Source organism: Papilio polytes, unplaced genomic scaffold (genome assembly GCF_000836215.1).
Source record: "Papilio polytes unplaced genomic scaffold, Ppol_1.0 DF824102.1, whole genome shotgun sequence".
NCBI lineage: Eukaryota > Metazoa > Arthropoda > Insecta > Lepidoptera > Papilionidae > Papilio > Papilio polytes.
In genome coordinates this window covers 846943-956853 of record NW_013525102.1, presented here as the reverse complement: position 1 = coordinate 956853, position 109911 = coordinate 846943, and the positions used below count along the sequence as shown (strand labels likewise).

General features: G+C 35.2%; 9 protein-coding genes and 1 non-coding gene across 14 annotated transcripts in view; 7 read left to right on the top strand and 3 right to left on the bottom strand.

Annotated features, from left to right (window-relative positions):
• Positions 1 to 2569, bottom strand: part of LOC106099633 (DNA topoisomerase I, mitochondrial) — an 8037-nt gene extending 5468 nt beyond the window's left edge. The window contains exons 1-7 of the mRNA XM_013278229.1: positions 2436 to 2569; positions 1964 to 2127; positions 1493 to 1876; positions 1331 to 1421; positions 1010 to 1174; positions 674 to 770; positions 271 to 430 (exon numbers count right to left, since the gene is read on the bottom strand). Coding sequence (XP_013133683.1) covers positions 271 to 430; positions 674 to 770; positions 1010 to 1174; positions 1331 to 1421; positions 1493 to 1876; positions 1964 to 2127; positions 2436 to 2477 — 1103 coding nt within the window. The 5' untranslated portion in view covers positions 2478 to 2569. The remainder of the gene's footprint in view (positions 1 to 270; positions 431 to 673; positions 771 to 1009; positions 1175 to 1330; positions 1422 to 1492; positions 1877 to 1963; positions 2128 to 2435) is intronic.
• A 123-nt stretch (positions 2570 to 2692) lies between these two features.
• LOC106099636 (mRNA cap guanine-N7 methyltransferase) lies at positions 2693 to 4596 on the top strand. 2 transcript variants are annotated; one of them, XM_013278233.1, is made up of 3 exons: positions 2693 to 2961; positions 3248 to 4297; positions 4374 to 4596. In XM_013278233.1, the coding sequence occupies exons 1-3, from the start codon at positions 2913 to 2915 to the stop codon at positions 4490 to 4492; spliced, it is 1218 nt and encodes a 405-aa protein (XP_013133687.1). In that variant the 5' UTR covers positions 2693 to 2912; the 3' UTR covers positions 4493 to 4596. The 2 variants fall into 2 exon arrangements, with proteins under 2 accessions (XP_013133687.1, XP_013133686.1); XM_013278232.1 differs by having other exon boundaries at positions 2693 to 2972.
• A 5398-nt stretch (positions 4597 to 9994) lies between these two features.
• On the top strand, positions 9995 to 26078 carry LOC106099730 (ral guanine nucleotide dissociation stimulator). 4 transcript variants are annotated; one of them, XM_013278363.1, is made up of 8 exons: positions 9995 to 10154; positions 12183 to 12432; positions 21219 to 21323; positions 22474 to 22625; positions 23164 to 23292; positions 23455 to 23590; positions 23668 to 25117; positions 25543 to 26078. In XM_013278363.1, exons 2-8 carry the CDS (start codon positions 12262 to 12264, stop codon positions 25677 to 25679), a joined length of 2280 nt encoding a protein of 759 aa, XP_013133817.1. In that variant the 5' UTR covers positions 9995 to 10154; positions 12183 to 12261; the 3' UTR covers positions 25680 to 26078. The 4 variants fall into 4 exon arrangements, with proteins under 4 accessions (XP_013133817.1, XP_013133814.1, XP_013133816.1 ...); XM_013278360.1 differs by having other exon boundaries at positions 9995 to 10288; XM_013278362.1 differs by having other exon boundaries at positions 9995 to 10303.
• A 1881-nt stretch (positions 26079 to 27959) lies between these two features.
• On the top strand, positions 27960 to 75666 carry LOC106099432 (whirlin). Its single transcript, XM_013277991.1, has 20 exons — positions 27960 to 28159; positions 28454 to 28581; positions 38667 to 38836; positions 39157 to 39373; positions 40436 to 40677; positions 43077 to 43230; positions 44008 to 44138; positions 47081 to 47239; positions 47912 to 48037; positions 48949 to 49115; positions 49423 to 49606; positions 50186 to 50293; positions 51220 to 51276; positions 51718 to 51809; positions 52683 to 52746; positions 58557 to 58658; positions 71900 to 71905; positions 73552 to 73827; positions 74203 to 74343; positions 74457 to 75666. The coding sequence occupies exons 1-20, from the start codon at positions 27960 to 27962 to the stop codon at positions 74535 to 74537; spliced, it is 2805 nt and encodes a 934-aa protein (XP_013133445.1). The 3' UTR covers positions 74538 to 75666.
• On the top strand, positions 53530 to 53601 carry Trnap-cgg. Its single transcript has one exon. It is a non-coding gene; the product is annotated as a tRNA-Pro (tRNA).
• A 10985-nt stretch (positions 75667 to 86651) lies between the features above and the next one.
• LOC106099524 (cytochrome b5-like) lies at positions 86652 to 88505 on the top strand. The gene is made up of 3 exons (XM_013278088.1): positions 86652 to 86867; positions 87452 to 87852; positions 88047 to 88505. The coding sequence occupies exons 2-3, from the start codon at positions 87565 to 87567 to the stop codon at positions 88230 to 88232; spliced, it is 474 nt and encodes a 157-aa protein (XP_013133542.1). The 5' UTR covers positions 86652 to 86867; positions 87452 to 87564; the 3' UTR covers positions 88233 to 88505.
• Positions 88506 to 88672: 167 nt separating this feature from the next.
• Positions 88673 to 93993, bottom strand: LOC106099518 (metallophosphoesterase 1). Its single transcript, XM_013278082.1, has 8 exons — positions 93749 to 93993; positions 93469 to 93661; positions 93253 to 93394; positions 92790 to 92956; positions 92446 to 92528; positions 91893 to 92180; positions 90133 to 90284; positions 88673 to 88843 (listed from the first exon to the last, which is right to left on the bottom strand). Exons 1-8 carry the CDS (start codon positions 93872 to 93874, stop codon positions 88825 to 88827), a joined length of 1170 nt encoding a protein of 389 aa, XP_013133536.1. The 5' UTR covers positions 93875 to 93993; the 3' UTR covers positions 88673 to 88824.
• A 302-nt stretch (positions 93994 to 94295) lies between these two features.
• On the top strand, positions 94296 to 99430 carry LOC106099880 (WD repeat-containing protein 59). Its single transcript, XM_013278560.1, has 12 exons — positions 94296 to 94646; positions 94722 to 94929; positions 95061 to 95642; positions 96048 to 96112; positions 96188 to 96523; positions 96643 to 97011; positions 97143 to 97296; positions 97496 to 97688; positions 97811 to 97931; positions 98013 to 98258; positions 98512 to 98732; positions 99095 to 99430. The coding sequence occupies exons 1-12, from the start codon at positions 94395 to 94397 to the stop codon at positions 99183 to 99185; spliced, it is 2838 nt and encodes a 945-aa protein (XP_013134014.1). The 5' UTR covers positions 94296 to 94394; the 3' UTR covers positions 99186 to 99430.
• Positions 99431 to 101248: 1818 nt separating this feature from the next.
• On the bottom strand, positions 101249 to 105044 carry LOC106099559. The gene is made up of 9 exons (XM_013278129.1): positions 104964 to 105044; positions 104391 to 104528; positions 104070 to 104249; positions 103635 to 103896; positions 103376 to 103548; positions 103118 to 103199; positions 102579 to 102741; positions 102024 to 102191; positions 101249 to 101466 (listed from the first exon to the last, which is right to left on the bottom strand). Exons 1-9 carry the CDS (start codon positions 104988 to 104990, stop codon positions 101439 to 101441), a joined length of 1221 nt encoding a protein of 406 aa, XP_013133583.1. The 5' UTR covers positions 104991 to 105044; the 3' UTR covers positions 101249 to 101438.
• Positions 105045 to 107574: 2530 nt separating this feature from the next.
• LOC106099431 lies at positions 107575 to 109422 on the top strand. Its single transcript, XM_013277990.1, has one exon. The coding sequence runs from the start codon at positions 107575 to 107577 to the stop codon at positions 109420 to 109422; it is 1848 nt and encodes a 615-aa protein (XP_013133444.1).
• Positions 109423 to 109911: the final 489 nt, after the last annotated feature.

Sequence of the window (109911 nt, the reverse complement as noted above, 5' to 3'; positions counted from 1 at the left end):
TACTGATACAAAGCACATTCAAGCAAAAAAAAGAGACATTTCAAACATCAGATAAAGTTGTCTATGGAGCAACTGTATACAGCCCAATGTGCGATAGTAGAAAACCTCGCCATATTGTGGAAAAATTATGATATATATGAATATCTTTAATTAATAACAACGAATGCTTTTCATTCATCAATGAAAATATTATATAAAAGTTGCTAAAAAGATGTGAATAGTGTCAATTCATATGAAAAAAATTTTTGTATATCCCAAAAAATAATTTACCATTTCCAAACTTCCTGTTCGTCCTCTTGATTTTTTTTGCGCTTAGTTGGACTAGGACCATCATTTGGTTCTGTTTTTACCTTTGTTGACTTTGACTTTTCTGGTTTCTTTTTCTTCTTTTTAGGCATCTCTTCTTCTTCGTCATCATCATAAGTCGGCTCTAGAAATAGTCATCATCATGAATTAATGAATAGCACATAAAGGCAAGTAAGGTATTAACACTATCCTTGTTTTGAATTTTAGCATTATCTGTCTCAATGCAATCAGTAGAAATTATAACCTTCTTAACTATTTCAGTGTCATATATGTGATATTATGTAAATATATCTTTACTTTTGAACAAAAAAGTTCCATAGCAAACTATTTTTATATGGCGTGTTCACAACAAAAGTCCTATACAAACCCTTTTTCACTTTTTTCTTTGATTTTTTTCGTTGCAGCAATGGAGTATCCTCTTCACTTTCACTGGCCACACGTTTTTTTGCACCCATCCGTTCCAACTATTGAACAGTCAAAAATAATTACATAATTTAAAATCAAGGATATGTTTATACTATTAAGAGATAATAATGTGTCAGTATCTAAAACTAACCTTAGTCAATATATACTCTACTTAACATCCAAGCAATATTGTACAACCATTTTTATGTTTTAATATTGGGATCATTGCTATGTTATTACATATGAAATACAATACTGAGCTTTTGGAGTAGGAATAACATTAAAAAAAAAACAATACCAGTGGAGTATCCTCTTCACTTTCTTCTTCAGGTGGAAGCTCAGACAGAGGTTCATCTTTAAACTGTGACATTGAATAATCACACGATGAAACAGTTGTATTGCCTGCATTAAACCCATCTTCACTTTCTTCCTTTATCTCTCCTTTTATTTCAGGCTCATCAATCTGTACACAAGATAATTAAACTAATTAAAATAAAAAATACATTTTTTAATCACACCATTATTAATATTGAAGAAACCAATTTTCAAATTAACACTAAAAATTGTCCATATTGTGCTTAAATCAAATAAAAAATATACTTAGACAATAAATATTTACCTGCATTGGTTCATCTTTGACAGATTCCTTATAGTCTAATTCAGATTTTATTTTGTCATGATGATCTGAACTTCTTTCTTTATCTCTGGACCTATAAAAACTAAATATATACATACATTCATAATTAAAAGAAGAAGAAAAATGGTAAATAATAATAGGCACCTATGTTTGTCTTTAGAACTGGAGTGTTTATCACTACGATGTTTATCACTTCGATGGTGGTCCTTGTCTCTTTCTTTAGATTTGTAGTCCTTATCTTTTGAAGAAGAACTTTTATGTTCTCTTTCCCGCTCCTTGTCCTTAGATGAGGACTTCTTTTCTCCATCACTGCTGTTGTTCTTATGTTTGTCAAGATCACTCTTTTCTCTGTGTTTCTCTTTGTCACTCCGGTGTTTATCTTTACTGCTACGATCTTTATCTTTATCAGAACGATCTTTGCTTTTTTCACTTCGTTCTCTCTGATCGCCGCGATCTTTATCTTTACTAGATGATTTGTGAGAGCTACTATGATTTTTACTACTTGAATGTTTGTCTTTATCCTTATCTCTATAAAAATAAAAGTTAGTACACGTTACAATCACATTACAATGTAATGTAAGTGAAAGTGGAATAAGAAAATTCTAGAATATTTACCTGCTTGAACTACTGCTGTGTTTGGACGAGCTTTTGTGGTCGCGGTCTTTGTCGCGGTGCTTGTCTTTGCTGGACGACTTGTGACTACTTTTATGCCTGTCAGAACTGCTGTATCCGTTGTGAACCCCGTTCACGTGTTCATTTTTATTGCCGTTTACCTTTCCCTGTGAAAAGATAATTTTTTATTACAACTAACCTATAAAATAATTTTTGGGACTTTCAATTTTACTTAGTCAATGTTTTAATAACACAGAAAAATATTCATACTAGAAGTTACAACTAAAAAAATTGCCAACCGACCGACGCTACTATACGACTAGAGAATTGTCGTTGACGCCATATTGGGACTTAGAAAATTTTCGCTTCGAATCACTACTGAACATCAGTAAACAAGAAAATTCAGTGATTGTTCAAAAGTATATGATATATCAAATGAAAGTATATCCAAAATATAGTTAATATGGATACTTACTGCTTCACAATCATTATCACTGGCTGGATTTTCAACACTCATTTTGCCCACGTATAATTTCCCTTGTGCGAGATTACATGAGGTCGCGGGCCGGTCGAGCGAACGCAAATTCTAAGTGCTGTAATGTGACGAATGCGCATGCGCTATCCGTGGTTATAAACAACTTCAGGTGAATTGGTTCAATGTTCTCATTTGCAAAAGGTTCAGAGCAGTGGTAATGTTGCCTAGAATAAAATAAGTTTAAGTTTGACTTTTCAACGTCGCACTTTAAGATTTATCTAATTTCTTCTTGCAGCGAATGAAACTTAGTATTAGATATGGAAAAATGATTATTAAATATGGAAATTGTACGGTTTTGGCCTGTACAATTTTTATTATTATCTAAGGATTTTAAGTCAAGTTTGTTAGTTTGTTATAGCACCATGGAGTGTGGAAAGTGTAAAGCCACTGTACGATCACCAGAGAGTTAGCAACATTATGCTTCCATGCCTGCCATGCTGTCACAGTCATCGCCTCAAATTCGATGGCAGGTGTCAGGTTTTTGTCATTAATTATTATGCTATCGCATTAGAAAAATTGTTGAATGATGATTATTACAGTTGATATTATATTGAATCGAAGAATTTAGATCCAGCTGCGATTCAATAAATACCTTAAAAGGAATAAGTAGTTAGACAACATAGTTAATATTAGTTTTATGCTGTTAATTTTTGTTTGTTGCAAAACACTTGTCCTAGGTTGAACTAGGCTAATTTTTAATAAAAATACCAGCCTAAAAATAGTTCTTAACATGAGTACTTCGGTTGCTACAGACTTACAAAACCTTAATGACAACGATGCCGTTAAAAAAGGACCAGCGGACGGCGATAATAATGAAGATAGTCAAAGCAAAGGAGAACATGCAAGTGTCGTTGCCGCTCATTACAACCACATAGAAGACAAGGGGTTAAAAGAACGGTTTAATTCTCCTATTTTCTATTTAAGGAACTTTAACAATTGGGTCAAAAGTGTATTAATACAGGAGTACATAGATAAGGTAAAAGAAAAAGACTATGGTAAAGCTTTGAAAGTTCTTGACATTTGCTGTGGTAAGGGAGGCGATTTAAGTAAATGGCAGAAAGCTCGAGTAGATCACGTCATTTTTGCGGATATAGCTGAAGTATCCATACAGCAGTGTCAAGCTCGCTATGAAGATTTGAAGCGTAGACAAGGCCGTTTGTTCTCTGCGGAATTTATTGCACTTGATTGCACTAAAGCTGGTTTAAGACATAAATACAGAGATCCTTCTATCAACTTTGATTTAGTCAGTTGTCAGTTTGGATTGCATTATAGTTTTGAAAGTTTGGGACAAGCAAGAAGAATGCTTACAAATATATCAGAATGCTTAAGACCTGGTGGATATTTCTTTGGAACAATACCTAATGCATATGAAATTGTTTCTAGAGCACAAAAATCAGAGAATAATGCATTTGAAAATAGAATATATAAAATTAAATTGTTGTTTGACCCTAGGAATGGTTATCCTCTCTTTGGTGCTAAGTATGATTTTCAATTAGAAGGAGTAGTGAATTGTCCTGAGTTTTTAGTGAATTTTAAATTATTTGTAAAACTTGCAGCAGAATATGGGCTTGAATTAGTATATCAAGCAGGGTTTTCTGATTTTTATAATGATTATTCAGTAAATTACAAACAACTGATAGAAAGGATTATGTGTTTTGAAACATATCCTCCGCCACATGGTAAAGAATTAATAGGAGATGAGGTGGAATATGAGCATGCTAAAGTATTTTGGGACAGTAATAATTATAAGACTGAAAATACTCGCCTTGGTACTATGAGTACATGCGAATGGGAAGTTGCAAGTGAGTCTAACAAAACATATTTCATTTTCATTTTACTTATCCATGTACTTCTTATAATGGACATTGTTTGTTTCAGCAATTTACATGGCATTTGCATTTAAGAAATGTAAAACTTCTTGGGATGCAAATGGAAAGCCACAATATAGTTCTGCATCAAAAAATGAATCTGGAGGAGAGAAAAGTAGTCAAAAGTGAACAAAGTAATACTTAGTTTAATATGCACTGAAATACAGATACTAAAGTTTAGGGGGCATTGTATTTACAAACTCTTTAATGTGATGAAATAATTTTTGAGTTAATTATTTGTCTCAATTTGTTTCTTTATTTAATTGTTCTTTAAGTGACTTTAGTTTATTTTTATTTACCACTTTGATCACACACTTAAAACATATGTGGATGAAAGCCTAATTATATGTTTTGTTTTGAGCAAAGGCTGAAAGAATCCTTAGATGTTGCATTTAGTTAATTGCTAATTTATTATCGTAAGTTCATCATCATCTCCCATGCCTTATCCTACTCCCGTAGGGTCGGCGCACCGGATTTTCGTCCTCCAAAGCAGACCTCCTTACTTATTATCATAAGTTATCCCTCAATTTAAACTATTCAATTTGTCTTTATTACTCTTTCATAATTAATGTCTATCATGTCAAAATAATGCTAGTAAACTCTAAATTGGCAGTAAATTAATGAATTCAATAATATATTGTATTTAGCTGACATTGTTAAGGTCAAATATCCACTGCCATACCTCTAAGCCCAAGTCCCCACATTTTATTTAAACATTAGTATTGTGCATCAGTTAGACTAAGGGAAAATTGACATAGTTTTATTTTTCTGTATGCTTAAGTTAATTTGTTTACCATTTGTTAAAATGTTTCTGTAACAATTTAGTTTCTGAATTCAAATGTAATTTGATTAGTATATATTTGTAAGTTGAGAAAAGCACTATGTATCATATTCTGACTGCCTTCACAAAGGCCTATGTTATATATTTAGGCGACAATATGATGTTGAGTAATTCAATCCTGTATGAATTAATATAAAACATCATGGTGCTTGTAGACATTATTCTCGAAGTTCACTAATGGGGGACCATTGTTTAACAATTTACATGAAAATAATCCAGAAACAATTATTGATAACAGTTGTTCTTTGTGATATCAGTTTTGATATCCACTTTGTAACTATTTAAGTTAATTTACTATGAAATAATATGATGTTTCCAGGATATTTTAATAAAATTTACATAGGTAACATTTTTCGTATTTGTATGGCTAATTTAATAAATGTATTTTTTAGATTTCTAGATTGGTACTTAAAATATGCGTTTTAGGAGGATGTAAATATTTTGTTTTAGTTAAATACATCTTACTAATATAAATGCGAAACTTTGGATGGATAGACTGCTGAATGGATATTGATGAAATTTGACATAGATATTGAGCATTGTCTAGAAGAACACATAGGCTATTAACTTTTTTTTATTTTCACGCGGACGGAGTCGCTTTTATACAAATAAATAAAGACAATGCCACCTCACTGGTTTATAATATAAATAAAAAAAACTATTGTTAACAACTTTTTTTCATTTACCCTGCTATTAAAAATGGTTCGAATAAAATAACCGGAGGTAGGTAGAGAATTTGTAAATTTGTAATACCTGTTTTTGTACATTGATTGATATCAAACATTGATATGTTTGGGCTTTTATTTGGAACATTTATACATATTACATATACAGGAATTACCATGATCCACATCGATTAATACGCAATTTCTGGCCAAAATTCAAAGATTTTATATTTCTCTCTTATATAATCCAAAAAATAGAAAAAATAAGCAATTATTGCTACTAAAAACTACTAAGTTAACTAGGAGGAAACCAAAGATACGATACAATACTAAACTATAACTAGGTATAATGAATATTATATTTTAAAGTTACTACCTACTATTTGTCGTGACATCATTTAAAAAATATGAAAATTGATTGTTTCGAACCTACAACCAAACATAACCCTGCTAAACCATGAAAAATGAAGATAACAAGGAATTACAAAATCAGGTACATTAGATAAACTAAATAGCAGCATAATTTAAATCAAATCAGATCGTGCTACAATATCCTTGTCTAAATATATGATCACGTCTTGTTGATAACATGTTGATAAAACATTTAAACGATGAAATACAACAACAAATTTAACAATAAGCGGCATACATTGTATTGTGATTCGTGTGTTTTGTTTGAGCAAGCGAGTTGAGTCTGCTCGGTAGTGGAGTGGAGAGTTTCGTGAGTCGAACTCCAGGGCGACAGCGGCGGCGGTAGCGGTGGCGGGGGCTCGGTTCCGTTACGTGTGCGCTCGCGGCGGTCGACGGTGCGCGGTGCGCGGTGCGGTGCCACGACGCGGACGTGCTTCACTCAGTTCGTGCGCGAAAGTTATTACCTGCGTCACTGTGATCGCATTTCCACTACACGCGAACTTATGTTGATACGGTTGGCAAAAGTGAAACATTACAAAAATCGACAATGATCAGTGTTCGCACCGAAGTATCCCAGTTATAAATATCATATTAAAATAAATGCAACACAACCTTGTATTGCGAGAAAGCGAGTGACGTCAGAGTGACCGGCCGGGGCGATCATATGTTGTACGCGGATGCAGTGATGGAATGTGGTGTGTTGTTGTGCTGATATGCAATGGTGCATTGTGTATGGTTACCTGGTCCGGTAGCTTCGTCCCCGTGCGAGTGTCCTGCAGGAACCATGCGTAGAAAACGATGAGCCAAGATGCTGAGAGCTTGGTAATATCATTTTTATATTCGTATTGATTTGTTATATTGTCGACTAAGTTCACTTGCTGTTTAACCAAATCAGCTAACGTGCGGTTTCTATGATGAATAACTTAATATTGACCAATTTGTACGTCTTCGGAAGGCGATTCAATCTTCTATTTATAATGATGATATTAGAATGTAAACGTAACCTACGCTCGTTCAACAGTGATGTCCAAGGTCACTGAAATGCTTGGAATCGCATAGTTTATTTTATTGTAAAAAAGACAAATATAGACGCATTGATAACATCCTTTGGAAATCAGTTAGAAATAGTCAAACTGACTATAAAAATACCCGACTTAAATTGTTATTTGATTGTATTAATTATAGTTATAACGTTGAAAGAAATGTCATTGTAACTTTACTAGTAGGCTCCTGCCTACATAGAAAAACCTATCTACTACGTGAAATGTTAAAATATACCCACATAAAACTAACATTTACAAATGAAATATTGTAACAATGATTATTCGAATTTATTTATAATATACTACTGACACATATTATTGTAATTACCATTCATTTGACATCCTATTATACAACTTCAAATGTAACTCAGAATTAGGTATTTAGTGTATTATTTAGTTTAGTGTATTATTTCCAATAGCTCTGATTTTACGAGGATCATTGGCCATTACATATATACTAGTGGCCTGTAATCGAATACAAGTCTTTTAATTGTAGGTAGTTATACCTACGTACTTATGATTTTATTCTCGTTTTCTCGCGACGTTTGATTACATTATATGTAGTTTTATTCAACAGTATATAGGAAGTCAAGGATTAATAAGAATGATTTAGGGAAAAATAAAAAACCAACCTTAACGTAATCTCTACATTCGCAGAATCGCCCACCTTTATTTCAATATTAGGCCCACGTATACCAGAGGCATATGGGTTAGGTCAAAGACGTTTCGACTAAAACCTTCAAATGTTTCTTTACAAACATTTGATACCGAACAAAATGTACGAAATTGTACAGCTACTACAAGTTTTACACGATTAGCGTTTCCCAAAAAGTGGTCGTTAGAAACAACGCTTAAAGAAAGGGAAAGGGCAGAAGAAATGAGGACAAGGGAAAGTATAGTGTAGTCAAACCCGTGTGAATATGTGTGTACAGCTGCAAACCGATTTCAAGTGTCTTGACGGCGGTATAGCTTAAAATACTAAGTTATACCGAACTAGGTATAGGTTGTCACGACAATATTACCAAATAGGGTGCTCAGAGAAAACAACAACTAATACCATCTGAAACAACTTTCACCGGATCTTATTCTGACCAATGCAATGTTTTATGGTGGGGGAATATTACCGCATTTGTAACAAATTATAAATAATATATAAATAAAAGACAAAATTGTGAATTTACCCAATATTATTATTATTTTTTTTAAATGTTAATACTTATATAATAAATTAGGGGAAATTCGATTACTTTTTTACAGTATTCAAAGTTAACGCTAAGCTTGTTTCCAACTGGAAGAAATTCCTGTACAATTTCTAATACCGGATAGGTCTTTGTAGCGTACAAACTGAACGGTTATTTATCGTGGTAACACGTACCGTAGTAATTACATTCATATTGCAATATTTGTTGTGTTGTTTCAGTAATTTCACTTGTTTCGTAAGTGTTCGTGGGACCCGGTGTTATTAATACAGCGTGTGACGCAATAAACATTCTATTGATAGCGTGGCTATTCAAACAAAGTATTCAGCTACATTATCGGTTTTTTATATGAAAAACTAATTGGTTTTTGGTTCAATTAAAAAAATAGAGTTTATTTCTAGATCCAATTATTTGTACAATCAGCCAGAGAGCCACGAATCCCGACCAGGCGTAGAAAGTATCTTAAACATAAGTTTATCCATAAGGATAACTGCTATAAAATGTTAGTTTAGCACCAAAATAGCACCAGTATGTACGTTTTATAATGCATTTTATTATCAAGTGCTATGAAGAAAACATTATATTTGGCATTGAAACCAATGAGAAAAAGTGCTTGTACTTAAGCACCAAAATTATTGTAAGTTCTTATTGAAACTTCGCAACCAAGCTAATATGACTACAAGGAGTTCGCACAGCTGTAAGTATCTATTCTTATTTTAAAACGCGCACTATAATTTTCCAACCGCATTTTTGTTTAGAAAGTGCGAGTAAAAGCCGCGCACTTTTACAAACATCTACTTCCTGGTCGATGGCTTGTTGGCTTTGGCCGATATCATTAAATAACCCATAATCATTGATATAACGTCCATGATAAGTATCTATAAAACATGACCAAACCCGTATTTTTTATAATTATTTTACTTTAAAATAGACGTGTAAATTCTATTTTGCCTGGAATTTAGCTTAATGCCTATTCTCTATTACAATTTTAATAGCCAGTCTGTGACTTTCCTGTCCTAGAAGCTGTTACTGTGCGGCTTCATCCTTAAGATATTATTGAAAACAAATTATTTACTTTCCGTATAACTTTCAATTGAAATTGTGACATTTATATACTTAAATAACAACGCAGTTCCTTGCCATTTGCTGGGAATTTAAGTAACCATGGCAACCTTGTTTCTTTGTCGCTATTGGCTTGTCGTTTTTGTCCCTTTCTCGTTTGGCATTTTTTCCAATTTATTTACCTTCTAAGTATAATAGCGTGCAAATATGAAACCTACAGCGTGTTGTAAGTTTAGGACTTTTAACGTCGAAACCTGTTAACGCTTGCGGAGTTAATAAATCAAGAGTTAACTTGCTTAGGCCGGCTCTACAAGGAGACGTCATAAACCCTACGGTAGTAAGTACAATGACATCAGAACGACGAAACGATTCGGAAAAGCCGAGATCGTTCCCGCGCATGCGTATTGCCCCTGCTCTTGTCTCGCGTATACGTTCAGCTCGACTCTCGTGACGCTCGCGTACTCAAGCTGCCGTCTCAGTCAGTCACACGACGACACCAGTCGCGGAAGGGCATTTTGTATCACTCATTTGCCATACAAGAATACATCGCTGCCTTTTTTTGCATTTTGTGTATGATTACTATTTTTTTTGAAAGTTTATGTTTAAAAACTAAATGTGTTAAACAGTAGTTTAGTGAACAGTGGTCATAAACAATAACAGTTTTAATTTTTGTCGTGTTTATCGTTAACAAGTTATTTTGCATGGTAATTAAATGTCAGGTACATTAATTAGGGTCCAACTATCACAGGATGTAGTCAATGCCAGGTTTAATTTATAGTATACAATGGTGGTAATAAGTTTGCGTTATTTTTGTCATTACTAATTACTTGATCGGTTATAAAATCGTTATTAAGTTTCCTAACTATGATATTCTAATATCTATTCGTATCGTAATATTCTTATTGGTATATTATTTTGAGCACATTCAAGAGCTATTCTAAAACAGAAGGTTGTTCTATTATATTGATGTAAAAGACAGCACCTAGACTCTCAAATTATCGGAGGTAAAGGTTGATAACCTAAAGACAATCCTCTTTGGGTTATCAGTCTTAAGGTTAGTATATAAAACATAAACAATATTCACTCAATTCGATATTTTAGTTGCTCATCGCTAATACCTTCAGTTTAGACATTCATTAACCTGTTTTAAGATTATCTTTCGCCATTTGTTCTGTGAAAATGATTGCAAATTATAAAATGTCTTCGTCAATATTATCGTATACAAGTTGGTCTGTAGCACGGAGCCACCTTTTTGAACAGTTTGTTAAAATGAATTGTCAGGTACGGCATGCCACCTGTCGCCCTTTTTTTTTTTAAAAAAAAAAGGTTCGAAAGCCACATGTTTCACTATAAGTAAAAGAGATAAAGCGTTATTATTTTTGTAATCTTCGAATATCGCTATTAGATACCATTTGGTATTTCCTTTGGGTTTTTGATATCTTTTTTAATGCATTCTTTTATCGTCATCGCCATTTGCAATAACAATACTAGGGTACTTGTACCGCGTAATTTTTATTATATAAATGATTAGCTATTGTTGCTCGCGACTTGGTCTGAGTGAAATTATGCCTATGTCACACACAGATAACGTAGCTTTTAATGGTGAAAGAATTTTTGAAATCGGACCAGTAGTTTTTGAGTTATTTCAAATACAAAAATCCAAAAATCGGAGTCTTTCCTCTTAATAATATTAGTATAGAAGTATAGATTAGTACGGATTTCCAATTTTTAAACCCAAGTAACATATATTTAAAAGCACATTGGTTTCTACAATGGTATGTTTAACCATTTATAATATCTTCTCCTGAGTGAAGGGATATTATGATAACAAATTGTTCTCTGGTTAGTTTTTATTTAAAGTAATGTTTTCAAACGGTTTGATTCATAAGTAGAAAAAACTTTATCGAGGTACGATATTATGACATTCTACGTACACTTTTCTAAAGACAGATATTTTGGCCCCTGTTCTTATGTCGGACGTTCACACATTCGTATAAAACTATGTCACTGTTTCCCAATGAGGATATCCCTCTTATTGTTGAATATCGGTGTCTGTATCATTGGGCTTACGTTGATTACAGGTTCAAAAGGGGATAGAAAGTTTTACGATGTTTACTTTAAAGTATATTTGAAATTAACAACATGCCCACACCTCAAATTAAACTATTACAGAACTGTTTAATCTTGCTTTAATTCCTATGACCTTATATGGAGGTGCGCACACTATTCGATTTTTAGATGTGCAACTAAACAGTTGAATTGGCGGCGAAACAATCGAACAACAGTTAAAGCCATTAACAGTTTTTCTTGTTTAGTTTTCGTTAGTCTGCTAATATACTGTCATCCTGTACTGTGCTGTTATTATATTCTAATAGTTATAACTTTACCTTTAATCTGATTCTTTGACCCAGACCCTGACTAATTGACTTCGGGTCGGTAATGAAATTAATTAGAACGTTGCCCACAGTGACATCATCATTTGATGACACAGCACTGATTGAATGGACATGAAAACTTTATTGTTATTCTATTTGGAGATTTAACAACATTGAACATGGCATTGACTATTACCGGATAAAGAGACCCATTTTATTATAGCTAGTGGAGCTTATTAGACATGAATGATTTGGTGGGATATAAGAAAGTGTTGTGTAAAGAGGTGTGGTGTGGATGAGGTATGCTGGTGCGGGGTTGCGCAGGGGGCGAGCTCCGGCACTCGCTGGCGGAGAGGACCAAGGCCCTGGCGGCTAGGTGCCACGCGCTGTGCTCGCCGGCGCGCGAGGAGTCTCGCAGCGTCGACCGTGCTCGCACTAGGCACCGCAAGTCGCAGACGCGATGGTATGTCAAGGTTAGTGGAGGTCTTGGACTTGACAACCTGAGAAGACCGTAGAATCTATGGAATTGTACAACCTATTTCAACAAACCGAAACTTTTATATTTACACCAGTGGTTACTGGACTCGATACTAAACTGATAAAAGTTAGAACATTCTCCTTTTTGAAGACTGTTAAAAACATCTCTTAACGTAAAATATCAAAAGATATACACCCTTAAAATATGCGAACAAAGTCAATCATCACTCGTTGTTTGTATATAAAACCTATATCTTATCGAAATGGAATTCAGATTACGATATGTATATTGTTACATTTTATTTACACATAAGTATATCTATAGCGTTGAAATTGTCGACTTCCGTTTTTGATGGATCGATGACTAAATCGAATTCTCATTATCACGGACAAGTAAGATTTTTAAAATAAACATTGAATCATTGAAAAGTAAATGATAATAGTCAAAAATTTAAATAGAACTGGAAACTTGAAATTAGTCTTGAATTTGGTAAGTTTTAGATGAACCTAAGAAGATGCTGCCTTTGAGTAAGAATTCGTTTCGTTAGCTAACATTTATTTTTAACGCCTTATTGTTGCTTATTTCAGATTAACCTACATAATATAGCACGTCGTAAACACTAATGGAATGTGTTATGGTAGTTTTGTCGTGTTGTATGCATGTCATGTGTGTTGCGACAGCGCCGCAGTTCCGAATTCAGAGCGCGTCAACATTCCTTCGAATGATGTGCGTACTGCTGTTATGCAGTTACATCCATCTTTGGTTTCCGCCTCTATGTAACAAATGTTTCGAAACATTAAATATCTAATTTTCTGTATACTTAACGTTTAAACAAGCAATAGTTGATATGTTTTTATTTTAACTCAGTCTTGTGACGTAATTTATTAGCCAGTATGACTCTTCCATTTATGGACCTCTAGCTTTGGGTTGAAATGAAAATGTTCTATTTTTTTGTATTACTAGAGACCAAATTGCGTACTATGACTTTTTTAAATTTTGATTATAAAAATCTAGGACTAACCGTAATATTTCATTTTTGGATTATGTAGAATAATCGAAATCGACGGAAGAAAACTTTATTAAAATGGGAGAAAAACATTATAAATTTCAATGTAAAAGCATTTTGATTAATGCATATTTCAAGTAAAGTTAGAGATATTAACATTTCAAAGAAGTGTGGTGGAGATATTTATGTTTCGTAGACATTTGCATCAACAACGTGGCTGCATCCGCGGGAAGCGGAAATAGGACGCCCTGTATACCGATGAAGACTTTTGACACAGTTCTCATTCTGTCTCGCCAAAGTGTCTCATGTATTTTTAATTTTCAAATCTTTGTCAAAGTAATAAAAGAGTTCTTTCATTTATTTTATGACATAGGTTAATTCTCTTTGTCATAATGAATTAAATTGCAGAATGTAATAATGATGACGAATGAACTTAGTGTTTATATTGAAAAATAGTCATCGAAATATAACTGCTTTCCGATAACTGGCCTAATAAGAAAAGGAATGTAATCCCAACATGAATTTTATGGTGTGTTGGTGATTCATAGTTTGACGTGTCTTCTGCGGTGCGGAGGCCATTGTTGCTTGTTTGTTAGTACTATCGACCCGACCCTGGCATACAATATTGTTAACTATGTACTTTCATGCAATTTCATTCGGAAACTTGTATATGATAATCGTGGATTCTAAAATATTCTCGTATGTCATTGCCAAAATAACGAGTAGATGTAATGGAAAACCGCGTCGTTTTCATGTAATCACCAATAACAGTTTTATATAACATTAAGGTTGCTTTCTAAAAGCGGAGACGAAAGACGGAGAATCTTTAGTTTATGTAATTTATGTCTTTTACCATAAATATATAATTAATTTAAAAAGTAACAGTTACAGTTTTAATAAGTCACTAGCTCCGATCGTGTTAGTGCACTGATGCAGTTTCCATTACAATTTATTTATACAGAGATATTGTTTTCTGATGTACTGATATTACCTAAACCTAGTTTATTTACATCCCAATTAACAATAGTCGTATGGGCATCGATGATTTGTTTTTAAATTTTCCATCGATTTGAATGATTTAACGTTGCAATTCGAGTCGTGTATTGAGTGAATCAGCAGTGTCTAACTTACTAATTGCGGTGGTCGCTGCCGCACTGGTGGCCTTTGTCTCGCGTTAGTTTCAGACCGTGTTACTAATACCAATTGTGTGTTTAAACCATGTACTAAATTATTATACGTGGTATAGTCATTATAGAACATGTAACGGAAACAAAAGATCGTCAAAATTTACAAATTATATTCCTAAATCCACTATAGTGATATAAACAATAACCAAACCGCATGTGCTGTGCGACAGTGCGATAGAAACAATGTTATAGGAGAAAAGAAACATGTTTTCTAGCATTTTGTAGATGCAAATATAAAATTCATAAGGATTCGATTTCAAATATAAACAATCATTGTTTTTTAACAGCGGACGTAAGACTGTCGGTCGTATAATAACACGTGAATATGACATTGTATTAATGCAATTTAATACGTTATTTATGTATATCATACCTGTAATTGGAACGCCAATTAAACGCTCCGACGAATATTAGGAATGTATTAAGTGTTGATTAAAACTCTAAGGTGGAACTGTGAACTAATAACTCAGATGAATGAGGTTCACGATTGACTAAGTGGCAATCGAGACCGACTATGTTTCTAGACTTTTAGTATTGATTGCTGCTGCCTGCAGAGGTATCGGGGGCGACGAACCCGAACCACATCCACTTTCTCACTAGTTTTGATAGCGTTAAACTATAATCTTGTCAAACATTAATAAAAATGCAAATGAGAACTGTTAATTTGAAAACGGCAAGTTGGATATATTAGGTAGCAAAATTAGCCCACATAGCAGCGAAACCTCTTGTTTCGGATTTTTTTGAAGTTTTCATTTTGGTATCAATCGCCTCCTAAGTTACTAGGTAAAATATTCTTCATTGTATATTTTTTGGCAGAGAAGTCAATTTTCGCAGATTGCTTTTTACAATAGGACACTAACAATATCGGCGTTTTTCAACCGTTCCATTTTTTTTTCTCTCTATGTGCCAAAATATCTTTGAGATGCATCTTGTCGCACAGTAGTATAATAATGTGATGTAAAAGATTTCTCTAGGAAGCAGATAGACTACCTCCCATACATATTAAAACGGGTACGTTTTCTAGCTTTCTAAGCGCGGCACTTGCAACTTTTACCGTGGTATTATAAATCGCTTTTTTAACACATCAGAAGAAGCAACTAAATGCTAATGATTGAAACATTATTTCTTTCGTTTTAGAGCCACAATGTCTACTTATAACTTTATGTAAACTTCTTATACTTTAATATTACAATCGTCACAGTCGTAGAGCTGGGTGCTCCTATCTGCGATTATTTAAATTATCAAATTATTATGTAAATGATTTAAAATCTTAGCACAATGAAACAATACGTTTCTCAGGAGTTATCAGCTGAGGAAGCAGCTACAAATCGTACAATGCGAAAATTAATAGAATAAAATTAACTTTATTACGTAAGCTAAAATAAAAAAAATGTAGGTCCTTCATGATCACCTTAAAATACCATGGTGAATATCTTTGTATGTGTAACTGTTAGTGCTCGTTCACAATATTCTTCCTCTATATATACTTATGCCCAATTATTTGGGGTAATCCTTCCTTGTCCTAATTTACCAGACACCATGATTCTCAGAGGCTTTATCGTCGAGGTGGATTACTTTCAGACCCTTTTGAATTGTCGTCATCTGATTGGTCGATGGTTTTCTGCTATTTCGTGTTGTCGTGGGTATGTTTATTGCCAATTTGATGTGATCCTTGTGTCGCCTGTGAACGTGGCTGTACCAAAGTAAACGTCTCTCCTTGAATTTTTCAGAATTGGGAGCAACTTTAAAGTTTCCCCTGACGTATCGTTGTATGGGATAATGTTTGGTCGCTAGTTAATGAATGAGTTTCGCGTCAAACATAAGCACCCGCCGATTAACATATTAACACTTCCTTTGTTGTATAGTTTGTTAGGTCTATAAATACATCTACTTGACATAGTTGTATTGGTCAATTGCTGGTAGTACTTCCGGAGTGATCATTGCGTAGGGCGCTGCGCCGGAGCGCGTCCGTCACGCGCCGTGCACGCCAACGGACTCCCTACCCTGCGACATATTAACTTCTGCTCAAATTACGTTTATACTTTATGACCATAAAGATTTTCAGTCGAGAATGTGAAAGGATTATCATCAGTCAATTAAAACAAAAATCGACAAACTCGATGGTGACGGTCCGTTCTAGGGCCTACTCTTTAGAGGACTTTACAATTTATAATCGTTAACAATTTTTAAGGCCCCAATTCATTATGAAATCAGTCATTTTGGACGGGAAAAAAAGAACAACTTTTTCGCCTTACGAGAAAGTCGTTATATTTTTGTCACAAGTACCATTATTAATTTTAATGGTATGGGGAGCGATGTCTTTATGTCGGGGCTGGTACAAATTGCACCCTACAAACTCCTGCTTTTACTAACAACATCACATATAGCGTCTGTAATTATGGCTTAAACTGTTAGTTACTGAAAGAAATCTATAACGTGAAATGCTTTCATTTTTCAACTAATTCTATAAGAAGCAAGAATTCGGATTTTGAATTGTTTTTCTCATGTGTATGAAAAGGCAGAACATACATAAAATAAAAGTAATTTAATGATGTCCAAGTTGTAATGGACACCTCGCATTTTGCCTAGAAATATTTTATTTACAGACTAGTCTAACCGGGGTATTTACTGCTATTAGGATATGTAAACACATTTAATAAACCTCCACTTTATAGTTACTAAATGTGTAAATCTACTAGAAGGATTGTAATATTGGTACAAAAAGTATAAATAAGGATATATTTTACTACCAACATTTCATAAATTTCTTGATATCCCTAACAAATTTCTGTAAAAGATTTACTTTCCTGTCTTAATAAGGAGTCAGATAGTTGAAGGACAGGGATAATTTTCTCTTTAGTTATTTTTAGAACTCCGCGATACCGTTGCACGTCTCGATCGATACAAGGTATCGGTAAAATGTTCCACTATGTTTACTATGTCTACACTTGTTCTGAAAGCTTTCATGTCGATATAATAGTTTAATCTCCTGAAATTTAAACTGAAATTGAAATGTTGTTTACTTTTAAAGCAGAAGAATTTGTGAAACTATTAATACAACTTAATTAGTTTTTTATTATTGCACTTTTACACCATTACATTTTTTTTTAATAAATAGGTACATATTGTAATGTCAATAACGTGTTTCACACAAAGACGATTTATATTTACATAATGTCATACACATAATATACCCCTATGACAGTAACCGGAAGAGGAAATATTTTAGTTATGTTAACTGTAGGTTAAAATTACTTTTTACTTATATAACATTGTTTGCAGTAAAATATTGTTAAAAGCATAATTCTTAGGCTATTGGTATTTGTTGTTAACGTTTAAATTTATGTATGTTTTACTATTACAGTCCTATCAATCTAACTTAAGCCACGTTTTTCAATATTTGTCTTGTCCAACTTTCGGCGTTATGAAGCAGTTTGCAACCTTTTTCTTGGCATTGTTGCGAAAACACAATCGAAGTGTAATTTAACGCCAAGATCAGTAGCACAAGCAGTCACAGTCAATTAAATGAAAGCCGGGTCACAAACAAAACACAACAAAACATGGGAGAACGTCGCGTATGTTACGATAAAAAACTCACTGTTCTAAATCTAGCTCTTTTTATATATTTTCGTCGTTTAACTTTCATTTTACATTTTAAAAATGCTAAGGCTTAAATTGTTTTAAGAAGGTTACTTTGGTCTTATAAAAGGAAGAGTTAGGTACTAAAATTAGTACTTAAATCTTGTAATTCCTTAGTCTCCTTTATTCCATGCCGCTAATACCTTTAGTAGAGCTGGTATTGTATCGAATTATAATTAGATTGAATATGCGTAATTATGTCGAGCGACTAACCTTTTGAACACTACGTCATATTTAGTTATAATTTATTAATAGAACGCATAAACTGTATCTAAATGCTCGTTACTTAGGGTCTGTGATTTCGTTAATGGCAACCCTACGATTGTGAAAGGTTAACAGAGGTCACGGGGCGCCCTGGCGGCTCCGGACGCGTCGTTGAACCAACTACGTCTTGCACAACCTTTTTATTTGTGTTATTCCAGCTGTAACAAATTGTGGCCACTTTTATATTCCTTATTATTCGTCTACCATTTATATTTCTGCAATGCGACCATTTTATAAAGTAAAACATGACGGTTACAACCATCGCAACGTTCAATGTTAAAGTTTTGTTTGCTTATAAGTAATGTTTTAATATTTTTTTCATTATTCAAATATCGACATAAAATTCATTTACGATTTGTAAAAATTTCTATCCGGGGTCTTTGATTATTTTGGTAACTCAAACTTGTAGAAACTTTTATGATAATAACTCTCTGATTACTCCAGTGAAAGCTTATTTTGTTTTTTGTAACTGTTATTTGAATATACATTCTAATTTAATCTATAAACACGTGTGTATCATGCTTAATTGATCACTTCACCTGGTGTGTGTACGTATCTGTCGGTATTCTTGTGGTAATTCCGCGGCACTTCGCGTCTCTGACGTGTTCTATCGCAGTTTTTCACGCGATCTCTCCGCGAGAGAACAGTCGTATTGCGTCCACGCCTCTACAACCGCGTCTCTATTCCCATATTAAGTATTATCCTCGTTGAATATAGTAAATTAATTTAAACAAACCCACTTAAAAGTACTCGTTACGTTCATTAGTGTCGTGTTTACGTTGATAAACGGTTTGTTGCAATCGGCGATGTATTGTGTAGTTAATTTATTAATGAAAATTCTTTTCGATAACATGCAAATTTGTGATGTCATAAAGAAGATTTTTACATAGTGTTACGTATTTGAGGAAGTTATTAGACACACACATAGGAGAGCTACCGGTTAACTCATTTCAAGCTGTTGTTGTCACTGTCACTGTGTTTTGTAAATCTAATAATCGATTTGCTGTATATTGCATCTAATAATCGGAATCAAAATCGCGTAATCGCTGTGTTGGGATATCAGTGGTGCCGGTTAGCGGATAGCTGCGTTTACAAGTGTGTCGCGTCTGATTTCACCGTCGTCACGCACGTTCGCGCGTCTCTCGTGCTCGTTAGTGATTCGTTTTGATCTCGATTAAGCCAATTGGTATCGGATTTGTGTGATATATCGACTTGATATGGTAACGCAGCAGTGAAAGTGTTCGTGATGCGGCGCTCAGCTGGACTCACGTGACGTCACACAATATGGGCCAGTGGCCATGTGGAGAATATGCGGCGTCAGCAAAGCCCAGTCCGTACATTTTGCAGATGCAATCGATGACGAATTTGTAAGAGAATCATATGCTTATCAATTTTACCTTGAATCAATTTTCATAAATAAACTCTCCACCATTTTCTAAGATTATTTTCCTTTGATGTTTTGGATATTTATCCGTGATCTACTAAAAGAAAAACGAAATTGAAAGTATAATATTAGAAATTGGTCACAATTTTTACTAACATTCTTATCTTTAGAAAATGCGTTTTTATGATATTTGTTGATATGGACTATTACATTGTTCTTTAAACCATTTCTGCAAATAAAATGCGTTTGTTAAACATTTAAACTATTTTAATAGCTACATCGCGCGGCGTAGGTTGATTTTGTTGCTATCCGGAGTATTTTTCTAGAAATTTTGTTATTGTGTGTTATACATATGTACGGTTGCACTGTGAGCAATACATTAATTGATGTTACTACATTTCAGATTTTATACTTTTTTGTTGGACTTGCAGCGATTTAGATATGGTTTAATTTATTGCTAATATTTTTATAAATCAGTGAAAAGGAAAGACAAACAGACGTAATTTTTTTTAGCTCTAGCATAGTCTTGATATATACTTTTCGCTTACGCGCATATTTTGTACATCATCATCATCATCACCAGCTCACTATACGTCCCCACCGAGGGGCTCGGAGCCTACCCTAAGTAAGGGTGACTAGGCCATAGTCAACCACGCTGGCCAAGTGCGGGTTGGTTGACTTCACACATATCTTTGAATTTCCTCGCCGATATGTGAAGGTTGCATCACGATGTCATTCACCGTAAGAACGTCGGGTAACTTATGTAAATATGAAAATTCGAAAAATCGAAAATCACATTGGTACACGGCGGGATTCGAACCCAAGAACTGTAGATTACAAGTCAAGTGCTTAAACCACTGAGCCACCGACGCTCGATATTTTGTACGTCATTGATTTAATCGATGGCCCGTCCTGGGCGTCTCTTATACTTTCAATCTATTTGCGTTACTTAACTTCTATAGTTGTTTTTATAACATTATTGATCTTGCAGTATTAAAATAGCAACAATAGGAAGTGGTATATGTTGCATGAAGTCAATGTATATAGTGCTTTGTGTAATTATATTCCTCTGATAGTATTGCAGTACAGTATAGTTTACATACATCGCCACAGGACACAAAGATGAACACTGTTTTATAGTACAGAACATTCATATTTAAGTGTTTTTTATTTTTAAGTTTTTATTACAGTCTGTGTTATTTTATAATGATCCTGAACATGGTATTTTAATTTTTATCTGAAAAGTATGTTTAGTATTGTATACTGTTTAGATGCATTAAGGATTTTGTACTATGTTCCAGCAGCCGACATGGCGGTTGTGGGGCGAGGAGCGTGTGGACGGCGCGATTTACACCGTCTATCTGAAGAAGGTTCGCTACCATCGACCCACGAGGAGCGCTTCTAGTGTAAGTGTGCATTTTTATACATTACGAAATAATTTTAATATTCAGAACATCATACTTAATATTATAAATGCTAAATTTAGATGGATGGATAGATGTTTGTCAGAGTTTGTAGCCTAAACGACTGAATGGATCCCGATGTATTGGCATAAATGTAGAGGATAGTCTGGAAAAACAAATAAGCCACTCACTTTTGTTTTTTTTTTATTTAACGCAGGCGGAGCCGCGTGCGATACTTAGTATGTCATAAAATAAAATTGACACCTTTGACTAAACTATCGAACAACTGTTGTGCGATTGCTTCGCCGTCAATTCAACTGTTTAGTTGCAGAACTAAAAATCGAGTAGTGTGCGCACCTCCATATAAGCTCATAGGAATCAAAGCGCCACTAAACAGTTGTGCGATTGTTTAGTAAAACGTATGCGCGTGCCCTAAAATGTTTTTTTTTTATCAATTTCAATATTCTAATCCATTACTCTTTTTAAAATTGACTATTACGTCGATTGTAGTGCAGTGGAGCAGATTATTGTTAGTAATGTATTCTAAGAAAAACAGTAACATTTTATGCGTAACATATTTTTTGCATAAATTTATATTTATTAAGAGTCATTTGTGGTTACTTCATAGTACTATACACATTATCTCGGTTAGTTACGTCATTACCTATGTATGATTCATGATCAAAAATAATTTGTACTTGCAATGTCAACTGTTTGTTATTTTTAATATTATCTTGCGCCGTATTCCCAAGCCGTGGTTATATTATACAGTTATTCAGAAATAATTTATTTTAGTTAACTTTGTACTTAGTTGTATGTTTCCTAATAAAAATTATTCAATCTTAAGATTTAATTTTAGTACCAGTGGATGAGTTATTTTCTTTGTGTAATGCTAACTAAAGAAACAGCGATATTCAAAACCTTACAAAACATAGATTAACAATTATTGTGTGTAAGTGTTTTAAAAAAAACTAAACAAGGAACTAGTACGACACAAACTTCGATGAGACGTCTATCATCAATGGAATGTTAAATTACTAAATTGCTCATCCCGTCTGTTTTCATTAGGAACAATTGCAGCTGAACACAAATTGCCATCAACAATGCAACAATCAATATATCGGCTAACGTTTGTTCAACACTTAACTTCCAGGAGTCAGATGACGAGATCTCTCACTTGGAGTGGGAGACGGTGCGAGTGCGCTTCGTGAAGGCTGGCACCGTCGAGCGGCTGGTGGAGGCGCTGGCCACCGATGACGGCGAGCTAGAGTCCACATACGTCAACGTATTCCTTGCTACTTACCGGTAAATATAACAAAACTTCCCTAGGGGTAGACAGATTTCTATTTGACATACTCCTGGCATGTTTTTTGCCTCTTCCTCAATTATACATCTACGCGTGCATGCGAACGTGCTAGCGTTGATAGGAGTCACTCCAAATCTAAACCTAGACCCTGTATGTAATACTAAATCAAAGAAATATGAGCACCTTAACATAGAATTATTAAATAAAATAATCATAAAGTATTCTTTCTTTTTAGAGTATCCTTGGTTTTCGAATTTTATTATGTTTGAAATAAGATTTTGAGTATAAAATATATCTTATCAAACCAATGATTTAATCATATGGCCACTGGAGCAAATAAAAAACGTAAGTGTAAGTTAAATGTCTTTTGTTATATTGCACAAAGCATAACTTTATTTGAAATCTTATTGTCAGGGACAAGCAAATATATAATTGAAAATTAATTGACTTCTACCTTAATGTTTCATCATCAATCCCTTAGGAGTGCTCTTCATGTTTTAATTATAAAATCTAATCGAAGTGCTATAATGTTTTCAGTTCATTTGCGGAATGCAGCCGCGTGCTGGATCTGCTGGTGCGGCGCTATGAGACGCTCGCAGCGGAGGACACGCTGCCCTCACACGCCCCCGCCGTGCCCGGCGCAGACCACTCACACCAACATCGAAAGTAACTACCCAACACACCATATACCTCTACTCTTTTTGCTACTGCTTCATTTTATATTGTATCAAATGTTTAAGCCTTTTCTCAATAACCTCGCGCATGGAAATCGAACATTTTCATGACCTTCACAAGTTCCGTCTTGTAATAATCTAATTTCGTTGTTAGGACTCTGGTGGCATGTCTCCACGTATGGTTGGACACCTACCCGGAGGACTTTCGACAACCTCCGCACCACCCCGCACTGCAGCAGCTACTCGCCTTCACTCAGCTTCACTTGCCTGGCTCGGAGCTACATTTGAAGGTTCTTTTCTCATTTGCACCCTTACATAAAATCTCTATAGTTTAGTATAGTATTATAAACGTAAGTAAATTTTGCAGGTATTACAGAAGCTAGCTGTGTTCAGTGCAGAGCGCAATGGTGGCGGGGGCGGGGGCGGGGGCGCGGGCGGCGGGGGCGGCGTGTGCCTGGCGCCCGGCATGCGGCTGCCGGCGCACCACACCAGCACCTACCGCCTGCCGCACGTGCCGCACACGCACTTCGCAGAACAACTCACACGAATGGACATGGAGCTGTTCAAGAAGCTGGTCCCGCATCAGTGTCTCGGTGCCATATGGTCGAGGAGGGACAAGGATCGATCGCACGACGCCGCCACCGTTTTAGCCACCGTCAATCAGTTTAATGCAGTATCGTTTAGAGTTATATCGACCATTCTAGTGGAGCCGAACTTGAGGCCGGCCGACCGAGCCGAGATACTTTCCGCGTGGTTCGATATCGCGCGGGAATTAAGAGTGCTTAAAAACTTTTCTTCGTTGAAAGCGATCATCTCCGGATTACAGAGCAACGCGGTGTATAGATTGAGGAAGACGTGGGCGCTGCTTCCGAAAGAAAAATCGGAGCTGTTTGAGGAGTTGGCGAGAATTTTTAGCGAGGATAACAACCGATGGGCTCAGAGGGAACTTCTGATGCGCGAGGGCACCGCTAAGTTTGCGGACACGGTCGGTGAAAACGATCGCCAGCTGCAGAAGCTGCTGCACGAGCGCGGCTCGCCCGGCGTCAGCCACGGCACTATTCCTTATCTAGGAACATTTCTAACCGATCTCACTATGATCGATACCGCTATCCCCGATACGGTGGCGGACGGCTTGATAAATTTCGACAAACGACGAAAAGAATTTGAGGTGCTGGCGCAAATAAAGTTATTACAGGGTGCCGCAAACGCTTACCATTTACCATCGGACGCGATGTTCGACAGATGGTTCGATTCCGTCATAATTCTTGACGATCGCGAGGCGTACCAGCTCTCCTGTCAAATAGAACCGCCCACGAACCCACCCAAAGAGAGGAGGCCGAGAAAGATCGCCGACAATAACAACCAGTGTCATAGGAAAAATGATTCCATCGCTAGCACGAGTTCTAGTAACAGTTCGCAATTTTACTGCGAGACGGACGGCGTCACCAACGCCTGGAAGCGGGACAGCCTGGAGAGGCGGACGTCGCCCACCAGACTGTCGCATGGTTCCTCCTCCTCCTCCCTGCCCTCTTTAGATGTGTCATTATCGAGCGCGAACAGTGGCCAGAAGCCGCCGAACGGGAAAGTTCCTGCAATCAGTCCGGCATATGCGAATACACGAAACGGTCCAGATTTCTACATAATCCGTGTGACGTATGAATCTGATTGCGTGGAGACGGAGGGCGTGGTGCTGTACAAGTCGATAATGTTGAGCAACAATGAGCGCACGCCGCAGGTCATCCGCAACGCCATGCTAAAACTGAACCTCGACGGCGACCCCGACGCCTACACGCTCGCACAGGTCCTACCTGATCGAGGTTGGTTAATAAATTATTTGTCCTAAATTTTATGTTTTACAAAGATAATATTTATTTTCATAAATGAGTTGTGAGTGTAAGGTAATTAATTCTTATTCATTATTCACTATAGCTGTTGCTCGCGACTTCGTCCGCGTAAAATTAAAATAATAATAAAATATGCCTATGTTACTCATTGATAAAATAGTTTTTTAATGGTGAAAGAATTTTTGAAATCGGCCCAGTAGTTTTTGAGTTATATCAATACATACAAAAATGCACATCTTTGCTCTAATATTACAATTAGGTTTAGATAAACATTCTAAACCTAAGTGTGTAATTAAAAAGTGTCGTACTTTCAAAGTTTGATTCCTGCTTGGGTTTTGATCCAAGTTCTATGACTTAAGATATTTTACCTATTCTAACCAAATAAATATTTGTTTCAGAAATGGTGCTCCCGGCCAATGCGAATGTATACTACGCAGTGAACACTGCATATAACCTCAACTTCATACTGCGGCCGCGCAAGTCGCAGCTAACAGAACCTGTGGCAAACGGAAAACCAAAAAACAAACGAACTTGAATACAAATTATCTAAATTTGTAAGAAATATTTTACAACACTTCATAATACTAGTCTATTTCATTCGCCCGAAACATGAATGCATTCATAAATGTTTGTTTTTAATAAAGAGATGCAATAAGTAATAAGTGATTCACAGCTCATCTATGTCTCTCAAACAATGAACAATAAACTATGAAATAGTGATCTTTAAAAGTTATGGAATATTGAAAACAACAAATTTCTAGAATTTTACATAATATGTATACAGGTTTCGATTTGTGTGTGAAAAACCTAAATGAGTACTATTTGGATTTCGACGATTGAAACCTTAACACATGTTGTCTCTATTTTTTCCGAGAGAATGTGAGAGATGAAAAAATCCATACTGTGCACTATAAGGGTGCGTACTGACCGACGTAACGTTACACGACGAACATTTATTCCGTAACATACACACGTAAATTTCCGTGCGTAAAGACTATCATTAATGCTTGTTGTGTAATTATTGAGCCTGCATACGCACAGTTCTGATAATTTAAGCTTAACAATTCGACTGCTCAGTTTTATTCAAACGTGTGTGTGGCTTTATATAAATATCGTTAGTCAGTCAACACCCTTATAAAACAATTGTGTTCTAATTAGTGCATTATTATTGCGTAGAATCGCGTTGTATATTAAAACGTACCACCTTTAAAATATTAAAATATTACCTATGGTGTGATATTCGATTATTAAATGTTTAATGAACTGTCTGTATATATTGAATGTGAAAATGTATATGAAATGAATCTCATATGGTTAAGAGAGTAATTAACGTAGCCAAAGGCGATATAACTATGTCCTAGGAAGGTGCTGTCTCGTGTTTGTAATCTGAATGTTTAAAGCTTTAAAACTAAAAAAAAGTAAACCGAATTTCTTAAATGATCTTTCGAGGTGTCTACGAGGTTCTATAAAAGTATCTTGAAATTTTGTAACGTACATAGGTGCTTAATATATAAGGTATTAATATAGCGGGAATTTAAATATATACTTTTACCTACGAACAGTTGTACCTAGGTCAATATTATAGCTAATATGGGTGCCTAGTATTTATCAATATATAAACTCTTTTATTATGTAGTTAATCGGATCTGTTATTGTATTTATTTAATGTACAATTTACTTCTATCAATCAACTTTGTAATGTATAAGCTTATTGAGTTATATTTAATTTTTATTTAAAAACTTCTCGTTAGACTGATTTTAATAAATTACAAGACACGACACTTTGATAACTCACTGGTATTATTATATCTAGGAAATTAACTGTTGGTATCTGTTACTTGTTACTAATTGTTTTCTAAAGTATTAACTTACGAAGTACTCTCACGATTCAGGAAACAATGTGCCTATAAGTGTAGTGTTATACTCATTGTGTTAATATTGTACATTTTAGGTCTGTATGTTAGGCACCGGTTTATGTAAAATACCATTCCACATAGGCTTGTACATTATTATGCCTTAATGTTGTATGTAATTTTTTTAAATGTATTTTTTTCGGTATTTATACTCTCTACTCTTTATTTGTAAATAAATGTACTTTAGCCGTGTAATTTTATAGTTTTCCACCAGTGTCGAATAAATAACATGTTTTAGTTGTGAAATAAAACTCAATAATATTTAAGTTTTTTGTTTGATTGGAAACCTTGGGTTAAACTGCACTTTCAACATAAGACGGGTTATAACGAACCAAAACGTAAGTCGTTGAGTATCAGCGCCCTCTAGTATGTTTAGACCGTCAATCTTGAATAGATCATAAACAATACTTATAACCACATAAAGCGTCATGGTAGTTCAGTACTTCAGTACACACAACTGGGATGGATGCCTGCCAAGTGATAAATCCAAATTCAAAGGCTATCTAGGATGGCTACAACTTGCACTTAGATTGTTGTTTGTTATTGTTATGATAAATAGTCGCTTTTTACAGTATTCATAGCACATGACACATCTGTATTTTGATGATTTTTAAGAGAGCAAGTAAAAAGAAACCTGCATCCTTAAATTCTCGTTAAATAAATGCGCTCAAGATCTTAAATCTTGAAGTTGAGATAAATTATAATTAGCCTCTAGGGAGGAGACCACTTAAGCAGTATTTTGAGATATGAATATAGAATGCATTCGCAATTTAATAGTGGCGTAGCGGCGGGTTAATGAGAAATAGTGGTATGTGGGGGGCGCTCGGAGCGGCGTGGGCGAAGGTACGAGCGCCGGGCCGACCTGCGTGCCGCCACCGGTTGACAGCTCGGCTGAAATTTTCATGGCCATCGTATTGAGCGGGAGGGCGATCGGCAGTACGCGCAGCCGCGCCCTGTCCCTTGTGCCCCGCACCCCGCGCGCCCTGCCCGGCGCTCCAGCCGTCAGTAGCCCGCCGACAACAACAACAACAGCATACGTGTATCTGATCGTTCCGGAGCCGTACGCTCGCACCAGTGCCGGTCGCGTGTTGTGCCTCACCACGTGAGCCTGAATCTGCTTCGCACACACCTGATATGTGAATTTACCCCCCACTCAAATGAGGTGCGATGGGGGTACCCGCAACATGCAACCCTAAGGTGAGTTTTAAACTTAGAACTTTCCTTTACAGTTGTAAAGAATTTACGGGTACAGAACATCGCTCTTGGTTAAGGATAAGATCAAAAAATTAAAGAAAAGTATGAATCAAGGTGAGTTTCATTGATAAGGTTACAAGTAATCGAAGGTGTCGCCTAAGATTAAGGTAAACCTATTGTGTTGGCCTATATTTATGATTAGGGTCAGTCGGCTGGTGGGAGCGGCCGAGGTGTACGGCGAAGCTGTACGAGTGCCGCAATCTGATTATGGCACACCTACTGAGCTACGGAAGTTATGTTTCCCTTTAACACTAATACCCGCTTTGACACGTTAACACACAATGTGAGAATTACAAATATCTACTAGCAGTAACAACGACAACATTCCTTATATATGTATAGCCCAGTAGAGCGTCTTAAAGGGTCTTCATAATAGCAGAACAGTAAAAGGTAATCCCGACGTCACATTATCTACAAAATATACACATTTATTAAGTAAATTGGCGCGGTTTGAAACCGTATCTGGTGCCGACATGATAGATAATCTAACCTACTATGAGTTTCCCAAAACAGACAGTCGTCAGTTTGGGGAAATGATGTAGTTTTACAAGAACAATTTAAAGGCTGTTATAGTTAGATTGCTCTATGCAAGTGGCTTCAATACCATCAAGTGATCTGTTTGGCAATTAATAGTGATAATTCGCCATACAAGGCGATCACCTGTCGCCGCTGAATAGCTACCGATCTGTTAGCTGTCTGCATCGACTGTTTGGAACATTCCGTGTATGGTAGCCCTAAATGGTTTTTGTTCAAAGTGGGCTGGGCTTTCTTTTAAGACTGCTACATTAAAGTAAAAGCTTCTCTCATACAAACAAAACTGTCAAATCTATATTTCCGTCTACCTTACAAGACTGTACATAATTTTTAGTAATGTAAACCGACATGAAATATACAATAAACATCAATGACGTGACAAAGGTTTGCGTGTTATGTTGCAGTTTTAGTAACACGCACTTTGGACTGAATGCAACGTCTCCATAGAAATTCGTTTATTACAAGTTTCGATTTTAGGAAGTAGGACTCTGTGGAAATTAGTTAATCGCGCCATCGATGTCGACATGCGGACAAAAAAGCGTCGCCTTCAGGATCCAATTAGATTAATGGGGTGCTGTCGCTGTGATTTTAGCATTTAACGAATGGAACTATTATAGTATTTTACTATTATCTAGACAATGGGCATTTAGGTTAATTATTTTACTACAGAATCTATATTTTGAAAACAACGGTAATGACAATATTACTGGTAATTTGGTACCCAATTTATTTATTTTAGTAACTGGAATAATAGTTGCTATATTCACACGTTTTATATCTGAATTTATCGCAATAAAGCTTTTAAAAAGCTTGCAATTTCAGTTCCAAAAATCAAAAACAAATTGAAGTGTCTGTGTACAGAACATTTAAAAATCGACAAAAACAGAGGTGAAATTAAAGCTTTGTTTTGTAACTTTTGGCAAATGTAGACGTGTTTTTTACACGTTATTTATTATAATATACATAATTTGTTAAGTAAATAAGATCACATTTCATTAAGTATTAGGAGGAACCTTATTTAATTGTTTTATTGCAAAATTGTAGTTTTGAATACTTCTTTAAATTTTTGTCAACTAACCAACCTAAAAGTTTCCTTTCACTTTGCTTTTAACAAAAAACATTGATTTTCCATAATTTATACAAACTAATTGAAAATATTAAAGTTAAACTCTTTATTAAATCATTGTAGTAATTTGTGCTTGGAACGGAACGGAAACTTATAACTTCTGATTGCCAACATTAATTCTAGAGCTGAACCGTTTCAAGTTCGCTAACGAATGCAATTAGTCTGTTAGCAAATGCAATTAATCTCTGCTCTTCATTTAACGCAGAGTGACGCTGTGTGCTACATTGCTACATATTACGTTGTACATTTATTGCATAAGGTAACTTGTGTATTTCTTATCTTTGTATACATATGATTTAAATTGCATCCATACAAGTTCTATGCTAAATTCCTATGACTATTGAATAAAGATATTTACAAATAAAAAACTTGTCTGTGAGTATTATGTCTTGTCTATGTCGATGTTATTGTCTATGTTTATATTTTTTATTAAATATCCACTAACTAATGTTTGGTTAATTGCTGCAGATCGTAATTCGATTATTCCAGACAGCTTTCTGTTAACTTAGTATTTAAAAACAGATTATACTCGTACTTGTACTTTATTTTTTGCCGCCTCAGCTCAGTTTTCAATTTAATCTTATTCGGTAGTATTTAGAAACATTATTTAAAAAATAAAACAGACGTTGCAATATTTTGTTTATAAATGAATAATAAGAAATAAGTAGTAAAATATTATAACACAACGAACATAAAGATTTGAGAAGAGAAGACATATCTTTCTAGATTATAATTCTAGATTCAAAGTTCTAGGTCACTGAATACATTAAGACGAATCAAGAAAAGTTATTATGAAAATACTAAATGCGAAATAATGCTAATAAAAGTTTACTACGAACTATACTTGAGATTATTAATGAATAAAATATCAGCTTCTTAGCTGCCAAAACTTTTTAGAGGCAGGTTAATTTTTTTTTAATATTTAATACTTTCCCGAGTATAGAAATAATTTTTGAAGAGTTTAATAGCACTGGCCTGCTTTAAGTGCACTCAACTTTTATTTGCTCTTGAACTAAGGCGATGAAAAGAGTCAGTCATTGTGTTTGATTCTTAAGTTGGAATCACAACAATGTTTTCTAGCTACTCATAAAAGTTTTCGAACAACTAACCTTATTGTGCAGTAACAGACATAAAAAATTAAATAAAAAAAAACACAGACGAATTGAGTACCTCCTTCTTTTAGGAAGTCGGTCAAAAATATGCCGGTCTTACCGTTTTATAAGTTTTCTTACGGAATACGAGGGTTAGTGATTTAATTACTTCACTCACTTTTTTCTGGAGATCAAATTATACGTAAACTATGTTAAATATATGAACCATTAACCGAACGTTACAGACTTTAGCGCATAAAAGGTAATAATTTTCATGTATTGGTTTTATTTTTGCTTTTATGAAAAATCAATCCAAACATCTAAAGAGATGATAAAAGCTTTTAAAAAATTCAATACAACATCGTCAACAATGAATACATTGTTTCAAATTTTTGTACAAATTGTTAGCCGCTCTAAATATCACATTACAGTAACTGTTACTACGTTCCGTTATATTCATCGAATTAGTTCTCTAATGGGATTGACTTCCACTATCGTCTCTAATTCTTTACTTAATTTGTAAAGGTAATTAATTCCTATTTCTGAAATCTGACTTCCAATTTCTTATACGCACCACAACTTATGAATGAAGAAAAGCATAACCCTTTCGCAAACTATTACAGGTTGATAATAAATTCTACTGCCAAAATTAATATAAATATCTTACTAATATGATAAATACGAAAGTGTGGATGAATGTTTGTTAAAGTTTGAAACGTAAACTGCTGAACGGATCTCGATGACATTTGGCATAGATGTAGATAGTCTGGAAAAACACATAGGCTGCTTGCTTTTTTTTTAATTCTACGTTGACGGAGTCGCGGATGAAAGCTTATATAATACTATAAATTTCGACACATTTAAGTGGTGATTAAATTTAAATAAAGGTCAAATTAAGCTTTTGTTCCAGTATAAGTTAATTTTGTAGATTATCACAATGTTAAGTATAATGTAAATAAAGTTTTCGCTTTTCATGGTTGCAAGACATATAATTTTCTATTTCTTTGTTCGTTAGCCTCCCCTTTTGTTATAAAAGCTACGTTAATGATCTTAAAAGTCGTTTAACACGCAAAGTGGTTTGCCATAGTTTGTGATTTGTTATAATTATAGGTTTAGTTGTAAAGGAAAAAGTGGAAAATAACGTTTGGCAAGGTTTCACTTTGCGTTTTATTGGTTGAAATAAACTTTTATAAGTTATAGTTCCTTCCAAGCCTGTTTCATTGTCTATGAAGGTAAACTGACCAGCAAATGGGGAGTAGTTATTTCATTCATAATGTTTGGAACAAGAGATAAACAACGAAATGCATAATTCTAAATGACATCATTTGCTATGACTATTTGTCGGAATGCGAACAGATCGCATTACGAACGGTTCCGTCCCGACATACCGCACGTGAATCGAATGCAAGATAAAAGTGAGGTAAGTTGTAGAATGCTTTCAAACATTTCCAATTCATAAGTTAATAGAAAATATTTGTAACGTTCTTATTGAATTTCCGCGTTTCAACTCGTTCAAGCGTTTTTATGTAATGTAATATTTAAATCAGAACATTATTAGAATTGCAGATATTTTCAAACAAATATTTTAGATGTGACCGGCCCGCGTTGATATTATTGAAATAAGCTTCAATATTCAATTGTGAGTAAATGTCTCTTAAGTAACTCGCGGAGATAATCTGCTTCGTATTTGAAGATATTAGGGCTATAAAACGTTTAATACTTGAGTCTCTCGAGGGTTGTGGGCTTGAAATTACTTACGGACTGCGCGGATACACGTCTCAATATTTCTTTTAAATGACATGAAATGTCACGATGAAATTTCTCTTTTGATTTATTTTGTTACAATTGTAAACGTGAATTATGCAACAAATAATTTTATTAGAGTGTTTATAGAGATGTTCAATGATAAGTTTCAATGAATTACATAAAATTATCATATTAATATGAAAGTTATGAAATGCGAAAGTTTAGGTGGATGGATTGATATTTGTTAGAGTTTGTACTCTAAAGGGCTGAACGGACTTCGATGAAATTTGGTATAGATGTAGAGGATAGTCTGGAAGAACACATAGGCTACTCTCTTCCTTTTTTAATTCAACGCGGACGGAGTTACGGGCGAAAGCTTGTAGTTTATAATGTCAAATAAATATTGTATTTATATAAACATGTTGTTAGTTTAAATACTTCATGTAATAAAATAACGATCACTCACAATTCCTGAATGCCTTGCCGGAATTATGTTTAATTTAATCCGGTTTATTTTCCTTTATGATCGCTTCGCATGTCAGTATAATCGCGTGTCGGTACGTGGGTACATCCCGCGAATGACACTTCCATACAAAGCGGCCGTTCTGTCGACCTCTTCATTTCCTATTCGACTGGCCAAGGTTACACCGAAAAAAGAAAAAGGTGAATTTATTTATTCCCCAGCGATATTAACATGCACTGGGATCGCTTTTATATGTGAATGAGGTTACGTCTAGTAGCAGAAGAACTTTTATACATTGCTTAGTAATGTGAATGATAGTTCTGTTTTTTTTATTTAGCCTGTGGCTAGTGTACTTTTGAGTAGTATGTTTTATGATTTTTTTGAAACTTGACATCTAATTCGAGTATTTTTATAAACTTCTGTGATAGGAACTCTGAACGATTGAAAAGGTATGAAAACGGGTTTGCTGGATTTGTCTCTATCTATGCTACCAAGTGAAAGTCGTATCTATATGTGTGTACATAGGTAATAACAGGAACGATGACGAGCTGGGATAGGATTGCCTTAATTTGTGAGACTGCACGTCCCGTAGTGACTGGCGTGGCCCAACTCCGCCCGTGTCCCATTGACCCACTTTCACGGCCTTGAACCCCTACTCCCCTCTGCCTCCGGGCCGTTCCCGTGACGTCATAAAACCCTTCGCATCGGATAGTCTTTTACTATGTTTTTTGCTGCTTATAAATGTACCAATGTATGAAAAATTATTATTAGATTACGAGGAACTTGTTCGATGGTAATTTGAAAATAAAACTTAGTTACACTTACATTGTTGATAAGGTTTTATAGATAAGTATAACGTTTCCTATGAAGTAAAGAGACTACTTATTTATATAAGCACACTTGTTACCTTTGAGTCAATTTAAATATTGATACATCACCGGCTCATTGGTTCGTATCGTCGATGTCAAGCAAATTTTCCATTCGGTTGTCTCCGGTCTCCTCTAATTTTCCAAGCCACCGCCTTCTATCGACACTACATATAGAGTGCTAATATTTTCCATACAATTATCATAAGGTCACAATGTAACATAACCTCTTAACTTCAATGTTTAGCAATTTAACTATGATCTTATTTTTAACATGAAACTAAATAACTAAGTTGCTAACAATTTAAAATACACAATTTATATTTTGTCTTAGTAAGTTCCAATTTCCGAATTTATTATCTTTTAAAACTATTCCCAAGAGAAATTGGTAAATATCCGGTTGTACAACGAAGTTCCAGAGTTGTAATTTATTTTTATTTCGCTACTAAGCCGCCCAGCTTGCCTTAGTATAAATAATATTTATGAAAGCAATTTTGTTGTAACTCAAGCTAAAAGGTTTTTTATTAAATTATTACTGTCAGGCTATGTAAAGTGGCAATCAAAGTGCTTTATTTTGTTTAGAGATTACCCTGTTCGTATGTAAAATGCTATAAAAGATTAACACTTGCAATAAATGTCTATTAGTTTTTGGTGTTAATATAAAGATGTCATTGATTATTAGAAAAATATACCATTTTCATCAATTCATGAAATTATTAAATTGTATCTTTAATTTAATGTTAATTTCAATTCCATACTATTATTTTAATCCGTATCACATATCTATAGTATATTTTCGCAATAACCGTTTAAAATATGACTGCAGGAATAATAACAGAAAATGAAATTGGAATTTCATCGACGATGGTTCAGGCGATAGCTTTCCTATTAAGATAATGTTTGTACGTATCTTCTACGTCATACTTCGGTAGCGCTGCGTCACAATGGTTAAACGATAAAATTAGGATGCGAGTTGGCCGCTAGGAGGCCGAGTCAGTTTGGCGCCTCGCCAACACGGTCGCGCTCCCCACCTTATCAAAATAATAAATTCTAGATACAGATTTTTGTTATAGACTTTATTGATTGTCTACAGAATCTTCTGTAAACATCTGTTTAGGATTAAAATTTGCTTTACAAGAATCGAGACTTCGTGGCTGACTTAAGGAAACTCTTAATTAAGAAGCTTATTTTAGGGTCTGTTTGGGAGTCGGAGCCACGTACATGCGCTTTATTTTTGAACGGGGTGTACGGAAGTGGGGTATAATTGTTTCTGCAGCGTATCTAAAAGAATCAGGCTATCTCTTGCCTTCTTAAAATGCTGTCCTGACCTATTTATCACAGCCTTTGTGCATATCTAAATTAGCAAATTCATCTACGTGATCAAGAAAAATAACAATTTTCGAAACTTTTTCTCAAGGTTCTCAATCTATACAGTCACTTTATAGTTCCTCATTAACGTTTCTTATTATTTCCTAATTTAGATCTCGCTCTTATAAAACGTGCACAATAAGCTAAGCAGTTCTCATCAAATGAAGCGTTTCCCAAGAACACTGAAGGCCATTGCCCAGGTCACGGACAGGTCTGTCTGTTGCACCCGCCTTTGAACTTCACTCAAACTCATAAATGCATCATTATTTTCATTTTTCAATTGAAATGTTATTTTCTAAAAGATGCAGCGTTTTAAAGCTTCAAGATCTAAAGACTGCAGACGTAATGGTTTGTCTAATTGGTGCTTTCAGTTGGAATTTTATTTTAGGATAGTTACTTTTTTCTAGTCTTTTCATTGCGTCTTATATTAGACAAAGAGAATATTGAAATACACATGCAAAGTAGTAATAATGCCCTATTAAAATCATCCATTAAGGAAGTTAACAAGTTATGCCTTTGCGTTTTGATATATTTAAAAGACATACGTAACTTTTCAACATTTTTGGTAATAAGCTTTATTCAAACTCTGTATAATTTAGCGTAGATGTGAGCTTGTACTGTACAAATGCTCGTACAATGCGTTGTCTAACCGCAGTGCGGAGTGCGGACGATCGCTGGAGAATATCTCTAGCACGTCGTTATTGTGACCGATCAATCAACCGCAATATGACAGTATTAAATACTCCGTAAATATAAATTTAAAGGGTAAAATCTCTCTAGTCTTGTGTATAGTTAGCGAAGTTAATCCTTTGTTAAAAAATAATTGCAATAAAAACATTTTAATGGGTATTCTTTTTCATACTAAAGGGAAATCTCAAGGTTTTATTAACGACTCTATGTGTGACAGTAACATAGTTATTTTTATTTCCGTTTATAGTGATTTGTTTAAAGTAATTTTAAATACAGATGGCAACATATTTCACATGACATCTTCAAAGTAAATGGAGGGTATAAAAATAAAATTTATATTTTACCGTAAATTTGAATTAACCTGCAATAAAAAAGGGAAATGGGACCGATATATTCGATCGACTTTATCGCTCATTGATGGTCGGGACATAAACTGTAAGCATCATCCATTTTATATAAATAAAAAATATGCCGACAAGTTTAATCTTCGCAATTAACTTTAACTTAATAAATCAAGCACCTATACTGTTTTTCAATAAAGTAACATCTCACATCGATTATTGCATAAATAAATAAGGATCACCTCATTTATTTATGTAATACATAAATGTACATATGTTTCAGATGTATCTAGCGTAGCGTCACACACAAAGCATTATACTATATCCAGAAACATAAATAACTAGCCTACTCCCGCGACTCTATCTGCGTGAAATTAAAAAAAAAACTATACAAAAGAGGATAGCCTACGGGTAGTGCCTATATGATTAGTAAGATTAAAACCTGATTACGTCTAAAAGACGATCACATAACGATTGATTAAATAGATAAAGGCGTTTTAGTCTAAGACAGCAGAGTAATAAATGTGCTTCTTGTGTAGATGCGATGTCATGAACCAGCGTAATCCATTGTGACCGCAATCGGGCCACCAGTCGACGTCCTCGTAAATCGACCGGGTAGCAGGTGTTACGACTTCCTTCGCTAAATTGCTCGCCTGCCGCACTTGTATTTAGTGGAGAATTATTCAGACCACTTTTTATCACATTGCTGACTTAGGGTTAGGTTAGTGTTTTTAATATCTAAAGTTCTTTGTTTTAAAATTTATAGGTAAGGTATAATAACTTAAAAAAAAGATACAGTAAAACTATTTTTCATATGAATGAAATTGTATTTTGTTAAATTTGTGAAAAGAATCTCCATGTAAAAGATTCCGTCTATTGAAATTGCAATTTAAAAGTAGCGGAAAATGTGTCAAGGAAATTTTGTTGAAAGTTAATTGTAAACTTACTGGGTGTCATAGAAGCGCAGTTTCTCAAAAGAATTACTGAAAAAAGAACTCGCAGCGACCGAGGAGGGAGGCAGTTCTCGTTTCAACAAAACTTTTTCTTCATTTTGCTATTTTACACTTTGTGAGTATTCGCTTTTCCAATGCTTTTATTTTGTTCTTTTTTACTTTGCTTAAGTTTTTTATCAATGTATGAAATTAAATAATATAACTTATAATCATGTACTAATTGTTATCATGTATTTATCGAGGACATGACTATTTACTACTTTATACTGCTCGTTTGGGATTATCGTAGATTCAAAAAATTTAAAATTCTGCTTAGTTTTGAGGACACGTCCCCTGTTAAATTATGCATCGTAACATAGAATTTAACTAACTAATATGTTTTTACTCAAACGAAATAGGTCACATCGAAAATGAGTAAAGTATCGTAAAATATGAATCGAAGGGTATTGCCCGACCGAGTCATATATTACATCGAAATATTTTCTCTGGAAAAATAAAAGTACTTTATGTCTTGCTGCAAACACTACCAATACGCGTGGAAAAATATTATGTTTTTATCGATATTATATAAGTTCTAATGTAATTTTAAAATCGAACTATCAGACTAAATAAGCAACTTACAACCCAAGCGAGTTAGCCCCCTTATTATGTCATCTGCGCATTAAGTTAATTGCGACTAAGTTAAAGCTTAAGTTATTTTAATCAGTAACTCCCCGGTCTTCGAGAACAACTTCTGTCGTTCTAGACGTTCTTCAAAGACTTTTATATATACATTAGCCAGTTGGCTCTAATCAGTGATATAAAAATAAGTAGCTGATTCGCTACAACGTGCAATGTTTTACTTGATCCCGCTCGGACATAAAGTGAAATTATGTAGCGCTGAGACAGTAATGCCGTGATAGATACGAACTTTATTACATTTCGATTTATTTTTAAAGAAAAGAAGGATGTAGGTAAAGAATAACAAAATAAGCATTGTATCCTTTCTTATAACTGTTTCTGTGATGTAACTATTTGTACTTGTGTTACATTGAGAATTTATGATATTGCCTACTTTAGTATTGTATATTCTAAGGTCAAAGTCTTCTTTTCTCAAACAGGCCACACTCATTCACACAACAACTGCTTCCTACCGTTTATGCAGGATTCAAAATTTTATTAAAATTGTGTGATGTAGAGAGAGGTGCCGGGGGCATGAGGTCGGGGGAGGCGGGCGAGGGCTCGGAGCTGGCGGAGTTCGGCGCGCGCTGGCCGCCGCCCGGCGCGCACGGCTACGGCTGGCCGCGCCCCGCCACCCCGCAGCACCCGCCCGCGCACCACCTCGCACGGCACTCGCGCTCGCACCAGGTACCACATGGTCTACGCACACACATTTATGTGTACTCTAGACTACGAAGCCTTGTCATCTTTGGGCTACGGTTCTGGTCTACGAAGTTACGACGTCTACAAAGATTGTCTACGAACTGATCGCCTACGCTGGAACGTCTAACATTTAAAGCGGTCAAGTGTTTCTCTTTTCATTGCTAATTTTAACAATTGTCATACCTCTCTGCTATATACACTTTCGTCTCTCTTTAAAATTCAATGTCGGACTTGATTAGTAAGCGAAGCGACAGCTTAAGACCCCGTTTGGGGTATGTAACTTAAAATCTGTTGGCAATGGTTAGTGGTTGCAGGACAACCGGCAGGCGAGCTACGAGGCGGAGGACGCGCGGGTGCGGGGGCGCGGCGGCGTGTACTACTCGCCTCCGGGCACCTCCTATACCATCGTGGAGCGGCCGGCCTCCTCGCACGGCCACCACGCCCCCTACGCGCATCACCACTACCCTGGCAAGCTATCCCGCGCGCCCTACCTGGGCTCCTCCAACATCGCGAATAGTGCAGGCATGTCTTCTCAACTTTGAAATACAGTACACTTTGCCTTAAAAACTTTTAATTGCTTTATAAAAAAACCAGTAAATTTCCTGGAACAAGCCACCGTCACCTACCGGTTCTAATTGTTAATCTAATCTGCTGACCTCCTTAAACAAACACAGAGTAAATATAAATGAAGGCCCAAGGTAAAATCAAAGAGGCTAATAACATGTGTACCCAACGTGTGTGTCCGTTAGACGGTTTAGAAATGCTTTTTGTCTTGACTATAAATTACTTATCAAATGTCGATGAAAGTGTTTCTCATTATTTAAAGGGCGGTTGCGACATAAACTGTATTACCTTCGTCTACTAACTAAAGTTACAAGTCGTTAGGGTAAAGTTCCCTCGCCACCGCCTCCACGGCGACTATCATTATCAGCAGGTAAATATTTGCTATAACTTGCTGTTGGCAGCTTGGGTCGTACTTGTTTATTGTGCGATAGAACACTGTTAGCTCATTAACGTTAAGTTTATAAATAACGTGCAACTTCGGCTACAATACAGCAATGACTATGCGTTTGTATAATGCGACTCTTAAAGCTTAGATGCCGTGGTTATGAGTAAGATTTTTTCGGTATTATTAAAATAAAATAAATAAGAATTACGTTCCAATAGCACATCGACATAATTGTGTTTTGTTTTGGTACTCGAGGCCGTTTGGCACGTACTCTGACTTTTTATGTGCATCCATAAAAACTTTATCAGCGGGTACAAATAGAGAACAGGATCGCGTTGTATCACATGCACGTAACAATTGTACCGCACGAAGTCGAGAACAATTCCAACAGCGACAAAATGGTTCTTATCATAAAATATAATGCATAAAAATGGAACAAATAGGGTAATAAATGTACTTTGATATGAGTCACATTTGGTAAAAAGTAAGTAAAAAAAACTGTTACTCAAGCAATTCAAAATAGATTTTTTTTGCAAAAAATAATTTTAAACAAGTAAACACACATTATTGTTAATATTCTAAAGACAATGACCATGATGTGATAAAAGTGTTCTAAATAGCTTGTGTCTGTATAGGTGCAACTAGCTTAAGGAACAGCACAAACCATTTAAGCGCAACAAATGGCAAGAAGCGGCCGATATCTCCGGAGCAGGTGCTGCGGCTGTTCGGCCAGGGCGGCGCGGCGGCGCTGGGCAAGGCGCTGCCGCCCTCGCACCCACCCGCACCGCTGCCAGCGCCTCTTCCGGCGCCCTTGCCTGCGCCGCTGCCCGCCCGGCGCCACTCGCCCGCCAGCAGCCCCAGTAGCACAACACACCATGTAAGTTACCCTACTACACGGCCAACAGTCCCCATTATCTACTATGTACGACGTTTTTCTATTATTGAAAAAGAAAGTGAACAAGCAAGCCTCTAATTATACAGACAAAAACTTAAAAAATTCTGTGTTAGAAAAGTATGCAATTCCTATAGTAAACGTGCAAAATAAACAGGCAAAAAAGGTATGGGTGAAATGGATGTAGCCACGTCAATCTATTTCCTCGCAATGTTCAATATAAGTGATTTGAATTTTTAAAACTTCTCTATGGGAAAATGCAATATTCCCGAGGGACAGATCTCGAGCGCGCTAAGTATTCGAGTAGCATGTGTCCCGCCCCATCCCGCTCCATCCCGTCGTCTCCTGTCCCAACCTGCTCGCTCCGCAGCGTGTTGAGATGTAGCGGAGCTATTCATTGGTACGTTTTCAATCTAATAGAAATTGAAATTCTTTAGATTTTTATCACGAATCCAATCGTATCTATGCTGAATGGAGATAGAATAAAATTTTATTACCTTGGAATTGTTTTTCCTAAGTCTTTTCCTAAGTCTCTAAAAAGTCCTTCCAACAATTTTATAAACATCAATTTTCTTTGACGCAAAACATGAATGATTTACATGAAAGCGATTAAAAACATTGTAGTGTAACGTGGGAATTGTAGTGCAAGTCCGTCGGGGCTGTTGCTCTGTAAATAATTCCAGGGTGAGGCGACTTGAGTCGATATCACTACGTTATTCATGACCGCTGCGGTAAGCGTTTACTGACGGACGCCTGCCCAACCCAGCCTACGTGGACTAACATTTTGCTAATTTTTGCCTTAGACATTGACTTAATAAATTCTATTTTACCATCAAGGTATTAAAAGACGTTATCTATACTTACATTTTATTCTTTACATTTATAGATGTTACTTGAGTAATATTTTACTCCATGATTCATGACATATTCAGTGTCAGTCGTCGTTTGGTCACGGCACGGAAAACCGCGTATCGAATTATTTACCTAAAAAATATAAGTAAATAAATAACTTAATCAGTATTTATAATTATTAATTAGTATTTATCACAGCGAGTGCTTTTGACACATAACGTTGGTCTAAAAATAATATCGTAACGTGGAAATTTTAGTTTTCTTATCAAAACCTTACATTACCTTCGTGTATTTCCCACGGTGCCCACGAAAAAGGCAATTTTACGACCTCCGGTTTTTTCATTTGGGAACGTCGCCGTTGTGTGAAAATCAATAAATTTACTTTGCGCGTAAAGAAATACCCATATATAAGTTTTTATTAAAATAAACATGACAATTTAACAGCTACGTGCACCGGCATGTGTTTACGTGTTAAATTTTGTGGGAAATTGTGTTCAGTTTTTGTTGCAAATTGGATCCTGCTCAGAAATATGAGGTTTGTTTCTAAAAGTTTGATATACAAAATAATTTTCAATAAATAAAAAGAACTTCGTATAAGGAAATTAAGTACAGTCGAAACAACGTATTCATAACATGCATAATCTATGTCGTTTTAAGTATGTTTTTTTACAAAGTATGTAGGATTTGTCCTCGTTTCTCTTTGTTCTATGTACCGTATAACGATATGAGCAGACAAAAGAGTAGCTTCTGGATCAGAAAGACATTTCACTTCACGACTTTATCAAGTTGAGACATTTCTTTTTACTACCAGTAAGTTTTACTATTATATCATGTTCCTTTTACGAGCAAATACAATAGTTACCTAATTAAGTTATGTTAGCATACTAAAAAAAGTATAATTCCATACAAATAAAAATGGATCTGGAAGATTAAGTTGCAAAAAGAATGGGCAGTACAAAATATACATAGGTGTACACGCTTCATTTGCCTTCCTATGTTTGTATTTCAAAAACTTTATTTAATAAAAAAAAAACAATATTCTGACAATCTTCCAACCCTTGGCAATATACAAACACACACAGGATGTATAAGGTACTTCATTCTCGTCTATCAAACAAATGAAAGCTTTTGTTTGAAACAGAAAGTTTTTATACAAACAAATGGAGGTTTAACATGAAAAGAAAACTTTTTTACTTCCCTGGTAGCTCTTGGTATTGGGAGTGTTTTGTTTTTAATGACAATACCCGTAAAGATATATTATAATATTGTCTTGTTTTTTGTTCGTTAGAAAATGCATTTCGGACATCACCAATCTTTTTTGAGTAAAATATTTTTCATTCGAGAAGTCTACACTAAGGTACTATTTATGTAGCCACTTAACGACTCTGAGTATAGCAATGAATACTGTTTGTGTTACATATGTATTACAATAAATACCCTTATTTTTTTGTCTAGTTTCTACTGTGGCTAAATTTTAGTATACTTATTGTAATATTTGTGCAAAAAGTATTAAATAAATGAATATTGTTTAGGCGATATACCGTGGTGGGGAACGAGAGAGGCCGTACTCATCAGGCGGCGCGGCGCCGGCGCTGGCCGAGCCTGCAACGCGCACCGTCACCATGAGTCGTGATCCCGCAGACTCGCACGGCTTCGGCATTTGCGTCAAGGGCGGTAAGGAAGCAGGTCAGTTAGTTAGCATTTCTGTTGCAAGCTGCTCACTATGAAAGCATTACCGCTTCTTTTACGCCGGTCAAATCCTGACATTTCTTTGATGTCGGGAGAGTTTGTTTTATTAGCAACGTGTTTGCTTGCTGCCTGTTATTTGAATTATTTTTAATCAATAGCTAATGAATTCCAGCGTTTGTTTTGAAAATACATCTTGATTAAGTAAAAACTAGTTGGAAAGAATCAAGACCCCACTGTGGAAACTCATTATGATGGTGATGATGATGATAATACTAGAACTTTGCCTTGTGAATTTAAAATGATCGGTGCCATATTTTAATCTATGTTTTTCTAAACTTTTATTTAGTTTAAAACGGTAAAGTTTATACGAAACAAAATATTATTACTGGTTGTTTCGTGAGGCAGGCAAACAACACGGAGGGCAATCGATTTCGAGCTCAAATGGGAGTTATATAAATAGAACGAGGAGTCAAACAAAGACATCTAATCAATGAATTTTGCTCTTCAACAAACACGATTAATTCATTCTCTTCATTTATTTTCCATTTGATTTATTATGATGGATTTGATATTTTCATTGTGCTATTTATAAGATGAATTAAATTAGTATTAGTACTCACAATAAATATCTAAATTATGTAGGTATAGTTAAAATTTTTGTTTTGTACTATTTAGTCAGGGCAGTATGGAATACCTCCAATAATTTGAAACTCTTATGTGTTTGATTCCTCAATACTTTACTGTATTTCATGTAAAGTAACTCGTTTTGTTCAGGGGTGGGTGTGTACATTTCCCGCGTGGAGGAAGGTTCGGTGGCGGAGCGCGCGGGCCTGCGCCCCGGGGACTCCATCCTGCAGGTCAACGGCACACCCTTCTCAGGCATCTCTCACGAGGATGCCCTCAAGGTAACATCATGTTACATCACACCGCGTAACGTCGCGTCGGTCAGTGGTTATTTTTTTGTTAACTCTGACATTGTTTATTGTACTTTGTGAATCAAACTATATTTGTTCATAAATTATAAAAGCTGGAAGACTTTTCAATGCACGCTATTTCACATACGAGCTCCATTAAAATTGACAGACATACCGACAGCGTCTATTTCCTTTAGCCCGCGTATTTGCGGTAACAATGAATAAACGAGTTTTCAAAGCACGTTCGAGTTATATTTACGGTACATATTTTTGTTCCGGATCTGACTTTTTATATAGGAATGAAGAATATTATTTAATAGAGTAATACTTAGAAAGATTAATTATGATAATTTTAAAGTGTTGTCTGCATTGTTATGACAAGATTTTTATATAAACAAACATTGTAAAAGTTAAAGATTGGAATTGTTTTAAATAGCTTCAAAACCATACCATTTGTTTGCTTAAAATGTATCCTCTAAACGTTAAAATCCATTTCATTTTTCTTATTGTTACCAGAAAGGTTCTCTTGGTACTTAATTTAAATTTTCCATTCCGTTGCGTTGTTTCTTCAATCAAGATATTGAAGCTGAGCAATACAAAGGCTTTAAAAAAGTACTTTAAACTTTTAAACCACACAATTAAATAAGGCAACTAAGTATAATCTAAAATTATAAAACGTTTTTTTGGATACTTTTGTTGTTTTATGCAAATGTCTGTTATTTTTTCTCTGTGGTATTATCGCATAAAGCGGAGGCGTGTCGCTTAGGGAAGGGCCGTGACGAACACAATGAGATATGAATGTCACTGTAATACGCCCAAAACGTTTTATAATATGATAAACTTGACTGCTTGAGTTAGGAACTGTTTTAACCCGGTCGTTTTCCACAAAAGAAGTTGTTTAATAAATATAATCAAGAAAAATTATCTCTCTTATGATATTTTCCGCGTGGAATTAAAAAAAAACAAAAGTAAGTAGCCAATGTGGTTTTCCTGACTATCCCCTACATCTAAACCAAATTCCATCGAGATCCATTCAGCAGTTTAGGCTACAAACTCTAACAAACATCTATCCATCCATCTCAACTTTCGCATTTATAATATCTGTATTAGTATGAAGTATGATTAAAATGAAATATGGGATGCTTATATTGTCAACGAAGTTTACAGAATAATATTGGGAATGTGTGAGACGTCTAGAGACAGAGATGTCAATAGGTGTCAAGTCGACACCTAGTCCTGATGACACTCCACGCGAGTCATTCAGGTCAGGTCAAATTTAACATGATTGTGCGCTATTTCACTTTGTCCTATTGTGTTTTGTACTTCATTGATTTCAAAATCGGGTCAAAAGATTGCTAATTAATGTAGTAATTTGATTAGGCATTCTGTTTTGTAGAATCAATTTTCCACAGAATCAATTGTGTTACAGAAGAAGTTGTCATTTGGTATTGAATTGTAAAGTTTCTCTACTAGTCTTTTGCATCTACCACCACTAGCATTCATAAATAAATGGAATGTTACTCGATTCTGTTTACAACAAAAATGTACTTGTTGATTCGTATATAACTATATAACAGTAATTTTATACAGCTTATTTCAACAAAAGGATGTACCATATGAACTGAAAATTTTTTTCTTTCAATATACCAGTATATTTACCTTACCTTACCTTACTTTGTCCATCGTTCAGTTATACAACCCTTTGATAATGCGCTAGTGCCGACAATAGACGTATTCGTTCTATCATTCACTGCACTGAATGGAGTTTGAATATGGAACTGAACGAATGAAATGACAGCCGGGATATGGTTGGCATTCTGTTATCGCTATTCAAGTTGGTTAACAAGAATTGAAAAGTGATTGAAATTTAGTTTAACAGAACAAATAATAATCGATTATAACAAAAATTTAATTTTCATTATTGTACATACCTAAGCTAGTCCATAAATCTTTTTAACTAGGTGTAATGCTCAACAACTTATAAGAGGAATGGGTCGCGTGCGAAATCCAACTTCCATTTCGAAACACTTTTATTTCTACAATTCAAAGGAGCGACGTGAGAACGACATTTTCTATTTCCGTCCTCGCTGTGACCTTTGCACGGGCACAATCAAATTGTTCTGTAACAGGTAAACCAGAATTGCGAGCTTGAAATGCATTTCGCCTGACGTAAATATATTTAGTGGCTACCCGAGGTAGTCGGTCGCATTGTTGCGGATGTAATACAGTTAAAGCTTCGATAAAGGCTTCCGTTTCGTGTTTCAACTTGTTAGCGGAATTAATGGTAATAGAATTTCTAGAGGAATTAAGTTTTCGTTAAAATTATCGATACCATGGAGTACTTTTTATATTATCTGGAGTAAATAATAAAGAAATATCACGAGGTACTTTCGACTTTATCTGAAATTTCAGACGAAGTATATTTAAAACATTTTACAAACCAGTTAAGTAGGGAAAGTACGGCGAATAACTCAACTTTGATATGTTTGTAATAATACAATTTTCTGTAGTTAATTATTTCTAAATAGAACAGTGTTTGTTCAAGTTAATTAACTGTGCAAGATGTACATTTCAAATATGGATGTTACATGCAATGTTCATCAAAAGAATCAGTTATTTGCATTATATTTTTATATATTTTATTACGTAAATTGAACTGTAATGACGAGCTAACACGGGGATAGCAAACGATATTTATACAACATGCAATCACGTTTTCTCATAGAAACGTTAATTAATTTAATGCGGTCAAACATGAGCTTTGTTCAGTGAACAATCATGAAAGTATATTGCAAAAGATAAGCAAATCCCTTATTAAATTATAAAATCCGTTTATTACTACATATAGTTATCTTCAGATGCCTTCTTTCTCTTAAAAAACAGAGATCCCAAAAAATTTACTTCAACGAAACTCATGGTAAATTGTTGTGTAGATGCTGAAGTCGTGCCGTCAGCTGACGATGACGGTGCGCACCGCGGGCGCGCTAGTGGGCCGCGCCTCCTGTTCCTGGATGGACCGCTACGGCCGGCCCGCCTCGCCGCCGCCGCAGCGCCCTCTGCGTTCCGCCAGCAAGGATCGCTCTATACGCAGGGTACTAATATCAAACCATCACCTGTATAATTACAAACATAAATTGGAACCTGTAACATAAAGTGATAATGATTAAAATGTATTTTAATATTTTTCACAGTTATATGGTACATTCGTACTGTTAGATTGTTGCATTGTAAAGGCGTAATGGCCTATATGTAAATACACGTTATAACAGCTGTGAATAGGATTACCTAGTTTATGCGACCCACATCTCTATGAGCTTAGCATTGCATTGTGCCGCGCTGCACACCAAACTAAACAATGTTATCGTTTATTTCTATAAAATAATATTATATAAGCCATTTACAATTTATTGCAATAATTAGCAAGTCATCTTTAATATAATAATTGGTAATTACAAGACTCGTATTTCGTGAGTCATAAAATCTTGAATGCACAATTTGGCCGCCCTAAAATAGGGGAGTCAGAATAGCGTAACACGATGGTATGCAAATCGCTGTCCATTGGCCATTAAACGACAACCGTTAGCGGTTGTAATTGCTGCCCTCGTGTTGGTCATCAATCCGATGACGTCACCGGGATACTTCAACTTTGACTAAAGTTCATCTTTCAGATTACATGTCAAAATAGTGTTAGGCAATTTTTAAAAAAATAAATGAACGGAATTTTACAATTCACGATCGTAAGGTGAATTTGTTTTGTAAATCAGGTGGACCTATGCATAGAACCAGGGCAGTCGTTGGGGCTGATGATCAGGGGTGGCCTGGAGTACAACCTGGGCATCTACATAACGGGCGTCGACAAGGACTCCGTCGCTGACAGAGCTGGCCTCATGGTGAGTTTTGCCTTCGAAAGATTTTTAAAAATAATGAAATGTTCCGAAAATTGTAAGAACTTTCTTTCTTTCGCCTAAATTATTAATTGAATAGAGCTAGAAATGCAAGGAGGTACACCATGTTCAAACAATTGGAAACGTAATTCATAAGTAATGAAATTCCGAGTGCGCTAGTTACGGCGCGGCGGGTGAAATATAATTTCTAGAAATTAATGTCTGTTCCTGCAAGCCGCGGAAACTTGAGGGAGCGCCCCGAGTCATTTGCAAGTTGAAATTACCTCCAAGTTATTTCTTCCTAGTAATGAAAAACACTAGAAAGCTTTTCTGTAAGCTGACGCTCGTATTTTGATTAAAAATTCGTACAGCGGTAGTTTATCAAATGTAAGTTTCGTAGACATTAAATTTATACGGAGTGTTTTACAATTTAATTAAATTTCTGAAACTAAAATACGTAAAACTAATTTACTACGCGGAACAGATAATAAGTCATGTAAGTAATGAGAAAGCAGACGGAGTTTGAGTCGTTTTTCATTTCCCCGCTACGTGCAGGGTTTGTTTGTGTTGCGATGGACTATTTATCATTCGGACCGTCTCGCCTCTTACCTGAATTTTTTCGTGTTAATTTTCGTTTATCTGAGATGCTGTTATTTGTTAAAAATAATAATGAAAAAAGACAAATTGAACTGACCCTAAAACTTTAGGAATAAATTTGACCATTGTTGATTTTCAATCAACGTTAATATACACCATTTTAAAATTGTGAAAGTTACATCTTTTTGCATCGAGATAATGAAAGACTGTAACTACAACATTAATATTATACCTACCACATTTTCATATATTTAATCTTGTGATATTTAATGATCAGACTATGTGATGATGTGCCTAATGTGAGCTTACCCGTTATGTAGGTGGGGGATCAGATCCTAGAGGTGAACGGGCAGTCGTTCGTGGAGGTGACGCACGACGAGGCGGTGGCGCAGCTGAAGTACCACAAGCGCATGTCTCTGCTGGTGCGCGACGTGGGCAAGGTGCCGCACGCCTGCACCGCCTACGGGGAACGTGATGCTGCGCCCAGGTTATTATTACAAATTATTTAATATATTTCTAACCTAAGAATGTAATCACTCAGAGAATAATTAATCAATAAGTGAACAAATAAACGAGAACAGCTCATTTGTTGTTAAATTCTACTCCGCTGCCAAATAAAATTAAAAAATCACACGTTGAAAATGAGTTTGGAGCTTTCTAGAAAATCAAATTAGTTAGATCAATACTAAACCGTACTGGCCTTTAGGGATGTGTATGTGGAAACTTGTGCCTATCCTCATTTACGGGTGACTTAGTACGTCGACGTATGCTGTAACAAGAACAATATGTATCAGAATAAGTGGGTGGGGCAAGCGTCGCGGCGCGGCGGCGGTGGCGGTGGAGCAGAAGGCGCGCTCGCTGCTGCCGGCCAGCGACCTGCCCGCGCTCGCCTACTACATGGAGGAATACGCGGCGCGCCGCCTCACGCCCGACGCCTTCCTCACCGTGCTGCGCGACCTGCTCGACACGCCGCAGAAGGTAACAGTCTTTGCATTTAGAACATATGACAAAGTGCTCACCATCCTGCCACGACTCGCTGTCTAAGATCACAATGTGCATTGTGGTTTAGACAATACGAAGTTTTAAACAATGTAAATCCCGTTTAGGCTCCGGGTGCAGTTCTATAACATTGAATAACTTGAGTGAATTGCAACAAATCATGAAAATTTCTAAAAGGTTGTTTTTTTTATGTAATATATTATAAATCTATATGTAAAGAATCTCTTATCCTTTACATTAAAAGTAATCTGTAAGGTTTGTCTGAAAAAAGCCACGTTAACGGTCAATGTAAGCCGCGCCGCGTTGCTTACGACCTAATAAATCTCATTGACTCCTGAACGCGGTGAAGCATCTTACATTTCTTTTTATCACAATCATTAAGACGTTACAATGAAATAAATTACTCGAGCTTTCATTTCCCCTTTTTTAATAAAAATTAAATTAATATCGATTGTACTTACTTCGTGTAAGAAAATATCCCTTCTTGAGTTTCTGTGTTTTACAATTTTCCTGTACAAAAAAGTCAATTTAATTAAAATTGTTAATCTCATTTACCAGTACACTCTACTGACTGAGATCCGGGAGTTCCTGGTGCCGGAGGATAGGCCGCGGTTCGACGAGCTCGTATACAGACGCGGCGACGAGGCAACTGAACATCACATAAAGGTATCACACTAATTTACTATTCCACGGTACTTCTGCTTGATGCGCCGGGTATGAAACTATCGTTATTTTGATAAGAAAATATTGTGACTGTTCAAAAAGATTAAGAATTGGCAACGCAAAGAGTAAATCCAAGTGTAAAATAAATACTGCGTTGTTGTGAAGAAATGCTCACATAATAAACATTCATTTGTTTGATTTAAGTTACAAAAGGATAGTACACACACATAGTAGATTACATCGCTACTAAGAAAAACTCTCATAGTTCATTAGACAGATCCCGGCGCCTCGCAACTCGCAATCCGCTTCCAACCGAATGCACTAATTACAATTTTTCGCTCCGTTACGTACGCTCCTGTCTGGAGAAAGGAACTTGTTAGTGTATTTGCTCAACATTTCTGAATTAACTAACTAAAGTTGTTATGATGTTGGGAAGTAACTTTAATCGATCATGATCATAACAACTTTCGAAGTTAATATTCCAGCAGGCGTATTGTTTGAAGAAATATTCAATCATTCAATGCATAACTAATAGATATAAATCGTACATCGATTTGACCTTTGGGGATGTAATTTTTACTTACTTATATGTTCAAGTTTCCCAACTACCGTCACTAATGTCTTAACATTACTTTAATGCTTAAGATCACTTTTGGACGGTGACGATTTCATCACGTTTTAGAACTTCATTATCATAATTTTGTTACATTTATATTCGCAATCTCAATTGATTGGAACGTTCAAAGCTAGTGCAAAACATCTAACCAGGCACCTTTCCTAAGTTCTCTATACGAATGTTAGATCAAACTTAGTGTCAATTAAAATTGCGAAAATTTACATCACCATTTAAACTCATAATAAAATTCATTTTCGTAATGAATCACAAAGCAATAGTGTCGAAGTGCACTGAAGACCCACGTTTCCCTTAGCGCGGCGGCGAGCGTCACATGCTGTCCTCCTCCACAATGCACGAACTTCACGACCCGGTGAGTCAAATGCACGCCCGTACTAATGTCATGCATGTTAAACCTTACTCCTCGCTGTTCGTTATTGTGCGCTTGCAGTGTATTCTATGTGTTCAGTGTTGCCAATGCTTTATATTGTGAAGTTTTGTTGTCATATTTAAATAAAGAATTTTTGTGTATTGTTAATCAAAATCGGTATTATGGTCGAAATTTATTACTTTATAGTATCCGAAATCGATACCTAATTATTGTACCCAATCATATTTCATGTTTATTAGGGATATTCTAAAAGATTACGACTTTATTTGTATCTTGAGAACTTTATACTAAATAATTGTGAAATTAGAAACGTGTAAAAAGTTTTCAAGATTTAAAAGTGATGTGTCGCAACCAATACAAAGAGATAAATAAAAATACAGTTTGTATTCTAAGGTCGGGTGAGTAGAGAGGTATTGTTTGTAGGAGGGGCCGGCGGAGGCACCGCTGGTCGTGGACCACCGCTCCCCCTCTGAGGACTCCGGTCTGGGTCTCCCACCACACGACCACGCATACAGGTGACACACTATTTCAACTAACTACTGAAATTTCCATTAAAAATACATGTTTCTTCCATAAAAACAAACGGAAGAAGAACACTAATTATGTAATTAGGTAGTCTCATTTCGGGTAGGCGGAAACATTTTTCTCTTGGCGCTCTGATGAGCGCAGCGTAAATACTTCGCTTGATGACTCTTACGAAGCACTAAGTGTAAAAGTACCCTGTAAGTGTGAAACCAAAGGGTGAGATGTTCGCGCTTTAGACTTCGTACCCTATTTTACATTTTACAAGGAAAATAATCTTAGATTTTGGAAGTCCTTTCGTTCTCTTGAGAGAATTTTATTGGCTTATTGCCAACACTTCTAACTTTTATTCAGCGTCGGGCTCGATTGTTTTATTGCTGCGTAAACGTTTGAATCCACCATGATCGCCAGTTTACGACATGATCCAGCATCCGTAAGGGTTCTTTTAAATTAACTGCCAGTAAAAGCGATTCCCGATCGACGATTAAAAACAACCCAAGTTTCAGCATTATGTAACAGTAGTCACTTAAATAATGGTAATGATTTATAATCAGGTAGTAACTCTTTTCTTATTCAATTTCCATTCACTAAACACGTACACATATTATTACACTCTTGAATCAAATTAAAAATGTTCTCGTGTCTTAAAATAATTGAGAGCAAAGAGAAGAAAAAAAGTAAGGATTGTGATCGCTGCACTAAGATGAGATCTTTGTTTAGAACTGCACTGTATGTTATAATAGCGACATTTAGCTTAGCCAGTGATAGTTATCTGGTGTAAGTAGTGTAAACAGTAAAGACGGCAATATACACAAAGTTGAGACAGTGTCCGAGTGATGGTGAGAGTGTCGTGTTGTATGGGACAGGAGCGGGCGGCCGTGGCGGGCCGACGCGCCGCCGCACGAGGACGACCTCGACGCACCACACGAGGTGATTTTGCCAGACTTACTCACACTCGACCTCCTTACCCTTCTCCAACACTCTCTATTCTGTACGCCTCTTCTCTGTGCTATGGGTGTCACTCGAGGAATACTCGCACTTCTATTTTAGACCTCTCTTAGTCATTTAGTTTGTAGACTGTTAGATAGCTATTTATAGAATCATTTTTAGAATTGATGTTTCGAAGTTATTTAAGGAATACTTAAATTAGTCGTAAGTAGTCTCTAGTTCTTCCTCTCATCTAGTCAGCGAACAAACCTGAGCTGGCAAACAGAGTGGCACCTCGGCACTACCACTTGTTCTGTGTAATTCACGTTCCTGCATGAACTATGGCGGCTAGTGGATAGATCACAAGTCACACCGACATGCCGTTATTTCCTGTGTAAAATTGTTTTATAGTACAAGGGGTGAAGCTGGCAAAATTAAATCAATTAACGTCTCGTATAATGGACGTAGGAAGGAAGATTGGCTTATGAATCGGCGACAACGGCCAAGAAACGTTTTCCTAATAGCAGCAGTTTTATTTTTTTTTTTTTAATATAAGAAACGACTAAGCTAAAAATAAAGCTAGATACTCTTTATCAAAGATTTTTATATTCGCCATCGTGTGTTCATTTGAAGTTTATCGACTAAAAAATATTTATAAAATAGTTTGTACAATGATATAGTTGTGTGGGCGTTGATAAAAGCCGTTAAGAATAACATCGATGATGTGATTTAACGTCATGCATTAAGATGTCAATTTGGTACGATAATTTAACCAAAGCTTGCAACGGCTCGTTGGTCTAGGGGTATGATTCTCGCTTCGGGTGCGAGAGGTCCCGGGTTCAAATCCCGGACGAGCCCGATTTATTTTTTTACAATTACATTTTGAGTTAAATCTTTTCTGTGCTTTAGCATGTATTGTTTATTACATTTATTAATATAATTACATAATTACAAAATTTTATAATAATTATTAAAGTTTATTGGTTATAAAAATCCCTAAGGGTTATAATGCAACAATGTAATCTGTATTTCAACTATTTTTTAACTAAACCAACTTGAGTGTAAAATTAAAGCGAAAATAAATTATACAGTATTTTCTTTTACGAAAATATCAAGTTAAGGATGTGACACATTACGGAACTGTCATCTGTACACCCTTTTATTAATAGTTGGGAACGTAGCAGTTTAGATCGAAAAATCGTTTCTACGAAAGAACACATAAAGTGATAAATGGTGCAAATTCTTATTGCAACAATTTGTGCTAGATGAGTCTTTCAAATTATTACTTTTCAGCTTCAACTCTACTATTCGTAGCTATTCTACGCGACATAACATAAATTATTTCTACGTAGATAATTTGAATTCACTTAAAGATATTGTAATACGTATTTATTTACTTTATCGTAATGTCCAGAATAGTATAAAAAATAAATGTTACTTCAAAAATTATAACTCTATTAAGTTATTTAAAGATTTGATAGTCGTTACGTCATTTTGGAGTACGAGAAATTACTTTAGGTTTGAGACGTCCCCGATTTCTTATTCATAAGGCCTTTTATAACGCGGCGTTTGTCGTCTCTTTTCATTGAGGTTTATGCGAGGACATAGCCTTGAATACTTCTGAATGAATGTTAATACTGTTCTTACGTTTTATGTTATTTATAAGGAACAGTCAAAGGATACAATGTTGTACGGTTATTGTATTGGATTGTATTAAATACCAAACGATGCGAGATTATTTACCACTAGCAGTTGTTTCTCGTAAAATTAAAAAAAATCATATGTTACTCATTGATAACGTAGCTTTTTAGTTGTGAAATAATTTTTGAAATCGTCTCAGTAGTTTTTGAGAAATTATAATACATACAAAATTATAAAAAAACAAATCTTTCTTCTTTATAACATTGGTATAGTTAGATTTAATTGAATAAATTTTATGAGCATATAGCTTCTTACAAACAGCGGTTAGACACATTCTAGAAAGTTCCCGTTTCTACATGTCACAGTTTCCTTATTACGTTGTGTAAGTTAGTTGAACTCCGCAGGGTGTACAAGCCTCCTCTACTTAAGAGGTCCTTGACAACAACCACTGTACTTCCCTTTGGGTGCAATGAAAAAATGAATATAAAATTTTTCACACCGAATTACAGAAAAGTAAAGCATTTTTTTATGTTATGAGAAGCGCAATAGGTATATAGTAATAATAATGAAAAACTTAAACGGAGTTATTATACAATTACTGATGCATCACAAGATAACATTGTTTGTTTTTTTAATTAATTAGAAACACTCAGTAATTCCGTATACCTATTATTTAATTAGTGATTTATGAAAAGTGAAACTATGAACGTTATTTTCAGCAATCGAAGTGTATTAAATATTTTTATTATATTAATTATCGGGTTTCTTAGGTAATTGAAACAATATTTTAATTGTCCAACAGAGTCGGACTTGTAGCCATTTTGATAAATCCCAAAGATTAGTGGTCCCTTATTTAAAGGGTAAAGGAACTTTCGAGAATGTCCCTTCTTAGCTACAATTTAATTTAGCCCTAAGTACAAAGGACGTGTCCCAAGGGGTTTCAATTTAATTATAATATTACTAAAGAGCATATTACATTAGTTGTAGCTAACTAAATCAATATAGTTATACAAGTCTTAGTTTGATATTAGAGTCGTTTATGTTTATAGCAATTTCACATAATGTTGATACAGTTAGTGGTTTTTTAACCTAAATATTAACTATGGGTCGATTTATAGATTACATTTACATAGTATTTACGTAAAAGCTTGTCTAGTTAAAATTGTACTCCAATGTACCTTTTTGCAGTAACTAAATTACACTAATTATATTCTACAATCTTTGATATATTTATGTACCTAGTAAACTATATATTATAAGGAATATACATTATACGAATTTATATTAAATATTATGAATATATATTAGGTTAAACTCAAAAGTTTCTGATATGAGATGAAACAACGTTATGTATTCTCATAGTACTTCCTGAAATTGTTGGGCGGAACTTAGGCGGGCGTGTACTTGATGGAACTTTGAGTACTCGGTGAAGTTATGTTTCAGTGCCAATGCTTTGCTTAGCTATAGCTTAGTGCGCGGCGAGTCGCGGCGCGTGTAGCACGTATGTTCGGTATGTCGCGTCGTCGTCGTCGTGTCGCTTTTCGCGACTACATGCCAATGGACCTTCGTGCCATGGCTAAGGTATCGTAAATTAATGTTACGATTTTTTTTAATGTAAGCTAAATCTTAAAGGTTCTTAGATTAATTTACACAAGTTTTTAAAGTTTGTGGGTTTGTTTGTTATTATTTTAATATCGAGGCTTCATTGTTATATTTTATTTATCACTTTTACTCAATGTTTAGGTAGATCAAAGATCATCTATAGACTGTGGTTTTTACGATACTGCGTCCAACATACATAGTTTTGACATTAACGTAAATTGTAATAATTCACCTATAAAGTTAATAAAATTTACGTAAATAACATAAAACTATCGATATGTAAGTAAACATATTTATTATAAAAAACAATTCCGCACATAGAAAATTTAAACGAATTGTTTAATGTTGTTTCAACGCTACATAGGTTATTAGCCCCTGACGTATATAATAGCAATTAATTAGTTGCGATGTATTTGTAATAGCTCGCAGGTGCTTTGTCGAATAAGTCGTTTCACTTCAATTATAATTTGACAAATGTATCTAAAATACTATTTGTTATTTTAAATATACTAACCTTGTAAAGGAGAAATTATTCTATTTAAATCACTGTCTTAATAAAATCATTGTAACCATTACGAGCACATATTTTTGTAAACATCTTTGAAATTAAAATACACTTTTCTCGTTTTTAATGTATTTGTTTAAATAATGCGTCTTTGTTAGTGTTTACATTTTCAAAATGTCTTATATAACTGCAATATCTGACATCTTGCACGGAAAACGACTTGGGAAAAAAACACGCATTTGATGAAACTTCTGAAATGTTCTCAAAGAATCTTGACACGATTTCTGGGTTGTAGCTTGTTAATTTTGTTTCAAATACTAACACAGTTCTTAGCAGCTTGCCATCGACATAAGTGTGACTTCAAAGTCCATCTACATGATTCAATATCGAAAAAATTGTATTGAAATTTTTCTATTGTGTAGTTTCAAAAAAAACAGAACGAGTTAACTTTTAAATTACATCCGGGATTTTTGTACCTTTTCCTAAACTTACAAACGTATGAATTTATTGCTATTGTTGGTACTTTTCTAATTAAATTAAAAGCTTCGTACAAATTAAGTATTGTAGCCACGCGAATTTAATATGGGTGTGTAGAGGCGGAAATAGGCTATGTACACATTAGTACAAATACGAGTATATTTAACTTATAAAAAAATAGATGCCCTTGTAACAATAATTTAATAGTTCCTACATACTATACTTTACAAGAAAATTTCATATGGATATTGCGAAAGATAAAAGCAGAATTTGTATTCATATATATAATTCAAAAGAATTTAAAAGAAGCATAATAACTTGTCACCTGAAAACCTCGAAATACAAGGTTCAGATTGGCTGTAGTAATTATAAGCACTTTTAATTTTCAATCCAAATCGCGTGACTTAAAATTAATGAATATTAAAAATAAAAGAAGTAATAGTTTTTAACCAGTTCACCATTTGCACGAACTAGAATTTCTAGAAATTATAACACGCAAGAATAATCTTTCAGCAGGTGCTTGCCGGGCCTAACTTTTTTTTAATACACGCAAATATGCTAAGATCTGATAAACCTTCTTTAAAGTAAGCTTAACTTTTACTATAATTGGCTGTTTAAAATAGTATATTTACATTATTAAAAATTAACCTTGCTCAATAGTTGATAACTTAATGGTAACATTGATTAGAATCTCATCATATTTAAAAACAAAAAAATGTTTCCAGAAAACAAAACAATACTTTATTGACATTCAGACTAGACTACAAAACAAGATTTAGGCACATTGATAAAACTTTTTTTATATTGTTTTTCACATTTTTTTAATCCAAATTTTGTCGCAGAATGTTGTTTTATTTCTGTTAATTAAAATATACGTAACAAATGTTTAATTTTTACGCATTAGCATATTTTACCTATAACCTAAAATGTGCTAAATACGAAAATAGTTTTATAAATCAATGGAAGCTTCGAGACGGATCAGTCGCCTCCCAGTCTCTCGATGATCTGTTTGTGTTGTAGCCTTACATCTATCGTAGTATAACGATAATATTAGGGACTTTTCCGGTCTACTAGGCCACAGTTACTCGTCAGGAATACGTAATACAAGGTGTTTAAGTACGTGACGCGTCGATTCTATCCCTGTTTTGCTTTGACTTTTAATTTTCCTGCCTATTGACGCCTGCATGATTTGGTGTTGTGTGCTGCATAACGCTGTTTATTGTGCTTTGTATTTTAGATACGTAAGTAAACTTATGTTTAAGTTAACTAATAACTTACATTGAAGTATAATTTTAAGAATATTTATTGTTTTTCTATTTAAATCTTTTCACATTTATAGATGCGTCAATTAGTAAATCAATTTACTATTGTTATAGGATGACTTACTAAAGACTTGAGATATTAAATTTAATTTCTTTGAAATGAACTAAAAGAAAAAATAATTCGTTTTAGAAAGTTAATCTATTTTGAATGATGCGTCTATAAATAATTTACTTATTCATAATTTCCTTGATAGTTAATGTGAATGTATTTCCGGAATTTTGTTATTTAACAAAATTCTTGACGGTTATTTTTATTTCTGGTGTAGGAGTACGAAGAGGAGGGACGTCGGTCACGACGGCATTCATCACCGTGTAACTCCAGAGAGGGCAGCACTACCGCCCTGCACACACAACACTACGATGATACTGTGAGTACACTATTTAAAAAAGTAACAATAAATTGCGTAGAACAAGTCATTTTTAATTAAAATACACAAGAATACATGGTAAGTTAAGAAACAGCGGGATTTGGTTTGCCGATTGGGTGCAACAAAACATAAAAACTTGATACAGCCTACTTAAATCAACTGCGTTAATCAATAGTCAGTAATTACAGGAGAAAGACAACTGTAAATCTAGGGAACTAGTATCATAGGAGTCCTAATATCCGTTGTTTAGCTCAGCATGCAAACTTCGATATTACTAATTCCAAACGGATTCAAATGCTGTTTGTTTATTACAATTCCAAAAGACAAAATTGTAATCATCTATTATGATAAGTTGTATTAATTAATTAAAACCTTACGAGAAACCAACTAAAGAGATAAATATTTGGAAGATGTTTCCACGAATTTGGCCATTAATTCTAAGATTCACTTAAGTTAATGAATAAACCAATTGCAACTGTCACCGCACGGAGCATGACAAATGTAAGACACTTTACTTTACCAAAATACTTGTATAAATACATATTTCCCGTCTTTTCTTGCTCCTCTAAAAAATGAGATGGCAATATGTTTTGTAGGTTTGTTTCGGCAATGGAAACAATTGGTTAAATGTATTCGTTCGTGACGCGAGAACCGTTTGTAATACGTAGAAATGAGGTATAAGAGTGGCTAAGATAGAGCATGTTCCAAAGATGCAGGAACTTTTCTCATATCGTATAGTTTGGCGAGAGGCCAACGTTTTGACACAATACTCCGTCCGTTTTGTCGTCGCAGCTTCACGAATGTATAAATCAGATAACGTCAGTTGAATTTTATTTAGTTCTTATAGATTTACTCCATTTATTCAACTAAAACTAGTTTCAATATCGATTTAAAATACAACTAATAAAATAAAATTTAAGAAATGATGCGATAGCGTACCTAAGTTAGAACGTAATGATAAAAAAAAACATGAATTACTTAATGATTTATTTGAAACATTACAGAGAGATTCAAATTAATTTCTTATATACTAAATAATTGTCAGTCACAGAAATTATTCTAAGTATATAGTAGTAATATATTAATACTGTACATGAAGTTACTATGAACTATAGCAATTTTAAGTCAGAATTTAACATTACCTGTCAGATAACTTTTGTAAAAATCAAAAAGCTTTACTGTTACATAATATTAAACATTATAAATAAAACGACTTTATTTAGTATTTAAGTGGTCTGCACTAACATAGTAATAAAACGGCCTTAATCGTTTCATGTTACAACATAGTCTGTTACTTGTATTACGTTGTGCATGATTACTTGGAAAAACCTTGTCAGCACTTGACCGGTTAAGTAATACATAAGGTAAAATAATGTTTAAAGTAAACATTGTTTAAAGTAAACATTATTTTAACTTTATAGAATGAAAATTGATTTTAAGAGAAGCAATGACAGTTTTAGTTGGAAAATAGTTCTGAAACCTGTTTCTGAAACAAGAAGGTAAGTACTGACCAAGTATGTTATTCAAGAGTAATATGAAAAATTAAGATACTTTCTTACAAACTAGACTATAAAGTATGTTTACGTTGCGCGAACTAAATACCAGATGGGGCACTTTTGCGAGGACTATTGCTATCAGAGGAATACCGAGGAAGATGCCACAGGTTGACAATGGTAGTGATGATGATGATGATGATGATGATGATGGTGATGGTGATGATGATGATGATGATGATGACGACGACGATTGATTGATTGCTAAATAATGGATTGATAGCTTAACTATTTAGGCCCAATTGTAAATGTATTTACTATCTATATTAAAGGCTTTTTGTAAAACTTTCGTTCTATATGGTATCCCTCTCATTAAGTCTATCGTTCTAATCTCTATCAAGTCATAGTTTTTCCTGGAGAGCTCTCCGTAGTTCCTCGGTAGCTTTTGTAATGTCCTTGTTGGCATGCCGCGGCTTGCCGCTGAGGTCGGTGCAGTCGTCTAAATAGTCTTTTGGAGGTTCCGCGGGATATTTACTGGCGAATTTCGGTCGCGGAATCTTCACGCGTTTGACATCGTCCAACCAGCTTTCCATTGTTATAGCGGCGCTTCTTGCAAACGTATGCGTACCTGTAAATAATAAACATTGATTTTATCAATGTATGCTCATATTAATTTGAACTTTAAATGTGAAACGTTTGAATATCAAATTGAATAAAACTTTCGGAATGGTTTAATTTAAAATTTCAATAAAAGATAGTTCTGTTTAGGCGTAATGCCAAAACTAAATCTTATCTCTTGTCAACTTTTACCCAATTATACGGTCACTACCAAACAATTCTATTTTAATACAAAACAATAACGTCATTTATTCAAGCCATAACTGACAAAGGATTGAGCAATTCAACGAACAATGTAAGGTTAAGAAAATGTTCACAAAGTTGTTAGAAAATTTGAAACGCGCATTCGACTGTCGTCCATACAATGCCTATGAGTGCCAATGACAAACCACAACCGCAGAAAAACACGTTCGATTGTCTCGCAACACGACAACTGTGTCAGCAATTCTCTATCTATGACACTAATTAATTATCTTTGACGCTAACGCAACCGTAGCCTGATCGATTGCATAGCGGGATAGGGGCGATCATAAAATGTCCGTGATCTTTCCTTTTATATTAAAAAGTTTATTAAGTTTATCGTTATTTAAACACCAATCGTTATTTTATTTTCAAGATCTATAGAAATCCCCTAATAAACTGAGCCTTTAATTATCTTATTTTTAGATTTAAAATATCAGCGTAATAAAATATAAACCGGACCTCATTATACAATCCTTATAAAGCCATAATAAAACGCTAAAATAGCATCACAGACTTTCACCGAGGAAAGTGTAACTAAACGCTATACCATTAGTTCCATAAACACTTTCGAATTTTGCCAATCGGATTACTTTTAGCAAAAGATTCTTACCTCCTTCCGTTGTCTAATATATCAAAGAGTAGCAGTTCCCGTGCGGATTCATCCGCGTGAAATTATAAAAACTTTATTTTATTGTGTACATTTGTGAAATGTCAAAATTCTAATGCATAAATGACAACCTTGGTTCCTTGATGTTGGCAGCTCGTAGCTTATGGTCTCTTTCCCACGTTAGGGTTTTTATCCAATTTATTTGCCCCCTAAGTTTAATAGCTTGAAAATAGCCTAAAGCGTGATTTAAGTGTAGGGTTTTTAATTAAAAAAAGGATTATTAAAAAATATGCAGTAATTGCTGACATCTTACGCCACAAAGAAGTGTGTGCGCTTTTTTATATTAGTATAGATAGTGTAGATTTTATTCACATTAGAGCACGGCCATTCCCATACATATCTGCAGTACCATTTTGTCAAGTCAAACCTTTAGTCATCATTTACTGTGAATCATACTTGATCTTGCTTGAATTAATAAATATTAAAACTTATGGCTACTTTTATACAACGTAGATTTTTAGATGTAGATAATTCAGTCCCTTTCGATGGAGTATTAAGAAAAATCGCTTTCGAATTCATTGCATTTAAATGTTTTTATCCGCTTGATATGCATAGAATCCAAATCCGTATGTAATGTAGGCGTATACATTTAAAAAGATTTTTAGGGATCAAAAAAGAAATTTGTATAAATATGAATAACCAAAGCGACGGAATACCTAAATTTGTACCCTCGTTGTATTACAAAAACTGGCAAAAAAATATTTGGACTCCGTACAAAATAGCATAGACCAATAAAGTGAACATGAAAATATATTTAAAACATTAAACTGTAGACTACATAAAAGAGAATGGTATAAAGTTATCGTATCCTTACTTGGCCGTCAAATAAAAAATGTAACAAATCAAATAAAACAACCTTCACAATCCATTAAAAATACATATAACATAGACAATAAAGTAGAAAAAAAATGGTAATAATCACTAATTAAGTCAATACAATTTTTTCTACGACCAATCTGCCGTTCACTTTCGCAATATTTGTCACTCTTTCTCAATTCATTATTTCAAAATGCCAAATCACTGTTTATTAGACATCGAGTTATACATAGACATAGTATACGAAAGAATTGCAAATCAAGAAGCGAAAACACGATCTATAAATGTCAACAAATTGAATTTGTTTATCCAATACTCGTTTATTTTGCTGTTACGTATTTAGATTGCAGTTTCTGATATTGCTCTCACAAGTCATAACAAACTGATTGCAAATGATAGAGATTGTTTAATTGTCTACTTTCATCTGTGCATAAACATTACATTTTGGCTCTTTAGCTAAATTTAGATGGTAATGTTCCTCATGGGTTCTTAAGTTTGTTTTTACACATTAGAGTTTTAAGCATGTCTATTTCATTGTGATTTCGACGAATATGGTATTATTTATATTAATCATGTGTTTTTTAATTAAAAAGATGCTATCTGCAAATAACATAATCGCATTAATATTTTATAGTTAAGCAACTCGAAGTCCGGACAAATAGAAAGTGCTGAACAAGGGCCATTGTCTCCGCACAAAGACAGAGCCGTTCTATTCGATGTAAATATACTTGTTTTATTTATGTTATGAATGTTAGAACAGGAACTGTTCATTGCATCACACGAATGTGGCTGTTTATTATCTTGTGAGACGGAAAATGTTTATGATATGATATTTAATGTTATATAAATTGTCAGCACAATTAATGCTACTCAAATACGAATCCGTTTAGAATGGTAAGTCGTATTAACTCTGTAAATATAACGGAACAATACGACGCTATTCTTGTAGACTAATTGATTCTAACTTGTTGAAAATATTATAACTTAAAACCTCGAATGTAAGCTACCGGAAGATAAAAAGGACAAAATTACATGAGTCACCGACGACGCACAAAACACAAACGAAGGCAGCGCCAAAGTTGCACAAATAAACTTGCCTTACTTATCTTGCCCATGCCATAAAGAGAAAGTGTGGGCTTTGTTGATTTTGTAACGCAATTTTTGTAGCAATGTATTTATAGCAATTCGGATGGAAACAACAAAACAAAGATAACGTTAGGATTAAGGTTTATAGTAAGTTCTTAATTTTATATACAGGATAAGTACATTGTCTGTTCATGGCTTTAATGCATAATAAGTTTGCCTTGACATTAAGCGATTCAAAGTACTTATATCTTTGCGAACCGCGCGTGAGATTATGTTACAATACGTTGATAATTTATCGTGTGTTCTTTGTTGCTTTTCCAGTATTGTAATCGTCCATTTCATTAGTAACTTCTAAAAGATATTAAAGAAGATTAAAACGACGGCTATTAGAAAATCCTGAAAGTGTGTGCTTCTCGCAATTGACCATTTCATTTGAATCCGACAAACCGTTGATGCGTAAATTCGTAACGCACGATGCGTTCATTCCTAGTTTCACATTGTTAGTACGTCACGACACCACGTCGATATGTAGAAAGATTTCATGGTGATCAGGTCATTGAACTATAGGTAAATTCTAAAGAAGCATTAGCTAAATACTTAAGTAATTGAATTTGGTTGATGTACTTTTTAATCATTTTACTATTATTGAAAAAGTTTCATCACCGCTCTACAAAATAATAAAGGTTTTTTGAATTACTCTTTCTGTTTCGAAGTCGAGTCTTTAGAGAAATTCCTGACGCTCTAAAGCCGGGAAAAAAACAAGCACGAGAAATCACGAAAGACGTCTTGCCACAGCCCAAATAATGCACTCTAAATGTATTAATTTTAGTTCTGTAATTATATCAAGAGCTCATTTAAACGAAATTATCTAAATGTCTCAAGATAAAAAAATCTATCATACTAATGTGCTTTTGATTTGACCTCAATAAGGTGATGGAATATGCGGGACCAGAAGAAAAGCCATTTACTGTTGTCGTTAAAAATGATTATAAATATCCAAGCTTTCTAGTAATACGTTTCAATCGTAGCGGTTGAAGAATCGATTAAGAAAGAGAAGTGCTTAACATTAACGACAAGAAACATTTTCAATTTCACTTGTGTGTACATGACACGATTAGATCTAATGTGGCACACTACACATAAATGAACCCGCCTTACGCACGTGACAACCTGACATTATGAGTTAATCCAAATTAGTCCTCTCTACATTAACAATTGTATCACTTTCTCTACTTATCCGTCACATTTCGTTTAATATAAAATGGCTTGAATACGACAAAGTGGGACCGATCAACCTAACTTTTTACGCATTTTTTTACATTTTGTCCAAAATTTGAATCCGCGGGAATAAAAAGTTACAATGAACTGTTTAAAAACACACCGTGTACAAAAGAGGCAATTGCAAGTTTTTAATTGCAGCACTATTAAAAATTTGGACGAAATATTTCGCCGTGTTGAATACAACAAAAGTGAAATATTAATACGAAAAACTAAAACTGAATGGCGTCTATTATTTTTGCTAGCATTCTAATAAATCCAAACTATTTTGAGTGTTATGATTTTAAGTTTTATGAACAACAAAAAACGCGAAAGTTTAACATCAAACAAACTAACGTTATCTTGAGAATTAATAACGAACTTAGGATTGTACCAAAGCTAATGAAAATGATCAAAATAATACAGATCAAACTATTCGTCAATATTAGATCATTTGACCTTTGTCTGCTGACATTTACAATAGGACCGACAATAATTTAATACTAACAATAGCAAATATTTAACTACAACTAATACATGATGTCAACAGGTCACTCTTAAACAACGAGGTGACGCGGCGCGAAGCGATCACAATATTGCATACCGTTATCCGGCGATAAACAAACGTCCCAGTTGTATCTAACATAATGACATCCCATGGCACACTCTCTCCAGCACTCGTCAACTCTTATAATGTCTGACAATCACAAATCGGTAAAGACTCAAAAGAAATGGTCGGAGATATAGAAAACATTACCGTTGATGTTTGTAAAAGAAACTAAGTAGAAAAATTGATTTACAAGAAAGAATAGACATTCAACTCCGTTAGCCATTATAAAGTAGACATCGATTTTCGATATCGACTATGATCGGACATTCCCCACGCAAACATGCTTTTCGTTACCAATTCAGTTGCCTATCGGTCTTCTACTAAACTACCCTGTAATGCAGTTATCTACAGTTTTAATTATGTACTAAGAAACTGAAGGCTACTTTCAAAGTCGCTTATTATAATTATCTAGTGTTTAGTACACGATTAAATATTCAAATGATATCCACACAAGTGACGGTAAAGTGTGTAATCCAAATGACGATACCGTTTACTTCAATTATCCATTTCCCTCCGTTTACGTTAAATTTTTTGTACTTTATGTAATCAATTATATTACGCACTATCAACTTGTTGAAGTTGAAACATTTTACGCAAACTGATTAATGTAAAAATTACGAAATCAATCATCGATTATTATCGTAACCATAAACTGTGCTTGCAGAAGTAATCAAATTTAGCTTTAATGGCAGTATGAACATGATGAGGCAAGATGTCTTCACATTTGGACTTTAATGATTAAATGACAATATCACGTTTAGATTACCTCTTAAAATTAGGGAATCATTGAATGTAAAACATTTTGAGTTGGTTGAAAGTAGGGAGTGAAGTCTAGAATTTTCATTTTAAGGCATTAAAGTGTAGAGATAAAATTTCTTACTATACAAGGAAAACATGTTTTTTAGGATAAGTTGATTGTATAGTTCGGTGAATGGCCGCGTGTTTGGCTAGCGGGACCGTCGTCGTCGGCAACTCTCTCACGCCGCATCGCTAATTGTCAGATAAAAGGTGCTCCTCCAATAGAGTAATGCCACCAAAACTGTAAACCGCTCAGACCCCACAAGAATGATTAGCAGAAGTATCCATTCTATAGAAAATCATAACAGCGGCGCCACTATTTTAGTAGAAATGTTACTTGAAATGGTAAAACATGTTCAAATTTACCTGTTAAACAAATGCCAGATGATTATAGAATTGATTAAACGGAACGATGAATTGCTTGACATGAGAGAAAACGAAAGATTGGCCTGGAATCGCGTAAGAATTCTATTTCAGTCTACTAAAGCTTTATTGGATGCCCACCTTAAGGCGATAGAAATTAATCTCTGTCGCTTCAGCAGTCGGCAACTCGATGATAGACATTTTCCTTTCCTTATTGTCTACTTTGTCTCAACAATTAAAATGTTAGCGGTGTGAAACATGTTCGTGTATTTCATCGCAAAAAAACACCTTGTCGCCGTAGTAAATGCATTTAGTGTATGTACCTTGCATCATAATAAAGTTATCGAGATATCTTTCTCTTACTGAGTACAATGTCTGATAAATCTACAGTTAAATCTATTAAACCTGCAGGTTTTTGTTTTTGTATGAAACTTTCCATCAGATATTATTGCGAGAAGCTAATAATATTCTATTTAAAATTTTAGAAATCCACACAAAGACATGTAAACTTTCAATGTGGAGTGGATGTCAATGGCGCATCAGGACCTATCAGGCTTAGGGTAAAAGTACCTACTGCCAGCCAGTAAACTTAAAGTTTGTCACTGCTGAAATTGTAGTTAAATTCTGAATGTAGAAGCAACCTGAACCTTATTATCCTTAGTGATAAAGAACTTATTCTAAGAAATATATTTGAGAAACGTGGAGAGAATAATGAACTCCAAAAACGGTATTCCATACTAACTTACTTATATCCAATTTGGAATCAACAAGCAAGATTAATTATGGTGGGAATATAACTAAAATGTACCGTTTCTATCTTCACCGCTATATAAAGGCAACGTTATAACAAAAAGACATCAAGTCTATTTAAGTACAACCAGTTTGGATAAATATAAAAGCGTGTATAAAAGCTGACCGTTTTCGCAAAGTGGAGATCATTAGCTAGAGGTCCGATGTAATCTCTTCTTGTTCGTGCGCCTCGCTGACCCTTAGGGTCAGTATTAATCTTCGCGATAAACCGCTTTCACGGATCTCTTCAGGTATAGAGACTACGGAGTTCCTTGGCATCGGTTCTAGTTAAACTAAACAAGTTCATACGATTTAGTGCATTTAAGGCAGTCAATAATCTTGTAGATAATTTAGAATAAATAGAATGGTTTCAACACAGTGAAATATTGCAACTATTTTCGGTTTGTTATCTAGACTAGAAGCCACTGCTTATCATTTGCAATTTATTGCAAATGATAACAATCGCTCTATCTGCCGACAATTGTGTAAAATCGTGTACTGAAAAATAAACTAATTGCCGCCGCGTTATTTATGTATGTGATTATGTAGTAAAATGACGAATTCTATTAAAAAGCAACAACAACAACAACAAAATCAAAATATTTGAAGTTCTGAGTACCTATAAGTAACCAGCAGCCAATTATGATGAACATTCACTAAGATGCTTAGATTGTCGTTTTAATTCTTAGATTTCCTTAAATCTATTGGCGGCAATTGACTCAATTTATTGACGTAAAGTGCTTTTAAGATGACATTTTCTTTTAATCAACTCACATCTAGAAAATATTATGTGTTCCACAAAATAAATATAACATACGGTAACATTCAATAACATAAAAACAAAAACGGAGACCTCAAAGGCATTGTTTGGACAAAAATTGATGTCATCTTGTAGGTTTTGTTGAATTAAGTGCTAAGACTAAGTTGCTAAATGTTGTACTCACCAATCAATTTCTCCTGTATGTAAACGTCACTTATTCTTATTTGTAAACAAATGTATGAGTGATTTGTAAAGATTAAATGCAACGAATACGTGCGCACGCAACGACTCTCGGAGTCACACTGGCGGCGCGGGAAGCGAGTCAGCGCACAGCATGAGCACTGAGGCGAGTCGAGTAGTGTACTGGTCCTTTGCAAATCGAGTTCATCATGATACTAAATTATACTAAACCAAGGTTTTTTCGAGATCCATGGACTCATTTTATCTTTATACTACAGCTTCAACGTCAAATGAATGTATTTAGTTTTCGAAAACAACTAAGTTAATAATTTACGTTTAAAAAATAATTCTTCATTAATATAGTTATGATAGGACAAAAAAGCATAACAATGTAAATTATATTTAAAAAAGCTAAATTCTGGTATTTGTTAACCTACACCAAGTAAACATAGACTTATTACTACTATGGAGAAAGTTGCCGCACTAGTATACATACGGTTTGTAGCCTTTAAGTTTTGCGTATTTATAAACGGTCGAGTGTAGTGACTGCGAAAGCAAGCGTTATATAAACATTTAGCGGACCCAGACAGATGTCAGATTTGCAACTGGCCTAGTATCAATGCCTACAGTTACCGTGAGGTCCATGTAAATGATTTAAATTATACCTACAGGCCATTTTATTTCCTATCACCTCCGGTTACAGGTCATTATTGCTTGATTTCCAACGTTCTCGATTCGGTAAAGACAACTCGACATAAACATATGAAACGTATCTATGGTTAAATCAAAAATAACGAGTCACGAGAACGAAATGTCTTATCCAAAGAAAGAGAATGGATATAATATATCAGATACGGTGGTAATAACCCGAATCCGTTAGTTCCCACGGCCCAGTGGATATCTATCGACGACTCGACAAACCGGAATCGAACTACATGCACCTAAAGCACATTGGTTTTATCAAATTGACACAACGACCTGCCTCTGGGCCAGTTTTAAACTTCACTGCACAAAAACCGTTGTTATGTTTATTGGAATCCCATAAGAACGATATTATCGAGCGAAACTTTTACGACTGTATGTTATAGTTCCTACTTTTATTTTCATATTCAAAATTAAATATGTTTCAATACGAAGTCACTGAACTAAGTTCTAAGAATACAGTTTTAACTAAAGTACTGGACCATCTTTCCGCTTTTATATTTAAATTCTGTAATCTTAATCTTCGACATAAAAATGTCAAACAATAAAAAGTGTTGAAATATTAGATAACATGAACCACTTTACAAAACCGCGTCGCCGAAACTGGACATTGTTCTCTTTACGTAATCGTTGCATGAATCCACTTAAAAAAGGATCATTGTCCGAAAGTGAGAAGTATTGTGTGTCACGGCAGGTAGCGACGCGCCGCGCGTGCTCTTACCATAGAACAACTTAGAGATAATCTTATTCTGAGTACGAGCACCAATTGTGGCGAAATAAGGGCTCTCGAGGTACATATTTTGTTAGGGTAAAAATGCTCACTGTTTTCATTTACAATACAAAAGACTCTATCAATATATGTAGGTTCTTCTTCTTCTTCTTCCTTAGCTCTACAGCCCTTTGTGGGCCTTGGCTTGGTCAAGCAATTTTTATATATATTGCAAAAACTCCATACAAAATCATTTTTGTCCTTGTTATTTTCAGAAATAATGACAGCGATGACGAGATGTTTTTGCATTAGTGTTTCGTCAGGGACGGTGATAATCACTTGCGCCGGCAATCAAGAAACAAAAGTAGACAGAATTCAATAGACTTATGTAAACCTGTAGTAAATTTTAAAAGTAAACTTTGTGTGATTTATGAGCTCTGTTACTGAAATTTTTGTTTGAAAGTTTTCCCAGCAAACGGTTTACCGTTTTATCTTCTTATATTATCTTCGGATAATGCGTAGGTGTGTGCTTGGAAGTTAAAAGGAGGATCTTAAATAAACTTTTATTTTAAAGACAGTAGTAAAACACCTAACATTAAGCTTTAAATTAAAAAAGCGTTAAGTGAAACTCTATCAGTTGATTGACGAGATGAACTTTGTATGTTTATGGTTTTCGGACATTAAACCTTTGAAAGCTGGTGTAAATCTACACATTTAAGTAACTTTGAAATAGTCGTGATTTCTTGCATTGCGGAAACTAGGTGATTAATTAGACTTATACAGATATCAGTGAGGCGTGCACGCGCCGCGGCTGCACCGCGCCCGCACCGCGCCGTCTCGGTAAAAGTGAAACCGATATCGTGCCTGGGATCTAGCCATTTATCAGTCGGCCATTTCTTTCCTATCTGATACTTTCGCGGCTAAACTACACGGATAACTATATCTATACGTACGATTTGAAAGTCTTTACCAAACTGTACTCGCGTTGTGGAAATGTCACGCTATCCTTTATAGTACCGTGTTAAGATAAATTGATTTATTTCAATTTAAAAACATTTATTAACGGTTGTCTTTTTATCAGAAGTGGAGCAATATTTTTCAATTAACGAGGGAAAGTTTGAAAGTGGTTTAAAAATCAGTAATCTAGGTTTGTTGTACCAGACTCTGACTTATCCAAATATAAACTTCGTTGCACCTGTTATTCATGGCGACAATTTTTATACCAGATTCTGTAAACATTCTTCATTAAAAAAAAATGCGAATCGGACTTAATTAAAAACTAATTGTTACATTTTACAATAGCTAAGTCAATGAATTGCGATTGCGAATAATGAAGATGTTATGTTATTACACATTTCAAATTTAATACCAAATTTCAAACATTTTTTTGGCTCATACCATATCTTAATTTGTGTGTAGGTTCAAGTTGTGATGACTTTAACATCTACTTGACTGGTCTTAAAGAGGCTAATGTCGCAAATGTATGGTACTAGACGTCACAATGGAACGGATTTGCGACCATCCGTAGACTCCTATATCTTCTTATAATTTATAAGTTCATAGTAAATTGACTCACATTTAAAGTTTATAGACGTTTTCAGTTGATTTTACATGTTTTATACACTACATCTTTTGATTTCTGATGTTTTTTTACGACCACACTTCGTCTTGCTGTACTTATCCGGATTACGCCTGTACTTAGTTATAATGTTAAAGCAAAAAGCTTGTTCCGTTTCCCAGTGTTGTGATTGTTAGCTCGAGCATCCGTAGTGGTATATCAAGGGCGGGAGTGTGCGATAGTCCAGATTATCTTCTTATTTATAGCGCACTAACAAGACGCAGGCGGACGTTCTCGATCCTGTCGAGAGATTATCGCAACAATTGAAAGGAATAATGATCACAGCACAGATCTTACCGTTTTCACAGTAAATACACTACATAGACATATTGTTATTTCAGATTTTTCAGAGTGAAAAGGATGTAAATGCTTTTGTACACGAGTTTTGCTAGTTGAAATATCAGATTATATTTATGAACGTGGACCGTGTTATAAAGAGATTTGGTTGCCCAGTTTTTATTTGTCCTGGTTCGACTGTACTATGATAATAATGTTCATCTCTTTTGTTACATGCTTGCTTTCACCACAATAGGATCAGGTATGTACACAAAGAAATGTATTTAAAATCAATTTTGATTGTGTGAGCGTGATCATGTGAATTCCTTAGTAAATATTTTAAGTATTTTAGTTTAAGTCTATCGTAAGTATCAATAGAATGTTTGACGAATAGCTTTGAACGCAGAACTAGGAGATTTAGAAAGCTAGCTAGATTGCTACATCCCATACACATAAATTAAATATAAATAAAAAATTCCAATTTGTCATGGAATAATTGAAATAGATTTGGTAAAATTTTGAGATTTCTGGGGTGTCAAGTATTATTAAGTTAGTCGAAGTCGAAGTGGCTTGCATTGGCGATAATGCAACTTGGGTTAGTGTGGCGCAGAGGCGCAGAGGCGCAGTTGTGATGCTGAGTGAGAGTGATGTTTCAGTGCGGCTATCTCGAGGGCCTGCGCTCATCACTCGGTGGCTGGACGCAGAAAGTAAAGTCGTGGTACTGGGGACGACCTCTAGTAAGTGGCCCGGCCTCACGCCGACGGATCGACCGAACTGTCCTAGCACATTGAAAATTATTACTTTTGCACGATGTTTCTTTTAACAAAAAATATATTTTTTTTTACAATTTATTTGAATTGGATATATTACGCTTCGAAGGAAACGATTGCTTGGTGTTTATAGTCTACATTTTACTTATTGTATGTTTTCTCACATCAGTTTCGGGCGCACATTGATTTCGTTTTGTTTTGAACAGCTTAATTATTTTCAAAATTTCTTCTTTCATTTTATTAAGAGGTAGATAGCACAAGTCAAAATTTAGTCGTAACGGTTTACTTCATTAGCCTGTAGAAGTAAAATGTCTCAATTGGATCCAGCTAACATGTTGCATGACGGATTTAGTAAAAATATAATTTGTTTAGATGTAACAATCATAAAATTCATCGCGAGTCGTATCGTCCAATATCCCAGGCAATTCGTAGGACTTTCAAAAGATTGTGCATGTTGACTTAATGGCATTTTTTTAATACAAAATTATGTTTTCTTTATTTATTATATTATACATCTGTATCTTTGTAATATACTGGCGTTACGTTTACGTTTGTAAAGTTTTGATTTGCGTCATATTTTTCATTTATTATTTTATAATTGTACCTGTCCAGTTTGTTCAAAATATTGGGTTAACGACTCTCCATAACATGTTGTACACTTGTATCGAATACCTTTGTACCACGCCACCGAGTGATCGATACGCATGATTCCAGCCTCCAGCCTCCAGCTCACATCTCACTTACAGCTCGTCGACACAATCGACTACAGATCACTTACATGATGTAACCGAAGGCGCAAGGCCGCCGCCGGCGCCGGCCGTGCCCCGTTTTCCCGCCTCGCCCCTGCCTCGCCCCCGCCCCGCTCGACCAGCTACACCCTCCGCAATTGTTCTTAGAGCACTCGATTGTAATCAGTAGAGGCTGAATCAAATCTCGCTGTAATTAGATATGTAGCTATACAAATTAGTATGGATGTGGTATAGTTAGTTATTAGGCCGTAGCAATCGAACAAATCCCATTCCGAGGGTACGGCCGGTATCGGTGAAGCCACATTTTATGTTCGTTTTACAATTTGACACTATTGAATGTATTATGTGTGGTGGTGATTGTGTTTTGATGTGTATTGTAACTGTTGCAGGAGTTGGCCCATAAGTTGTCGCGAAGCTTCGACATGAAGGAAGAGGGCGGCGTGGGGGCGGGGGCGGAGGAGCGCGCCGGCATGCGCCGGCACCAGTCGATGCAGCGCCTGGCGCACGGTGAGACGCAACTCGAGGAGAGCCGCGCGGCGCGCGTGGTGCCCGACCACCACGGCAACCTGCACATCACCGTTAAGAAGACTAAACCGATACTCGGGATAGCGATAGAGGGCGGCGCCAATACAAAACATCCCCTGCCGAGAATAATCAATATACATGTGGGTTTGAAATAAGTAAAACTTTTCAAAAACGTACGCGTAGAGACGTTCATGTTTCGACGGCGAAATTATTCGACTCTAGCTTTTAGACTTTCGTAGTCTCGCCTCTCCCACCGTTGGCGGATTTAGGATATTTAGCTAGTTGCATATTTCTTTTGCGGTTAACCTAGATCTAAAATGATTTTATAGTTTGTTACACATGCCGGCAAATCATCTAAGTATCATTTTGTTAATAACGATAATGGCATTTCGGTAATTAGCTTTGTTATAACATTATAATAGTTTAAGTGCGCGTCTAGTTGCGTTTCAATGAGAAGTCGTGTCATACTAATGTTCTAAATATTATTTTCTTCCATCAATGTAAAAATCTTTCAGGAGCATGGGGCGGCGTACGAGGCTGGGGGCCTGGAGGTGGGCCAGCTGATCCTGGCGGTGGACGGTCACCGGGTGGAAGGCATGCAACATCAGGATGTGGCCCGTCTTATAGCGGAGTCCTTCGCCCAGAGAGAGAAACCGGTATGTTCCGTTTGCACATATATGCAATAAAGAAAAAATGCAATGAATTCTCTAGTTGAGGCATATAGTATCTAAGAATGTATTTCTAACCTTTCAAAAATAATTCTTTACAGGAGATCGAGTTTTTAGTCGTCGAAGCAAAGAAATCCAACCTAGAACCAAAGCCGACAGCTCTAATTTTTCTGGAGGCCTAACATCTACTGTCCCTCCCCGCCAGCGACCCCCCGGCCGCGCTGGGCAGCGCGACGCCGGCGGTCGACCTCACCGCGCACACCACGGAATAGCCAACTCCAACCTGCGCTGCCACATGCTCTTCTAAGCCCGCGCTGCGTACTCGCGCGCGAATCGCCGCCGCTCGGTGACTCTCCTTGGTGAACAACCGGGCGAGCCCGGCCGGCGGCGGCCTCGTGAGCGGCGAAAGCGAGAGGCACTCTACGCGGAAGACTCGAGTACGACGTATACCGTTACCAACTTTTCTAACCTGACGTTGCAACGGACTGATATGAGAGAACAGGATGGCGATATAAAGCAGGTGTAAATATGGCTACAAAATTAATGGCACGAGGGAGGCAAATAAACTTAATATAACTCGACGATTTGTCTTAAAACACTAAAATGTAATATTGTTAAATACACTGCCCAACTAAATAGAATACGTCAATAAATTATCGTCCCTATGAAGTATTATTACATCGGGAATCTTGTGGGTAGTGTCAAAATTTTTGAACATATTTTTCTAGATAGCGATCAAAATTGATAGTAGTCGACGACTGAATTTTGTAAAATTTCATGCGGTACAATTATTATAATTCGATAAAAATCACGTTAACCAACACAATTAAAAAAAAATCGGCGATAGATCAATTTGTAGATTCAATTCCGCACTTTAATAGATCTAGAAATTTAAAAATCGATAACATAGATCTAACTAAGTCTCAGTTTTGAAACGAATCGTGCTAATTTGTTAGAGTGGCATTGGTGCTATGGAAATTAACTAGAATGTCGGAAAATTAAAGTTGTCATTATGATAGTAGTCAGTAGGAATCGATTCGAGCTTGTAACGTCGCGCGGCAAGATGTCCATGTCACTCCACTCGCAGTCATCCATGTGCCATGAGGGTTGCAACAAGGAAAGGTTCATCCCAATATCATCCCAGCTCGTTGTATCGGGGGTAGAAGCGGCCGAGCGGGGCCCTAGCATTGTCGTCATTCGTAGAGCAGAGCTTGCAGCACAAGGCGCGCTCCTAAGCAGGCTAACTTTTTTTTATTATTTTTCTCTACATTTTAAATCTCATTTATGTTTTTTTAATTTTAAATTTTATTTTTAAATTAAAAAGTAAGTTAAAATAAAAAGTCTAAAGTTTTAAAATTAGTGCATTATGTAGTTATTTTTTAAAAACGTTTCAGTCGGCAATTACGCCAATAAATACATACGAAAATTGAATTAATGAATCAGTCAGCTTAGAGAGTAGAAGATCAAATATGCGCCAACATGTCATTCCATTGGTAGATGAACGGTGAGTTAACGAAATTATGGCGGAGAGGGATTTTAGCCCACTCTCATTTTAACCGTAGTTATAAATAGTATAGTAATGAATGTGTGCAATATAATCGATGTTATGTTAGAGGTTAGTCGCTGCGATATCGATATTGCAGTCAATAAACGTCTCCGGCTCATGTAAGACGAACATTGTTTATTGTCTGCAATATTGTTTAGCACAAATGTATCTTCAAATTCAATATTATACGATTGTCGCTAAAGCTTACAAATGTTACATACAGCTGTAGATATTGTACACGTTCTCGCAATTGTATTATAAGAGCATATTCAATATGTTGTATCTATCATGTCTATATTATAATGTATACAATCGCCTACCGTTATGTAAATATACCATGATGTGTCTGTTCTCGTAAGCTGTAAATATCCAATGAATGTAATGTAAAATAGAATTTATACAAAATATTTAATAAAGTTAGTGCCAAACAGCATTTAACACTTTCTCTACTATATTTAAAGCGTGTTTATTACTGAGATAAAAGCATCTTGATGGCGGATTCTGTAACTAGATATTATACTTGCCACTTCACGGAATGCGCTTCTAATGTTAGGATTTGATACCAATCATTTTCCAATATTAAACAAACTATTAAATACACAATATTTTTGGTATTTAAAGTTTTATACTTTCACTATATACGGTATTTATATTTCCCAATGTCAATTTTAAGTTGAGTTAGTTGAATTTTTATTATGTGTTCAATACAGCGTACTTTTTTATTTGAAATGTTTAAGTAAACGGCACCGTTGCTTGTACATTATAACTGAATGTACGCATATTTAATTGGCGCTATATAAAGCCTTGAAGATAATTTATAACATACAGTTATTCAAATGTTATAAGTCTGATTTTACGGATTAGGTAATTTTAAATCGTTGGAATTAACAAAAATATCTAATCAAATAACTAAAAAATGGTAAACGTTTCTTTAATATTAATCTAATCCGTAAAATCAGTTACTTTGCTATTGAAATTATTTAGTGTATTATCTTTACTAGTGAACCAGTAACTCGAGATTTTTGTATAAAATAAATTGACTAAATATTTCAAATATCTCAAGTACCTGTTTCACTTAGATGTAACTTACTTTAGAAAGGCTGTGCGCTCGCCTAGCCTTATCGAGTCAATTCTTTTATCTACTTATCACAAAGCAATTTAAACGTAGGAATAAAATATGTTTATCGTATAACAAGATATTTACCTATTACGTGAAATGTACAATATTGTATGGTTGTTTACGAACTGCATCCGACTTTTACGTTAAGGGACTTCAGAATGGTTCTTTGGGCAACATTTCCTAGTGTTTCCGAGCCGTCCATTATTTTTTTTGCGTTTTTTTCTTCTCTGTGCTGAATTCCTGCATATTGTAGTTACCTAATGTACTTACTATATACGCAATGTGTTGGTAAACAATTCTGAGTACTGTTCGAGTAACCGCAAAGTTGATACTTGGCGCAAGCGTTTCGTTGACGGGATCTATGTTGTAGTCTGTTGTTAAGTTTGTCGTTGATGACAAAAATATATTGTTATCTAGATAATTTGTTGTTTTATTTATTGAAAGGATAGAGAAGATTTTTCCTTTTTAATAATACTACAGACAAAAGATAATTTCCACGCAATGGTGATTGTTCGCTTTTGTATTTGCGCAGAATCCCCCTAAAATGCCTTTAGTACCTTGCATTTATAAAATGTGATTGGAATATTGCTATTTACTTTTACCAGGCGTTACAAACATTTGAGAACAAAACTAATAAAATCGGACAATCACAGAAGGTATTAAAAGTTTTTGATTACTGCATTTTTTGCCAACCAGTTTGTTACATTTTATATGTTACATTCCGCTCTTTAAGGTTTATCGTTGATTGGATTTTACCGGAATAATTATGAAAATTGTAATATTTAACGGTTAAAGCTAACGGTTTGGACATTTTATCCACCTTACATTTTTAAAATATGTATCCGTTTATATCTCCTTTTGGGAGCGCCTAATTTTTTAGTTCACTTAGCATAACAAGCACATTGCACAAATATAGATAGTTCTAGGCTGTAAGTATGGGCGTGGAAATATTTTTCTTTTAAACTTATATCATAAAGATAACAATTATTTCCATAACAACAATTGACGTAGAAATCGTGGAAGAACTTATCTTGTTAAACAAAAATAAATGTCGTACGATTATGAACATGTATATTGTCATTCTAAAAACAATGTGATAAACCGAGTGGCTTCTTTTCTTGTTTTGTCGATAAAAATGCTAACTTTCTTCTTAGCAACAGATTTTCAACGTAACTACTCTAACTACATAACTACTCTTTCCAGTGGTACTTAAGTAAAAAAAAATTATAGCTACCCTTTCCTAGAGAATCGGAAGATGAAAAATAAATATAAAAGCTACTTAGAAAAATACCGTATAAATGACAGATGCCCTACACAAGCCTATATCCAAGCCTATTATCAACTACTGACGTCCATGGTATGACCTGCTGGGTTTTTCAAATGTCTTTTAAAATAACACGAGGTTATGTTTTAATACCTAAATTCTGCCTTTTATTTTTCCATTACTTGATTTTATCGCTTTACTGTTTCGCATTTCATGATGATTATGTCAAGATGTGCATTGAAATATTAAACATTTCAATGGCAAAGGTCGAAAAATAGTTTATATTTAAAAGAAAGAAAAAAAAACAACAAAAAAAACGATCTACACTGAGACAACAATGGACTTTTATTTGAGACAACATAGATACGCCTTTCAATTTAAAATCAATAAAAAACCGATTGCAAAATTTGCTATTTTTAAACTATGATAATACCGAAACACCTCGAATTAATCGTTTGCAGATCTATAATTAAAATTACATTTTCTTGGTTCAAGGTAAGATTCGTAAACTAGACAATAGCGTTAACGTAATCTATAAAATGTTTATTTTTAAGACGCTCTTTTTTAAGTGTCTGTATTTATACGAGTCACTAAATCTATTTTTATCAGATAAAATAGTTTTAAGGGTATTACCGACTAAGAATTTATAAGGTAAAAACACAATTAACTTAAACAATGAACAAAAAGAAACAAATTAAAAATAATTTCTGACGTTTTTAAAATAATGATTGTTTACGTAAAATAGATAAACGGTAAAGCCAACTTAAGTTAATTAATTCGGGGAAATTCAATATTACTGTTATGATTACCATTAAAAATGGCATCGGGTTATTTTCTATAGAATTTTCTATAAATTCCTTTCATAACTTAAATATTAGAAGAAAACTATATTGTTTAGACAACTTTTTAACTGTTGTTTTTTATTCACCCAATACATTATAACATAATATTACGCAATGGTTAGGAATTTTATGTCCACAGACACTAAAAGAATAATACAGTTTACTTTTTAATTTAAGATTGTGTAATATCGAACCATATATTATTTTAAACATTTTCATAAATGTAAACCTGCAGAATTTGATGAAACGTTAGTGGTATTTGAAAAAAAAATGCATGTCCTTAAAAATCTAAAAAAATACTAGACTTGGTCACGTTATGACTTTGCAAGGCAAACCAGGGCCATCTAGTTAATAATTAATAACTTTATTTTTCATCGTTAACGCTAAATAGTTGTTTTTATCACAAAAGCGATGATTACTATGTGTAAAAAATTAAGATAGATCGTTAGCTTTTTATCAACGTTTTAATTTACTCGTTTTATTAAACGTTTTTCAGATAAAAGATGGCCGTCCTGATGGTTGACACTTTCTGTTCAGCTTACACTTCTTAAGCCTAATTTGATATGTTTATGTCACACACCGTCACGTGTGTCATGTACACCTAACGTTTTCTAACACGTATTTTAAATCTGGTAAAAAGTTATTTATCGGGCTGTTACTTCTTGCTTAACCTTGTTTTTTATTGCCATTTTGTTCAAACTAGTTATTCAACATCTTTCTTGGTATTCATTAGCCGGAATTATCACTATTTAAACGAGATAGTTTTTTTTTTAATTTGTTTTACCTTTACATTTAATTAAAGTTTAACAAACAAATATAATAAATAAAATGTATTGTGGTATCTAATACGAATCAAAACTAGTACTTTAAATACAGAACTCAGACTTTTAATAGAAGGATAAATATACAGTATATTAGGTCCTAAGTGTATTGTAGAAATACACCAATATATATAAGTTTAAACTTAATTAAGGGCCTGTCCCACAAAATTGTAAATTGTGGTGGAAAGATCGGATTTTGTTCCGTTATCTGACAGTGACATCAATTTTAACCTATCTGAGCCTCTATCAGCCAGTAGTGGGACATGCCCTTAATCTTTCAAATCAGCGGAGGAACCGAAAAATTACATAGAATTTTGTCGAATTGGTCCAAACAAGAGAGCATTAATTAACTATACGTTATTGCGTTAATTAGTGGAATAAATAATACCGACGGTGAGGAACGATAACGAATCATTGGAAAGATAATAAACGATCTTAACTGCGCTTCAATTGTTTTGAATAGCACGAACATTTATTGAACGTGAAATAATCTTCATTGATGTGAAGTTATTTCCGTCTGACGCAACAAACAACTCAGTGTCACCTATGAATTTGTGCATAGGTAACCACAATTCGAATACAAAAAAAATAAACTGCTTAAATAGAAATGACATTTTTTTAATACAGTGATGAAATATTATACTTCTATTAACAACATCTTTGAATCCGAATTAACATTTTATTTTTCCGATTGACTTAAAATTCTTGATAATAATTTTAGTACGTATACGTCTTGATATTACCAGAACGTTTAAGACTAACGATTGTTATACGACTAATCGCAATTTTTATTAAGCTTGTATTAGGAACAGTCCATAAGCATGGTTATCCTAGTCTGAATGTTTGAATGAACCCCCGCAAAGTGACCGGAGCGCGGCGGCGTGTCGCGATATCGCGTCACACGTGCTCAAGTCAGACACGCGGGCAGGTGCCATACGTTACAATGCCGGGCAGTTGCGTCAGTCAACGACTTATTTACATTTGTCAAAATCAGCACTTTATATTAGTAGGAGTGTTAGCAAAATTCTTGAATCTAATTAGCAATCAATTTATTTTATTACATCACTTTAATTAACCAAAACATTTGCTATTACTTTTTTTTTATTAATACTAGCTTTAGCACGCAACTCCATCCGCGTTGAAAGACAAAAGCAAGTAGCCTATGTGTTCTGCTAGACTATCCTTTACGTCTATACTATATTTCATCGAGATCCGTTCAGCCGTTTAGGCTACAAACTCTAACAAACATCCATCCATCTAAACTTGCGCATTTATAATATAAGTATGATTTGTTTAAATCTTACTCTTACGTTTTACTTTTGACAGGTCACAGACTGCCTATTTTTTTAATAACGTGGGTCAGATGAGTAATAGGAATAACGAAGTGATCCCGTTGTAGGTGAATTGTGGATGTCACATTGTTTCCTAGATTAAATCTTAAAAACATGCATACGTAGTGTGTTGGATCTTAGAATGAATCCCAGCATCGATTAGCTTAGCATTCAGTTATTAGCAACTGATTTTAATATGTTTATATAAATTATTGTTAGAGGTATGTGAATAAAATCACGAATGTTTCATCATTTAGTATGTAAATTGTGCGTCGTACACGTTTTTCAACAATTTTTCAATTCCACATTACGTGTTTTTAATAACGATGAGCGGGCAGTTTATACTGGCAGATTCGGAACAAACGTTAAAAATGTGTCCGCTTGCGTCAGCCAACTCGTTGGGGAAGCCGGAATATTGTGGTTTTTATACGTAGGTACACCATTATTTTAGAACCCAGTGTTAACATAATATATATTTCCACAAGAAAATAAACAAAATAAATTATTACACGGACTAATTCTAAAGACAAAATATAAAAAAAACGGACGTATTGAGTACCTTCTTCTTTTGGGAAGTCGGTAAAAAATCGAGGCAAAAGGTAGCCAGCTCCGCAGAAGGAACTTAGGTAGTCATTAGTATAGTATTTACTATAATAGTATTCGTACAAATTATTGTTTGAAGGCTTTTTTTACTTAAATAGCCGTTATCGACAAAAAAGTTTTTAAAAAAATATACAGACGAATTGAGTACCTCCTTCTTTTGGGAAGTCGGTCAAAAAGATAAAACCCAATATAGCATCACATTCATATATGGGCTACATGAACTTAACTGAATTGAACCAGTTAGAACTCGATAAATGATTACATTAACTCATCGATATTATCTTTAATTAATGTATCACACATTTAATAAGTTGAATGCAGTGTACGTGAATGTAGTGGCTTGTACAGCTTTTATAACGGTGATTAAATATTAGGGTCACCAAGCATTTTCTCGTGTAAAGCAGTTTCAAATATAATTGTTGCCACATTACACTGATATCGTGTAACCTTAACTAGTTATATCAATTTCTACAGCACATGAAATAGACATCTTATAATTTTGTTGGATGTTATCACGCCATTTGTTTAAAGTTGGTACAATTGATTATTTTTATAACGCCCTTATCCGTACTGAAACACACTTCCGTTTAAATTAAACAATTGAAAAATACCCTTCTATTTCCGTATGTTATGTGGAATTATATTATCAGTAAGGACAGGCGGAAAGTTTATTGTAAGGTTAATGTATGTGGTACAAAACATAATACCACCCTAATGAATATTAATTAATCGAATTTACCTTCAAACATGCCATGCCGGCTTCAACAATAACGATAATCTCACATCTTTCATACTGGCAATTCGGTCAATGAAATAAAAAAAAAACACTACACATTCTAAAAACATACTAAATGTCATTTCATCATGTTTTAATTTTTAAAACATTTCTTTGTATGTACATGTGTAAAAAATTTCTTCAAAAGCTTTCCAACCATTTCGGTCAGTTCAATGACATAAGCACGCGCAGAATATTTATAATATTAATAATATGTGAGTAAATCAAGATAAGGCTCGTTGTAAAGCGGGCGACATCGACGTGTAAGAGTTTTTTTTACAATAAATTAGAGATTTGTCACATGTGCTATGGTTTAGTTACAGATAAAAAATAATTAAAATAAAAACGTTATGATAAAATAGTAGCTATACAAATATGTGATTAACAAAGGAACAGAATCCCTTTAATAAAATAAGATGGCAAACGAGCGAGCTGCCACCTGAATTCCCCAAAATGAAAAGCGACCGCTGCCCATAGACATGTTGCCTACCCTTAATTGACGTAGGAGGAGACGCAGATAAAGAGGACATTTTCCCTTGTTGTGTCTCCTCCACCGTTAAATTCACTTTTCTTTCCCATCCTTTCCTAATTAAAAAAATAAAATTTAATTACCTATATAGACAAATCTGTAGGTAGCATATAGTTCTAATGACCAGTTACTAGGCTAGTAACTTAGTCTAGTAGCAAGTAAATAGTAACTCAAACGTGTATGATCAATAAAAATTTAGTCGAGCATAATCTCAAATTATTTTCACTACTAAATTCCTAGACGAGTTCAAACTAGTTACTTAGTTAATAAATATTTGATTGAAACATAATATTCACGGGTCGGCAAGTCGATTAAGGTCAGGTACGGACATTCGATCTTCATCGTATCAAATCACAAAGAACATTCAGGGCATTGAAGATTTACTTCGGTTAACAACGTATTTAATGATATACTATTAGAATTAAATTTAACATCATGTATCTTAATACGTAAGTCTTAATTTACTAACAATTTGCGATTATTCCCAACCGTCACCCCGCTCTGTCCCCACGTTTCCGACCCCATAAAGTTTCATCCGTCCCACCTTTTAGTCCCACTATCACAATTAAGATGATAGATGGAACCGTTATGAAATAAAATAAGATCCAACCGTCCCCTTGTCGCAAAAAGTGGAACGGATGAACCTTTTTACTCACATCTGTTCCCACGTGGGCATAGAGAGGGGTGACGGTTGGGAATAATCCACAATTTGAGGCATTTAGCAAAACCTTTTTTTACTATAGCAACAAAACCTGAAGAAACGTCTTGATATTTAAATTATCATTAACAGTAAATATTATAAAACCTTGTGTATCTTGTTATTTTTATTAAAATTTATCTGACATCTGAAATTTGGAGGCACTTGTCACATTCGCCCTTTTATCTTACATGTTGCTTAATATTATTTAAACAAATTTTGCACGTAATAGTGATTGCCTTTTTTCGCCAATATTTACATTTAATCAATTTTATTCGTTTTGTAAACTGGATTGTTGACGACTATGTGAACTTGAGAAGTCAGGGTACTTCATTAATTTCATAATTGATGTTGACAAATAGAGTTTACCCTTCTTTAGTTATTTACAACTAAAAACTAATTCATAATTGACGTTAATCGCAACCATCAAAACAAAATGCTAACGGATTTCCCAATAACATTTATACGATGTAAATGAAACAGAGATGAAAATTTAATCATTCATACCAACAAATAATTTGTTGAAATCAAAAACAATGACGTGCTTAAAATATTACGTCAATAACGTCACTGTTATTTTGTTATATTTTATCAAGATATCTGACGCGTATGTTTTGTTTTGCAAGGCATTCCTGATTATCCATAGAATAGTAAACATGTTATTATACTTATATACTTACGGTATTTACTTATCAGTTAAGCGTTCAAACTTACATATATGTATATAAAAAGTATTGGTGCTCTAAATTATTTAAAAATTAACACATTATCGTTTATTTAAATTATTTATCTTTAAAATGCGTTATTTTTAGGTATTTGTAAGGTTAAAATTTGGTATTACCGCGTCTTTATTTTTAGATAACATTGGTAACTTTTTTATAATCGCTTTGAAAGGTTTAGTTAAGTCTGGCAGCAAAAAATACCAAATAAATATAAAGAAAATTTTACAAAGGTTATAATCGTGGTTTTATTAGTGATAGTTGAATGATAAACCTGTTTACATGTGAGAGGCTTGCGCAGAGTTCGTTCACTGAATGTTAAGTTTGGAGATAGATAAAAATTGAATGATAATAAAAGGAAAGAAACATTTAATACCAAAGAAAAAAAACAGAGTTAAATTTTTTCAACCAGTAATTCGATCTGAACATGGTAAAAAAATATTCTTTGTCGGTACTTTTTTTATTTCGAATTTATCCAACTGTAAATCAATCGCCTGCGACAGCTAGAACTAGAAAAAAACTTTGAATTTTTTTGTTACTTCGTAGTCACTAACAGTTAATCCTAATAATTGATCTTTAACCATTTCTGCTTATTTAAAGTATGTATTTTTAATGTAAAGTAACGGTCTGAAAAAGTGCGCAAATAAGACCTTGTTATCCATTTAATGAATGATTTTGTCCACATAACCTATGCGTGTCACGGAATATGTTATCAAGCTATGAAGATTGTTGAGTCTATCAATTTAATGAATTCGGAATACCGCGAAATGATAATTTTATAAACGTAGCAATAAAAAATAATTAGCAATTATAATAAACTTAAAATAACGTACATCGTTATGAAGAAAACGATGTCGACGATGGAAATCCAGGATTTGTCTAGAACACTTAAAATAAGAATCACAAAGAATTATTCTAATAAAAAAAACCAAGTACTCGAATTTCTTTGTCAAGGTATTTTGTAATAGTTCTGCTTAATGACGGCTTTAGCTCTACAAGAGCCCTGAGCTTGATTTCTACGGCGCCATCTTATTTTTTAACATGACTGAGAGGGTGGCTGTTATGTGTAAACCTAGGGTGGCCCCTGTCCAACGCCCGGGGCGGCCCAACCGCGCCCTACCCTAACGGCACCGGGTATGCTATCTCAAAAAATAATTGGTATTTCAAGGTCTACGTCGCTTGCTGTTATCGGTTCTTATTGCGTAATGGGTAAGCTGATTAAATTGCACTCTATTCACATCAAATTATTTTAAACATTTTTATTATACAAAAGTATTTTAGAGAAAAATTATACTAAAATCAAAATTAATTTTTAACAATGCTTCTTTTTGAACTTGGTTTCCGGATTGTTCTTTATAGTTGGGGAGTAATAAAAAAATATCTTAGTTAAATTAATTGCATAAGGCATTAAATCATTCTAATCCTTTATCATAAGTCTAAAATATATTTATACAAGATTAAAATGTTCATCTTGGATAATCTCATTGAAAAGTTCAATGCTACGTATTCTCAACAAGCAATAGGCCAATATATACAATTATGATATTACTCTCAGATAACAGCTAAATTAAACCCAAATGATAAGGGATTTCCTTACGCACATCACTGACTAATAACAAATAACACTCATCTGCATGTTTGTACTAAAAGTTTCTTACAAAATATTAATAATACCAGCTAATTTAATTTTAATTTTAAGACTGACGTTATAAACTGCGCCAATATACATTCCGATAAAAAATGCACATTTTGATAAGTATCTGATGCAAAATACGTTACATTTTTCATTAGAGCATAAAATTTTGGTGCAAAATATTTACTAATTCTAATAGGATGATGCAAAAGGTGTGAGGTTTTTCAATAGTGTACATTTGAACATCAATAGAAGGTGTGGTAGCGGGGTGAGCGGGGTGCGTGCGCGTTGCCGGCGGCGAGGCGGGCGGCGAGGCGCGGTGCCGCGGCGTGCGGGCAAGATAAGCGACTGTTACATCAGATCGTTTGGCGCGTGCCCAACTCAAACCGCTATAAAAGGACCGCGTCGGCGCTCCGACAGTCATTCACAAATTACAAGTTATAGATGTCAATTCAAATAGTATAACCAGTTTGTGGCAATGTTCTACTCTCTCGTGCATTATTCTATAAAACTGAATACTTTACTCGATTGCGAACAGTGGTGGCTTAGTGACAACTGGTGTGATAGTCATTCCCCGCGTTTTGAACATCAGCAAAGATAACAGAAGCTTCTTCCATCTATCGGATAACGGGGTAAATATTATTTGTTTTCAATTAATCTATGATTAATGACCTCATAGAAATCACACTGATGCGAGTTGTTTACAAACATCCGCAGAAGGTTAGAATTTGTCCTGTTTGGTTAAATGCCTTTGAAAAGCGATGTAATTTGATTCACATAATAAAATATGGTTACAAATCTAACTACCGAATAAGCGGGGTCAGCTCAGGTCATGAAATTATCATTTTGGTTACATTTCATTTACGTCAAGTAATGATAACGAAGTGAGGGTCGTGAGGCAGCCGGTCGGCAGATTCGCAAGTTCGTTTTGATAAAAACTTAACTTATGCTCACTGCTGATAAACCAGTTGACAAGATTATTTGGTCGCGAAATATTTTCGGTTACGATGACCGCTTGTCAGGAAAAAAACTGCTTGTATTTTACGACAACTCACTAAACTATCACTTCTCTGTGAAAGTGTCATCATTTAGCAAAAAAAGATGTCTAACTTAATATCCGTACATCAAAAAGTAATTAAAACTGATCAATTATATTATTAAAAAATAAACGACGATCTCGAATTTATTTTAACAGCATGTATTTATCTAATTACAGATAAACAGTATCTGAGTACGTGAGTGTCCAGTAGAGAAGCGTTCCCAGGCACTATCAGTGATAAAGAAAACCAGTGAAGACAGAAGATCTTATTGTAATTAAATCGTGACGTCATGGCTACCGTGCAAGCTCCTCCCGAACTGAACCTGCCTTCGCCACTGCCCGTCGCACAGAATTCCTCAGAGTTTGACTTTGTGACACTCACGATGACAGCTCTGCGCCTCGTGAACCCGTGGGCTGTGGAGGCCAAGTCTCAATGGCAGGCCCGAATCGAACCCGGAACTCCGGAAGCCAAAGATCGCATCTTGACCTTAGCCGAGGTGTCCCAGCACGACACGCCGCGCGACTGCTGGGTGGTTATCTACGACCGCGTGTACGATATCACTACATTTTTGGATGAGGTGAGTTATCTTATTAATTTCAATTGAACCTTGATCTTGTAATTCTAGAATTTTCTTTTAACTTCTTTTTTATATAATTTGACCTTTGCAAAGATAACGAACCGAATTTTTACACATTGTTTAAATTGGCAAATAGTGATGGTAGATTATTATAACCTAGAATGCATGTATTTATGTAATTTATTTATCTGCAGCATCCCGGTGGGGCGGATATAATGTTGGAGTACGCGGGTGGTGACGCGAGTACCGCGTTCCGTAGTTCGGGCCACTCGAAGAGCGCGGCGAAGGCCCTGGAGCGCTTCGTGGTGGGCGAGCTGCCCATGCACGAGAGGATGTACCGCCGACCGGGCGGCATGCGCCTTAGCGACATACCAGAATGACATTTTATTTATAATTCTAGATTTAGTCAAGAATTGTGTTTACTTTATTTTTTACAGTGCTTTAATACTTTCTTTATTTGATGTTTTAATTGTCAAACGTTTATTTAAATATTTTAATTATTTTATGTAATAATTAGATTATTTGCTTAGTTTATAAGTGTCGTACTTAAAAGTATATTAGATATTATTGTGCTTGTATTAATGTCTTTCTGCATTTATTGTTACATTGCATTTCTTATTGTATTTCAGTATTAAACTGATTTTAAGTTTTAATTTTTTATCGTACTAGCCTTTGGCAAACAAGATGTTCCTAATATCTTATACGTATTCAATAAAATTTGTACCACATAATGACTGAGCTTTACTTTTTACACCTATGAGAAAAACCAGTATTAGGAGCTTAAAAATAAAACGATTTATTTCTAGTTCAATAAGTATAATCAGTCTTAACAAAAAAATAAATTAAACGTCTTATAAATTAATTTTATAGTACAATAATATCAAGTGAAGGCTGAATTTTCGGTGGGATAGATATTGACTAAATCTAATAATAAATTTTCCACTTTAATAGAACATTACTCACATCTACGATTTACACCTTTTTGCCGGTTCTGAAAAAAAAACAAGAGGTCACTATTTTTCTTATCATTTATTACATAGAAAAATATCGTATCACAAATCCTTGCTTTGCAAAGTTATCACACATGTCATAAAACAATCAATAATAATAAATCCGACTATCACTGGTTCAAACAGCTTCCTAAATGTTCAATTGACAATGACTACAAATTAAATACGGTAATGCTAGCTTTCGTCCGCGACCCTGTACGCGTAGGATTAAAAAAAAAAAAGTAGGTAGCTATGCGTTATTCCAGACTATCCTCTACATCTATGCCAGATTTCATTGAGATGCGTTCAACTTTCACATTTATAACATACGTAAGAAGTAAAATTGAATAACGTATTTTTAATCTATCATTATAACAAAACTAGCTGTCGCCTACGACGCCGTCCACGCGGAGTTCAAAAAAACGTAGGCTATGTGTTCTTCCAGACTATATTTTACATAAACGATTCTATGCCAAATCGAGATCCGTTAAAACGTTTTGGAGATACCTTCTAATAAACGTACATTCATCTAAACTTTCATTTATAATATTAGTAAGTAATAAAAGTCCCATTTTAAGATATGGTGACCATTTGGCTGTGATATTGGCACATTGGCTACGGATTAGTGGGAACTTACGATCACTTCGCCATATTCGTAGAACGACTATTAGTTGTTCTCCCAGTATAAAGGAGAAAAGGACCAATTAAAGAAAACCAAGATGTTCATCTATCAGTAAACAGACAATATGTTGTTATGACAACACAAAGGGTATTAAATTATATTACTGTTTGATATCCATAGTTCAATGTATATTGCAGTACAGATAAACAAACTTTTACCTTATTAAGAGCAAATATAAACATATGAAAGAAACGTGGATAATAGAAAGTCGATATAAGTACCCTAATACTGGCAGGCATGTACCAATGTCAAGAAAACAAGTACAACAAATGTCCGTAATATAAATCTACTATCTTTTTGCCGCGACTCCGTTGGCGCTGACTAAAAAAAAACTTAAGTAACCTATGTGTTTTCTGACTATCGTCCACATCTGCGCCTTTAATTGAGATCCTTTCAGGCGTTTAGGCTGTAAACTCTAACATCCATCCATCTAAACTTTCGCATTTATATTAGTAAAGGTTTACGAAGTAAGAAGTTCCAGGATTAATTAAGCATTGATTTTAACAGTGGTAGAGTCCCCAGCTGCATTAAACGACCGGTCTATTATGTAGGTCTATGGTATAACACTTGGCCAGCTTAGTAAAATTTGATATTTAAAGAAATACTTACAGCAATTTGTAGTTGGCTGGTGTAGGTTTTGAAATGATGTATTTGCAGTATAGAAGAAGCAACAGGAACATTACAATGGCTGTCACCTGCATGTTCCACTCGTGAGGCATCGCACACTTAGATACTTTCACTTCTTCCGGACTCACCGTCAACTGTTAAATCGAAAATACCAAATTATCGATTACTATTAGAACAAAGATAGACGACCTTAAGTCTAGTTTTTTTCTTCTAGTTGCTGGCGACTTCAACCGCGTGAAATTAAAAATAATAAAAAACATAGTCTATGGTTCTCACTGATAACGTAGCTTTCTAATGGTGAAAGAATGTTAAAATATTTTTGTAAACACACGAAATCCTTTAAACTTCAAGGAGTCAAGCGAGTTTGAGGAGGGTAATTATAAAATTGCAAACTGCCAGTGTTCAGAACATGTTACGCAAGTTTTTTTTTGAATTCGAAATTTAAATCAATTGTGCAATTTTAGTTCATGGTTGTAAAAAAATACAAAATCTATAGTATGAATAGGCGCGTTCTTTTGCACCTGCATTATTTTTACGGTTAAATACAATTCATATGATAATTTTGGAAGTGATTTTATTTTTTTTATATAAATGTCGGGTTTGGTAAATTTATAACAAAATTACTAAATTTGTAGGCACAAAGCTACACAATTGTAACTTTCTTTACAATATGACAAAGTAGCCAGTGACCTACAAACTAAAACTTGATTCAAAACAGGACTAATTTCTCTTTACATTTTATCACTGTAAGCTCTAATTGACTCAATAAATATGTTCAATTTATTGCAAATATTTAAGTTAATTAATACTTTATAAGGAAACGTATACTTTATAAGGAACGTTTACAAAGCCGCGGCGAGAAAGGCAAGTACATTTAGAAATGGAAAATATAATGCATGTTTCTAAAATGCGCAAGTGCCCGCAAGTCAAGTGAAAGGAGACCTGCTCTAAAACTGCTGCTGGTTGATATATAGGTTGAAATTTTAATTCTTGCCGTAGGTTTCGCCTGCCAATGTTCGAGCTACGTCTAGGGGGACGGGGCAGCTACCATTATTATGATCTTATTCGAAGTAGGTTTTGACTTTATTTTGAATTTTTGATTCCCTAGAGGGCAGCTGCCCCTTTCTTCTCCCTTGGCCACGTCCATAAGTCTTGCGCAAACTTAACAATAAATGTAGATAATATCACTAACATTTTGTAACGCGTATAAGCAAAAGGGAAATTTGGGATTTCCCAATGTGAAAATATATCTGCTTAAAGGTAAATATTGTTGTTTATTAAATTCGATGAAGAATAGGAAAGATTACAATGTATTGTATATTATGATTTTTTTTTTGTTAAAATCGCGTCAATAGAACATTATACAACACATCTCTATACTTAATGTAATTAAGTATGAGCACACACGATGTCAGCAATTACAGTATAATTTGGAATGATCCCTTCTTTAACAAAAACCCCTACAGGACACACCATGGGCTATATGTTTTAACGCTATTAGACTTAGGGAGTAATTAATTTGGAAAAAACATGCGGGTAAGACAGAAAAACTACAAGCTCAAAACATCAAGGAATCAAAGTATCATGGTAACGGTAATTGTTACCCAATGTCAAGCCAACATTTGCAATTGAGAATTTTATAAATGTAAAAAATGAAATAAAGTTCATATAATTTAATGCAGATGAAGACCCACGGGAACGTCTCGTTATATATCGAAACAATATTAACATAGAACACTTACCAAATAATATTTAGGATCGGGTCTGTTCCCCCAGGAGAAGGATGGCACCGTGTACTCTACGAACTCAATCTTGTGGCTCTCAGTTGGAACGAAACTGTGTCGCAGCATGCAGCTGTGGTGCGTGTGCGCACCGAACGCGGCGCGCGGGTGCAGACTCTCCACTAGATACTCCGTCGACTCCTTAGAGAGGCAGTGCCAACGCTCCACAAATAAATTGTTTCTCTCCGGTAAAGGCGCCGCGTCGGGCTCCGTGCATAGACTGTCCGATTCTCTGTACAATGGGTAATGCTGAAATTATACAATGTCTTAATGCACTTTAAATATTGAAGTACCCTCAGATAGTAAGTTAATGCAATTTGAACCAAAACATTTTAACATTACAGGGAAAATCTTCTATTATAAATGCAAAAATGATTTGGATCAAAAAAAAGAACAAATCTTGATGAAATTTGGAAAAAACGTAAGTCTGGGAGAACATAAAGTCTAATTTTTTTTAATTCTTGTGGACAGAGTCATAGGCAAAAGTAGTATGAATTTAGAAACAGTATGTTACCTGCATCACTATGGGCTGGCTATACCGTTCCAGTTTAATATGACTTTTGCAAAGCGCTGATCCACTACTGCATTTTAAAATATCTACAAGATAAATATTATATGTGAAAAAGATTAATCAGAAGGTCATAATGATTTTTTTATTACAGAATTAATTACTTTACTAGACTTATCTTGACTAAACAACAAGACCAGTGACACAATTAGCCATTTGTAGATAGCAAAATTATCTTATGCGGTTCCTAGGTGACCTACAATTTGACACAAAGTGAAAATATCATGTTATTATGCCATAGTATCTATAAAAAAAATAAAACATAAAAGCAGATGAACAATATTACTGACCAGCTATTTTATCAATTTCTTCCACAGCTCGAGAACATAATACACAACCGTCTCCTTCCATTGCCATAGAGTTGATAAGGACAAAATGATTCCCCCGAAGACTTACTAGTTTGACAGGAGGCGCATCCAGCTGCTTTTCAAATCTACTATGAAGTTGTGGTGTAATGCTTGAACATGAACATAGATTATACATATGGTATCATTTAAAAAGTATTTTGTATCAAGACATACTGTACATGATGCATTATATTGATTGATATACTCATTTCATGCAGAAACTAAGTTTATTTATTACAAAATAGAGTAGTTGACTATTAATATATATGAATCCAAAGTAACAATGAATGGCATTACTAGTTTTACATCATAGTGAAAAAATTAATAGTTATATGCTTTACTTATAGCTAGAAGATACCAATAAATGTTAAAATAGAGAAGTAAAATTTCTTGGAACTCTAATTACCTGTAGTGAAATCCAATATCATGATTGCCAGCCACAAAATACATAGTTGTACCATCTGGTACTTTAAACAAGTTAAAGAATGTCTTTACATTCTCATCAAACTCCTTCTGTGTACACCATTTACCCTCATCAAATAAATCTCCTGTAAAAATATTAATTCCATCAATTTTAAAGAAGAAAAATCAACAAGAAAATATTCAAATATAGGTGAACTACCTAAAACAAAAATGATTTCTGGTTGATGTATAGTCATAGCTGTTTGAAAAGCTCTGTGCATCTGCCATTCTCTTCTCAATTTATCAAACCAATGACCGTTACGAGAGCCGAGTAAATGAGTATCGGCCAGAACCATTGCTTGCACTGGTTTTACTCCATCTACAGCTTTTTTCGTGAGAGCCGGCCATCCGCACTTAAAACATAATTTATATTTGGACATCAGTATTTATTTAGCTATTGGTACGTTTCGAATATATATTATTTTTCTAAATCAAAGTACCTGAATTTGAATAACATAATAAATAATATACTCGCAGTAAAAATAAATTAGAAATAGGCCAATAATAAGATAAAGGATTCCAGTGAATGGTGTTTTCCGTCCCCAGATTCTTAATAATAATAACATAATTCTTTTAGTGAAATAGGAAACCAAATATTACTTAACACTCATTTATTATCATAATAAAACTGAAAGTTGTTTATTAAAATTCCATCGGTAAGATATTGATTGATAATATCAATATATTTACAGTGACAGTCAGTGTCAACTTGACATCAACAAGTTGATTTTTGCGCAAAAATATAACACAGCACATGGACATGGAGGTATTGCAGATAAAACAATTATTATTTAAGCTTAAGATAAAACTTTTTGTTTTGTTCTAAATTATTTTGAATCTCAAAATTCATTTATTTAAAAGCTCATACACAATTTTTCCACAAAAGTAAAAGGAAGAGCTCCGTGAAATGGACTATAAACTTCAACAACAGCTGACTGTCACTGTCATTAACATTGACATTTGACAATTAAGTTGATTTGTTTTGTATTAAGTTCGATTTGCACTTGATCTTAGCATTTTTGTTTTTAATCCAACGGAATAAAGAAATACTCATATTTGTGTTAGGTGATATATATATCAATTAATATGTCGGTGCACTGGAGTTCTGAAGTAATGAAATGGGAGTACAGAGAATTGCAGGCAACCGCTATGTCTGTTGATTACTCGGGTAACAATGTTTTGTTAGCAGGTCGAAGGTGGCTGGCTATTAAACAAATTAACTTAGAAGATGACACACTAGGCGACATAGTTAAAAAGTATCCTCGTCATAGTAAATACGATGTAGCTGGAGCAGAATGGTGCCAGAACTACCAAGGAAAAAACCTCTGTGCTATAGCTGTAAATACATTTTGTTAACAGTATTTTTTGGTCTCGTTGTATTATAAAAATAAGTGTAATGTTTCTGTATTACAGAATAATCAACGAGTTGATGTTTATGAATGGCGTGCGGGCAATGACCTGACGTGTATATGTTCTTTACGCGCGCACACTCGGGTCGTCAGCGATACACATTTTCATAGACAAGACCACAATCTTCTTGCAACATGCTCTATAGACACTTTCACACATTTGTGGGATTTAAGAGATGCAAGGAAACCCATAGTATCATTATGTGCTGTTGGTATGTTTTACAATTTTTGTTGACTAATTTAAGAATAATTGTATTGCTACTCTTTTATCTGATAAGTAAATCTTATCTTTTTTAGTAATTATGAAGTAATATCCTATCTAAAATAAATTTGTATATTCCAGCTGGAGCCTCTCAAGTACAATGGAATAAGGTTGCATCTCATATAGTAGCTACTGCACATGATGGAGATATAAAAATATGGGATTACAGAAAACCTAGTTCCCCAATACATTATATTTCAGCACATTTATGTAAAATCCATGGTGTGGACTGGAGCCCGCATCATGAATATCAATTAGTCACTTCAAGTCATGATGGAAGTATAAAATACTTCGATATAAATAATGCTAGAAGACCTGAGAATGTTATAACAACAAATTTTCCAGTATGGAGAGCAATTTACACACCATTTGGAAGTGGCTTGTTGACAATTGGCGTTGGTTGGGGAGGGCTACCTAGAGTTGAACAAGCTGGTGTTATTGGTATCTGGGTAGGTGGTACGTTGACCACCAGATTAGTGGGACATACGGACACTGTTCAAACCATGGTATGGAGACCAAATACCTCTCCATCCAACTACCAGTTGATAACATGGGGCAGGGATCAGTCTCTAAGAATATGGACAATGCATCCATCACTGTTAAAAATGTGTTCACATTATTTACCTGATGATGCAGATGGAGAAGAAGATAATAATAGTGACTGTGAGTTTCATAATCTTCATTTTTTACAATTAAGAATACATCATCATCATCATCATCATCTCCTTATCCTACTCCCGTAGGGTCGGCGCAACAGGTTTTTGTCCTCCACATAACTCTATCATACGTCATCTCAGTCATCACTCCCTTTTTGATCATGTCACCTTTTACACAATCCATCCACCTCTTTCTAGGTCTACCTCTACCGATGTAACCTTCCACACCCATAACTAACGTTCTCCTTGTAACATGCGATTCATCCCTCCTCATAACATGCCCATACCATGCTAACCTTTTACTCCTAACCTTCTCTATTATGGGGGCTACTCTCAAACTTCCTCTCAAACAATTAAGAATACAAATAATATAAATGTTATTTTTTTACGAATCATTTTTTTTTTCTTTCAGTTAGCTATGCATCAACAGTAGGTTCTGTCACCGATCTCTCACAAAATGATAAAGATATACAAATGGTATGTTTATTTATTACATTTGATACTTATGGTATTGTATATTTTCTTTTACATAAGGTTTAATTTTATTTACAGAACAAAATAACACATAAAAACACATCTATTGATGAGGAATTTGAATCAATCAGGGAAATGGCAAACATTGAAGTGACAGACATGAATATTGAAACACGGACCTGCCAAATTCATTCTGAACGCAACGGTTACATCGCTAACTTACAAGTCACCTTCCCAAGGAATGTCACAGAACTCACCATACCAAAGTTCTCGTGGCTTTCAGGAACTAATGTTGATAGCGCTACTACGATAAAAGTGTTACAAGCTATCAACAAAACAGCGTATCGTAAAAAGAAAGAAGGACACAGGTGTCTTTTGCACTGTTTAAAAACTTTAGCCACATCTATTGATGAGGTCAGTCTTTATAATCGTACATTGTTATGAAACCAAGTGTCTTGATATATTATGGACTTTATCGTGTTTAAATTTATGGCAACAAATTTATCCTCACGAAAATAATTTTACACTTCAAGATACCGGTAAAATCAAACGACGATTCCGACTCGATGAAATCGAGTCAGCGAAGTCAATCGGAGAGCGAGAACGCGGGCGACTCGTGCATCCCTTTCCCGCGCACGTGTGGCGCCAAGTGGTGCGGCGTGAGCTCTCTCGCGGTGTTCAACCGGCCCGCCAACGCGCGCCGTCTCTCTCTAAAGCACGAGGCGGGCACGCCGCGCTCCATGTCCTCGCTGTCGCTGGCGCCCGGACTCTTCGCCGGCTACAGCTCCGTATCCCCGCATGCCACCACCACGCCCTCGCCCACCAACGCCTCCGGCTTCCCGCAGCTGCACCACAGGCACGCCTCCAATTCTATCACCACCTTCTATTTTCAGGATAGATGGGTAAGTTATCTTAGGAACTCATTAAATAGGAAACATTTTTTTTTATTAAACTATCACCGATCAATCATTTAATACAATCAATTTATTTTAGCGTATGATTTCAAAAGTGAATTACTCCCGTATGATTTTAGAAAGCCCAAAGCCGGCGCGCGGGCAGCATGCGCAGCCGCGGCAGCATATCGGGCTGCTCGTCGCCGCGCGTCGTGCTCTACGCCGCCAACAACCTCTTCCCGCTTAACAGGACGTTGGCCGAGAAATACGTCATCAACGCAGACGACCCTGTCGGTAATGTATACAACGCTTCCTTCCTGTAACATAGAGAAATTCCCAAATATAGTTCTCGTAAAATTCATTCAAAATTGGAATGCTATATTTCATCTTCAATTTGTAAACTCAAGTTTATTGGCAGTTCTCTTTCACTTGCACTAGGTCTTTATTCCACCTGCAATGTCGATTTCCAGAATAAAAAAAGTGTTGTTTGTAGACATGTGCGAGAGGAATGCGAAAGTGGCGACGGAGGAGGGCGAGGTGGAGCTGGCGCACTCGTGGTGCCTGGCGGCGCTGGCGGCGCGCGCGGCGCGGGCGCTGGACGCCGGCCTGGTGGACCACCTCGCCTCCAGCGAGGAGAGCATGGCCTGGGCCGGCCACCCGCTCTGCTGCAACCTCGTGCAGACCTTGTGAGCACTTACACAACCTTTACAAACATTACCCCAACATCTGAATTTAGGCATCTGTTAACAACGTTTTCAACTAGTTGACCAAATAATACGATAAATGTTTAAAAACATATTCTTTTTAGGATATCACACTACGCTAAATCTTCGGATCTACAAATGGCCGCCATGCTGGCGAGTGCATTTGCAGTTTTCACCGATACAAACAGTTCAAGTTCACAATCTTCCATCAGTACATCGAGTTGTGTAAGTTTAATGATTTTTATTTAGCATAGTTTAGGAAGGAATACGAGAGACATAATCGGGCCGTGTGTTTGTTGCGTTTAGGGCAACAGGACGTCGCCGTACAGCACGGTGAACCAGTACAGCGAGATCAGCGCGGACGGCTGGACGCTGCCCATCATCCTGCGCAGCAACTCGTGCTCGGAGGCGGAGAACTTCCACACGGAGTCGCTGTGGCGGGCGGAGCGCGGCGGCCTGCTGGACCAGCGCAGCGCGCACCTCTACAACTGCTTCAAGCGCGCCTACGCGGACGTGCTGCACCGCTGGCAGCTGCTCTACAAGAGAACTGAGGTCATTCAACTTTTGTAATACATTTTTTTAATATTTATATCGATTTGTCTTCCTTTATTTCCATTGTATTAAAATTGTTAAATGGGTGAGTCCGTTAAAAAAACTAGTATTTTTGTGTTTAAAGCATAATCAATCGTGTAATTTATTTATTGACTGCTTTGATCCCGAGTCCATACTTTTTATTACAATTAAAGTAACACTTGACGACGTTCCCATGTGTCATGTTAAGTAGTGTTGTTATGTGTGAGTGTAGGTGATGAAGCTGGTGAGTGGGGCGGGGGAGGCCGCGCCGGCGCCGGGCCCGGAGGCGGTGTGGGAGTGCGCGTGGTGTGGGCGCGTGTGCCGCGGCGGCGCGTGCGCGGCGTGTCGCCGGCCCGCGCTGCGCTGCGCCGTCTGCGCGCTCGCCGTGCGCGGCCTCGCCGTTGCCTGCGCGCTCTGCGGACACGCGGGACACGCGCACCATCTGCAAACCTGGTGAGCGCACCTCGCACCGCACGTGGCACTCCTTACACTTCACACCGCACATTTAACACTTCACACCACTCACTTCACACCTCAAGATTCATATACTTGAAACAACTGATAAATACGACCGATCATTATCTGCCACCCTAGACAAAGTAACTATAGACTTATAGGTATAAACACGTGACAATCACATGACTTATCGAAAGTTATTGTCAGTTCTATACATTTTTATCTTTCCAAACAATGAATGGTTGATCTCCGGGAGGATGGTACTCAATTTACTTCATTTTAAAGGTCTATCACAACAACTGTGTCCGCTGGTTTTGCCATTGTCAAAAAGCTTATAGACTAAACATACATTTTTTTAGGTTCTCTCAACACGACAACTGTCCAACTGGCTGCGGCTGTAAGTGTGTCATCGAAGGCACATCTGTATGGAAAGGAGTTAAATATGCTTAAGTTAAGTAGTAAATGTAAATATTATTATCAATACATATTCTAAAGAAAATCTGTTCCTATTATTATTTAGTTGTTAATTAAATAATACCTTTACTCCATACCCTTCATACTCCATAGTGCACTTTCCCGCGCGAATATTTTGATTTACTTGCATTTTGATCTAAGTTGTTCAACTGTTTTAAAACATGTCTGTTTTCTTCTGTTTTTTAAATTAATATGTCAACACAACGAAAGTATACTTATTTCAAATACACTTTTATTATGTTCGTCTAAAACCATATTAAAATAAAACAATCAATTTACTTTCATTCGCTTTATTTCACAAACTTTTATTTTATTCAAATAATAAAAATGTGCAGGTGCTTATCGTTTAGAATTGTGAAATTTACAATTTAAAAAAATTTAGAGGTTAACCTACAGGCAGTCTAAAGCATTTATGAACGTAATTAAATGATTTTTTTATTATCAACAAAAATACCAGAAGTAACATTTATAAAACAATAAAAAAATAACATATTTCGTTACACAAATAACAACAATTCTTCGAAAACATTTCTTCACCTTGTTGCAATGTTTTACAAATAACAAAATTTATATTTGCCTTACAGCGCTTGTAATTCGATAAACAAATTCTATTTGATGTATATCGAAATAGAAATTTTGTACTACATGGTTTTCATTAAAAGCGTGAACTTAGTTTAAACAATACAGATTATAACAAAACTATTTTAAACTGCATTTATGGAAAATTAAAAATAAACAAACTTTATTAATAAAACCAATAATCACAACCTACATAAATTAATTTAAAAAAATGTCCACAACTTTTTAAATGAAGAGATTTTCAGTCTTTATACCGAAATGCCAATTTAAAACGCTTGTTAAAATGAAACATTAAACTTCTCTCATAATGGTCCACTTATTTAAGATAATTCAGATAATAAACATTCAATATAAGTCAAAAAAATTGTTACTTGTCAATCGTAAAAATATAAAAAACAATTCTTTGTTCTTGAAATGAGATAGTATAAATATTTAGACCTCGTTCTGTTAACTAAGTCTAGATTTAATATTCTTGCTCTACAGCAAAGGAAATCATCTTTATATAACATACTAATAAAGTAATTAAAGCGACATTTGAATGATATACACAAGTATCACTTACTTCAATCTAACTTATTTGTACATTTCTTATTACCATTAAAATTTATGCGATTTTTTTCTTACACAACGAATTACAACACTTTCAAGTCAATATTAAAAAAGATTTCATTTCGTTGATTCATAAAACTAAGTACAGAAATAATGGTTTTGTGCCTTGACATTAAAGAGACGCTCTAATTTTTATAATGTTTTCTAAAATACAATTCATTGGTAAGAAGAAATATGGTTCTTAGGGTGATGCCACGAGCGGTATGGGGTTGTGCCTTTTTGCTAAACAGATTAATTCATTACTGTTAAAATGTGAAACAAATTAACTTAGAAATGCCGCTCAGTATGTTTGTAGCATCAAGTAATAATTATTTAATTAAAAAAAACTGAATATTGTGCGTTACAATGTTTGGACAAATTTGCTCATGTACATTGAAAGCTTCGGCTTTGCAAGCCCGTGTGGCATCTCCCTAAATCTATCATTTATTGATTTTTTAAAACTATAACATCAATAAACAGCAAAAACAAAGCTTAACAATAAACACATGTAATAGGCACATCGTTATTTAAGCAATAGCTACTTCTAAAAAATAAAACATATCTAATGTCTAGATTAAAAATATAATTATATTGACACAGATTAAAAAAGAATTTATTCAACTAATAACAATAACTAGACCAAGAGAGGAAATTGCTGAAAACTTTTTTTAATTCAGTGTTTGCACTGCGCCTTACATCGAAAGTATTATTAAATTAATAATTACATACTTCAAGAAGTTACATTGCAAATATTTTGTTTAAACGGAAATTTTGATTTTTATGTTGTATTCCGAAAATGCTACTGAGTAAATAATAAGATATTAAAATAAATCATGCCCAAAACATACTTCTTTTTACATTTTAAAATACTATAACTGCATGACATCAACGCATACGATACAAATTGCATACGTTCTACATTACTATCGATATAAGGAACAGTCCCAAATATAGTCAAACACTTTAGCTAGACCAGATTGTCTCGGTTGCTGCTATTGAACTACGTATTCAAATCAAATAATTTCAAGTCATGCACGACGCAACGGGACGACATTTTTGATTTCAAAGTCGAGTTGTTCTATTGTAGCAGCTAAAACAATAAAAAATAATTAGTTACTACCAACACCATCACAAAGATAATAATGAAATAGTCTATCTATTTATCTATGTATTTATTTGTGTTTCTAAGTTGAAATCATGTGTCCCGTAACATAATTAAAAAAAAATGTTAGCAAAATTAATTTGTTATTATCATCTATTCTATGATAAATGTAACTAAAAAAAACGATCATTAACATAAATCTCTAAGGATTCCTAGATAATCTATTCAATATATTGATATAAAAAAGATCCACAGACAATAATTCAGGTTCCAATTATGAATAATGAAATAATTGAATTATTTTATTTATATTTACTTAAATCATTGTGTTACATATTTTATAATCTGTAGGTAAATTTCTACAACTTTTTTGTGCGTAAACTTACAATTAGCGTAATCATATGCTTCACGGTATGGTAATCTATTGATCATGTCATGTTTTCTCTCATTTATTCATGTATCTTGTAATCTACGGTGATCAGTCGACGCGCGTCTGTCGTAGGAATGGCGTGAGTATGATAAGCGTGATGCGGTTGTTGGCGTACCTCTCGAGCAGGCGGCGCTTCAACTCGGGCGGGTAGGTGACGTAGATATAGTGGTCGTCCTGCTCCTCGTCCAGCGCCTCCTCGCCCGCCAGCCGCTCGCCGCGCGTCGGCGACGAGTGCGTCGTCAGCGACACGGACGCACTGCCCGCCACGCTGCCCTCCTCAGAACTGAATACATATTGTCTCTAATACTCTCTAATACTGAAATTATTTACATCTAACCACACAGCTCGAGCGAAATCTAAACCTAAAACTAGCAAACAACTCTTCGATCAAATGTAAAAGATAAAAAGTGCAAAACTTTAAAAAATCAAACACTTAAAACTATATCAAGCCGGTTAATACAGTCAGAAAATAGTACACTCACACCACTGCACTAATCCATCTCTGGTAAATAAAGCAATCCAAGAAAATTACTCCCCAATAGATTCCTGATTTTTGCGCTTGATAACAATGCTAAAGAATATTCAAATAAATTAAAAAACAAACATTTAATTTAGTAACAAAAAATAGTTTTATTAAATTTAATGTTAATATTAGTAATAATGTATGTACTCGAAGACGATCCATATAATGTAGTAGCACATGCAGAGGGCGAGCGCGAGGCCGGTGGCGAGCGCCAGCAGCAGCGGCCAGGGGAAGACGCGCGCGGCCGGCGCCGCCTCCTCCCAGTAGCGGTCGCAGCTCAGGTACCAGCACACGGCGCGCTGCATCTCCTCTGCACACACAATTACACATTCCAGACGTTTTTAGAACATGCCACACAATGCAAACACTGGTATTGTATCATATGAATAACAAAAACTCATAAAAAATAACTTTATTTGATTACTAGCTGAAGGTGGCGACTTCGTTTACGTAGAAAAATGTTTCACTCACTGATAACGTAATTGTTGAATGTTAAAAGAATTTTTGAAGTCGGCCCAGAAGTTTTTGAATTATTTCAATACTCCAAAAATAAATTCTTTTCTCTTTATAATAGTATAGATATAGATGTTCGAAAATGTGTTTTAATTTTGATTACACCATAAAATGTGCGGTGTATCTATTATTGGTATTAGTTAGACTCTGGTTTCTTAGAACAGATTACAAACCTTCCAATTCTGTAAACTGATGTTGAGTTAGATGCAGCAGGAGTGTAGCTATGCAGGAATGAACGACTTTTTCACAGCGCACCTTGTGAATATAGAGAGAACAATGTCAGAAATTAAGGCAAGTGACACCGAACGAAAAACTTAAAATGTGTAGGATATTGCAACTACGATTGCCTAACATAACTAGGTCGGAAATTACTGATTATCACAAACGACAGACAAGGAAACTCTCGCAACAAATTACTGAATACAAGTTACCTTGATCGCCTGTAACCTCAAGGGATCGCAAGCCGCGCGCTCCGCCTGCAAGTCCGCTAATCTCTTTTGTCTGCTGTCCGGAGGCAGTGACGACTCCACCGTGTCGGCGTCGCATAGCTCTGCTGTTTGATTTGTGTCACCCTCGCTCTCCTCTCTTCTTTTCTCTTCTGTTACTGAAATTACAATAATTATAACATACTAGAAAAAGTGTATTGGATCTACCCAATAGAAGCTACAGGGTGATCCAAACGAGACTTACCTGGCTCGTCAGCCTTTGGGTCAGTTTTCGGGCAGTCAGGTGCCGGCGGGGTTCCAGGACGGGGGCGCTGGCGGCGTCGCTGCGGCGCTCGCACCAACCCTCGAGCCCCCGCCGGCGCCAGCGCGCGCCGCGCCGCCTCCAGGTCGCGCCATACTTCCACGTCCGTGACCGGTTTGCCGGCGACGCTCAGCAGCCCGTGCGCCGCTAGCACCTGGCACCGCATTATGTCGCAGTAGTCTGCCAGGCACACCGCATCCTCTGCCTAGAAAATAAGGCCCCCAAGAGGTATTATAAGTATTATTTTCATAAGTCCAATACATACGCATACGTGATCGTCTGTGATATTATTTCAATTATGCGATGAGACTTTCAGAATAAGTTCATTGTGTTGACATTCCCCCGTGAGATATTGGTAACGGTGAAATGGGTATTAACCTTGTTAATCTGGTTCTTGTGTCGCTGGTCGAAGTGCGTGTCGAGGTGTCGCTCCTCGTAGAAGGACTTGCCGCAGAAGGCGCAGGTCCACTGCGAGGCGCGGTGCTGCAGCTTGGCGGCGTGCTGCGGCGCGAAGATGTCGCGTGCCGGGTGGAACGGACACTCCAACGGCAGCTTTACCTATAACCAAAAAGTTAACTAGGTTAGGTCTATTCGTTCAAAACATAACAAGAAAAATGTATGCCTGAACAAATAAAACAACTAATCCAACATGCACATGTCAATAAAGAGTTTCAAAAACATGTAATTAAAGCAACTGACCTGAAATCTTTCTAGTACTGGCATCCATTTGTTTTGTATAACTTTTCGCACAATTTTGGAGTTGTCACGTGAGCAAGTGATCTTGAAAACCGACGGTCCCGGCCACGGTATCAGCGTGAGAAACAGAAGGGCTAAGACCTGGAATAAATTGCATGCTATACGTAAATACGTGACAACAATCAGGACACCGTGATAATGCTGTATGATACATATCATTAGGAACTGATTGCAATTTGTTTTATCCGAATTACAAACGCTCGAAGGTTTTTTTTAATAACCTCCCCACAGCTTCAGCCTTTGCCAGTATATGTTCTACTGGGGCATACGTCTTCGTATTTCTGATGTGCACATTTTCCCATAGACAGCTGGTACAATCAAGCAAGAATTTTACACTAAAACACCTTAATTACAAATGGAACTGTCCAATAAAACTAAAAAATTAATTTCACGTCAAATTTAAATTGTCTGCCTTATACTGCGGAACCTGCTAGGTTATACTTCTATTATTAAAGTATTGATTTTTCATAAAGAAAACTTCCTGATACCTCACATAATAATAGTGAAACCTCTCACCTCGAGGGAGAACGAAGTGGTCCTCATTCATATCTTGTAATCGACTTATAATTGTTAAATGTTTTTCAATTGAAGTATTTTTAGACACTAGGGTTTAGTTTACAAGTGCGACGAAAAGAGGGTTGACAATGTGAGAGCGCATGCGTCAAATTTTCCCCTCCTGACTCACCCCTTATGAATAAATCGAATTAAACTGTACGTATTGTTGTTTGTAAAACATACAATTTCTTATTTTAAAACATACCTGATTAATATCAAAACATTCACAATTAATAGTAGTTACAGCAATCAAAATAACTGTCAGTCTAATCATATAAACTGAATACAAAGAAACTGCAATAGAATGTTAAAAATGAAAAAAAAAAACAAATTGCTAGATTACTTCTATATTCCTTTGTAAATACCGTGCTTTCTTACACAATCGGCGGGTACTAGTGCAACAGTAAGGGACCGCAACCGGGACCCTCGATGATCTTAAGTTTGACTTACTTTTAACTTTTAGCAAATGTGGCCAAATTAGCATTGATCTATCTGGAAGCTATCTAACTATAATAATGTAGGTACGTCAAAATATTATGTAAATGCGAAATAACATTATTCTTAAAGTATAACAAAAGCGGTGCAGTAATACTCACAACAGTATGATTTAGGCCAACATGTATATTGTGTACATACAAAGCAACACTAACAGGGCTATAAACATAGCAATTAGTCCCAAACAATGATGACGATAACGCAATGTTGAACCAAAGCAGTGCAAGTCCTGTTAAAGCTGCCACGAGCGGTTGAAAAACCGGAATTTTTAAATTTATAGGTTAGTAATTTTGTGTCCGTTGAAACATCGTAATTAAGACCTAAAGAATGTTTGTTCTTATCTTAAGAAGCTATATTGGTCTATAGTATAGTTAGATATTTCAAGTTTAAGTAAAAAATGCCACTCTTGTCTTAGTTAAAATGGTCATTAACTCATCAGAGTAAAAGGAAAAGACTCAAACCACATTATTTCTTACTAGCTATTGCTCGCGACTTTACCCGCGTAAACAGATAAATTACCATTCGATGGTGAAAGAATTTTTGAAATTGGCCCAGTAGTTTTTACGTGAATCGAATACGTACAAAAATACAAACCTTGTCTCTTTATAATTTTAGTATAGATTTACGTACTCTGGGAATACAAATTCCTCGATGTCCTTGTTATGGTAATCGAAAAGCTAGAATGTTCAAGTTATGTGTACTCAGCATATTGACTGGCATTAACATTACCTACATCAAAGAATGAAAAGTATGGTAGGTCAAAGTTAAATTGGCTTTCGTGACGCTGACACACGTTCAACATACAAATAGAAATCAACTTTAATAGGGATTTCAAAGCGACTTGTGCATTTCTTTTATTTTTTTATTCACATTAATTTTATAATCTAGCGTTAAGCTTCGAACAGTCACGAGATTGCATGTTTCGGTGGGCAAAAAAATTAACCGCATGGTTCACTATATTCATTTATATTTTTTCGATTAAAAATGTCAACCGTATAAAAAGATATTTTATTAAAACCATCCACCAACCAAGTTCCATTTTTAAGAAAATTTCAGGGACATTATTATTGAATTTTAGTTGTTCGTATTATTCGCATTTAAATTAAGTTTGGACTAAATTTTCGAATATTATTAAGACAGACATCTAATAAAAAAGTATGATTAAAGTACAAGTTAATCCAAAGACTTACGTAAAATATGTAAAAAGATATTAAATGCAGGACGGTCAAACACCATGAACGAATACGACACGATATATTTTTTTTCTTGAAGTCTTATAACATCACGGTAGCGATCTTTCGAAAACGCTTTTGAATTTAAAAAGGGACAAGTTATCGTACCGTATGTAATAATGGATGCATGCCGTCGGTGTGGGTGGCGCATGCCCACAGCCTCCGGTCCACGCGCCCTCCGCCGCCACCCGTCGTAGCCCGTAGTCTCGCCCCGCCATTTCTCCTCGCAGTACACAAGCGATACATTCTATTTTTTTTAATAAAATATGTATAAAGTTATATTTTAAGTTTACGGTCTAAGCACTAAATATATCAACGAACGATTACCCATCAATACATAAATATGTGTGAAGATAAAGGGATAGAAGTTTGTCTAAAAATGTGGATCGCTCGTTAAGACCCTTGATGTTGTGTTAAGTGTTTTGATTAACTCGTTAGGTAAGTGAACTGTCAAAGTATTTTATTAAATTACAAAAAACGGTTATACAAAATACATTTTCTTTATTTTTCCAGATTTTTTTCCTTTCTTTGATATATTATTTTTTTCTTAGAATAAATGGAAAGAAGAAAAAACTTTTTCCTTTCTTAATAAAAAAATGAAGTCGATCACACTCGTCTTCTGTGTCGTTCGTGCAGCAACTTTATTTAATATGTTCCATGATTGTTGTCTATAAATCACTTGAAGTAAATATTTATTAATAAAAAATTTTAAACCAATTTTTTTTTTCAGCATGACAACGAACATGATCAGTCGCTTGGCTGCGGTCAGGTGTCGCTACATATTTCTTCTGGCGACTATTTCCGGAGGCAGCTTTCTGGTTCTAATTTTAAACAACAGCACCGACATGTTTGGTTATAAACGAGAGGTCAGCACCATTTGGTACTCTACCCATCGATACGATCCTTTCGATTCTGGCGCGGATTTTACTATCAAAACTGAAGGCTGCACTATACCAGAGTTACATCCTTTCGACGAGAGCATACGAAAATTTATTGAATATCCAAAACATTTAAAACCTTGCAGAAATAAAGACATATCAATATTAAAAAATAACGAAACGCATATTTGGTTAGCGGCTGAAAATTTTGAGCACGGCCCTAATATTAATTTAACGTGCTGTTATAAAGCATTCTACAGGCCTTTGGCAATAAACGAAATATCATCCGCCGATATAGACGACAGGGTAAAATATGACGAATGCGTTTACTTCTACGATTACATCGAAGTGAGCAATGAATTTGTTAAAGTATCCTGCACCAGCCATGACAAAGTTGTATATGAACAGTTTTATGTATTTGCGTTGAAGAAGCCATTTACATCTTACAAGGAAGATTCAACCGAAGCCCCAATAAATCAATCGGGATATAATGTATTAGTGATGGGCATCGATGCGATTTCTCGATTAAATTTCTACAGAACGATGCCTAAAACTTTATCGTATTTGAAAAAGAAAGGTGCTATAGAATTATACGGTTACAATAAAGTTGGAGACAATACTTTTCCTAATCTAATACCGATGCTACTCGGCATTAGGGATACAGACCTAAAGAGGACTTGCTGGCCTAATGTAAGAGCTACATTTGACAATTGCCCTTTTATATGGGACTGGTTTAAAGAGGCCGGCTACTACACCGCGCTCGGCGAAGACAGCGCCAGTTTAGGGACATTTAACTTTGAAAAACTGGGCTTCAGCGGCACTCCTACCGATTATTACATACGTACTTTTATACACGAAGCGGAGCTACGAGCTGGAAATAATAAAGATTTTAACTCATACATATGCATGGGAAATAAATATTTTTATCAAGTTTTACTAGACTATATAGAGGATTTGACGAAAACTTTAAAATCGTCAAAACTTTTTGGGTTCTTTTGGGAAGTGACTATGAGTCACGATTATTTAAATTACCCCGTTATTATGGACGAGAGCTACGAAACATTTTTAAAACATTTGGACATATCAAAATATCTAGAAGACACAATTTTAATTTTGCTAAGCGACCACGGTATACGCTGGGGCGACATCAGGCTCACCAAGCAGGGCCGGCTCGAGGAGCGGTTGCCGCTTGTCCACATCCTGTTGCCGCCATCCTTTCGCAATAACTACGCCCTTGCCTACGATAATTTAAAATTAAACAGCAAACGTCTCACTACACCGTTCGACTTGTATGCAACCCTATCAGATCTCGTTAACATGGATAGTATCAAGAATGATAAAGTGAGATATCGGAGCTCTTTACACTACGCTCAGGATCGAAGCATTAGTTTGTTTCTCCCAATTCCAAGTAATAGAACATGTCCGATCGCCGGTATCGACGATCACTGGTGTACCTGTCTAATGGGAAGGAGGGTATCAAGTACAAGCAGGAAGGCATCAGCGGCGGCCGCGGTCGTGGTGCGGGAACTGAATATATTGCTGCGTCCCCATCGACAGTGCCAGCGTCTTCTGCTCGCCAAGATATTAGAGATAACGGAGATGGAAGTGGGGAAGCCGGAAGAAGGCGAAGTTGGGTGGCGCGAGTTCATAGTGACAGTACGCACTTCGCCTGGGGACGGTTTGTTCGAGGCGACGGTGCGTCTGCGAAGCGGTGGCTGGTCGCTGGCCGGCAGTGTCAGTAGGCTCAACCTCTATGGCGACCAGAGCCACTGCGTACACGACGCCCAGCTCAAATTATATTGCTATTGTAGATAATCCTCCGTTATTATTACAAACTTAAAAATCTGTGATATTGTTACATGTTGATTATGTAGGTATAGCGGGAGTACGTAGTATAGTAGGGATTGTTGTGTACAGTAATATTTATTTGCTCAAATGTTGCATTTTAGTCTTTCTCCTTTATTGTAATCTTAGTAAAATTATGATATACCTTTAGTAGACTAGACAAATATAAGTACACTGTATCACTTAAATTTTGTGCATATCAATGAAATGGGAAATACGAAACATATAAAATGAATTTTAGAATAAATATCTGGATTGTATCATATCATTTTTAAGGACTATTACAATTATCATATCTATTGTATTGACACTTTTGTGTGCCAAATTAGTGTATCATTTAAAATTGTTAATGTGTTGAATCGGTAAAAATTTTGTATTTTTGACCGACTTCCCAAAAGAAGGAGGTATTCAATTCGTCGGTATATTTATTTTTTTTTTTTTTTTTTTTTTTTTTTTTTT

Bases quoted from the DNA above. Each gene is read 5' to 3' on its own strand.
- LOC106099518 (XM_013278082.1), bottom strand. From the start codon at position 93,874: ATGTTATTATTATTAAGAATCTGGGGACGGAAAACACCATTCACTGGA. The intron at 93,662-93,748 runs GTACTTTGATTT...TTATGTTTTAAG, and splicing joins ATTATGTTATTCAAATTCAG to TGCGGATGGCCGGCTCTCAC. The intron at 93,395-93,468 runs GTAGTTCACCTA...ATATTTTTACAG, and splicing joins AGAAATCATTTTTGTTTTAG to GAGATTTATTTGATGAGGGT.
- LOC106099524 (XM_013278088.1), top strand. From the start codon at position 87,565: ATGGCTACCGTGCAAGCTCCTCCCGAACTGAACCTGCCTTCGCCACTG. The intron at 87,853-88,046 runs GTGAGTTATCTT...ATTTATCTGCAG, and splicing joins TCACTACATTTTTGGATGAG to CATCCCGGTGGGGCGGATAT.
- LOC106099880 (XM_013278560.1), top strand. From the start codon at position 94,395: ATGTCGGTGCACTGGAGTTCTGAAGTAATGAAATGGGAGTACAGAGAA. The intron at 96,524-96,642 runs GTCAGTCTTTAT...TTACACTTCAAG, and splicing joins TAGCCACATCTATTGATGAG to ATACCGGTAAAATCAAACGA. The intron at 97,297-97,495 runs GTAATGTATACA...TGTTGTTTGTAG, and splicing joins CAACGCAGACGACCCTGTCG to ACATGTGCGAGAGGAATGCG.
- LOC106099559 (XM_013278129.1), bottom strand. From the start codon at position 104,990: ATGAGGACCACTTCGTTCTCCCTCGAG. The intron at 104,529-104,963 runs GTGAGAGGTTTC...AATTTATTCCAG, and splicing joins CCACTTCGTTCTCCCTCGAG to GTCTTAGCCCTTCTGTTTCT. The intron at 104,250-104,390 runs GTCAGTTGCTTT...TTTTGGTTATAG, and splicing joins CAGTACTAGAAAGATTTCAG to GTAAAGCTGCCGTTGGAGTG.
- LOC106099432 (XM_013277991.1), top strand. From the start codon at position 27,960: ATGGCCATCGTATTGAGCGGGAGGGCGATCGGCAGTACGCGCAGCCGC. The intron at 28,582-38,666 runs GTTAACACACAA...TGTGTGATGTAG, and splicing joins ACTAATACCCGCTTTGACAC to AGAGAGGTGCCGGGGGCATG. The intron at 38,837-39,156 runs GTACCACATGGT...GGCAATGGTTAG, and splicing joins GGCACTCGCGCTCGCACCAG to TGGTTGCAGGACAACCGGCA.
- LOC106099730 (XM_013278363.1), top strand. From the start codon at position 12,262: ATGCTGGTGCGGGGTTGCGCAGGGGGCGAGCTCCGGCACTCGCTGGCG. The intron at 23,591-23,667 runs GTTCTTTTCTCA...TAAATTTTGCAG, and splicing joins GCTCGGAGCTACATTTGAAG to GTATTACAGAAGCTAGCTGT. The intron at 25,118-25,542 runs GTTGGTTAATAA...TATTTGTTTCAG, and splicing joins ACAGGTCCTACCTGATCGAG to AAATGGTGCTCCCGGCCAAT.
- LOC106099431 (XM_013277990.1), top strand. From the start codon at position 107,575: ATGTTTGGTTATAAACGAGAGGTCAGCACCATTTGGTACTCTACCCAT.
- LOC106099636 (XM_013278232.1), top strand. From the start codon at position 2,921: ATGCCTGCCATGCTGTCACAGTCATCGCCTCAAATTCGATGGCAGGTG. The intron at 2,973-3,247 runs GTTTTTGTCATT...CGGTTGCTACAG, and splicing joins AATTCGATGGCAGGTGTCAG to ACTTACAAAACCTTAATGAC. The intron at 4,298-4,373 runs GTGAGTCTAACA...TGTTTGTTTCAG, and splicing joins ATGCGAATGGGAAGTTGCAA to CAATTTACATGGCATTTGCA.